Below are 126,460 nucleotides of genomic sequence, written 5' to 3' on the forward strand. Positions count from 1 at the left end.
GTTATGTCTTCTTAATGGATCAATCCTTTTATCATTATGTAGTGGCCCTCATTATCTCTTTTTATGGTTTGTAGTTTAAAGTCTATTTTATCAGATATGAGAATAGCTACTCCAGCTCATTTTTCATTTCTGTTTGCATGGTAAATCTTTTTCCATCCTTTTACTCTTAGTCTGTGTGAGTCTTTATGGGTGAGGTGGGTCTCTTGAAGGCAGCATATAGTTGGGTCCTCCTTTTTAATCTAATCAGCCAGTCTGTGTCTTTTGATTGGGGAATTTAAGCCTTTTACATTAAGAGTTGTTATTGAAAAGTGTTGATTTGATCCCAGCATTTTATTGATTTTTGTTTGGATGTCTTAAGTGTCTTTTGTTCCTTCTTTTCTGATTTACTGTTTGTTTTCAGTATTTGTTGGTTCCTTGGGTTGTAGATAGCCTTTTTGTTTGTTTGTTTTTTCTTCATGAATGCTATTTTTATTACAGTAGTGGGTTTTGGTTTTTCTTGGGTTTTTATGGCAGCAGTGGTTATTTTTCAGGTTCCAAACCCAGTACTCCCTAGAGAATTTCTTGTAAGGGTGGTTGTGTGGTAGTGAACTCCTGCAGTTTTTGTTTGTCTGAGAAATACACTTTTTGCCCTTCATTTTGGAATGATAGCCTAGCAGGGTAAAGTATTCTTAGCTGGCAATCTCTGTCTTTTAGTATTTTGAATATATCATCCCATTCTTTTCTGGCTTTTAGTGTTTGTGATGAAAAGTCTGTTTGGGGCTCCTTTATAGGTGATTTGACGCTTCTCTCTTGTAGCTTTTAAGATTCTCTCTTGTTTTTGAGTTTTGCCAATTTGACTATGACATGTCTTGGAGAAGACCTTTTTGTGTTGAATACGTTTGGGGATCTTTGAGCTTCCTGAATCTGAAGATCTGTGTATTTTCTAATACCTGGGAAGTTTTCTGCCACTATTTTGTTGAATATGTTTTCAATGGAATCTCCTTTTTCCTCCCCTTCTGGAATACCCATGACTCAGATATTTCAGTGTATCAGGTTGTCTGATATCTCTCTAAGATTTTCTTCTATGTTTTTAATTCTTTTTTCTTTTTTTTGTCTGCCTGTGTTATTTCAAATAGCCCATCTTCAAGGTCAGAAGTTCTCTCTTCTACTTCTGCAAGCCTGCTGGTTAAACTCTCTGTTGTGTTTTTTATTTCCTTGAATGAATTCTTCAGTTTGGTCAGCTCTGCTACATTCTTTTTCAGGGTATTGATTTCCTTGTACATTTCCTCTTCCAGGTCCTGTATACTTTTCCTCATTTCATCGTGTTATTTAGCTGAGTTTTCTTGTATCTCATTTAGTTTCCTTAGAATTATCACTTGAAATTCCTTGTCAGACATTTCAAGGGTTTCTTGTTCTATAGGATCTAGAGTTTGAGAGTTATTGCCCTTTGGTGGTGTACTTTCTTGATTTTTCATATTCCTGGTATCTTTCCTTTGATGTTTAGTCATTGTCGCAGGGGATTTCAAGGTCCACTGGTTTTACAGTACTGTCTGGCTAGGATGCTGCTGGGGCTGCCACGTTTGTATGGCTGCCTCAGTGTCTGCTCGGTTGCCCACTAGTGCCTCGGGTGCATGGTCGCCTCGGATCTTGGGCCTCTCCGGGGAGGTGCCTCTCTAGTCAGCATGCACTCGGCAGGGCTGGGGATGGAATTAGGTGGCAGGGGTGAGGCCTACCTGCTGGGTCATGCACTGGCACCACGGGGCATGTGGTCTCCGTGGATCTTCTGCTTCTGCAGCTGGGTGCCTCTCTGATCAGCACACTGTTGGCCAGGCTGGGGATGGAGTCCCTAACACAACTTCTTCTCACTTCACATTTATTTTCACTTCTGTCTTTCCTCTTTGCTATTGTAGTTTTCTAGAGTAGGAGATCTATGTCATTTTAGTGGCTTTTCAGCAAATTGTCTCCATGAACTTCAAACACTCCTCTTGTGTCAGTGTGTCTAATTGACCTTACCTAGTTCTTTGAGAAACAGAAGTACTTGTTCAAGGTGGCTCCATCTGGGAGGAAGTTTGAAGAAACCATTAGCAGGGATGTGTCTCCCCAGATTCTTCAAAGAAGCTCCAAGTCTAGAGTCATCCCTGGACCTGCAGTTTCTTTGAAACTATATCCAGGCAGAAAATGGAAGCACTGAGGGGTGAGCTGGAGACAGGAAAACGGGACAAAACAGAAGGGTGCTTCCAAGTTCCTGACCTGAAAGTGTCTTCAGGGAGGGGAAGAATCTGTCCCATCTTTGAGAGTAACTCTAATCTTAACCAAGCTGTGGAGTCTAGAGGAGAAGGAAGCTGGACATTTCTGGATGTGAAGACCGGGCAATGAGAAACCACCACTTTAGGAGCCAACATAGATCCAGTTTCTCATTGGATTCAGGATAATTGTCCCTGAATCCCAACCAAGATAGGACAAAGAGCCAGAGCTGAGGGACAGAACCTGCCTGCTAGAGTAAGCACACTGAAACAAGGCAGCAGCGTAATATATATGGAGATTGCAAAGCAGTGCAAGTCCAGAAATCCTGGTTTTAGTTTCAGCTCCTTGGCTAGTTGTGTGTGCTTGAGCAAGACCCTTAACCTTTTAGTATCTCATTTTCTTCTCTGCAGACTGTAAGTTTTAGACTAATAATATTCATAAGCATGCATCATTTAGAGTTTCAGGTTTAAAAACTTTATGTTTCCCAAACTCAGAAAATCCCAATTTAGGAGCTAAATTGAGCCAAGTATGATATTTATTTATTTATTTGCTTGTTTGTTTGTTTATTTAAATTGACAAATAGAAATTGCATATATTTATGGTGTACAACATGTTTTAAAATATGTATACACTGTGGAATGGCTAAATAAAGCTAATTAACATATGTATTACCTCACATACTTATTATTTTTTTGTGTAGTGAGAACACTTAAAATCTACTCCAGCAGTTTTCAAGAACACAATACAATGTTATTAACTGAGACTCGGAGATCCTCATACTATAGTACAGTGGATTTTAATGTCTCCATTGCTACCTCAGGATAATAGATTTTAATGAAATGCCCAGGAGGAAAGGGCTTGAAGTGGAACGATGCTCAGGGCTGCAACCAGAAAATCACTACCCAAAGAGGAGAAATAAATGCATTAATCCTTATGGTGGAGACAGTAGAATGGATCAAAGAAGCGAAGGTCAGGGAGGATCCTGTTTTGGGGTACAGCTTTATCACAGGGATCAAAATGCCTTCTGGGGAAAATTCTTAGTCAATCTATGTAGAGAATAACCATGGAGTCTCACCTAAACCCTCAACGCTGAAACATATATTTATGCAGCATTAAACTTTAGAAGAACCTGATGAAATATTAGGAATAATCTCCTATATCACTGGTAAGTTGTCAATTGGTCTAACCCTTTTGGGAAGCAGTTTTAAAATATTTATTAAGAGCCAAGAAATAGTTTGTAACCTCTGAGTTAGCAATTCTCATTTTAGGGACTCTATTCTAACAAAATGATTCAAATGATTTATTTGAATCTGCACTTATTGTGCAGATTGTCATCATAGTGCCATTGATCTTACCACAATATAGGAAAATGAAACACAGGGTATGCAAAACAACTGGTGCTGGCTGTAGTCCAAACCCTCCCAACTTTCCTAGCACTCATCAACTGCTCAGCATCTACACACAGTCTTCTTTCCATTCATTTACTTGCAAAAATGCTCCCTAACATAATGCCACTATCTTGCATCAATTTTCAAGTGCAGTATTTCTTGGTGATGGGCCTTCCTCTTGTTCATTTCTGGATGTGGCACCTCATAGGTAAAGGATAACATTAACAATCCCTGACAGTCCCTATATAAGATGAGAGTAATATAATAGAATACCTGTAATAAGATTTTCATTTAGAAAGGGGAGGGGGAGAAAACACCCTTGGTGGTCCCCAAGTCATCTCATAGTTCATGTTTTGTTGGAGAGAAGAAGGAGGGGCTCCTCACTCTGATGTGGTAGTGATTTTCTCAGGTGACCTTCCTGTCACCCGTGGTTTCTGTTCTCTGGGAAGATTGACTTTGTCCGTTTTCTTCATAGCCACATATGAGGAGAGCACCGGGAAGGAAGCCCCTTCTAGGAGTATAGCAGCCCACTTCCTGGTAGTAGTGTAGGTGCGGGGTGGGATAAGCCCTCATAGATATTTGCTGGTGAGACTGGAAGTTTCTCCAGAAAGACAACCTCTTTATCAACTTAGGAGGTTGGGGATTTCATTGCTTCTGGTCAATTCTATAGACTGATGACTAAAGCAGAGTTAACAAAAACCAAATTTCAGACTAGGTGCTTCTGTCTTTTAGCATCAGTCCTGTTGCTAAGTCCATTCCCCTGGCCCTGGGCTAATTGGTTTCCTTGGTTTCTTCTTTAGGGTAATTCAAAATAATAGCCTGGAATGGAGAGGCTCCACAGGGATAATTGTTCCTAGGTACTTGGGAGAGGCTGGGAGGATCACACTAAGTCTCCTTCTAGGTCCCAACTTTCACTGGCCCGATTTTCACCTCAGGGCAGATAATTGAGCTTTATCCACTTTGCACAGTTGTCTGACTATGCCATCTTGAGTAGGCTGCAGGGCCTCTATTAAGAAAAGCTGTGTTTCCTTCTTCTGCTTTCTGATGGGTCAGCTAACCAAAACTTGTCTCTGTGTTACGGAACATTTTGAATCACAAAGAGAGACCAAACCAACATCTATATCTCAATTCTCTACAAAGCTGTATAAGACCCTAGCCATAGTAGGCATACACTTTACAAAAACGCATCCACTTCACTAGCTGCTCTAAAGCCATATAACTGGGTTTACCCATGTCCCAACTCAAGATAGAAGGCTTGTCACTGCCATTCATCCAACCTTGCCTCAGCCAATTCCACATTGTGTACCCTTCCCTTGTCAGACCCCACTTTTAGGGATCAATGTCTGCATAGGACCCCTTCAGCTGTCTGTGGCAGAAAAATCTAATTACCATGTTTTTGTGATAAGCTCAAATAAGTGGGTGCTAAATAATGCTGGATCGTGGTGGGGCGGCGGGGGTAGAAATTTTTCATACTTCGTGTTTAGTCTTTCTGATGTCTGCCAGCGATTCTTATGCCCCAATAGTTGGGTAGTTTGAAAATATCAGTTCCCTTCAGCCAATGACCACCAGGAGCACACCTGGAGTGGAACAAGTTGAGTTTATTATTTGAAGTGTGATAAAGTTCTTCCAAGTAGGGAAAACTGAATGGTAAGGTGGGGAGGGGGAACAGAAAATGATTATATTAACAAGAAAGTAATTGAATAATTAGACCTTGGGGTTCAAGATGGATAAAAAGTCAAGTCACAAAAAGAGAATTTCAAGGGTGAAGGAGGATGGTGGTCAACGGTGTCTAAGACTATGGGAATGACCAGACAGAAAAAGACTAAATTTTGTCAAGACTGATATCAATTGAGTGATATGATTTGCTATGGTTTGAATGTGTCATCCAAGTTCATGTACTGGGAACTTAATCTGCAATGCAATGGCACTGGGATATAGGGTCTAATAAGAGGTGATTGGGTCATGAGGACAGAGCCCTCATAAACGGATTAATGCCATTATCACAGGAGTGGTTTAGTTATCATGAGAGTGCCTTGTTTAAAAAGGAGCACACACCTCATGCTCTCTCTGTCTCACATCCTCCCTTCAGCCTTCTGCCCTTCCACTATGGGATAACTCTCACCAGATGCCATTGCCATGCTCATAGAGTTCCCAGCCTCTAAAACCATGAACCAATTAAGCTTCTATTGTTTATAACTTACCCAATCTTTGGTATTCTGTTATAGCAACAGAAAATGGACTAAAGCAGAGATAGAAGCCAGATTCCAGTAGGTGAGAAGTGGATGGCATAGCAAAATGTGCAGGCAGCAAATATAAACAATTCTTTTCAGAAGCATGATTTTGAAAGAAGAAGAAAGGACAATCACTAGAGAGAAACACAGAGTCAAAGGTGCTGACCAAAAAGACAGGCAATAAAAGCAAAAATAAGCATGTGGGACTATATCAAATTTAAAAGTTTCTGCACAGCAAAGGAAACAATCAACAAAATGAAAAGGCAACCTATGCAATAAAAGTTGTAACCTAAATAGCAAATAGAAATAGGTTCTCTAAAGATAATGAGTTTATTCGCAAGTGCACAATGCATTTGCAAATCCAGGATACGTGGGCTATGAGGACCATAGTCATATCCAAAGAGGCTGAGGCCAGGGGTAGCTTTTAAGGGTGAAAGGGAAAAGTACTATTTGTTTTGAAACAAAGAGAACATTGGTTACAGGGGCTTATCAAAAGAGTTGATGCCAATGGAGACTTTGTCAGACAAGTGTTCTCGTGCATCTGGCTAACTATCCTTGAGACTAATGTAGTAAGCTGTAGTTTAAAAAGTTTTTGGCAAATGTTTTTGTTACAGGCATATGTGTGTAAAAGCCCTTCAGAGAGTCTTTGTAATAGTTCTTATCATAGGCATGTGTGGGTGAAGGTGTTCCCTTCTCAGCCTCCTGGCTTTATTTATTTATTTCATTAGATTTTGACACAAGTGACTCCATTTTGATTCTGACAACTTTCACAGAAAAAAATATTTACAAACTATATATCTGGTAAGGGATTAATATCCAAAATATACAAGGATCTCCTACAACTCAATAGAAAAACGAAAACAAATAACTAGATGAAAAATGGGCAAAGGATCTGAATAGACATTTTTCCAAAGAAGACATACAAATGGCCAACGAGTACATAAATAGGTGCTCAGCATCAGTAATTGTCTTGGCTTTAATGTCCCCCCCAAAACTTAATCTCCACTGTAACAGTTGAGGGTGCGAAATCCAATTATGGTAATTGAAAGGTGGGGCCTTGAAGAGGTGATTAGATTGCAGGACCATGCTGTAGAGAACACATTAAAAATAGTGGTCAGGGGCATGGTTTGGAGGACTTTAAAAAGAGAGTAAATGAGGAAGTTATGTTCTGCTTTCTCTGCTCTGCCATTTCGAAATGTGATACCCTGGCATTACTGAAGTCACCACCAAAGAAAGGCTTCACCAGATGTTTTCCCTGGACTTTGGACTTCCAGCCTCTGAAAATGTAAGCAATAAATTTCATTTTCTTATAAATTACCCAGTTCCCTGTTTTTGTTGTAAGCAACAGAAACGGACTAATACAGTAATGGTCAGGGAAATGCAAATCAAAACCACAATGAGATATCACCTCACACTTGTTAGGGTGGCTATTATCAAAAAGTCAAAAACATAGCAAGTGTTGCTGAGGATGTGGAGAAAAGGGAACCCTTGTACACTGTTGGTGGAAATGTAAATTGATACAGCCTTTAAGGAAAACAGCATGGAGCTTCCTCCAAAAAATTAAAAATAGAACTATCTTACTACAGGACAGTTCTTCAGGTGGCCTTGGACTCACCAAGTTCCCTCCTTTTCTTGTTTGTAGATCTCCAGAGTAACTGTAGAATGTGCTGGGAATACAACACCCTGAGATAGGGAGAAACTACCTAAAACATCCCAGGCATTGTTCCGGCCCCTCCCAGGGAATGTAATACCTTGTGTTAGGGAGGAACTGCCCAGGACAGTCCAGGTTTTGTTCCTCTCTCCCCTAAAAGCAGGCTGTTCTTCAAAACTTCCCCCAACGAGTCACATGGTTTCTGAAGTATATAACCTGGGGTGGGCTTCCATTTGGGGTCCCTCAACTGTGTTGCAAATGAGGCTCACACAGTAGAGATTCCATCTGCCCTGGGAAGCTTTCTTGAACTTTGCGGGAACAGCTCACAATAAATCTGAGACTTCTTCTGTCTTTTGTTGCCTCTTTGTAAGTAATAAACTCACTTTGCATAACTTGTGTGTGATGTGTTTTGTTTTGCTGGACTCAGACAAACAGGTTACCACTGCATGGTGGACTTATGCCCAGGATGCAGTGGGCATAAGTACATGGACTTCTGTTTCTGGTGGTTGTCATAGTGATGATCTTTGCCATTTTAGAGACTGGTAATTAGTGAAACTGCTTCACACCTTTTGATCCAGCAATCCCACTTCTGGGTATATATCCAAAGACAATGAATTCGCTATCTCAAAGAGATATCTGCACACCCATGTTCATTGTAGCACTACTCACAATAGTCAGAAATGAAAACAACCTAAGTGCCCATTGACTGATGAATGGATAAAGAAATGTGGTATACATATACAATGGAATATTATTCAGCCTTTAAAAAGGTGGAAATCTTGCCATTTGGAACAACATGCATGGGACTGGAGGACATTATGCTGAGTGAAAGAAGCCAGACACAGAAAGACAAATACTGCACGATCTCACTTACATGTGGAATCTAAAAAAGCCAAACATAAAAACAGAGTAGAATGGTATTTACCAATGCCTGGGAGAGTGGAGAAAATAGAGAGATGTTGGTCAAAGGGTACAAACTTTCAGTTATAAGATAAATAGCTTCTGGAGATCTAATATACCGCTGGCTATAGTTAGTAATACTGTATTGTATACTTGGAAATTTGCTAAGAGAGTACATCTTAAGTGTTCTCACTGCACACACAAAAAGGGGGTAATAATGTGAGGTGACAAGTATGTTAATTAGCTTGACTGTGGTAATCATTTTACAGGTATACATATATCAAATCATCCCATTGTACACTTTAAATATATACAAATTTTATGTGTCAAAAAAGAAAGAAAAGGGCTGAGCCCGTGGCGCACTCGGTAGCGTGCTGCGCTAGCAGCGCGGCGACGCTCCCGCCGCGGGTTCGGATCCTATATAGGAATGACCGGTGCACTCCCTGGCTGAGGGCCGGTCACGAAAAAAAAAAAAAAAAGAAAGAAAGAAAGAAAAAAGAAAGGTATTCAGGGGTGTTTGTTTTTTTTAATGTGAAAAACTTGAGTTTGTTTAAATGCTGATGAAAAACATTAAAAAGTGAAGAAGTGGTTGACAATAGAGGGAATTGGGTGGGAGGAGAATGAAGGAAAGGCGTAAGGAAGGGATTCATTCAGTCAGTCAAAAAATGTTTAAGGAAGGACCACCATATTCCTCACACTACATAGGTCCTGCAAATGCAGTGATAATCAAAACCAAGAGTTACAGATGGAGAAACTGGGCTCAGAAGGAGTGACTCCTCTTCCTCTCACAGGAAGGCAAGGATGGCTGCTGATGTGGGTGTGATGTCCATTTTCTCTAGCGAATGGGAAGCAAAGTTGTTTTACTATGACTAAGAATAGTGGAGAAGGTTTCAAATAGTTCTTGTGAAACATGAGACAGTGTGATGATTAATTTTATACACTTTAAAACTTGTCTCAGCTCTTCCTTGGGTCTCCAGCCTGGCCTGCCCTGCATAATTCAGACTTGCCAGTCCTCACAATCACATAAGCCAAATCTTTAAAATCGTTCTCCTACCCTTCCTTTCTCTCCACACACACACCCTATTTGTTCTGTTTCTCTGGACCATGGACAGCATAACGGACTGAGTTGTGGTTAGAGACCATGAACTTGTAGTGGCTGGCACCAATCCACATGGTGGCAGGATTTCCTTTCAGAACTCAGCAGCCCTGGAGTAAAAAGGCAGAAAGAAGGCAGATGCAGTTGGATTGATCCAGGGTTGGAGCTTTTTGAGGAAGTGGAATGGAAGCATAAGGGAGATAGGGAGTTATTGGATGATGTACCACAAGTCTAGTCTGGATCATGAAGGAATTGAAAATGGAAAAGTGTTAATTGGCTAGGACAACATAGAAGGGTCAGGGAACTGAAGTCTGATGAGTTTAAAAAACCAAACCAAAACAGCACCAACAAATGGGTATGCTATGGGTTGAATTGTACCTCCCCCTGCCCACAAAAAAGATATGTTAAATTCCTAATTCCCAGTACCTCAGAATGTGGGCTTGTTTGGGAAAAGGTCCTTTTCAGAGGTAATCCAGTTTAAACAACTTCATTAGTATGGGCTCTAATCCAATATGACTTTACATATCCTTATAAAAAGGAGAACTTTGGACACAAACAGAAGAAAGTTGATGTGAAGACACACAGGGAGAATGCCATGTGAAGACAGAGGACTGGAGTGATTCATCTACAAGCCAAGGAATGTCAAAAATGGCTAGCAAACCACCAGGAGCAAGGAAAGATTCACCCAGAGGTTTCAAAGGGAGCATGGTCCTGCTGACACTTTAATTTCAGATTTCTAGCCTCAAGAATTGTGCGACAATAAATTTCTGTTATTTTAAACCACTCTGTTTCTGGTACTTTGTTCGGTAGCCCTAGCAAATGAATCCAAGTTATATGGAGAGTAAGGGAATCAAAGAGCCTGAGGGAAAGAGTGAATTACAGAGTAGATTCTAATTGAGTCCAGACCCCTGAAGCAGTTAGGAAATCTTAAGGGGGTATATAGAATAAGCAGTTCCCCTGGAGTTTCTGAAAAACCCAGATTTGTAGAGGTGATGCTAATTAACCTGGGTACTAGCCCCCAGACCCTTTCCTATGCCACGTCAAGTCTTGCCAGTGGTTCTAGAACACCCCAGAGCAAACCAGGAGTTCAGAATGTAGGACCTCCCCAAAGTAATCATTTTGAGATGAAATGAGCACTGTACTGCTTTCATTAAACATCGCTGTAAGGCCACTTTGTGTGAAAACATAATGGCAAACAGACTTGTGGTTCACCATAGGGTGACTTCCTTTGGCTGTCACTAGGTAACAAATCAGGATGGATCCATCTGTAGCCAATTACATGCTTTACAGAAAAAGACACTTTCTTTAGGCAGCAAACCAAAACGTCCCATATAATACCATACCCATAGCAGAAATCCTTTACTTTGCTAAAAACACTTTCACCTTTTGGGATCTCTTCAAAACAAAGGCCAAAACTTCATGCCATGCATTGCGTTATAGGTGTAGTTAAGAGATTCATAATTGTATGAGAAGTGTCTGATTTTGTTTTATAAAGCTAGAGTGACAGGAGACCCATTTCACTGACCAAATTTCAATCTAAATAGAATATGTGAACTAAAAACCACCTTATGTCAGTCTTTCTAAATTGATGTATTAAAGAAAATTATTACTTCAAGTTTCCTCATAATCAATAACATCTGTCTATTGGACATCGACTTCAAAGATAAATAGGACACAGTTCTGGCCCCCAGTGGCATGTGCTACAATCTACTTTGGAAGGCAGTATACATGTTCATAAAAACATAATGATGCAAGGTAGCATAGGGATTATTTTATTCAATCCTCACAACAATCCTAGGAGGGAGGTACATTTTTATTGCTGCTTTACAGATGAGGATACCAAGACATAGAAAGGTTAAGTAAATTGCTTAAGACAACATCACTTTCAAGCAGTACAGCCAGTATTTGAGTTCATGTAGCCTGGTTCCAGAGGTGACAATCTTGAGACTACAACATAGTAAAAATTAACGACTCAGAGAACAGCTGCCTCCCAGGTGTTCTAAATCTTGAACTATGACCAGAAGAGCAATAGTTCTGAGAGAAAAGCCTTTTGAACAAAATTTCACATTCAGATCCATAGCAGCTATGTAATATGGATACCTTTTCCAAAGTGCACTAGGTTCTTATAGAAGGCCAGCCAGTACCAGTCAATTATTACGAAATCCCTAGACATAGGTCAGCATAATGAAGGCTCTAGTTCATCTACACCACAGTGGAGACTCTCCTCCTCTCTGGCTTCTTACCTCAACTATCCCCATCATCATCCTCTGGCTCCCCTGTGGTGGTCTTCCATCTGGCCATTCGAGAAAATATTACAACAAATAAGGGATGTACAACCTTGTATTTGCTGTTGAATAACAATAGCTGTTATGTATTTAGCACTCTTGTATATCAGCCTCTTTGTATCTATTATCTCAATCCTCATCAAAAGCCTATGGAATCAGTATTATTCTTACTTCCATTCAAGATCTGAGGAAACTGAGGAGTAGAGAGGTTAAAATACCCAAGATTACATAGCTAGCAAGTGGTAGCTGGCACTTGAACCAGGTCTGACTTACTGCAGAGCCTGTTCTCTTAAACACCACACTACAATGAGTTCCATATAATATCAAATGAGAAAATTAAATCTACATGTCAATTGACTGTATTGTTTTATATTTCTAACATGTTTACATGTTCACTCTAGATACATATATTTAAGTTTATTTTGACTAGGACTCACTGTCACTAATTTATGCAGAGAAACTAGAATTCCTCTCTTTCTATATTGTATGGCAAACTTTTCTAATTTGGGTTATTTCAATTCATCCACTCTTCCTATTTAGGGGTGTCTATGTGTATGTGCATGCATGCGTACACATCTGTGTGTGTGTGCAGGAGTGTGTACATGTGCATGTATGTGTGTGTATTAAGCAACCGTTTAGCTCAGGATATCTATCAAATAAAGGACCCTACCTGTAACAGCCTTCCTGTCAGAGAACTGTTAAATACACACACACACACACACACACACACACACACACGCACACGCACACACACACGCACACACACACACACAACTTATATCAAGTCAGAAGAACCACTCCTACATTAATGCCAATTGGGGAGGTGACTTTGGGAGCCCCACCATGTAGGAACTCATGGAAAGGGAGTGCAGAGGTTGGGATAGGGAAGAAGTCCCTGGTATCAAAAAATAAAAATTATGTATGGCTCATAAAGTGAAACTGCAAAGTGGTGAGACCAGCTACCCTGGCAGCCATGCTTAATCATCCTGATCTATGACTATTTTCCCCTTAAGGCTATCTTGACGTGCATTTTAACTTGATTTCATCTGGATTTGAAAAATGAATGGCAATAGTCAGAGAAGGTATTCTGAGATGATTTTCCCATCTCTTGTGGATGATTATTTAAAGTTTTTCTACCACCATCTACTCTTCTGCAGTTCCACCACCTCAAACATAGCCCAGGCCCCCATTTTCTCCTGCCTGAATGATCACTAGCTGGCCTGGATAATGCACATGGGAAGAATTCAGGAATTGATTCTTAGTTCATCATTCTGCCTCTTCACCAGCTAGGCCACTTTAACAGATTCATTTTGACCAAGGAATGCTGTATTAGTTATGCTGTGGTAACAAACAATGCCAAAAATCTGTGTCTGACTACAACAAAATTTAATTTCTTGCTCTCACAAAATCCATTGCAGGTACAGATGACACTGGGGCAACTTTCCTCCATATGGTGACTCAGCAATACCTGCTGCTTTGATTTTGTGGCACCTGAATGTGTATACATTATCCCACAGTCACTATGGGAGGGAGAAGAGAGAGAGGAGAGTCTCACTCTGGCAATTAAATACTCATTAAATTAAATAAAAATAAGATTAAATTAAATTAAAATTAAATACTTCATCTCACAATTCATTGGCCAGAACAGGGCACGTGGCTCATCCCAATAGCAAAGGAGAATGAAGAAGTAGAACCTTCCAATGTGCTCAGAAGGAGAAGTGAACCAGCTAAACTAACACCAGCAAGGTGAGTGCTAGATTTTACTTAAACACATTTATTTATGCTATGGACTGAAGGTTTGTGTCCCCAAAATTCACATGTTGAAACCTAGTTACTAAGGTGATGGTATTAGAAGGTCTTTGGGAGGTGATTAGGTCATGAGGGCTCTGCCTTTGTGAATGGCAGTAGTGCCCTTGTAAAGAGGCCCCAGACAGCTGCCTTGCCCCTTCCAACATGTGAAGACATACAGAACGCACCAGCTATGAAGAACGGGCCCTTACCAGACACAATCTGCTGGCTAATCTTGGAACCCCCCCCCCCAGCCTTCAGAACCGTGAACAATAAATTTCTATTATTTATAAATTACCCAGTCTAGAGTATTTTGTTATGGCAAACCAAACGAACTAAGACAATTTATGACCATTGAATGTGAAGTTTTTCTGTTGACTATTGCGTTTAGAGAGACAACTACTCAAATGTTTGGGTTTAGATGGTTTTGTTACAGTTGTTTCCCGCTTGGAAACTATGCCATCATCTGTTCTTAGGTTTGAGCCAACAATACTAAGTCATCTGGCAAAATGATTACATTCCTTGAGCCACTATGTTAGTGATGGTATTGTCACCATTTGGAAAATGTGGTTTGTATATGGTGTAAATGAAACAAGACAAACAGTCAAGAACAGATCCACTATGCTCCATAATGTTTGTTGTCTGATGAAGATTTTCTTTATCTGTGTCCTTTGATGGGATATTCAGCTATTTCCTTGAATCAGGTTAGTGTGCAACCTAAGTCACACATATTGTTCATTTCTATCTATATTTCCTATATGCAAACTCTATGAAGTTATATACCAGACATATGTCTTGGTAGGTGTTCCCAGAGTGGGTATTTAACATGCCAAGCCCTAAGAAATGGCCCTGAGAACTTTTTGAGGAAATTTGCAGGTTATTGGAAAAATGATAGAGTTATTAGTTTTCTAATTCACCCCAAATATGGATGCTTAATGTATATTGATTATTGGAACAATATGATATCCTTTTTTGCCCATCGTATTAAGAAAGTTTTAAAAGTTTGATAATATTAAAGAGGATATGGACAAGCCAGCACACTCTGTCTGAAAGTACGAATTATTGTAACACTTTTGAAGGGCAAACTGGTAGTATCTAAAAGATAACTTTTCATGCCCCATGATCCAACATTTACAGTGCTAGAGATTTTTCCTATAGAAACATCCCCACAAATGTACAAAGATTTACATATATTTATTGCAGCATTGTTAGTAATAAAAAAATTGAAAAGAACCCAAATGTTTATCCATAGAGGAAATAAGAAAAATATACAAAGGTGAATTATTTTTTAATAATTAGGTGGATCTACATGTACTGATATGGAAAGACAGTTCACGGTCACTGAAGAAAACAAATTAAAAAACAGCATAAACCGATTGTAAAAAAATTTTTCTGTCTTAATTTATGCTATTATACACAAAGAAAAAGATGTTTGGAAGAATAGATATCAACTTAACAGCACTCGGGCTGGAATTATAAGACACTTTCACTTTCTATACTATTTGTATAGCTCTGTAATGTTAGAAAATTTTGGAATTAGGGAATGACATTAAATTAGGTGGAAGAAAAAGTAAAATCTCCTTCCAAAAAAAAACCAACAAATAATAAAATTCTTTGAATAGAATCTCACTTCTGAGAATGTCCTGGTCTACTCTATAGCTCAAGGAATAGATTTGACAGCTCTTAACTTGACCAGCCAAGTGTAACAGAATGGAGCTTATTAGCAAAAGGCATGGAGCAATTAAAGATGTGGGATAATTACCAGCCGTCAGAGCTTCTGATAGAATCCAGTCCTTTGCACTGTCGTCTTTGATCTGCTCTTGGGCCCTAATCTAAGTGCTCAGCACTTCTGGGATGAGAGCACAATTCTGATCAGACAGCTCGCTTTAAAACCGTCCATGGCTACCAGTTGCCTACAGAATAAATCAAAATCATTCAGCATGGCACTCAAAGCCCTGTGCTATTTCCCAACCCAGAGGGCTTGTACAACATAATGTTTAAGAGTTCAAACTTTAGATATTCAGCCAGATCTAGGATTGAATTCTCAACCTAATCCATCCCCATTTCAAAAATACTAAACTATTTGTCCTTCAAAAGCAAATTCACCTGTCCTTTCTCCATATCCCTATTTTCCCAAATCCCTGTCAGAAATCATTAAACTGTTGTTTCCCTAAACTTCCACATGGCTGTGACTATATTGCTGTCATGGCACTTACACTTTCTAAGTAGTTCGATTTTTTTATGGCCTTTCTACTAAAATGTCAGCCTCATGAAGGTAGAACACGCCCCCCCCACACACACACACATACACACAGGTACACACAGAACCCAACATATTGCTTGCACATGCCAGACTGATAGTAAATAAATGTGGAATTGGTAAATGATAATTGATAAATGAAATAAATGAATTAATTAATTTCCCTTTTAACAACAGCACCGCCAGTTTACACAAACTGCCAGCAAGTGGCAGTAGTCTCCTTTGGCTCTTCTACCATTCTGCATGCTGCTGCTTATTATAGCATAAAATCATTCTACAAGTAGAGCAATTCCCAGTTTAATATAGTTGGGCAGAATTTCTACCTCCTCACAGTTTGACCTGCTCCAGGTCCAACCAGGAAAGTAAGTCTACTCTCTGGAGTCCTTGGGGATCCAAATCTGCTCTTTGATATTTCTGCTGACTCACTCATAGTGACTTGCTTGTGTGTTTGACAACTTATTGTGTACTAATATTTATTTGGCTTACCTTCATTTGTAGGACTACGCAGGGGCCAGGGGCAAGGGTGACAAAAAAAAGTTTGACAGAGTTAAAAGTGGTGAAATCAGAGTCAGGTAACCTGGGCTTTTAGGCCCAGATCTGTCCCTAACTAGATATGTGTCTTTCAAGCGAGTTCTTTACTTTCTGGATCTTTTTCTGTGTCTGCAAAATGAAGGAATAGGATGGGATGCTTTCCACAGTGTGACATTTTATGATTTTCTGCTCTGCAAACTCAAGAAAACTAGAGCTATGAGATCCTTGGTTCACTGCCACCATCATTTTTCATCTCTTCTAGAATGTGCTTATGATAACAATACGGACAGAGGTATTTCCTTAGAAATTCTCTCCAAATGCTCTTTCCTTGTTTGGATGTAATGGGAGACACCAGCCCGACTCTCTCTGAGTAGTGTTAACTCTCATGAGGAAACTGGGTATTGATCCTTAGAAGTGATGGAAAGAGGAGGATGAGGGGAGGAAAATCAGTCCAAGAACCATGGGATCATTTCTCAAGATGGCGGCGGCTACAGCGGCTGGCGCGGAGTAGCTGAGGTGTAAAAGGCGGCCACTGGGCCTCAGGCAGCCGGGAAACTTGTGGACCTTCCTCTCACCATCTCTTAAGGGAGGACCACAGCTGCTGGCCGGTCGTGGGGGCTCAACGCCACTTTGCCCCCGGCAGGAGAGGCTGCCTCATTTACAGGCAACAGCTTTGAAGTGTGGAGCAGGAAAAGAACTGATTCTTAGCTGCAAAAGCGAGTCTTGAAACAGGGAACATGGCACCAGGGCTGCTGTGGATGCAGCCAGGATCCCGGAGGCTGGGGCCGCACTGAAGGCGGCCAGCTGCCCTATTCAGGATTCGAGGTTTCAGGCCGGCATTAAAGAAGACTCCTGGGAGCGCCCGAGCCGCGCCACGACTGAACAGCCCAAGGCGGCAGCGCCGAGAACACGGAAGGCGACAAACCAGAGACAGAGAGCGAACACCCGACCTGGCACAGCACTGTGAGTGATCCCTGGCACAGCTCTGTTCGGGGGGGGGATTCCCACGCGGCTCCCGCCTGCACCACCAGGCCACTCACCGCCCCGGTGCTGCCTCCATTTTCCCTGGTGCGGGCAGCTCCGCCCTGCTCGGCCATCACTGAGCCCATTTGCTTGGCCTGGTGCGGGGCTTTCCGGAGCCTGCGGGCCGGCCTCCTCTCCCACTCCCTCCGCGGTTCTCTGGCGGGGCTGGGGGTGTGGGGCGTCCCGACCAGTGTTGGGAGGGCAAGGAAGTACGGGCGGGCCGACTGTCACTCCACCACACCCTGGACTCCGGCCCCGGTAAACTTCCTGTTACTGGGAGGCAGATACCATCTCTGTGACCACCAGTTTGGAAAAAAGCCTAACGAATTTCTGGTTGGGAATAGTGTGGTAGGAGAGTACCCAGGTCCGCTCGAACCTGCCGGAGACCAGGCAGCAGGCGGGCACTAGACTCGGTTTACACCGGGGGGATACAAAGGTGAACAAGACCCGAGAAAGATCTACACAGTGCTACAAAGGCACCCAGAGAGACCGGTCGTCTGTGCCTAGCAGAAACCTGGTAGACTTCCTGGGCGAGGCGGTGCTGAGCAGGGTCTTGAAGGCCCAGCTGATAGACGAGGGGTGCAGAAGACACACCCCAGCCCAGCACAGTGTGCACAGAGGGGGGAGACGTGCGGCCAGGGAGGCGGAGACTCGACAGAAACCACACACCCGGTGGGGTCGCCACTGCACGATCTAACAGCCTGGGCCAGAGCACACAGAATGGGGAGAAGTCCTGTACAGGAAGTGAAAGCTCAACAGAGATCACACACCCTGTGGTACGTGATCCACCAGCCCAGCAGAGTCCAAGCTGACCAGAAAGGTGGATCCCCGGAGAAGCCCAAGACCTGAGGCAACCACACACACAAGACACTAGAGGCCAACTGAGCAGTCACGGAGGGAGCCATACCAAATTGGCAACCACAGCAACATCCTAGTTAGTCATTAGTCTCAAACCGGTGGACTGTGAAACCCCCTGCCACAATGAATAAACACCAAAAAAAAGACACCAGAAATACAAAAAATCAAGAAAGTACACCACCAAAAGTTAATAAATCTCATACTCTAGATCCTATAGAACAAGAAGCCCTTGAAATAACTGACAAGGAATTTCGAGTGATAATTCTAAGGAAACTGAATGAGATACAAGAAAACTCAGCTAGACATCATGATGAAATGAGGAAAAGTATACAGGATCTGAAAGAGGAAATATACAAGGAAATCAATGTCCTGAAAAAAAAATGTAGCAGAACTTGCTGAACTGAAGAAATTATTTAGCGAAATAAAAAACACAACGGAGAGTTTAACCAGCAGGCTTGTCGAAGTTGAAGAGAGAACCTCTGAACTTGAAGATGGGCTGTTTGAAATAACACAAGCAGACAAAAAGAAAGAAAAAAGAATCAAGGACATGGAAGAAAATCTGAGAGAGATATCAGACAACCTCAAGCGCTCAAATATCCGAGTCATGGGTATTCCAGAAGGGGAGGAAAAAGGAGATTCCATTGAAAACATATTCAACAAAATAGTGGCAGAAAACTTCCCAGGTATAGGAAAAATCACAGATCTTCAGATCCAGGAAGCTCAACGATCTCCAAACGTATTCAACCCAAAAAGGCCTTCTCCAAGACATGTCATAGTCAAATTGGCAAAACTCAGAGACAAAGAGAGAATCTTAAAAGCTGCAAGAGAGAAGCGTCAAATCACCTATAAGGGAGCCCCAATCAGGTTAACATCAGACTTTTCATCACAAACCCTAAAAGCTAGAAAGGAATGGGATGATATTTTCAAAATACTAAAAGACAAAGATTGCCAGCCAAGAATACTCTACCCTGCAAGGCTATCCTTCCGAAATGAGGGGCAAATAGTATATTTCTCAGACAAACAAAAACTGCGGGAGTTCACTACCACACGACCACCCTTACAAGAAATCCTCAAGGGAGTACTGGGTTTGGTTCCTGAAAAATAACTACCACTGCCATAAAAACCCAAGAAAAATCTAAACCCGCTAGTACAATAAAAATGGCACTCATGAAGAGAAAACAAGCTAATAAAAACACTATCTACAACCTAAGGAACCAACAAACACAGAAAACAAACAGTAAATCAGAAAGCAAGGAACAAAAGACACCTAAGACAACCAAACAACCAATAAAATGCTAGGAATAAATCAACACCTTTCAATAACAACTCTTACTGTAAAAGGCTTAAATTCCCCAATTAAAAGACACAGACTGGCTGACTGGATCAAAAAGCAGGACCCAACTATATGCTGCCTACAAGAGACCCACCTCACCCATAAAGATTCACACAGACTAAGAGTGAAAGGATGGAAAAAGATTTACCATGCAAACAGAAAAGAAAAACGAGCTGGAGTAGCTATTCTTATATCTGACAAAATAGACTTTAAACTAAAAACCATAAAAAGAGACAATGAGGGACACTACTTAATGATAAAAGGACTGATCCATCAAGAAGACATAACAATCATAAATATGTACGCACCCAATGTTGGAGCAGCCAGATTTATAAAACAAACTCTATTAGACCTAAAGAAGGAAATAGACACTAATACCATAATAGCAGGGGACCTGAACACTCCACTTTCAATATTAGACAGATCATCTAAGCAAAGAATCAGTAGAGAAACACAAGATCTAAACAAGACTCTAGACCAATTGGAATTGGCAGATATCTACAGAAGATTCCACCCAACAACCTCAGAATATTCATTCTTCTCATCAGCACATGGATCATTCTCTAGGATAGATCACATATTAGGTCACAAATCAAGTCTCAATAAATTCAAAAAAATTGGAATTATCCCATGTATCTTCTCAGACCACAATGGATTAAAACTAGAAATTAATAACAAACAAAACTCTGGAAACCATACAAACACATGGAAATTAAACAGCATTCGACTTAATGACATATGGGTCCAAGAAGAAATCAAGCAGGAAATCAAAAAGTTTATTCAAACTAATGAAAACAATGATACATCATACCAAAACCTGTGGGATACTGCAAAAGCAGTATTGAGGGGAAAATTTATTGCATTAAATGCTCACTTCAGAAGAATAGAAAGATGGCAAGTGAACAACCTAACACTTCACCTTAAAGAACTAGAAAAACAAGAACAATCCAAACCTAAAGTTAGCAGACGGAAAGAAATCATTAAGATCAGAGCAGAACTGAATGAAATTGAAAACCAAAAAACAATTCAAAAGATCAACGAATCAAAAAGTTGGTTTTTTGAAAAGATAAATAAAATAGACAAACCATTAGCATGGCTAACAAAAAAAAAGAAGAGAGAAGACTCAAATAACAAAAATTAGAAATGAAAAAGGCGATATTACAACTGATTCATCTGAAATACAAGGAATCATTCGAGACTACTATAAACAACTATACGCCAACAAATTTGAAAATCTGTAGGAAATGGATAAATTTTCTGGACACACACAAGCTCCCAAAACTGAACCGTGAAGACGTAGAAAATTTGAACAGACCAATAACAATAAAGGAGATTGAAGCTGTTATCAGAAGGCTCCCAACAAAGAAAAGCCCAGGACCAGATGGATTCACAGCAGAATTTTACCAAACATTCAAAGAGGAATTGACACCAATTCTTTACAAACTATTCCAAAAGATTGAAACGGACGCAAATCTCCCAAACTCATTCTATGAAGCAAACATCATCCTGATACCAAAACCAGGTAAAGATATAACCAAAAAAGAAAACTACAGGCCGATATCCTTGATGAATATAGATGCAAAAATCCTCACTAAAATACTAGCAAACAGAATACAGCAACACATACGAAAAATTATTCATCACGATCAAGTGGGATTCATCCCAGGGATGCAAGGTTGGTTCAACATACGCAAATCAATAAATGTGATACACCATATTAATAAACTCAAACACAAGGACCATATGATCATCTCTATAGATGCTGAAAAAGCATTTGATAAAGTTCAGCACTCATTCATGACAAAGACCCTCTATAAGTTAGGTATAGAGGGAAAGTATCTCAACATAATTAAAGCCATATATGCCAAACCCACTGCCAATATCATCCTGAATGGGGAAAAGCTGAAAGCTTTTCCTTTAAGAACAGGAACTAGACAAGGATGCCCACTCTCACCACTCCTATTCAACATAGTGTTGGAAGTACTAGCCAGAGCAATCAGAGAAGAGAAGGAAATAAAGGGCATCCAGATTGGAAAAGATGAAGTCAAACTGTCCCTGTTTGCAGATGACATGATCCTATATATCGAACAGCCTAAAACCTCTACAAAAAAACTGTTGGAATTGATAAATGATTTCAGCACAGTAGCAGGATACAAAATCAACACACAAAAATCAGTAGCATTTCTTTTCTCCAATAGTGAACATGCAGAAGGAGAAATCAAGAAAGCCTGCTCATTTACAATAGCCACCAAAAAAATAAAATACTTAGGAATTGAGTTAACCAAGGATGTGAAAAATCTCTATAATGAGAACTACAAACCACTGCTGAGAGAAATTAGAGAGGATACAAGAAGATGGAAAGATATTCCATGCTCTTGGATTGGAAGAATCAACATAGTGAAAATGTCCATACTACCCAAAGTGATATACAAATTCAACGCAATCCCCATCAAAATTCCAAAGACATTTTTCTCAGAAATGGAAAAAACTATTCAGACATTTATATGGAACAATAAAAGACCACGAATAGCCAAAGCAATGCTCAGCAAAAAAAATAAAGCTGGAGGCATAATACTACCTGACTTTAAGCTATACTACAAAGCTATAATAACCAAAACAGTATGGTACTGGCATAAAAACAGACACACTGACCAATGGAATAGAACAGAGAATCCAGAAATCAACCCACACACTTACTGCCATCTGATCTTTGACAAAGGCACCAAGCCTATTCACTGGGGAAGGGACTGCCTCTTCAGCAAGTGGTGCTGGGATGACTGGATATCGATATGCAGGAGAATGAAACTAGATCCATACCTCTCACCGTATACTTAAATCAACTCAAAATGGATTAAGGATTTAAATATACACCCTGAGACAATAAAACTTCTTAAAGAAAACATAGGAGAAACACTTCAGGAAATAGGACTGGGCACAGACTTCATGAATACGACCCCAAAAGCACGGGCAACCAAAGGAAAAATAAACAAATGGGATTATATCAAACTAAAAAGCTTCTGCACAGCAAAAGAAACAATTAAAAGAGTTAAAAGACAACCAACAGAGTGGGAGAAAATATTTGCAAAATATACATCTGACAAAGGATTAATATCCAGAATATATAAGGAACTCAAACAACTTTACAAGAAGAAAACAAGCAACCCAATTAAAAAATGGGCAAAAGAGCTAAGTAGGCATTTCTCTAAGGAAGATATACAAATAGCCAACAGACATATGAAGAAATGCTCAACATCACTCAGCATCCGGGAAATGCAAATCAAAACCACATTGAGATACCATCTAACCCCAGTTAGGATGGCACTAATCCAAAAGACTATGAACGATAAATGCTGGTGAGGCTGCGGAGAAAAAGGAACTGTCATACATTGTTGGTGGGACTGCAAAATGGTGCAGCCTCTATGGAAAATGGTATGGAGGTTCCTTAAACAATTGCAAATAGATCTACCATACGACCCAGCCATCCCAGTGTTGGGAATATACCCAGAGGAATGGAAATCATCAAGTCGAAGGTATACCTGTTCCCCAATGTTCATCGCAGCACTCTTTACAATAGCCAAGAGTTGGAACCAGCCCAAATGCCCATCATCAGATGAGTGGATACGGAAAATGTGGTACATCTACACAATGGAATACTACTCAGCTATAAAAACGAATGAAATACTGCCATTTGCAACAACATGGATGGACCTTGAGAGAATTATATTAAGTGAAACAAGTCAGGCACAGAAAGAGAAATACCACATGTTCTCACTTATTGGAGGGAGCTAAAAATTAATATATAAATTCACACACACACACACACACACACACACACACACACAAACCGGGGGGGGGGGGGAAGAAGATGTAACAACCACAATTATTTGAAGTTGATACGACAAGCAAACAGAAAGGACATTGTTGGGGGGTAGGGGGGAGGGAGAAGGGAGGGAGGTTTTGGTGATGGGGAGCAATAATCAGCTACAATGTATATCGACAAAATAAAATTTAAAAAAAAAAAAAAAAAGAACCATGGGATCAGCAAAAGCATGAAGTCTGGGAATCAGCTAATAGTGGAAAGAAACTCTGTTGTATTTATTTTGAAACCTTTGCTTTTCTCCTGCATGAATGTGTTTAAAAAGTTATTTTGTGAGAGGTATGGGTCTAGTTTCATTTTTCTGCATATGGATTGCCAGTTTTCTCAGCACCATTTATTGAAGAGGAAGTCTTTTCCTCATTGGTGACTTTATTGAAGATCAGTTGGCTGTAAGTATGTGGGTTGATTTCCGGGTTCTCTATTCTGGTTCATTGGTCTGAGTGTCTGTTTTTATGCCAACACCATGCTGTTTTTGTTACTATAGCTTTGTAATATAATTTGAAGTCAAGGAGTGTTATGCCTCTGGCTGTGTTTTTGTTTTTGTTTTGTGTTGGTTTTTTGTTCAAGATTGCTTTGGGTATACAGGGTCTTTTTTAATGCCATACAAATGTTAGAATTGTTTTTTCTATTTCTGTGAAAAATGTCATTGGTATTTTAATGGGGATTGCATTGAATCTGTAGATTGTATTGGGTAGTATGGACATTTTCACAATGTTAATTCTTCTAATCCAAGAGCATGGAATGTCTTTTCATCTTTTTGTGTCCTCTTTAATTTCTTTCAGCAGTGATTTGTAGTTTCATTGTAGAGATCTTTCATCTCCTTGGTTAAATTGATTCCTAATTATTTCATATTTTTGGTGATTATTATAAATGGGCTTGCTTTCTTGCTTTCTTTTTCTGTTAGTTATTGGAATAGAAAAACTGTACTGATTTTTGGGTGTTGATTTTATATCCTGCAACTTTACTGAAATTATTTATCATCTCTAAGAGTTTTTTGGTTGAGTCTTTGGGTTTTTCTGTATATAGTATCATGTCATCTGCAAACAGGGACAGTTTGACTTGGTATTTTCCAATCTGGATGCCCTTTATTTCTTTCTCTTGCCTGATTACTCTGGCTAGTACTTCCAATACTATGTTACATAGGAGTGGTGAGAGTGGGCATCCTTGTCTTTTTCCTATTCTGAAAGCTTTTCCCCATTCAGGATGATATTGGCAGTGGGTTTGTCATATATGGCTTTTATTGTGCTGACATACTTTCCTTCTATACTTAATTTGCTAAGAGTCTTTATCATGAAGGGGTGTTGAATTTTGTCAAATGTTTTTTCTTCATCTATTAAGATAATCATATGGTTCTTGTCCTTGACTTTGCTGATGTGATGTATCACATTTATTGATTTGCATATCTTGAACCATCCTTGCATCTTTGGGATGAATCCCACTTGATCATGGTATGTAATTTTTTTTTGTAAAAAGAGTAGTTAGTTTCTTGTAGTTGCTATGGTGATTCAGCTGTATAAATTTTTTAAAACAACAGTTCTAACTTCTCCAATAAAACACTGTCCTTATAACACTGTTGGGGAGTAGACAGTTGAGGAGAGATGGCTCCCTGTCAAGGACAGGACAGCAGGAAATCAGAAACTGGAGGAAAATGGCACAGCCTAAGTTTATAAGCCAGGGTAAATTCAAGTAGGCAAACAGAGAAGAGAAATTCTTACTATCTAGGTCAGAATTTAAGGGCAAGAAGAGACAAAGGGCTGCCAAGTTACTTACAAAAAGATGTACATAGTTAGGGTTTTATGTATTTTTAACAGATGTAATGGATATCACATTTAAAATTTGGGTACTTAGAAAGATGTAATAAAGGGATATATTCTTTTGATAAAGAGTTGAACATGAGTAGAAATCTAATACCAGATGCAAGGAAACATTTTCACCTTGTCCCTATTATCTAGTGGTAGAGGATGTAAATTACAAGAACAATGACAAAACTTGGAATAAGGATCTCCTCTGCAAAGAAAACTAACGGGAAGAAAATATTCCCTAGTTATAAGAAACAACTGATTTAATTTTAGCTTAACCAATGATATTACTGCATCTAAAGAACAATATCTATAGAAGAAAGTGTGTGCTCACATGAGAGAAAGAGATTTTTGCCTGTGCATGTGCAGCACTGTCTAAAGGAGAGAAATGGAGTTATAATGCTAGTGAAATAATCCAGATTAAACCTCTATAGGCAACGTGATCCATGGTCTTTAATTGTAATTTATATACATAGAAAAAATAACTGGAAGAAAATGTTTATGGTGTTTATGATGGAATTATAAACAATAAGCAATTTTTATTTTCTTCTGTATAATTTTCTGTATTGTCTCAATTCTCTATGGAACTTATAGAACTTTTTTAACATGAAAAGTGAAATCGATGTCAATACCTATTATGTTAATAGTGTAAAAGGCAGGTATGATTAAATGTCTTGGCATCCTTGAAGCCCACCTTGCTGCCCACCCCTGAACATGTTCCCAAGGACAGGATATAATCACAAAGATGCTCCACAAAAGAACCTACTCATTACTGAATTGCTAACTAATTACATATCCTGGTAAACTGGCTTCCACTGTGTGTGAAGTGAAAGGATCCTTTTGCCCCTTGAGCTTAAACGAAATTAGGCTAGAGGTGGGCCTGCACAGGCATAAAGTAGGCCTGCTTTTTTCTCTTTGGTCTACCCTGGTTTCCTCTTTGGGTAAGGTCAAGGGAGCCTGCTCATAAGCAGGAGACCACCCTGGACTGTCTGGTCATACCAGCCATATGAGATGCATGGGTTAAAGGAGAACACAGAGAGAGCTTGCATCACACTGAGGAGATGGGCCCCAGTCCTGTTCTAACTATAATCATTTTTCTCTTCCCAGGTAAAGCTCCAACCCCTAGTAAGGGAGGGGAAGGGGAGAAACCTGGCCTTCCCCTAGAGCAGGGGCTGTCAAACTTTCATGCCAACTCTAGTACACACATACCATGCACTCACACACACCTAAAATAAAACTTTCACAACAAATAAATTATCATCAGGGCCAGCTTCCTAGGCACGTGTCCTGTACAGTAGTACAGAGCCCCATGATTAGAAGAGCCCTGCTCTTGGTTTAATGCTCTGCTGTTGCTGTCTAGAAATTCTTATTACTTTTCTTTGTGAATTCATGTTTTGTAAGTGAAGTCAGATGCAGCAGTAGAGCATGCATGTGAGCAGTGGAGATTCGGGCAATGTGTGTGTGCTGCTGTTTCTTGCTGTCCCATTTGCATGTGGTGTTTGTGATACCTCAGAAGCACATAACTCCAGTGGACTTACGATGCTTGGGAGTTGGGTGAGATTCAAAGTGAGTACAAGTTAAGTGTGTTACATCTATGACTGAGTAAGACAGGAGTAGAGTGGGGTAGTGGTGGTGGTGACAGACAAAAGAGGACACACTTTACTTTTGAACCAGGACTTGTTTCCAATGCAGAAAGAATACAATGGAGTTCTGAGAAACATGAAGACCAAGGAACCCTATCATATCCTATCGTGCTGCTTTCCTGTATTAGCCAACTAGTTAGTCTGAAAATAATGACATAGAAGGAAAGGAAAAGATAAACCAACACCTTTCCCTTTTATCCTTCTTTATCCATCAGTAAACCAAAAACAGAGAATGCTGGTAGCATGCATGTGTATCAAGAAGTGAAATAAAAACAGCTGAATTAGTTTTGTGCAGTGTTTCCACTGTTCTGGTAAGAGCTACAAAATACAAGCTACAAAATATGAATTGTGTAACTTTGGTGATTCTGCATGTAAGTTAAATGCTTTTACATTTGCATTTTAAACTGGCCTCGCAAAACATAAAGATGAATGGTAAAATTCATGTTAATAATTTAAAATTTTGTATTTTTAACTTAGGGTGATAATAAATTGCAAATAATTTTAAAAACCATGACAAGTTGAGAGAGAGACTGCAGTAAAAAAGAAAAGTTTTATGTTTTGAGTAACTTTAACAACATTTTTTCCCTGCTTTTGGATCAAGGAGTCCCGTATTTCCATTTTGCACTGAACCCCACAAATTATGTAGCTGGTTCTTCTTATAATGTGTGAGATCCCTGATACATTCTACTCTGGTCTTCTCTGTTTGTTTTTAAATGTTGCTCATGATCCATTAATTTGATTTCATGACCCCTAATGAGTTGTGACAGGCAGTTGGCAGAACACTGCCCTAGAGGTTAGAGTGCATGGTTAACATTCCCCCAAACATTGTTCTCCTCAACTAAACCAAAAGGCTTAACAGCCAGGCCTGGGGTCAATCAGAGGTGGTGTTGTTTCCCCTTGAGGGAGATAATCAGAGGTATCAGAAAAGTCCTGCCAGCACCTTCTCAAGGCTGCTTGACTAATTATTGCCATGGCTTCTAGAACCAATGAGATGGGTAATTTTGTCCCTCAAGGCCTTATACAAATGTCTCTTTGATCTTACCTCAGAAGTCTCTGTAATCCATCAAAGCAATACTTCAATTAAGTTTATCCCAGGGCTATCCTAGATACTAGGTCAAGAAGTCACCCCCTATTCTATTTCACATCTAAAATTATTCTCAACTCAGTTATCCCAAAGGGTCACCAGACAGATTATACAATGTGTGCCAAATGTTAACATCCACAGATAAAATAACGTTTCCTACAAAATTAATACTGTGGTAGATCGGGGCATAAGCTTAGGAGTAAATTAGATTAGATACTAATCCTAGCTCTGCCCCTCTCTTGACCATGTAACTTAACGTTTCTTAGTATTGTTGTCCTCATCTGTAAAACTGGGACTATTAATACCTACCTCAGAGTGCTGCACTGAGGATTAATGTTTGCAAGGTGCCTAACAACACTTAGTTAATGAGAGTTGCTATTGTGGTTGTTGTCATTTCCAACAGAGATATTTAAGTAAAATTATCTACAAAAAAAATCTTCCTTATACAACTCTGTTCCTGTGTTGTTCAGCCCATCCAAAAGGGTCTTTCTTGAGTGCCTGGATCAGTGATTTTTGACTGGAAACAACTTTGCCCACTAGGCAATATTTGACAATGTCTGGAGATATTTTTGGTTGTCACAACTGGGAGGAGGGGTGCTACTAGCATCTGGTGGGTCAAAGCCGGAGATGCTGCTAAACATTGTACAATTCACAGTACCCCCCCAACCCCCCAAAAAACACACATGACAAAGAATTATACAGTTTGAAATGTCAGTAGAGTCAAGGTTAGGAAACCCTGCCATGGTTGAAGCCTGGCCCAGCATCTATTGAAAAATACATAGCTCCTTCAGCACTGCCAAAATTGGATTACTCCAACTCCAAGACTCCTGTCTTCCAAAGTTCCCAGAGCTATCAAAATATATGGCATGGCCAGATTAAATTTTGATCCATTCATATCACAGAATACAATGCAGCCATGAAAGAATGTGATATAGCATTAGCATAATAGCTAACATTTATTCAACATACATGTACTTTATATTCAAGAACTCGTTTAATTCTTACAGCATTATGAGGTAGGTCCTATTATGATCACCTCCCCCCCACAATTTTACAGATAAGGAAACCTGAGGTCAAAGAGGTAAAGTGAAATGAAAGAGTTGAGGTTAGTTTCTTGAAACTTGAGAGTTTATTTTTGTTAAACAAAGATAAATAATTGTGATATGGTATAGTTCAATTGGGAGATACAGATTTGAGTGACTTAAAATAACTTTAAAGGCCTATATTTCTCCAGTTGTGATTTACTTGCTATAAGATTCTTATTTTGGGTAGAGAGAAATTCTTCTTATTGAATTTCTCATTATTTTGATATTTTTATATATTCACTGGGGAGCCATGAGTGCAGGCACCAGGGAAAATAATTAGGATATTAAATCATTTGAACTAAACATTTAAATACTTGTCCTCATACTATAATGCAGTGGTTCTCAAAGTATGTTCTGTGGATCCCTAAGACTTCCTGAGATGCTTTCCAGAGTTCCACAAGGTCAAAACTAATATAATAACTTCCAAATATTATTTGCCTTTTTCATGGTGTTGAAGTTTGCACTGATGGTGCAAAAGCAATGGCGAGTAAAACTGCTAGCCCCTTAGAACAAATCAAGGCAGTGGAACTAGTAGAACTACTATTCGTTGTATTCTTCAATGCCACACACTGAGTAATGCAATTTAATTTAAGAACGCCTTTAGTGAAAGAACAAAAATTATTAACTTTACTAAATCTCAATCTGTTATATTCTGTAGTTATGAAATAGGAAGTACACATAAATTCCTTCTGCTTCATATTAATGATGAAGTATGATGGTCATTTCAATGGAAAGTACTCATGCAATTGTTTGAGTTGAAAGCTGAATATACAAAGTTCATGGATACTGTTTTACATTACACATTGCAAGTAACCTTTAAGAAGCTACCAACCCAATATCTTTACTGTGAATTCCATCACTCATTTAAAAGTTAATAATGCTAATACTACACTACACTAACTCTTACAAAAAAATTGAAGACAATGGAATGCTTCCCAATTTATTCTTGGAGGCTTACGTTTCCCTGACCCAAAACTATAAAAATACATTACAGGTAAAGAACAAGTCTCTGATTACAGACCGATATCCTTCCTGAACTTATATGCAAACATTTCTTAACAAAATCTCAGAAAATCTAATTCAACAATATATATTTAAATAGCTAATACATTGATATCAAGTACTGTTTATTCCAGGGATCCCAAGTTGGTTAAACATTCAAAAATTAATTTAATTTACCATATTAATAGATTAAAATTTAAAAACATATAATCTTCTCAGTAGATGCAAAAAAGCACTTGAAAAATTCAACGTTCATTCCTGATAAAAAACTCTCAGCCAACTATGAATAAAAAAGAACTTCCTGAACCAAGAGAAATGAAAGCTTATGTCCACACAAAGACATGCCCACAAATGTCCACGGCAACTTTGTTTGTAATATCCTCAAACTGTTAACCACTGAAATGTTCACCAACTGGTGACTGGATAAACAAATTGTTATATATCCCTAAGATTAAATACTGCCTATCAATAAAAAGAAATTATTAATACATCCAAAAGCATAGATGAATCTCAAAATAATTATGCTGAGTAAAAGAAGACAAACAAAAAAGAGTTCACATATTATTAAATTTGTAAAAATTCAAGAAAATGCAAATAAATCTATAGTGATAGAAAGTATATCAGTGATTGTCTGGACAAGAGGGTAACTGGAAGGGGCAGGAGGGAGTGACTATAAAGGGGCATGAGGAAACTTTGGATGATGATGGAGATATTCATTATATTGATTGTGTCAATGATTTCATGGGTATAGTGGTTTTTAAAATGTCCACAAATTCTTTGACATGCCTCACTTCAAGAGATGTAGCTTAGCTTTCCTTCTATCGAGTACTGGCTGTTAATAGTGATTCACTTCTAATGAATGGGATGTGGTGGAAATGATGGTGTGTTGCTTCCAAGACTAAGTCCTGATCAGTGTTACAGTTCTTTAGTGTACTCTCTCTTGGATTACCCACTCTGGGGCAATCCAGCTGCCATAGCATGAGGACATTCAAACAGTCCTGTGGAAAGACCCATGTGACAAGGAACTGAGGCTTCCTCCCAATTGGCATCAAGGAACTAAGGCTTTCTGCCCATAGCTATGCAGGAGAGCCATCTTGAAAGCTAATCCTCCATCCCCAGTCATGCCTGCAGGTGTAGCCCTAGCTGAGATCTTGACTGCAACTTCATAGAGACCATGAGCCAGAACCACCCACCCAACTAAGCCATTCCTGGATTAATGGCCCACAGAAACTGTGACATAATAAATGTTTATTGTTTTAAGCCAGTAACTTTGGGGTAATTTGTTACAAAGCAACTATATACATTTATATTTACATATTGTATATACAAGAGTACTTTAAAAAGTTCATGAAAAGGATCGGATCCAATCAAGATGGCGGAATAGATGGTTCCCAGAGTCACGGTCTCCCACAAATCAACCAATTTTCAACATAAAAATGTAACATAAGCCAAGCCAGGGCCGCTGGAGCGCAGGGGAAGAGGAGGAGAGACCTATGGAGTTCATGAAGGCAGGAGAAACCACGATGAGAGAAAGAAAAAGCTGCTCTGAGCATTTCGGGTCATGGCTGCTTTAAGGCTCGAGCTGATGAGCACATGGAGCAGGAGCCGGCAGAAGCCACAGCTGTGCCCTTCAGATGGAGATACTTGGAGGTGGCAAGAGAGAACAGGGCCTCGGCAGCCCCCAGGACAGCAAGACCTCTAATAGGGCTCCCGTGGACCAACGCAGGAGTGAGGAGCCAGAACAGCTGAAAATGGGAGCCATTCAGAGGCCGGTGAGTCATTGCAAGGGACTGGTGCAGGGCCCGTTGCATGGGAAGTGTTTGGAGCATGGACGGTGGGGGAGACAGGCCCACCAGGGCAACACTGGGACACAGCAAGGACAGCCGACCTGCCCCTCAATCAGCACAGGGCCACTCAGAGGAGAATGGTCGGGAATGCAGAATTGCGTGGGGTGCAGTTTGATGAAAAAACTCAGGCCCAGATCAGAGTTTCTACACAACACAGATCTACCAGGTCTCTGGAGAGCTGGAAGTACCTATAAGGTCAACCATTAACCATGAGCTGCACAAAAAGCCTTCCCTAGGGAAACAGCAGCAAAGAAGCAATTTAGCTCAACCACACAGCTCAAGTACTGGTTCCCGCAGGAAGTTCCCAGTGTTAGAAGCAAAGGACAAAAAATTAGTTCCAGGCCAGGCACACCACCAGCACCTTGGGGCCTGCCTGAGAAGTGGAGGCTTGGATCTGGGGACCGGACCCCACTCCCACTTCCAGGCAAACTGCACCAGTGACTCGGGGCCAGCCTGGGGACCTGAAGCATGGAGAAGGGGACTGGACCCCCGTCCCACAACCAGGTACACGATGCCAGCACCTTGGTGCCTGCCAAGGGACCCGAGGCAAGGAGAAGGGGACGGGACCTCTCTCCCACAGCCAGGCACACTGAGCCAACGCCTTAGGGCCCACCCAGGGACCCAGGGTATGGAGTCGGAGACCGGACCACACTCCCACAACCAGGCACAACATGCCAGCACCTCGGAGCCCACCAAGGGACCCGGGGTATGGAGAAGGGGACCGGACCTCCCTCCCACAACCAGGCACAACATGCCAGCACCTCGGAGCCCACCCGGGGACCTGGAGCATGGATAAGGGGACTGGACCTCTCTCCCAAAACCAGGCACACTGCACCAGCACCTTGGGCCCCACCCAGGGACCAAGAGCATGGAGAAGGGGAACGGACCACGCTCCCACAACTAGGCACACTGAGCTAGTGCCTTGGGGCCCACCCAGGGACCTGGGGTATGGAGTCGGGGACCAGACCACCCTCCCACAACCAGGTACAACATGCCAGCACCTCGGAGCCCACCCAGGGACCTGGGGCATAGAGAAGGGGACCGGACCTCTCTCCAACAACCAGGCACACTGCACCAGTGCCTCAGGCCCTGCCCAGGGACCTAAGGAATGGAGAAGGGGACTGGACCTCTCTCGCATAACCAGGGACACCTTGCCAGCACCTCGGGGCCCACCTGGCCCCAAGGCATGCAGAAGGGAACTGGACCCTCCTCCCACACCAGGCACAAAACGCTGGCACCTCAGGGCCCACCTGGGTACCCGAGGCATGGATAAGGGGACTAGACCCTCCTCCCACAACCAGGCACACTGTGCCAGTAACTTGGGGCCTGCCCAGGGACCAGAGGCATGGGGAAGGGGACCAAACACACCCCACAACCAGGCATACCGCCAGTGCCAAGGAGCATGCCAAAAACAGCACCTCCACATGGGTGGCACACCACAGCCACCACAATAACCATGGCTGCTTCAAAAGTGGCTAGACACCACAACCACCACGCAGATGGTCTGCCAGCCACTGGAGTGTATTCACACAAGAAGAGTCACCAGCAGAGACAAAGAAAAGAAGAGGATGTCTCTTTCCACAAAACCCATTTCAGAGTGACAGAAGAAGTATCTGATCTATGATAATATTGGGGGACCTGATCACATCTCTCAGCATTGGACAGATCATCTAGGCAACAAGTTAACAGAGTAACCATTACTCTTTCAGAAGGAGAGAAGAAATCTAGGGCAATTAGAGGGGGGAGAGGGAGGGAGAGGGGGATGGGGAGAGGTTGGACAAGGGCCATAGAGAATAATTACGATTTGTAACAATATATATGCTAGTAATACTGATTTAATCAACATATCTCAATGTTCAACCCCCAAAATAGGTATAATTGATTTTGATTCAATAAATAAAATAAATTAAAAAGAAAATTTCATGAAAAGACTTGTGTTATCTGTTAATGCTATTTTTTCATGAGATTTTTGAAGTACCCTCGTATGTGTATAAATGTCAAAATCTATCACAAAGTGCTCTTTAAATATGTGAAGCTTATTGTATGTCATTTATACTTCAATAAGGTCGTAACAAGAAGAAAAAGAAACTTGAGTTTTGGTGTCATATCAAAGAAGAATATCCACTATTATCTGCAAAAGTTATCAAAATTCTCCTATTTTTTCCAGCTACATATCTATGTGTGTCCTGGTTCCCTTTCACGTACTGCAACCAAAATAACATATGGCAACTGATTGAACACAGAAATAGATATAAGAATCCAACATTATTTTATTATACCAGACATTAAAAAGATTTGAAAAATTTAAAACAATGCTACTTTTCTCATTTTTTTTTTCATTATGGAAAATGTGGGTTTTAAAAATTAATTTAGCCAGTTTTGAAAAATACCTAAATTCAATATGAAATTAAAATTGCCAATGGGACACAGCCTTCTTCACTTACCTGGATTATTATCACATCTGTGAATCATCATTCTGAAAGGAAATGCATTCTAAATAAGAATCGAGCTGACTTTTATCATCTGTTTTCTAGAGATAGACACAACTAGAGTGAGAATATGAGGACTTCTGCAAAATGTGTAACTAGAATCATTTTGTATAAAAACAGAAAGGAGTTACCATAGAAAAGGTTAAACATTTTTAAGGAAGGAAATTGATGATTAGAAGAGTAAATATGTAAGAATGGGTAAATATTTGAAGTAGAAAATGATGAGATGTGGCCAAAAAGTGAAAAATAAACCGAAGCTGTATCTTAGTCTATAAATGAAAAGAGTCAAACTGAAAGTTAACCAATGAGAAACTATTCAAAAGTCCACTGACAGGAAGATAGATGAACAAATTGTGGTGTACTCCTACAATGGAATACTATTCGGTAATAGAAAATAACAGATTTTTGATATAGGCAACATTGGATATATCTCAACAGCATTATGGTGAGTGAAAAAAGCTAGACACAAAATACTGTATACACAATAGGATTCCATTTATATAAAGTTCAAGAAAATTCAAAGATAGCTAATGGTGGTGCAATTCAGAACAGGGGGTGCCAATGAGGGGGTAGGTAGGAAGGAGGCACAAGGGAATTTTCTGGAATTATTTGGGTAATGGTAAAATGGGTATATACAATTTTTCAAAGACCATAAAAGTGCACACTTAAGATCTGTGTCTTAATTAAATTGTGCCTAGAAAAAAAGAAAAAAAAGAAGTTAACAAACCAATGGATCGATTATGCTTTGAAAGAATCTATTTGTCACTAGTTTAACCTAAGATCCTTGTTTCTCTCCAACTGAAATGGTTAAGTGAGGCTGTCACCACCTGTGGTGTAAAAGACTCATTTCTCCAGCAAAAACATCCTGGATCCATCCACTCTTCCCCACCTCCACTACTCCACCTGAAGGGCACTAGGAGTCTTCCACGTGGACTCCCTGCTCTGCTACAATCCTTCCTCTACAAGGCTGCTACGTTAATCAAATCATGCTTAAACTTTCCAATGGCTTCCCACCACATTTCAGAAGAAATCCAAGCTCTTTCCTCTGTCCTACAAAGCCTGGCATGAACTGGTCCTGCCCTCCTCACTAGCCACTCTGCAACTTACTACTGTGTTCCGGCCATTCTGGCTTTCTTGTAGTTCAAAAGCACCAAGCTCTTTCCTGACTCTGGACTCTTACAGAGTCTGCCCAGAAATCTCTTGCCTCCCTGTCTTCAACTGATTAACTCTGACATATTCCGCACATCTGCTGGAATGCTATTTCCTCAGAGAGGCCTTCCCTGATTCTCTAGCCTGTTAGCTTCTCCTGTTATTCATTCTTAAAGCACATCATGTTCTTTTACTTCATTGAATGTATTGTAATTTATGTTTATTATTTTTATATTTATTAGCGTGTTCACTTGTATATTGTATGTGTTCCCTGCTAGAATGCTGTTTTTCCAAGGTCTAGTACCTATTCACCAGTAAATCCTAGTGAATAATATAAATGAATGAGTGTGCTCGTCCTGCTAACTAGCTTGAAAGTGTTTTATAATGGAGTATTTTGGAGCGTGCTATGACGACTGGCCTAACAAGAAAGAAATGGGAACATTAGTGGAGCTACTCTGGACAGAGAAGAAAGAAGAACAATCGTGCAACAGTGAAAGGCATCTATTGTTTTAATGAGTGCTCCAGGAGATTCTGAGGCAGATGGTCCCAAAATGGGACTCATTTTTCGGTTTATACCATGAATATTCAGTTAGCACTGGGTGCTGGGGAGACAGCAGAGAACAGCATAGACAGTTCCTGCCCTCATGGAGTTCACATTCTAGTGGAGGGCGAGAGAAAATAAACAAAATAAGCAAAGTACTGTATAATATAATGTAAGAACTGCAGTAATAAACCAGGGCTCAATCTGTAGTAGTAGCTCTACCTACTGCATCTCCACCCCCATGCTTAAAAGGCTATCAAGTACCAGGATGTATCATCCTAGCCTGATTACTTTGTTTCTCTCTGCCTTCTATTTTAGACTGAATCCCGATCAGGTTAATTGCCCTTGCTGTTTTCACTATGGTTCCTAACCATGGCTGCACAATAGATTTTGGGGGGAGCTTTAAAAAATACTGATACCCCGTGCTGTCCTCCCCCAGAGATTCTGATGTAATTTTTCTGGCATGTAGTCTGAACATCCAGATATTTTTTAAGTTACCCGTGATGATTCTCATGCGTAGCCAAGGTTAAGATTTTACATTAGAATGAATAATGCAAGACACTAAGGCTTGGACATCTGTGATTTTTAACAAGTCCTTGTCCTTGGCTGAACACTTCAACCCTTAGCCAGAGGTTCTCAATGCGTGATCCTCTGAGTGCCTGAATCTAGTGGGGAGCTTGTTAAACACAGACTTCTGGATTCAACACCCAGAGGTTTTGATGTTGTAGGTCTGAGATGAGGCCCATGAATCTGCATTGAAAGAAGCATTCTCCATGGCCCTGAGGCACACTACAGTCTGAGAACCTTGGGTCCTAGAGACTGGCTACTCCTACCAATTGGGGATGCAAAGTTCTGTTCTAGGTGATGTGGTGGGTACATAAAGAAAAAGTAAATCAAGAACCTCACAGCCTAGTAGGGGAGAGGAAAGCTGCACGTGAATAACTGAAAGTCACGGTACAGTAAAGTGGGGTGCCATAGCAGAGGTATTTAGGTAAAAAAAAAATATGAAATTGCTGATATTCAAACCTTTTTAAGGATGGGCAAAACTTTAATAGGTAGAAATAGGGCTAGAGAGGGGGTAGGCCTACACCACCATCTTCTTTCTATTTTGGTGCACTGGATCTCAATAGTGCCAGCTTTTAGTGTGGAGATCAGTTTTCATTTCTCTGGGATAAATGCCCAAGAGTGGTCGTGTGATAAGTATGTGTTTAGTTTTAAAGAAATTTTGAAACTATTTTACAGTAGCTATACCATTTTACATTCCCACCAGCAATGTATGAATGGTACAGTTTTTTCATATCCTCATCAGCATTTGGTGTTGTTACTATTTTTTATTTTAGCCATTTGATAGGTGTACTGTGGTGATATTTTATCATTGTTAATGACTAGCATTAACATTAGCGTTAGCATTTCTCTAATGGCTAATGATGTTGAACATCTTTTTATTTGCTTATTTTCCGTCTGTGTATTCTCTTCAGTGAAATGTTTGTTCATGGTTTTTTCCCACTCAGTTGTTTGTTTTTCTATTTTTGAGTTTTGAAAATTCTTAAAATATTCTAGATGCTAGTGCTTTGTCAAATATGTAGCTTGCAAATATTTTCTTCCAGTCTGTAGCTAGTCTCTTCATCTTCATAGGGTCTTTCACGTAGCAAAAAAATTTCAATTTGATGAGGTCCAATTTACCAATTTTTTTTTTAATGGATCATGTTTTTCGGGTCATGAGTTAATTTATGTTTAAGGTGTGAGTTTAGATCAAGGTTAATGTTTTTGCCTATGGATATCTAATGGCACCACTACCATTTGTTGAAAAAACTATCCTCCTTCCATTGAATTGCTTTTGCACCTTTGTAAAAAAGTTATTCATTCTTTCTCCATTAATCATGATGTTAGTTTTCTGTAGATGCTCTTTATCAAGTTGAGGAAGTTACCCTCTATTACTATTTTTGAGAGTTTTTTTTAATCACGAATAGGTTTTGAATTTTGTTAAATGCTTTTTTTTTTTTTTTTTTTTTGCATCAATTGATATGACCATGTGATTTTTTCTTCCTTAGCCGATTAATATGGTGGATAACACTGATTGATTTTTTTTAAATACCGAACCAGCCTTACATCTCTGGAATAAACTCCATTTGGGTATGGTGTAGAATTGTTATATATTGCTGAACTCTATTTGGGAATATTTTTAAATATTTTTGCATCTAAGTTAATGAGGGATATTGCTCTATAGCTTTTTTGTTTGTTTTTGCACTATTTTGGTATCAGGGTAAAACTGGTCTCATAAAAAGAGTTGAAAAAGCGTTCTCTTCCCCTTATCTGGAAGATATGGTAGATAATTAGGGTCAATTGTTGAACACTTGATAAAATTCTTCGGTGAGAACATCTGAGCCAGGAGATATCTTTTTAGGGAGATTATAGTTATAGTGCTATTCAAATTATTTCATATTGGGTGAGTTTTGGTAGTTTGTGTTTTTCAAGGAATTGATCCATTTTATCTAAGGTCTCAAATTTACATGTGTAGAGTTGTTCATAGCATTCTTTTATATCATTTTAATGGCTCCAGAATCTGCAGTGATATTCCCTGTTTTGTTCCTGGTATTAGTAATTTGTGTCACATCTTTTTTTTTTTTTTTTTTTTTTCCTTATTCAGATTTGCTGGAGGTTTGTTAATTTTATGTACATTTTCAAACAACCAGTTTTTTGTTCCACTTATTTTCTGTAATTTTTTTCTATTTTCAATTTCATTTATTTTTGCTCTTTATTTCCATTCTCCTTGATTTGGTACTTTTTTTCTAATATAAGCATTTAGTGCTATAAATTTTCCCTTTAACATTTCTGTGTCTGAGTCCCTCAAATTCTAATATTTTTTATTTTCATTTTCATTCACTTCAATGTATTTTTGTTTAAATTTCCCTTGAAGCCTCCTCTTTGATCCATGGGTTATTCAGAAATGTGCTCTGTAGTTTCCAAAAGTTTGGAAATTTTCCTGTTTTCTTTTTCTTATTAATTTCTAGTTAGATCTCATTATGGTCAAAGAATAAACTCTGAATGCTTTCAATTCTTTTAAGTTTGTTGAGGCTTGCTGTATGGCCCAGAGTATGGTCTATCTTGGTATTAGGTTCCATGGATGCCTGAAAAAAATGTGCATTCTGCTGTTGTTGAGTGGAGTATTCTGTAAATGTTGATTAGATAGTTTTGGTTGATGGTGTTATTGAGTTCTATATCTTTGCTGATTTTCTGCCTGGTTGTTCTATCAGTTGTTTAGAGAGGGATTTTGAAGTCTCGACTGCAACTCTGGATCTATTTTTTCTTACAGTTCTATCAGTTTGCACTTCACAAATATTTTGTCTCTACAGTTTGGTGCATACACATTTAGGGTTCTAAGTGGATTGAATCTTTTATCATTCTATAATGGTCCTCTCTGTCTCTGATAATTTTGTCTGTTTTATTGTTTCTGTCTTCCTGTCGGTTATTTGTACATTTTTTAGAATTCTATTTTGATAGCTCTATAGGAGTTTTTAGTCTATCTGTTTGTACATATTTTTAGTGGTTGCTCTAAATATTACCTTATACATGTTTAACTTGTCATAGTCTAATGGCATTGTCATTTTACCAGTTTGGATGAAGTGTAGAAACTTTACCTTCCTGTATGTCCCTTTACCGTCCCCCATTTATAATATACTTGTCTTAAATAGTTCATCTGCACATATTGACAACCAGTTCAAGACAGTGTTATAGTTTTTGCTTCAACCATGAAACAATTTAGAAATCTCAAGAGGAGACAAAAAGTTATTCATTCTGCTATTCTTTCTTCCTAATAATCTGACATTCATTTTAGTATTTCCTGTCTGTTTATAGAAGTTCCTGTAACCATTCTTTTCTGCTGGCATCATATTCCCTTAGTTAATATTCATCTGAGAATGTCTTGATTTCACCTTCATTCCTGAAAGACATTTTTGCTGGATATAAAATTTTGGGTTGATAGTTCTTTTCTTTCAGCACTTGAAAATGTCACTTCCTTCTGTCCTCCGTAGTTTCTGATGAGAATACTGCTGTTACTTAAATTGTTTTCCCCTAGTCGTAACATGCCATTTCTCTATGATTTCAGATGTTTCTTTTTGTGTTTATTTTTCAGAATTTTTATGGTGGTTTGCCTTGGCCTAAATTTCTTTCAGTTTATCCTGTTTGGGATTTTCTCAGCTTCTTGAATTTGTAGGTTTATTTCTTTTGCCAAATTTTGAAAATTTCACCCAGTATTTTTTGAATACTTTTTCAATTCCTCCCTTTTTCTCTTCTGTTGGGACTGACTCTGTTGACATGAATGTTAGATATTTTGTTATATTCCCACATGTCCCTAAGGCTCTGTTTATTTTTTGCCCATCTATATGCTCTCTATTATACAAATTGGGAAATTTTTACTGCTCTACTCTATTTTCACCTCCAATGATTCATTTTTCTGTCTTGTCTGTTCTGTAGTTAGGACATCCATTAAATATTTTATTTTGGTTTATGTATTTTTCAACTCCAAAATATCAATTTATTTCTTTTTTATATATTTCTTTTCTGAAATTGAGATTTTCTATTTTTTTATTTGTTTCAAACATGTCTATAATCACTCCTTGAAGCATTTTAGAGGTCTTTTTTAACTAATTCTAACACCCCTGTCATCTCAATTTTGGCATTTACTGATTGCCTTTATTTGTTGTTAGAGATCTTCCTAGTTTTTTGTACAACAAGTTATATTTTATTGAAGACTGGACAGACAGTTTTATATTAGGTTTGAGATTTTGGCTCTTATTTAAACCTTTGATTTTAGCTAGCTTCCCCTGACTGTATTCTAGCAAGGGAAGGAGAGACACTGTCTCCTTATTGACAGGTGGAAGTAGAAGTCCAGGCTCTACACTTGGCCTCCATTGATACCTGGGGATGGGGCTCTTCAATTCTGCTTGTGAAGGGTTGGTAGTTCTGGGTCCTCATGTGGTTCTCTCTGATACCTGCCTGGCTAGAAGGGGTTGGAGTACCTTGTTACAGCTCCTCATAAGGCCTCTCACTGACACAGGGAGAGTATGGGGAATGTACAGTGGCCTATTTTCCACTAGGCAGTGGTAAAGTCCACTAGGCCTCCTCTGCCAACACTCTAGCAGCTACATTGGTGCACCTTGTCACAGCCTGTTGAGGGTGGAAGTCTAGGCTACCCACTAGGACTTTACTGGCATGGGTGGGTTGGAGCCACAGTATTTTCTGTGGGGTTTGGCTGGAGTAGAGCTGGTATATTCTAAAAGTCTTTGCTTTGGCTAAGTTGCCCCTTTCCTTGTCCTCTAGCTAGAGAAAATAGGCTTCTCTTGGGGCTTTTCTGTCTCCACCTTTTGGCATTTTGGGTTGCCACCTTCTCTAGCACCCAGTCTGGAATAATGAGGCAGAAAGAAAACTTGAAAGAACTCATTGCCATGTAGTACCTTTGGGTCCGAAGATCCATACCCCATCCAGCACCTTCTCCCCACCTTTCAGTGTCTTCCTATGTTTGTTTTATTTTTAAAAGTCCAAAGTTTTTAGCTGTACTTAGTGAGAGGAATAGAGGGGTCTGGGGATGGGGGAGGAGGGAGACACATCTACTAAATCTTTCTGGAAATGCAAGTCCCAAAATGTTTTTTTTTTTTAAAGATGACCAATAAGGGGATCTTAACTCTTGTCTTGACTTGGTGTTGTCAGCACCACGCTCACCCAGTGAGCTAACCGGCCATCCCTATATTAGGATCCAAACCTGTGGCCTTGGTGTTATCAGCACCACACTCTCCCAAGTGAGCCACGAGCCAGCCCTCCAAAATGTATTTTTAAATTTAGAGTTTGGGGGACTTTTAGATGGTAACTTGAGACACAGTGGTTCTCAAATTTGAGTGCGCATCAGAATTGCAAGGAGGGCTTCTTAAAACTCAGATTTCTAGGCTCATTACCTAGATATTCTGATTGGATAAATTGGGGTAGGGGTGGGTAATTTGCATTTCTAACAAATCCTAGTCAATGCTGTTGGTTCAGGAATCACGTTTTAAGGCCACTGTCTTAAGATATCTAGCCCAGTGATTCTCAACTCTGGCTGCTCATTAGAATACCCTGGTGAGCTTAATTTTTTTTTTTTTTATAAAAGAATGTTCAGGCATTCCTTACACCCCACCTCCCAGGTATTTGATTCCATTGGTCTGGGATGAGACCTGAAAATTTATTACTTTTAAAAGTTTTCCAGACATGAATTCCCAGCATTATTCATAATAGCCAAGAAGTGGAAATAGTTCATCAACTGATAAGAGGATAATCAAAATGTGTTATATCCATGCAATGGAATAATATTCATTCGTAAAAAGGAATGAAATGCTGATACACACTACACCAAGGATGACCCTTGAAAACATGATACCGAGAGAAGCCAATCATGAAAGGCTACATATTTTATGATTCCACTTATATGAAATGTCTAGAATAGGCAAATATGTAGAGCCAGAACTTAGACTAGTGGTTATCAGGACTATTAATGGTTATCAGATGGGGTTGGAGGGAAATAGGGAGTGACTGCTAATGGTTATGGGGCTTCCTTTTGGGGGGTAATGAAATCTGGAAGTAGAGAATTGTGCTGGTTGTATAACCTTGTAAATATACTAAACACCACTGAATTGTACTCTTTAAAATGATAAATTTTATAGTATGTAAATTCTATAGCAATAAAAAAAAAATTCAACCCAGGCGATATCCAATATATTCCAGTAACTAGAATGCAGCATTATAACCCACAAAAAGTTACAAATGCTGGAAAGAGTCACTGAGGTTTTTAAATGTTCAGGTAAAGGGTTTGAAATTAATTCTGTAGGCCAGTGCTTTCTGAACTTCTTATTAGAAGAATCACCTGAGAGCTTGTTAAAAATATAGAGTTCCAGAACCCTCTAGTGAGAATTTAGATTCAGGGCTGTAGTTAGATTTATGTTGGAGGTTTGGGGCTCTAATCTCTTCTTTTAACAATACCTGGAGTGATTTTGATGTTCTAGCAAGTTTAAAAATCAGCCTTAGATGATGAGGAGCCACTGAAGGGTTTTTCTCCTTTAACTGAAAATTATGTTATTTTCTGAAACGTCCTCATTGTTTTGGCAGCTAATTAGAATAGGGTAAATATAATCAGAATTTTTATTTACCACACAAGTTTGTCATAGAGAAATTAAGTGGTCTTATATTTGAGCTGCATTAAACAATGGGAACTGGTCTGTGTATTTATAAGTTCCATTTGATGTTAAGTCTACTTTTCTCTCGTTAGTCAATTCACAGTTAACAGATGTGAATTTGTGTCAACTGTAGCTTTCTAGCTGCTTTCTCATTGCTTCCCTTATCTTGCTTCTTTTTCCTACTATCCAAGTGTAGCACATTTCTAACATTTACGTCATTTATGCAATGTTCTTTAGAATAAAAAAATCTCTCCTCTTTCTGACAATATTTTTTCAAAAGTTCAAACAATAAAGAAAAAAATTAAAGTTTTCTGTAGATTCTCCTGCTTCCTAGAAATAATTTCTGTTAACACTGTAGTATACATACTTCCAGACATTTTATGCATATATACAAAAAAGGAATCATACTATACCTTCTGTTTTTTCTTTCATTTAATATGGTGAACATCTTTTTATGTTAATGCTTTAAAGATCTACCTTATCTATCTTAATGACCGTATGGTATTTCATTGTATGTGTATACTATAATTTATGTAATTAGTATCATTTTTAAAGAATTAAGTTGTAATCTATTTTGTTGCTACTGTGTTTTTTGCCTTTGGAATAAAGATTTAAACATTTAAAAAATAAAACCATGAATGTATTAGGAGAAAATATAGAACACATTTATAACGATGGATTAAGGAACGCTTCTTAAACCACAGCAAGAAACCCAGAAACCATTAAGAATATGCCAATCGAACTTAAAGCAGAAAAGTTAACACTTATAACTGATACCATTAACAAAGTTAAAACATGTAATAACAGATTGGATTAAATAGGTGCAACTCATGAAATAGGTGATAATCTTACTGTATAGAAAGCTCATCGAACGTTTTAAGAAAAATTTAAAATTCAATAGGAAAATGGATAAAATATATGAGTCAATTCATAGGAAGTGCAATACAAGTGGCCCATAAACTTGTGAAAAGCTGTTCAACTTCACCAATTAAATGAACAAATTAAAATAATGCAGTGACACTTTGTTTGTTACCTTTGCAAAAATTAAAAAATGATTAATAGTACCATGTTTTGGCCGGAATGTAGGAAGCTGGGCACTCACACACTTTTATGAGAATAGAAATTGGTACAACCACATTAAAAAGACAATTTTGCGTTCCCTCTCAATATTTAAAATGTTCATGCCCTATGATTTGTTGGTTGCATTTCTAGGACTCTAACCTATAGAAATGGCATGAGTGCATAAAGGCATATGCGCAACAATATTTATTGCAGCACTGCTTGATAGCAAAATGAGAAAACAATGAAAGGTTTGTCAATAGTGAAATGGTTAAGTAAAAGATGATGCAATCCTAAGCAACTTTTAAAACGAATGAAGTAGATCTACGTGTGTTATCATGAAAAAATATCCAGGAAGTACTGTTAGGTAAAAAAAAACTAAATTGCAGAACAACATGTGTGCAGCGATCCTATTTTTGTAAAAATGTTTCTTAAGTGTATCTATTGTACATGTGTATATAATACGAGGGTACTTCAAAAAGTTCATAGAATTCATATTATCTTTTAATTATGTTTTTCCTTGAACTTTTTGAAGTACCTTCTTATGTAGCTCTATGTGTGTGTGTATATACATACACACACATGCACATCTAAAAAAATGTCTGGAATGTAACATACCAAATGTTAACAGTAATTACCTCTGGTGAGTGAGACATTTCCTTCTTTTTGTACATATCTTCATTATAACAAATCTGAATTTGTTGTAATGAACAAAGCATTATTTCTGTAAATACATATTTTGTAAATATATGTATTTTAGGATATATATGTTCAGAATATATATAATAAGGTACATTGAAAATTTTGTGGAAAAATAGAACTGATTTTTTATTGGTTATACATATTTATGGTGTACAGAGCTATCAGTATTTGTGTACAATATGTGATGATCAAAACAACATTATTAGCATTTTCATTAGTACAAATTGTAATTATTCTTTGTGTCCTTTCCCCTCCATGATATTTTTGAAGACCCCTCGTATATTTAGAATATATATATGTGTGTGTATATATGAAATTCCATCTTGAACTTGTGTTTTCCTGAAAGCTGACAGTTTTAGAGCAGGGATATGAAAACGATTACAGTGGGCTTTAGTTTAATCTGGAGAGAGGCAAGTACCAAGGAAAAGGATAGATGGCAAAGACACTGTAGAAAGGAAAATCCATAGGACCTGACAACTAATAATATGTCAATGGAGAGATAAGAATGAGTTTAAAAAAAGAACTCAGTCACTGAAAGAACTTTAGAGACAGTGTTAACCTTGGTAGGGAGTTGAGGGTGCTGATTTTGAGGAGGAAATCATGACTTCAGAGCCTAGACAGATGTATTATTTATCTATTGCTACAAAATAAATTGCATCTGGCCTTCTGTATCTGAGGGTTCCATATCCACAGATTCAACCAATCACTGATTGAAAATATTTGAAAAAAAATGCAGCATAAGGAATAATATAAAACTTAAAAGTACAATGTAACAGCAATTTACATAGCATTTACATTATATTAGGTATTATAAGTAATCTAGAGGTGATTTAAAGTATACAAGAGGATGTGTATAGGTTATATTCTAATACTATGCCATTTTATATAAAGGACTTGAACATTCATGGATTTGGAGGATCCTGAAACCAGTACTCTGCAGATACTGAGGTATGAGTGTGCCCCAAAACTTAGAGGCTTAAAATAAAATTAATCATTTATTATTTCTATAGTTTCTGTGGGTCAGGAATTTAGACTTAGGCATGGCAGGGAAAACTTGTTTCTGACTCACAATGTCTGAGCCCTCAGCTGAAAGATCCAAAGCTGGGAGCTGGAATCACCTGATGGCTCTGTCACTCACAAGTCTGATGACTGATGTCAGGCTGGTCACTGATGTCAGCTGGGGGCCTAGTTGGGACTGTCGCCCAGAACGCCAACATGTGGCCTTTTCATGTGGTCTGGCTTCCTCACAACATGGTGGCTGGGTTCCAAGAGACAGCATCCTGACAACGAGAGATCCCAGTAGAAGCCATATTGCCTTCTAGGACCTTGCTTGGACATGGTGCAGCATTGCCTCCACTGTAGGCCATTGGCCAGTGCAGTCACAAGCCCCCTTCCCCAGTTTCAAGAGCAGGAAACACAGACCTCATCTTCTAGAGGGAAGAGTGTCAGCTGCATTGTAAGAGCATGTGGAGTGGGATAAATTCATATGTGTGGCCATATTTGGAAAAGAAATCTGTCGCACTGCAGCATACCTGAAAGGTGAATTAGACTCTTAATGGCTCAATGGATTATCACTTTCAGTGAGATTTGCTTTAGCTAAGGACCCCTGTAACCTCCAATGCCTTAACCTTAATGAATAAGTCAATAAAGGTGGAAAGGCTACATCATTAAAGATGGGGAGCATGATTTAACAAAGGGTGCTTTAAGTCTTTGAAAGACTCAACATAAAAATTAAAAAGACTCAAAAGTCTTTAATATCCTGTACACAGTTCTCTATGATCTGGCTCCTGTCTAATTCTTGGGTTTAATATTCCAGCAATCCAGCAAATTTTTTTTTTTTGGACCGGTAAGGTGATTGCAATCCTCGGCACAGTGTGGTCTGCAGCACGCTCAGCCAGTGAGCGCACCGGCCATCCCTATATACAATCCGAACCCGGCGCTACCAGTGCTGCACTCTCCCGAGTGAGCCACGGGGCCGGCCCTTCCAGCTATTTCTTAACTCACACCTTAAGTACAAGGTATGCCAAATGTCTAGAAGGTCATTGAACATACTATTTTAAGTCAGGTTCTCTAGAAGCAGAGCCTGAGCAGGTATTTAGGTCCTTGTAATTTACTACGGGAGAGCTCTCAGGAGGAAGAAAGTGAGGGAAGCAGGATAGGGCAGGGGACAGAGCTGAGGAAGAGTGGGCTCATTTGGAGTCTATCTGATCTCTAAAGCTGTGAAGCACGAATGACACCACAAAGGCGATCCCATTCTGAGGCAGGTGGGCTGTGTCAGGTAGTCATTGGTTGCAGGTTGGGGGAGGGGAGGCAGCAAACTACTGATGTGACATGGTGCATAACCTCCAGTCAAGGTGGCTCCCTCTCCTGAGGGCAATTTTCCGGAGAAGAGGGAGCGTCCCTCATTCACAGGAGCTGTGGAATGGGTGTGCTGCTCACTGAAGTGGACCTGGGAAGGCCACCAGTGGGGACCATTACACACATTAATCTGTTTCAAAGCTTCAGACCCTGGTTCTTACTAGTCCTTTATTCTGGGAGACAACCACCTCTCTTTTTCGTCATGAACTCCTCTTCATCTCAGATCAAGTTCACCTCCTCCAGGAGGCTTTCCCTGATAACTGGCCAGCTAAGTCCTACACTTCTGTGAATTGTGTGTGTCTCTCTCTCTCTCTCTCTCTCTCTCTCTCTCTCTCTTTATCTCTCTCTCTCTCTCTCTCTCTCGGAACTTATCACATTGAATTGAAAATAACTGTTTCTATACCAGCCTTCCCCAGTGGAGTAGAAGCTCACCAAGGCAGGAACCATGTCCTGTTCATCTTTTTACCCCAGACACTTAGCAAAGTGCCAAGCAGAGACAGCTGCAGTAAATATCTGATGAACCAAAAACCGAGTAAATGACCTTCTGTGACGATGCAAGGCCAGCCAGCTCTGCTGTTTAGGGCTCTTTCATCTTCACGTGGTGGGAGGGAAAATGGAAAAACTGGAAATATATTTGGGACAAATTAAGTGATTTATGAGGAAAAAAAACTAGCTATAGCTGTTACATCTAAGTAAAAATGCGATTCTACTATTGTTACACTTTAAAGAACACATTCTAACATGGTTTAAACACTGTCGATTTTTTAAAAAAGACTTAGAGAGAATAGGGAAGAATGATAAAATCTATGCTTTAAAAGGGATCAAAATGTTTCTTTTTTATTAGTGGAAATGGCTTGGTGTAAAAGCTGTTTAAGAATTTTTCACAACACTAATAGTCCCCAGAAGTTAAAAGGGAAACTAAAGGTACGTCAGTACTATGGGCTAAATAAGATGCAAAGGGCCTAAACAAGGGAAAAGCAGTGAAGAGATGAATTCGAGTGATATCCAAATGGTAAAAATGCAAAGATACTTGATGGCCTGGTGGATATAGGCACAGAGAGAGATAGAAGGTTCTGGAGGCAGAAGAGGCTGAGGCTGGCTGTGGCAGACATTCCCCACCACTATGCTTAGAATCACTCTCTGTGTGTCATGTGCACCCCTGGGGCTCCACACACAGAATAATAATGCTGTTGCCTTGCAAGTTCCTGATCCTTCCATACCACAGGTAGTGTTCTGGTTTGAATGTATCTCCCAAAATTCATGAGTTGGAAACTTAATCCCCAATGCAACAGTATTGGGAGGTGTGGCTGTATGTTCTGAATATTTATCCCCTCCAAATCTCATGTGGAAGCTTGATCCCCAGTGCAGCAATGTTGAAAGGCGGGGCCTTTGGTAGGTGATTGGATCATGAGGGCTATGCCCTCATGAATGGATTAATCCATTAATGAATTAATGATTTAATGGATAAGTGGGTTATCACAGGAGGGGCACAAATGGCTTTTTAAGGAGAACAGAGCACATTAATGTGTGCTCTTGCTCAGACCTCACCATGTGATAACCTGCATTGCCAAGGGACTCTGTAGAGGGTCCCCACCAAGAAGAAAGCCCTCACTAGATGCACTCCCCGGACATTGGACTTCCCAGCCACCAGAATTATAAGAAATAAATTTCATTTCTTTATATATTGCCCAGTTTCAGGTATTTTGTTCTAACCAACAGAAAACAGAATAATACAGAGGCCTAATAAGAGCAGAACTCCCACGAATGGATTAAGGTTGTTATCGTGGGAGTGGGTTTGTTATAAAAGTGAGTTCAGCTCTCTCTCACACCCTCTTACCTTCCACCATGGGACTGTGCAGGAATGAAGCCCTCACCAGATGAGGCTCCTCAGTCTTGCACTTCCCAGCCTCCAGAATGGTGAGCCAAATAAATTTATTTTCTTTATAAGTTACTCAATCCTGGGTATTCTGTTACAGCAACAGAAAATGGACTAAAACAAAGGGCACAAGGTGGTGGCCTGAGGGCGGTGATGTGGAAGGAGGAGAACACCACGGAAGATGTGAAGGTAAAAGACCGAGATTCCAGGGCCTCCGCCCAGAGGCTCCTATACTCTGTCTTGTGACAGGAAGTTACCCAAGTGGCAAAACCCACTGGGGAGTTGTGTAGGAACTTCCCTAGACCAAGTCTCATCACCAGTTATTTTGATTTTTAGCTTATGCCACTTCTCAGAGTAGTCAGATCTATAAATGTCCATACAACTTGCCCCGCCTGGGTCCCCGGCAGAAGGGAATAACTAAAAAGGATTGTCCTGGGCACTTGGCTGCCCTTGGTTGGCAGATGCCTGCATCTCACCTCAATTCTCTGGGCATCTCACCATCACCAACACCCCTCACCAGCCCTCCTCTCTTCAGGTTTCAGAAAGAAGGTTCCCTAAGCACAGGTTGAACAAAAGGAGTCAGTTGGCAGATCACAGCAGACCCAGGTCTCACACAGTCCCACATAATGGGTTACCCAAAGCAAGTTTTTTGAGGAATGAGGGAGGGCAGTCTCCAGGCCTGTGGTGCCATCTAGAGCTGGTTGACTCACTCATGACCCCTCTCTCTGGACCCTCTGGAACCTGCTGTCATAAAGGGCAGTGCCCTGGCTCCTGAGCCTCTCTGCTGGTGAGCTGGTTCTGTGCTGGGTTCCTTCTAATGTGTGTCTGGGCTCTCAGGTGCCCAGCCACACCATCTTATTCTGGTATTGTTCCTATAGAGTGGGGAAGAAGAGCTTGGGCTCGGAGATCAGGCAGCTGACCAGCTAAGGGACCTCAGTTTCCTTCACCTTTACCTGGGAAGAATAATAGGCCCCACCTCACAGGGCTGCTGCCCTGAGACAAGGTGTGCAAAGTGCTAAGCCCCTTGCCTTGCACATAGTACTTAAGAAATGAAGCACTCACAACTCTAGTATATTCCAAAAAATCTGCCTGAGCAGTTTCTCTTCCCTCTGAGGCTCATTTTTATACTTTACTTAGCCAGCTTGCTTCCTAGTTATTTCTACTTGGGTGGCCCACAGGCAACTCAAACTCACCTTGTCCCCGTGCCTGCAGATTGACCCTTTACCCTACATTATTTTTTCCACAGCATTTGTACTATCATACAAGATATTCTTGTTCACTTATATGTACCTGGATCCTGGAACAATGTTTGGTGCATAGTAGATGCCTAATAAATATTTGTGGGATGAAACCACCCAAATATGCATTTCTTCCTTTGTCCCTGTCTCAGCATGTAGCCCCGCAATTTCCCTGTTGCCCAAGCCTGGTCATCCTTGACCTCCTCCCTTTTTCCTCACACCTCAAGTTCTGTCAGTGGCTAGGATCTGACTATCCTACTGCCTAAATGTATCTGGCACACATACACTTCTCTCCACCTCCTGTCACTACTGCAATTCGGCCCACCTAGATTACAGAAGTAGACTACTCGCTTGTCTTCCAGATTCCTTTTTGTTCTCCATGCTGAAGATAGAATGATGTTATCAAAACACAATCTGTTGAGAGTCCTTCAAGGGTTCCTTGTTGTCCCCAAAATTCAACTCTTTATAGGGCCTAGTCAGCTCCTACTCACCTCTCCCGGCTTGTCTCTAGCTACCTCTCTCCACATCCCAGCTCACCTATACCCCAGCTACACAGAATTCTTTTCTCTAAGGGGTCACTTTTAATCTCTTTCACCATCTCACCCACCTCACCATTTCCTGCCTGGGACACTCTCCCTCCTCCCCTGCACCATTCCTCATCCCCCACCAGCCCTCCTTCACAGGGTTAATTTCTGTGTTTCACAAGAAAGATCAAAGTCAGATGCTTAAGGAAACCTTCTCTGTATGCTCCCTTGACCACTCCACCCCCCTCTGGAATATATGCTCCTTCTCAGTGCATCCATAACACCCTGTGTTTCCTCTTTCATAGCACTTAATATAATATTGCATCTGCTCTTGTGATTATTTTCCCCACTTAAATGTACACTCTATGTATTAGTTCATTTTCCGTTGCTGATAAAAGAATATCTGAAACTGGGTAATTTATAAAGAAAAGGAAATTTATTTCTTACGGTTTTTGGAGGCTGGGAAGTCCAAGGTCCAGAGGTTCCATCTGGTGAAGGCTGTCTTCTTGGTGGGGACTCTCTACAGAGTCCCCAGGAGAAGCAGGGTATCTCATAACTAGGGCTGGGCAAAAGCACTTTTTAATGTGCTCACTTGTTCTCCTTATATATAAAGCCACCAGAACCACGCCCTGATAACCCATTAAACCATTAACTCATTAATCCATGAATGGATTAGTCCATTCATGAAGGTATAGTCCTCATGATCTAATCACCTCCTGAAGGTCCCACCTTTCAACAGTGCCACAATGGGAATCAAGCTCCCATATGAGCTTTGAAGGGGACATTCAGGCCATAGCACTCTACAAGGGCATGGACTATATCTATATATATATATATTCTCACTTTTATTTAACATTTATGTAGAGCTTACTCTATGCTAAGCACTTCTATAAGCTCTTTATAGATATTAATTCATTTAATCCTCATAACAATTCTATGAGGTGCTACTATTATTACTGTTATATAGATGATGAAACTAAAGCAGAGCAAGGTTAAGTAACTTGTCCAAGGTCACATACCTAATGGCAGAGCTGGAGTTTGAACCCCAAAATCTGAGCTCTTAACCATTACAATATGCTATTTCCTTTGTTCCCCAATGTATCATCACCGCCTGTCATATAGAAGGCCAACGCAAGAAACATTTGAATAAAAGAATGAAAGAACGACTAAATGAATAAAGATTGTGGAAATACTACAGTCTTTTGTGCAGGAAACAGGAGGAAAAGAGGTATCCACAGAGTGAGACAAAGATTAACTTTAGGGATCAGTGAAGGTGAAAACAAATAGTCCAAGGGATAGGAAGACGCCAGGAGAAATGGCAGGTGATGAAAGGCAAGGTAAGTGGGAGTGCGGGGAGCTCAGGAAGGAAAGTGACAAATAGCTCTCTAGTCAACAAAGGGAAATGTGGAACAGACCATTGGACTTAGCCAGAAGCAGGCCACTGGGGACTTTGGAGCAATTTCCATGGAGCGCTGGGGAAAGAAAGCAGATTGCATGGGCTTGAGGAGGGGGTGGGTGGTAGAAAAACTAGACAGGGTGATTTTACTCCCCTCCAGCCATGAAAGGTAGGATTTGGGTGGGGATAGAAATAAGGTTAAGTAAACTCTATTTGTCAAGATGTGGTGATTAGGACCTGCTTACACGCAAGGGGTTAGGGTTAGGGTGAAAAGTCAAACTGGACTTTGCCAAAACAAAGCTTCTGCTCTATGGTGGTGGACCACAGCACGGCCAGCTCTACATAAAATGTAAACATGGGGCAAAGTCTAACATTTATGTGAAGGGAATGAAGGCCAGGAAAGCAATACGTGTAGGAATTCCTTTCTAAGAGATCTCTGGTAACCCCAGATGTGAGATAGAAAGGTCTGGAATAGGGGAGTACGGTGAGGTATCAAAGTGAATTGATGTAGTGACTACGAGTGAAAGAAAAGCAGATAAAGAACAAAGACATGAAGAGGAAAGAGGAAACTATTTTCAAATACTCATGAGTTCAAAAAACATGTGAAAACTGGAAAGAAGACAGGATGGTTAGTGCAGGTCACAGGGCTGCAATGTTTTAAAAATTCATTAACTGGCCAGAGGCCTGGCTGTGACAACAGGCCTTAAATTTGGGAGCAGTTGGGAAGAGGATTTGACTGAGGGACATAAACAGTGAGCAGTGTCTCCAAAAAGAGCCACTTCATCAGGAAGCATAAGTAGAACAAAAGGGAAGTTGACAGGACTGGTGTGAGGGGATTTTGTCAGTCCAAGGGCTTGGCCTGAAGGGGCCTACTGGTGCCGTAATCCAAAAGGCCCTGGAAACACAGGGACAGAAAGCTGGGCCTATCATTCTACTCAGGTGGGGGATGGCAGGCAGGGGCGACATGGCAGGGCTGGATAACCCTAGGAAAAGAGTTTCAGGTAATACCCAAGAACCTTAGAAGACAACGAAAGAATGACAACAACAGCATATTCAACAATTTATTTTAACAGCCACTTATTGAGCAGGTACTGTGCCCCAGGCATTGGTTATAGGCTCTGTCTATTTACAAAGAGTTTACATTCTAGAAGGAGAGACAAATCCAAGGCACAAATAACCTATAACACAAGGGGGCTAATGTTCTGTAGCAGAAAAAGATGTAGAAAGGGCTCTGGGGGATTAGTGCTCATATGTGCTAAAGAAACGCAGTAAAGAGGTTTACAGTCTAGCATAATACAGAGTTTACTTTCCCCCAGAAGTGAAGAAGAGAGGCTTCATGCTGACAGCTTAAGATTTGGTTTCATCTGAATAAGCCCATTAAGTGCACTAAATGGTTATTTTTTGTGTATTGTCATTTCTGCATTTTATACTGAGACATGGATATTTTTCAGATTCTATGTTTACATCATTTCAATTTCATTTGAGTTTAATGCCAAAAAGAATCAATAACGTCCTGTTAGGAAAAAAAAAAAACAAAAACATTAGAAGTCATTCACCTGTATGGGGAGAATATCTTTTCCCCAGAGGGACACACTTGAGGGCCTGCATGTCTTCAACCAATGGAGCATTGCATGACTAAAACTATTTTGTGCTTCCCTAATCCTGATAAGTCATTTTTGAAAACTGTTTCAGTAGTATTCACCTTGGAAGGACTTTTTTTGAGTATGTTGCAGGTAATTTTTAACATTGCCTCTTTCTGATTATAAAAGTAAAGCACACTCATTGTAGAAAAGTTGAGAGGAAAGTACAAAGGAGATTTTTTTTTTTTTTTTTTGTCTTTTTGTGACCGGTAAGGGGATCGCAACCCTGGCTTGGTGTCGCCCGCACCGCGCTCAGCCAGTGAGCGCACGGGCCATGCCAATATAGGATCTGAACCTGCGGTGGGAGCACCGCTGTGCTCCCAAGCGCTGCACTCTCCTGAGTGCGCCACGGGGCCGGCCCACAAAGGAGATTTTTAAAATGTTATCCTAAAATACTGTTGTGAACTGGGGCATATCATGGTTCAGCAGTCCTTATTCATATGTGCACACACACACACACACACACACACACACACACACACACACACACACACGAGTACATCAAAAAGTTCATGGAAAAATGAAATTAAAATATAATATGAATATTTTCAGCCTCCAGCCAGCTAAACCCAGACCCTTGACTCATGGAAACTGTGAGATAATATATGCATGTGTTGTTTTAAGCTGTTGAATCTGTCCTCATTTGTTACACAGAAATAGAAAACCAACACACTGGCCCACACACGTCAGTCCTGTACTTTTTGCATGCTAGCCCATGTAGGCATTGCCTTTCTCCAATAATATTTGTACCAGAATGGAAATGAGGGTTTCTAGTGTCTTTTTCATCTTTATTTGAACATTAATACCCTACATTCTACTAGACTGTCCTGAAATGTGCCATACATAGCACAATCTCTAGGCTGAATATTTGTTCACACCATTCCTTCTAACCCAGATTCCCTCCCTTCCCCCTTTGTGCCTCGTCCATGAAATCTTCTGAACTTCTAGAACACTGGATCGTTGATTCCATAGCACTTTTTATTTGTATAGCTTTTTGTCCCTGATTCAAATACTGTCATGTGACCTCTTATGAAATCTTATTTCTCTGAAAATGTTATTGAATGTATATATCTAATATATATAGAACACATGTAATACATAGGACCTACATATATAGAATGTGTACACAGAATATATAAATGAATATATTATACATATACATATATATGTCATCTATTCTTTTCTATGATTGTAAATTCATTAAAGCCCATGATTCCACATTGTGCATAGCATACTGCTAGGAATACATACTTCTATCTTTTAAAATTACTTAAGCCTTTGCATAGAGTCAGATGTGAAACATACTGATAATTGAATATAATGCCATCTACCATAATTACAAGGAATCTTCAAAAAGTTTATGGAAAATGCATATTATGAAAAATCTGTGCATGGATTTTAAAATAAATACATACTAACTTGTTATAACATGTCTAAACAGGATCTAGTTTGAGGTAATAAGAAGGACAAGACATCAGTTTGAAAAGAGCCCCTATCAGAGCAACATGAACTCTGCTAAAATTGAAGCAAGAACAAACATCAAATTTATGGTAAAGCTTGGGTGGAAGAATGGTGATATCATTGATGGTTTATGAAAAGTTTATGGAAACAATGTTCCAGAGGAATCAGTAGTTTACAAATGGATAACTTGTTCTTTGTTTTGTTTTGTTTTGTAAACTTGTTTTAAGAAGAGATGACATTGAAGGTGAAACTCGCAGCAGCAAATCATCCACATTAATTTGTAAGGAAAAAATCTTGTTTTTGCCTTGATTTAAGAGGACCAATGATTAACAGCATAAACAACAGCCAACACCATAGACATCTCAATTGACTCATTTTACACAATTTTGACTGAAAAATTACAGTTGAGCAAACTTTCCACTTGATGGGTGCCAAAACTGTTGTGCCCAGATCAGCTGCAGACGAGAGCAGAGTTTTCAATAAAAATGTTAAACAAGTGGGATCAAGATCCTGAACCATTTTTTTCAAAGAATTGTAACAAGAGATAAAACATGGCTTTGCCAGTAAGATCCTAAAGATAAAGCACAATCAAAGCAATGGCTACCAAGAGGTGGAAGTGGTCTAGTCAAAGCAAAAGCAAACCAGTCAAAAGCAAAGGTCATGGCAACAGTTTTTTGGGAAGCTCAAGGCATTTTGCTTGTTGACTTTCTGGAGGGCCAAAAAATGATAACATCTGCTTAGTACGAGAGTGTTTGGAGAAAGTCAGCAAAAGCTTTAGCAGAAAAACATGCCTGGGAAAGCTTCGTTAGAGAGTCCTTCTCCACCACAGCAATATTCTTGGTCATTTGTCTCATCAAACAAGGGCAATTTTGTGAGAATTTCGATGGTAAACCATTAGGCATCCACCGTACAGTACTGATTTGCCTCCTTCTGACATCTTTTTGTTTCCTCTTAAAAAATCTTTAAAGGGCACCCATTTTTCTTCAGTTAATAATGTAAAGATGGACTACATTAACATGGTTAAATTCCCAGGACACTCAGTTCTTTAGGGATGGACTAAATGGCTGGGGTCAAATATGCCTCCCCAAAAGTTCATGTATTGGAAACTTAATCTCCATTGTAACAGTGTTAAAAGGGTGAAAAATCCCATTATGGTATCTGAAGGGTGGAATCTTTAAGAGGTGATTAGATTGTGAGGACTCTGCCCTGGTGACTGGATCAATCCATTCATGAAGTAACGGGTTGATGGCCTAATGGCTTTATAAGGAGAGTGAGTGCTCACTTGCTCAGTCCATTCTCACCATGTGACACTGTGCCTCACTGTAGAAGGCTCTCACCAGATGTGTTCCCCAGACCATGGACATCCCAGCCTCCAAAACTGTAAGAAACAAATTTGTTTCTTTATAAATTACCCAGTTTCAGGTATTCTGCTATAAGCAACAGAAATGGACTAAAACAGCTGGTGTCATTGCTTACAAAAGGGTGTCTTGAGCTTATGTTGAGCAATAAAGTTTATGCTTTTTATTTTTCTTTTAATTCTAATTTTCCATAAACTTTTTGAAATCCTCTCCTATTTCAAAGATTGAAAGAGGCTACTGCAGGTGCCTGGCACTTCATAGGTGCTCGATAAACATGAATTGAATCAGAATCTAGGTTTGCAAACCTCCCATGTGTTAAGGCTGTTCAGACATAACAGTGGTGGAATTATCACAGGCAGGCGAATGCTTCAAAGACTCAGTGAAACTGAATCCTGTGCATACAAAAGGCCAGTTTAGGCAATTGTTTAAGCTTTAGTTTCTTTTCTAAGTAGATAGATATAAGTGGAATACAAGGCCAGCCACTGACTCACAGAAACCGATGAAGAGAGGGGAGGGATCTAAAGGAATGCGAGTAGGTCCTGCCAGGAAAGAAGTTTGCCGCTTCTGAAGTGTTTGGGTCTTAGCCACTGGCAGGATTGATGGGTTGCTGTCAGCAAAGCGTTTTCTGTGCAGACTGTCTAGGCATCTGCTTCTGTACTTCTGTACGACTGTGCTCAAATTCACTCTCCTTTTCAAGTCACCATCTTTGAAGACAAGAGAAAGATCCATCCAAACCACCCCAAGTAATCATCCTGTTTCTAAGTCCATTAAAGGAGAATCTTAGCGAGGGTCTTTAACATTTCCCCTTATCCCCTGCCTGGGTTCAAACTTCAACTCCCAGGGTTCGCCCAAGTCCTTCCCCTTGCCCTGTCATGTAATGAATATGCAAATGAAACATAATTGGCAGCCAATGGCGTGGGTTCTGGTCACATGGTGCCGATGGTAGGTGAGCAGACAGAAGTTGTGTGTCGGTGAGCAGAGAAGGCCCTCAGTCTGGGGCGAGCGCTCTAGTGAGCGCGGACGGATGCTTAGGCAGTGGTCCTGGCAGCGGCGGCGGCAGTAGTGGTGGCAGGAGAAGGGAGGAAGGGGGAGGGCCCCGAGGGCTACACACGCTCACACTTCCAAGTTCCCTTGGAGAGAGAGGAGGTGGCGTTGCAGAAAGGAGGCCAAGAGCAGTCCCATCCGTCCCGTCCCATCTCCCCCTCTTCCTCTTGCTCCCTGCCCCCTGGCTCTGCGAAGAATTGAGGGTTCGGGTGGCCGTACGTGGCAGTGAGGGCAAAACGGCCAGGAGACTGGGGAGCGGAGCCGGAGGTACAGGGGAAGATGCCCATCCTGCTGTTCCTCATAGACACGTCCGCCTCTATGAACCAGCGCACAGACCTGGGCACCTCCTATTTGGACATTGCCAAAGGCGCTGTGGAGTTATTTTTGAAGGTAAAGGGAAGGGAGGGGAGTGCTACCGAGGGATTGGGGGGGGTGGATTTAGGTGCTTCTGTAACGTTTGCATCGCCCCCCTTCTTTCCTACGCGACCCCCTCCGTCATCCCTCGCCCCGCAGTTGCGCGCCCGGGACCCGGCCAGCCGCGGAGACAGGTACATGCTGGTCACCTACGACGAATCCCCGTACTGCATCAAGGTAAAGGGGCCATCAACGGGGAGTGGTGGGGAGAAGCGGGAGCAAGTTGGCGGGGCTGCTTGCCCCCCTGCCCCCGCCCGAGGCGGTCCGGCGTCGCCCTGTGAGGCGTGCGGGCGGTGGGGGGCAGGGGTGTCGCAGAGGGCGGGCGAAGCGGTGCGGTCAGCGGCTTCGGAGTGGCGGCTGCACCGGGGCGAGGGGCGAGGGGCCGGGGAGAGGTAGCCCCGGGGCGAAGCCGCAGGAGCCCCGCGCTCGTGGCGCGACGACCGCGGCCGCCTCAGAAGATGGCGGACATTTTGCTTTTGTATGAGCCAGCAAGAGGGAGACTGAGGGCGCTGCTGAGATGGAAAGGAGGGAGGGAAGGGAGGAGAGGGAAAGGAGGGCCCGAGACCCGGGGGGGAGGCTGCGAGGCGGGCCCGCCCCTTCGGGGCGCACCCCGCGGCGGCGGTGGCGGCGGCCCGGGGGCGGGCGGAGCGTGCGACTCCACCCGAGGCGCTGAGGACTGGCGCGCGGGCTTCCCCCGAGCCCGGCTCCTCCTTCCCCCTCCTTCGCCTCCGCCGCTTCTCCCCCTCTTCCTCCCGCTCCCCTCCCCTTCCTGCTGAGAGCGTGGCAGCGCCAGCCGCCGGCCTCCAAAGACCCCACGACTGCTCTCGCACTCGGTGGCCTGCAACCCACCCCCGCCCAATCGGAAATCTGTCCGCGGGGCGAGCCTCCCAACCCCCAGCCCCGGAGAAGCTCCTTTCGTTTCTGCTCCGGAATTGGGCAGGCTCAGCCCGCGCTCGGTTCCCTTAGCGACTGTTACTGTTTCACCGCAGAGCCCGGGGAAGCCACGGCGGGGTGGGGGCGGGGGGTAGTGGGGTGGGGGGAGGGGCTACAAGTCCGAACCCACTAGGGGCAGAGCTTTTTAGGGACCCGGCCTACCTATTTACATCGCAAATTAGGTTCGTGTTAGCCACATAGGGGATTGTCCAGGGACAAGAAAGAAAGGAAGGAAAGGACTGGACTGTGAGCAGTTGTAATAGTCAAATTCGATGATTTGATTCACAGGGTTCTAACCTCCAGGAGAAAAGTAGGGAGGACTTCGTCTCTGTTTGGGGGGGGGGTGTTAATGTATGTTCCTGTGGTGAGGAGATAAAGAACTGCTTTGCCTGCAGTGGCCAGATAAAATAGAACTCAAACTGTTAAATCAACCTGCATAAGAGTCCTGCTTGCAAGTTGAAATTTAAAAAAAAAAAAAAAATTGCCATAATCCTTGATATCTTTTGCTAGACTTTTAATTATCTTAATAGTGCTGAGAGGCTTAGACTGGATGTGTTGTAATCCGTTTCAGTAGAGTGAGGTGCTTTAATGAATGGAACCTAGCAAACTGAATAGTTCGCTAAACAGAGTGTTCCTTCAGACATAAGGAAACCAAAGGGAGACTTTAATTTTTTAACACTTTGATTAGTAGGTTCCCCTTAAAACTGTTCTGGTTTCGATGATTTGTTTTCAGTTTTTGATTTATCTATTTAGAAAAGATGAGCAAGTAGACATCTTCCAAAATGCCAGAAGCTTTTTTAGAAGCGTCAGTTTCCCAAAAGGGTGTGATCATTTTTTTCTACATAGAAAATGTAGACATTCCTAAGTCTGAATGTCTACGCCCTTTGACTACTAATACAGATAACCCACCACTTGCATTGTGGCGATTTGAAGACTTGCTTCTTAATTTGAAGTAGTAAAAAGGATAAAAGTAAAAAGGACAAAGCAGTGTGCGTTTTTTTCTTTAAAAAAACTTACTTAGCCTTTTTTCTGAATGCCAAGACTGATAGTTTAAAAATAGTTTCTAATCTGTAAAACTTAACATGGGTTAAAGGAGTTCTTTATATTTTCTCGATATATAAACTTTGTTAGAAATAGGTCTTGTAGGGCTGGCCCGTGGCTCACTTGGGAGAGTGCGGTGCTGATAACACCAAGGCCACAGGTTCGGATCCCTATATACGAATCAATTTTGGTTAATTTTTGTTAATAGTGTTGTCATGTCTGAGAATTTTTTTTTTCTGTATGATTCTTCAGTTGTTCCAGCACCATTTGTTGAAAAGACTATTCCTCTCCCCTTGACTTAACATCTTTTTTGTTTGGTTGGTTTTTGAAACATAATTGATTATGCATATTTGTGGGGCAGTATTGAATATCAATACCTGTGTGTAATGTAGTGATCAAATCAGGATAATTAGCGTGCTCATCATTAAAAAACGTAATCATTCCTTCTGTCCAATAACCAATTTCAGGCTAAGCTCCCTCCTCCTCCCCCTTTCCCATCTCTAGTAACCACACTTCCCTTCTCTCCTTCTGAAAGTTCAACACATTATTGGTGTTCTCTCTCTCTCTCTCTCTCTCTCTCTCTCTCTCACACACACACACACACACACACACACACACACACACACACACACACACACACAAATGAGAGATTTCTCTTTCTGTGCCTCGCTCTCTCATAGGTGAGTATATTTCTCTTTCTGTGTCTCTTTTACCTTAATACTATGTCAAAAGTGGGTAAAAGATATAAGCAGAAATTTCACAAAGAGGTATACAAATGGCCAATAATCACATAATGTTCAACATCATTAGTCTTCAAGGAAATACAAACTAAAGACATGGTGAGAAACCATTACAAATCTACTGACATGATTGAAATTAAAAAGACGCGCAACACCAGGTTGGTGAAGATTTTGAGACTACGACTCTCATTTAATGCTGGTGGGAATATAAAATGTTACAATCATTGTAGAAAACTACATAGAGTTTCTTACGAAGTTAAACATAAACTCTATTCCTGGGCATGTACCTAAGAGAAAGAAAAAATATGCACATACGATCACTCGAAGAAAAAAAAAATTACATGGCAAGATTTACAGAATCTTTGGAAAGGAAAAAAGTTTCACCTCGCTCTTAACCATCATTGCATCGTTTTACTTAGCGTTATAATCACTGTGCACTTATTACTTTGTATTCTGCTTTTTCCATCTGTTTTATCCCATGAATTATTCTGGGTTGCCACATAGTCTTCATACTTAAAGTTTTTACAAGCTGTGTCACTTATCCATGATATTTTAGAGGTTCCAGATACATCTATGGAACAGAGGGAAAAAGTTGAATTTAATTTTTAGTGGAAATTTCATCTCTTAGCTTCTTTTATTCTGCCATCTTATATACTACATTTTTCACTAAAGCAAAAAACATTCTTCCAAGTTGAGTTCGATCTTTTTTCTTATGTAGGTGAGGTATAGGAAGGTACTTTGTGTAATATGTTTAATTATTAATTACTGGTTATCTTCTTCTTAGTCTTTATGCTTTTCCAAGGTTATTGAGATTTTTCATTTTACTCTTAGGTAATAACTATGTATTCCAGGAAAAGGTTAACGATTTTAATGATGGTCTTGTCATTTTGCTCTTTATTCCTGAATTACTAATGATATGCCATATTTTGGTAGCATTTTCTTTTTCTGAGTCTCTTTTCAGTCACTGTCTTCTGCCTGCCCCCAACCCTCCACTCAGCATGTGCTAACTGTTTGTTCTCTTGCTTTTCGCATCCAGCCAGATCAGAAGGTCTGAAATTTTAGAACATCTGGTGATTTTTTCTTAAAATTTAGTCTAGTCTTTCACTTGCTAATAACTGGGAGCTGTAAATGTCTGTTTTCTGTCACACTGATTATCAAACAGGGCTTTCTTTGATTGTCAGCAGGCATCTTAGTTCCTACTTAAAACTTCACTCTTCATTAGGAGCCTGAGGTCCTTTCAGCAAAGTGATGTTAGATAGGGTTTTATTGGTAGCTTATTCTTCTGCAGAATAATGTGAGTGTATTTTTCACTTTCTCTAAGATTGGAGGGCCACTGTTTATCTCTTCTCACAATAACTGCTTACTTCTCAGGTCTTAGTTATATCTAACTCTAAACACTGCAAAATGAATTTTATTTTCTTCTAGAAGATTCATTTCTATTGGTGTTGTAAGGGCATGAGTTGTGCATTTAGTTGGGAGATTTCTTCTTAATAGGCATGCAACTATTCCCAGTATATCCACTTACAAGCTCTGACAGTAAATCTTGTGAAAAGTTACTGTGACTGGAATTTTTCACTAATGTGTACTGTTGAGTATGTGAATATAGTATTTCACCAAAGACTTAGTAACTTTTTACTGCATACCCCTTTGTACGTAGCTGTGTGCTCTTTTAAAATTAGTCATATCTGTTACTTGCAGTCTGCTTTGCATGAATGGAATTAAGTTTTATTTGGGAACCATACAAAAAGCATATGAAATGCAAACGTTGTGTGCTACATCTGTTTTAAGTTGCTTTGTGGACAGGTTTTATACTTAGTGTTACAAATGTTAACACTACATTTATACAGTGATATATTTAGTACACACAGCTAGGATGAAACACTGTGTTGCAAAATTTTAAAATTTTAAAATTTCCAATGTCTCCTTATAAGACTAATACACGGTTTTTAAAAGTGGTGTGTATGTATGTTTTATAATAGTTCTTAATAGTCTTGGCTGAGGTTCTGCTGTCTTGCATGTTTTGTTTTGCTATGAATCATAATTTCCTTTTATTCAGTGAATAGGAGAGGTAGTCCTGTCACTACTATTAACTTGAAAGAAAGTAAGCTGTTAGACTGGGTTTTGTACTAATGTAAGTATTAAAAATAGCTTTATGTTGGAAGCTACTTTATCAAAATTATTTCTTTTTTATTGAAAGAAATTATTTTAACATAAAATGGAATCACTTTTCTAGAAATAATTGAAACACATGCAAAATTTTCCCTTAAGTGTTTCTTTTTCGCATCCCGTGGCTAGCTTTGCTTACTGGTGTCTGCATGCCTTCATCAACATGTGTCACAAAAAGGCAGAATTTTGGCTTACAGATTTAGGAAGTAAACAAGCATTTTTAGTGCTATGTGTTACAGAGATTTATTAGAATTTTAACTTAGGCATAGATGTGTCTCCAAAGACCCTGTGCCTCTTGCTTCTGTGTTGCTTATGTTGGTCCCTCTGCCTGGGACACACTGGTTGGCCCAACATACCTCAACTCTTCATTCTTCATTCAGAAAAGTTTTCTTGCCCCTCTTCCCTGCCCCACTCCTACTCCAGTGTAACAACTCCCTCTATGATCCCTTAACACTCTGTCCGTACCTTAATTACATAGCATTTAGCATGTTATATGGTGAGTATTAGTGTTCATGTTGGCCTCACTAACGTGAGCTCTTTTAGGGCACGTATTTGAACTCTATATTTGTACCCCTAATACCAAAGGGAGTGTCTAGATTTTTAATAGGTACTTAATAAATGGAAAAAAAAAGATTTCAAGCAATATATAAATGTGAAAGCTACTCAGTCCCTCTTCCCCTCCTATTTCCACAACTCTTCCCCAAAGGGTGATCACTATTAATTTGATATGTTTAATTTTTATTACAGCTAGCATTTTCATATAGGTTCAGGTTTATAATATAATGGAATCACATTGTATTTTTTATAAGATAAATGTAGACATCTCCCCTTTCTTCCTTTTGTTTATCGAGGTATAATTTATATACAGTAAAATATATGAATCCTGCTGACTTGATACATTTTTATATTTGCACATTCATGTAGCCACCACCCCAGGCCAAGATATAGAACATTTCCATCAACTCAAAAAATGCCTCTTGCATCTTCTTGCAAGCCCTCCCTCCCCTGCAGGTAACCACTGGGCTGACTTTATCAACATTGTTGTGATATTATCAAAATGGTGTTTCTGAAAGATAAGGCTGACATCGAATCAAGGCAGGGAGGTGAGGGAGGAAGGATGCGCAGGACTCTAAGAATTCAGTTTTGGTCAAGATTGCAGCTACTTGAGTCTGGACTGCAAAAGGGCTTTGAAACCTACGAGCTAGAGTTTGCACATTTCTTTTTTTTTTTTTTTTTTTTAAAGATGACCAGTAAGGGGATCTCAATCCTTGGCTTGGTGTTTTCAGCACCACGCTCAGCCAGTGAGCCAACCAGCCATCCCTATATAGTATCCGAACCTGTGTCCTTGGTGTTATCAGCACCACACTCTCCGGAGTAAACCACAGGCCGGCCCTAGGGTTTGTACATTTCTTCTGGGACTAAAAGCATTAGGTAGATTTGAAGAGAAATGGGCTTGTCTGCGTGCCTGTTTGGTTGTTGTTGTGTAGAAGCAGCCAGTTGAAGTGTGCTGGGGGAGGGGAGAGCAAAAGGTGGGAAAGACCCAGAAGATGTTGTAGTTAAAGTTACCTACTTTTGCATTAGTGCTGGTTACTTGAGAACTTCTGGCCTTGGGTTGGGATTGGGGTGGGAGTGGGGGTGGCAGAGGGCAGGGCACAGGTAAGGAAAGGACAAGTATTTTCAGTTTGCCTTTGCTTCAGGAAGATAATTAGAATTGCTCAGAACACAGGGTTCTCAGTTTCACAGAGTGACGAAACATGGCAGCTGTACCACATCTCAGAGATATGTGCTTTCTAGAGAAGGGCAAGATTGAAGGACCCTCTTTATAGGGGTTGTAGGGGTGGGGGATGAAGAAAGAAACCAACTTTTTAAATTTAAGCCTTAAATGAAAAACTCTTCGTAAACACGGCCTCTGGTTTCCTTTTACTTAGAGTGTAAATGAGAGATCCAGGCGGTCCCTTTGTCTGCCTATTGGGAGCTTGGAATACATTACCTCCTGGATAAAGTGTTGGAAATGGTGATTACGTTCTCAGATCTCCCTCCCCAAGAAAGCCTTCTTAAGCCTTAATATCACTTAGACATAGAACTATGGTGTTTATTATTGTTTCTACTGGGAAATGGGTTTGGATTTCCAACTTGAATTGTTAAAAGCACATTCTTCCCCTCTTCTTTCTCACAACTCTGCGTGGACTGGTGGTTTCAGTGAAGGGCAGAGACACGATAATGGCTCCAGCAAAGAGGGTGAGGGGCTGAGGTGGCAGTGGAAGTTAGCGTAGCTCTTCAAATATGCAAGTCATTCGTATTTGGAGATTGGCTATATTTACACTGTAGCACAGCATCCACCTGCCATGTGTGGTTACTGAGTACTTGAAAGGTGGCTAGTGAGTGGATGCTATACTGAACAGTGTAAAATATGGTATTATAGATATATTGAGTTAAATAAATTATATTATTGATTTCATCTGTTTCTTTTTACTTTTTTTAATGTGGCTACTTGAAAATATAAAACTATGTATATGGCTTGCTCTGTATTTCCATTAGATAGCAGTGTCAGTCTGTACTCTTTCTTAAGATATTTTACGATGTTCATGTCCTAGAAATTTTTTCTGAACGAGGATCCCCTCTCTCAAAGTTCTGTTTAAAATGAGCACAGCTGTAAAGGATTCATTATACATAGAAGGTTATTGTACAGTTCAAAATCGATGGCTTGATAACCCTTGGCCCTGGGGCAAAATATGAAAGCATCCCATTCTTGTTTGTATTAAAAGCCAGTTTGGTTGCTTAGACTTTTGGATGCATTGGTGATCCAACTGGTTGGGTTAGAAGATTTTTCCTGGGCTAAGTACAATAGAATGTGTATGTGAACTAATGTAACTGCAGTAATTCAGAGTTCTGTTTATAAAATGTGCTCACAGTGGCATTAAATGTTTCATGCTTTCAGTGTTATTGGAAATATGTAAAATGTCCCTTATTTAGATTTACACAGTTACTCTGCCTAAGAATTCTCAGGAATAACATTCTTCAGGAAAAGTAAGATAAAGAATAAATTCTCTAGCTTGGCATAGTGTAAATCCTAAGAAACAAAGGAGAGTTTGTGCCACTGCTCTTATTGAAGGCTTTCTTGATGTTCCCTAGCAGAGCCCTTGTCTCATATCATGGGAAGTCATCAGTAGCATTAAAAGGAAGGGGGAGGTCTACGTGACAGGAAAGCTCCTAGGATTCTTACTTTTGGCAGTAGTTAACTTTCTCTAAGCTCAATCCTCTTAGTGGGGTTTATAAGAAGTGATTAATTATGTTAATTCTGCTACTATAAAGGCTCTGGGTTAAGGAATAAATACCAATGTCTAAATCTGAGGCTGGAACAGACACATGAAAAAATGCTCAACATCACTGAGCATTTAGGAAATGCAAACCAAAACCACACTGAGATACCATCTCACTCCAGTTAGGATGGCTAATATCCAAAAGACTGAGAATGATAAATGCTGGCGAGGTTGTGGAGCAAAAGAAACACTGTTGGTGGGACTGCAGAATGGTGCAGCCTTTATGGAAAATGGTACAGAGGTTCCTCAAACAATTACAGATATATCTACCATATGACCCAGCTATTCCACTGCTGGGAATGTACCCAGAGGAATGGAAATCATCATGTTGTAGGGATACCTGTACTCCCTTATTTATTGCAGCACTATTTGCAATAGCCGAGAGTTGGAACCAGTCTAAATGTCCATCGATGGACGGCTAGATGAGGAAAATGTGGTATATCACACAATGGAATACTACTCTGCTATAAAACAGAGTGAAATACTACCATTTGCAGCAATATGGATGGGCTTAGAGAAAATTATGTTAAGTGAAATACGTCGGGCACAGAAAGAGAAATACCATATGTTCTCACTTATTTGCGGGAGCTAAATAAACATACAAACAAATAAATGGTGGGGGTGGGGAAAGACACAATAATCACAACAGTTCCTTGAACTTGTTAAGACAGGTAAACAGATATGATGTTGATGGGGGGAGGAGGGAGGGAGGAAGGAGGAAGAGGAATTGGTAAAGGGACACGAAAATCGACTACATTGTATATTGATACATTAAAATAAAAAAAAATCTGAGTGTGGGTGGAAGTACAGATATACTGATAAATAGCATATATAAGAGGTGCAACCATTTTATGGCCCTAGTTTTGGATCCTCCTAAATCCCATCTTATAGTAAAAGGTGTTATCTGGCTTTTGCATCATATCCCTATGTTTCAGATGTGATTTGACTTATATCTACTTCCTTGTAAAAGTGAACAATCATATAATAGCTTTCTAATAATAGCAGCTGATTTTTACTGAGCAATGCTAATGCACGGGGCAATGTGCCAATGAATATAAAGTATTTAGTTTATCTTCCCAGTCAGCCTGTCATAGGTACTATTATTATCCCCATTTAATAGATAAGGAAACCGGGGCCCAGAGAAGTTAAGTAACACAGCTGATAGTAACCCAGGTTTGTCCCTATTCCAGAGTCTTCAGTAATTTACTACTTCATTTTCCTATCAATTGTGATAGAACATTCCTTTTGATAACTACTCCTTGGTATTTTCTCATTAGATGTATGTCCCGAAGCCATCATGTTTTAGACAGAATTATTATGCTATTATTTAAAGCTGCTTCTAATATGGTAGTACTTGGTATTATAGCAAACACTCAATGAATGAAAATTATTACTGCTAGTGTTATTTTTATTATGTCTTTGACTATTTCGGTGTGAATATCATGGTGCATTTGTTTGTAAAACACTTCTCCCTTTGATGTCCCACAGTTCTGCCCCTACTCAGATGTGCAGTTGTTGAGATTCATGGTTGATGGAGCCTGACATGCTATGTAAATGTTTGGGAGTAGAGAGTGGGGACTGCTGACCTAGGCTGAGTAGGCACTATAGGAAGAGTGGTAGGCTTGTAAAAGCAACAGTGTAATTCTTGGCCACATCTAGTGGCCACCAGAAACTGAAATACCATCTTCACTTTACCAATCTCCTGATAAAATGTTGTTTTCTGTGGAGAAAAGAAAGACATTCATTGTACTCCACAGTAGCCATTTAGTTTCTTCTAAACTAAATGGAGGAGGCAGAAGTGGTATTTCAAAAGGCCTGTATGCACCGTCCTGCCTCTGCAGAGTTCTGCTTGTCAGCCTTCACCTGACCTGTTCCACACCCCGGTCATAGCCAGATAGCTTTTTATTTTCCTCCTGTTTAGATAGGTGTCCTCATGTAGAGGGGTGGATTTCAAAGAAGAAATGGAGATACTGCCAATTTAGCCACTGGGGTAGAGAAATGTTACATAAAGACTTTTGTGGTGATGTGCCAGATGTTCTTAGAAAAAGTAGAGTTCTGTATCTTAAACTATTCGTTAATGCCAGTCGCTCTTTCATTATTTATATCCTGCTCTCTCATTTGAATAGTTAGTGAACTTCATACCAGAAGCCAAACTCTGAATTCAAATGCTGTTGAACAAAAGACTTGAAACATTTTTGTGTGCAACTGAGAACAGTACTATTGAGAAAAGTAAATATGATTTATTAAGGCCTTAGGATTTACTATAGGGCTCCTTAGACAAATTTACTGATGTTTATTCTTTTTGTCCTTGACTACACTTGAAACTAACTACCCCTTCTTTCCAGAAACTTATCACCTCCTCTATTCTGTATCCACCCCTCTCTCTGATAATTCTTTCCCTATCTTCCAAATTCTTTCCTTTGGTAAGTACATTAGACCTTATTCATGGTTGCAAATATTCCATGTACACAGTGGCTTCTCCATCTGCAGCTTCTCATCCGGGCATCTCAACTGACTACAGGACATCTCCACTGGCTACATTCCATCCTGTCATCAGCTCTCAGTTAGACCTCCTAAGTCTCTAAAACCTATCCCTTCTTCCATATTTCCAGTCTTTTAGTCACCCAGGATTGAAAGCTAGTCATTATTCTGCTTTGATTCTTTTCTTCCATCTTCTTCTAAGGCCCATCTGTCATATTTTTGAAATGTCTCTTATATATGTTCTTTCAACTCAGTCTCTACTGCCATTATTTTAATCCAGGTCCTCATGGTTTTATCCTTTGACCACTGTACCAGCCCTCTGACTGATCTCCCCAGTGCCTCCCAAATTCCTACTTTCCATTCACACCAACTGCTAACTTTCTTAAAAGGCTGGTTTTATCATGTCAGCCTTCTCACAAACCTTCAAAGACTCCCCATGTCTATGGGGTCAAGTCTAAATTGCTCAGCCCATCAGTCAGAACTCTGTGGGATCTGCTCCACGTGTCTATATAAACTTATTTCCCATCATTTCCCACAGGAGTCCTACACTTCAGCCAGATCTGTGTCTTCCACCCTCTGAGTGTGTCTCCCCATTTCTGATGCCAGCCTTTAGAACATTAGTTAACCAAAGGAAGAGGAGATACAGCCAGCTGAGCTGGGGGTCTGGGGGAGGAGAGGAAGTGAACTGAAATCATTCCATTAAGGGTGTGACTTGAGGGGGAGGATGTAACAGAAGATGCTTTAAAATGCTATTATAACGATCAGAAATTGCAGAAGGAAGAGGGGAGGGAGCTGGAGTATGACCTTTAGTTGGTGATTAGCCTGAACTAGACCACTATGGTTTGATTTAAATTGGCCTGAAGTTGCCTGGAGGCACTGCTGTTTAATAAGAAGCCCCAGTCTCTCTTTGCATTTCTGTCTCTGGGGAAGGCAGCCCACTTAGACAGTAGACAACAGGGTCCTGGGGAAAGTCTCTAGCCTTCAGTACAACCATGGCATTGGAAAGTTAGGACTTCCTCTGTTTTATTTCCTGAATGAGAATGCTGACAAGGTGCAGAGCGAAGCTTTCCATTTTTCTTAAAAGCCTGCATATGTGTATAGACATGAACTGCATTTCTTAGTGATACTTTTGAGCTGTAAGTTAGAAGTAAATTTAGGCTCGTTAGGTACTTTTAGATTTTAAAAAGTAGTCATAGTTCGTTCTGTCTGATAGATCACATCATTCACTGTCACATCATATGGCAAGTTTTGTCACTCCAACAGATCTGTAAAGAGTGCTAGACTGGAGGGCAGGAGACCCAGGTTCTTATCCTGAGTCTGCAACTAATTACACACGTGACCCCAGGCAAGTCATTTAACCTTTTATGGTGTCAGTTTCCTCATCTGTTAAATGAAGGGATTAGACTAGATTATTTCCAGGGTTCCTTCCAAACATGTACAGGAGATAATTGTATAACATAAAGGCAGGAAGTAGAATAATTGAGACTTGGAATGCAGGGTGCTTTCAAAATTACTTTACCGTTTTAAAAACAGTTCCAGGATGTGCTTAGTGAACTATATATATTGCATACTTGGTGATTAAATAGGTAAATGTCACTACATTTTATAGATGTTTCTGTTTGCTGCTAACACTTTAATGTTCAGGACAGAGTCCTATCAATAGTTACTTCAAAAGAGTGGAAGTGAAGGTTTGGTGAATAGACAGACTACTTTTGTATTTTTGTTAGTATTTTCGACAATGAAGGTGTGTTACTTCAAAAAAACAATGCAAAAAAACAGCTCATAAAAATTTTTGAGAGAATTTTAAAAAAGGATTAGTCTGGGGAAAGAGATGCTATATAATCTTTAGAAAATAATAAATGACCATCTTCTATCTCATAGTTAATTCTTGCAGTGTTTGGATGGGGCTTAATCTTACTATTGTCCGTGAGTGCTTTTTCCAAGGCCAACTTTGTTAATTTTTATTTTCTGTGTATGTCCAAAAAATGTCTCTTGTTAGAAGCCGAAATCTAAACAATTGAACATGTGATCTACACAATGGCATTTTTTTTCCCAATAGTAGGTATTGGTTGATAACTACAGTTGAGACTAGGAAAGGCATCGTTAACATTTATGTATGATCAAGTTTGGTAAATTCTAGGATGTGTCTGCCATTGACTCTTGGGCAGAGGGAAAATTTTCTAAAATTATTTGTTTCTATGTGTTACCATTCAGTGGTGAAGATCAAATATCTTTTTATCTTATCATACTTTCCAGTGACTTCTGAGATGTGTGCTGCTTCATAATATTATCCTAATTCCCTGGGGTAGGAATTGAAAACTTCAAAAATGTATTTTGCACATTTTCTACATTAGTCCTTATGATTATTTATTCACTCAAGAAATTCCAACTAGGTATTTTAAAGAAAACTTGGCAATGCAAAATGGTGAACTGTATGTCAGTGGAATCAAACTGAATTATTTATTTTGCCCAGTTTACTTAAAATATGTGGTCATGCAAGTCTTTAACTGTCTACTGAAAAACAATTCAGCAGGACACAGACTGTCAAATAACTTTCTGCAATATATTAGGGGAGCAACTTCTTAAGAACTTTTTTAAAAAGTAGAAGACTCAAGTAAGCTAGACTTCTTTTATGTGGTCTTGACTGGTAGTATTTCCTGAAGCATGTGGATGAAAATTAGTAAGACTGAACCACGGGATGGTAGCATTGAGAGTTCTCAGGAAGGGAACTGATTTAATCAAATAAAATGGACTTTGCACATTTTAGCAAGCTCGGGACACTAAGAAAGGCCTGTGTGGAAGTAACTATGATAAAAGGGAATCCAAGAGAACTGGATATTCTTAAAATAAGTAATTTTATAAGAAAAAGCTATACCAGTGCATGTAAAACACAGAATAATAAAATGCCTCCTTTGGGCCTAAAAGTATACCAGTACCTTGAGTTAAGTGAGAAAAACATAGAAAAATAAAGTCAGGCCAAATAGCAAGAGTATTAAGGGGAAAAAAAAATTGTGTCAGACAGGGTCAGAAAATACAGTGCAGGAAGGGAGTTTTAAAACAAGGTACAAAGAAGCAAGACAATTCCATTCTTGCAATGATTTAGTGTCTTCCTAATGTGTACTTCATAATTTCAACAACATAATTTCCTTTATAGGTGTGCTAGCTGTACACATAATTTAAAAACTATGTTAACATTTTCGGGTGATTTAGGGGTCACAGTGTTCTGTTACCTCAGAGGGCAAGTTAACTTTGTCTTGTATCTATCAAACTTGGAGTCCATTTTAGTTGTGAGAAGAAAATTCTTCACGTTGAAGTTTTAACTCGCACAAATATTCGGTATAAGGCTAAGGGCAAAGACCAAGGGAAAAGCCACTTATCTCTTCGGGAGACAGAGTTGATTGGAAAAGCAGGGCTTCTTGTTTTTCACATCATTTCGTCTCGTTGGTCAGTTTACCAATGCAGGAACAGTTTGTGATGACGAAGATGATAGAATGTTAAATTGAAGAGGAAAGTAAGTTGGTTGAAAAACACTGTTGAAATTGATTTATCCAGATTGTCTGGGTTGTTGCAGAGCAAGCTTTCCTCAGATTTATGGAGAGCAGATGGAAAAAGGAAAATAGTTTATCTTTCAACAAGGGATGGCCCTGCTAAATTTAGACTCTTCAGCTTTAACTTGCAACATCTGGGAAAATAATCAGCTCCGTTAATCATCTAGTTTGTAACCACCTAGAAGCACCTAAGGTCCAGAATATCCCTCTATCGGGGACTTATGAAGAGCGAATGTTACCAGGATAATTTCATTTCCTTTAAGAAAAGATAAAAAGTCTTGTCAAGGAGAGGAAAGCAACATGTATAGTCTCGCTGGATGTCAGCACAGCGTTTTATTCATTCATTGCGAAGGGCTTGCTAACAAGCTAGGAGGACTTGATCCCGACTGCAGTGCTCTTCAGGAAAATATCCAAATAGGCTGTAGGCTGTGTGTGCCCAAAATGGCTCAGTGCAGTGGCTCAGCAGCAAGTCAGAGGGACATAGCAAGTGGTGCCTTCCACTGAGTTCTCTCGCTGCTGCGTTAGAGAGTCTGGCTTGTGACAATCTGTAATATACAGTGATTCTTTTTGCTTTGAAAAGATTTACTGCCAGTGCCTTTCAACAGCTACCACCCTAAAGAATCTTGATTATTCAATTATTTTTTGATTTACAAATATTCAATTTACATATGGTTTTAAGGGGCATCTCTCTTGTGGAAAGTTAGGTGCAACTGTCCTAAATATCTTTATCAGTTACCTTGGACAGGGAAATTAATAGCATATTTATTAAACTTGCACATTATATTAAGTTTAGCAAGGTCACCAATATTTTGAGAATGGATTACAAGTGACTTTTAGAGATAAAGCAGGGGTTTTCAGAAAGGGTGCTAACACCGCTCCTACATCCCCTTCAAGGACAGTTGTTCTGCTTTTTATCTTTTACTCGTTTGTACTTCCTGGCAAGATTTCAGTGGAGGAAAAGATTCCTCTCTTCTAAAAAGGAAAAAGAAAAAATATCAATGAATCAGAGAAATGGTCTGGCCAAAATGGGATAAAGTTCAGGAAGGACAAATACTAGGATGCTGAGGTTTGGGGGAGCCACTAAATAACACCCTTTCCTTTTCTTTCTCCATTTTAAACCAATGGAGAAATAAGACAGAGGAGCCAGCCAGAGTTCTAAATGACAACTTTATTCCTTATAAGAGTGAGACCGGAGGATATAGCTTAGATGTGTGTTTTGAAAAGCTTCCATGTAGTTCACATATCTACAGACCTCCGCTATGAGTCTGTTGTAGGGGCAGAGCCTATCCCTTAAGCACAACATGTCAGAGAACATACCAGAAAATTAGAAAGAGCTTCAGCAACAGGCCTAGGGGGAGCTTGCCAGTTTCCTGTTCCCAAACACACCAGTCAGATTAGAAGATGGAAGTGAGAGTGCAGAAGGTATTAGAGAATATTTCTTTTAGACTTTGCTCTTCTGAGGAGAGGAGTGCAAATTCTCTTCTTTCTGTGGTGATCTGAGTGGGGAATAAATGGTTAGTGGCTAGTTGGATAGAGCTGGGACCAAAACCCAAATCGCTAACCGACTCAAAGGCCCATGTTTTCCTATTAGTATGAAAAGACGTTTTTAGTTAATTATGCAAATTTAAACTAGGTCTGAATTGACATATTTACTAAGACAGAAAGTGTTTTCTTTCTGTAAGTCAGATTTCTATAAAGGATTGTTATGAGGTATAGAATTATAGGATACATAAGTCCGATTTATATTAAATGATTGTTATGAGGTATAAAATTATAGTATACGAAAACTGAAAGGTACCCTAGAGTTGGTTTTTCAATCCTTTCATTTCTTGGATGAAGAAACAGAGCTCCCAAAGGGTTAAGTGACTTACTCTGGACCACTTGCCATGCTAGTTGATGACAGCTAGGAATAGAGTAGGGTCTTCTGATTCCTAATTCACTGCTCCTCATACCCAATTGTTCTGTATTTAGACATCAGCAAAGTAGGTTTAAATTAAATGAAATTTGTAAATTCCGTTGGACTTATGAACTTTTTTTTTTTTTTTTTTTTTTTTAAAGATGACCGGTAAGGGGATCTTAACCCTTGACTTGGTGTTGTCAGCACCACGCTCACCCAGTGAGCGAACCGGCCATCCCTATATGGGATCCGAACCCGGGGCCCTGGTGTTATCAGCACCGCACTCTCCCGAGTGAGCCACAGGCCGGCCCGGACTTATGAACTTTTAAGCTGATAAACAAGACATGTCTATGAGGCGAATATACGGAATATGTGGAAGAGTGTAGGATAATGATTTAAATTGTTGGGCTCTGAAGTTAGGCTACCTGGGTTCAAATCTTAACTGTAACATTTACTAGCTGTTTGACCTGGACACATTGCCTACCCTCCCTGAGCCTCAGTGTCCTCATCTATAAAATGGAGTTAATAACGGCACCTACCTAGAGGGTGGTTATGAGACTCAGATGAGAAGGTTGTAAGTAAGATGCTGTGCTTAGGTGAGTTCCTAACATATAGGCACTGATAAATATTAGCGATCATTATTCATTATCATCATCATTTCACCTCTGAGAAACTTTTTAAACTTGACCTGGGAAGACAATAAACCTTTAGCTTAGGATTTTACCCATCCCAGGTTACTCCTCTGTCCAAAACCTCCATTCTTTACGTCTCCCAGGATAAAAGCTTTGTAGCCATCTTTCTCTCTCCTTTAGGCCGTGTTCTGTCTGTCACCAAGTCCTATCTTGTTTTTTTCAAATGTTTCTCAATTAACTCCTTCTCTATTCACATCCTTATTCAGGCTTTGATTCCCATAGGCCTGGATTGCTAATCAAGCCTCATAGCTTCTTTTTCTGACTACATCTTCTCCATCCTCCAGTCTGTCCTATATGTTACTGCCATATTGCTCTTGCCAAGACACTGTTTTTATCCTGTTTCTCTCTGCCTTTGAATCTGTAATGACTCTATTGTCTGCTGCATCAAGGTCAAGTTCCCCTTCCTGACCTTCAGGTCCCTCTAGAACATCAGGGTCTGATACAAATATAATGTCAGCCATGCATGCAATTTAAATTTTTTCTAGTAGCCACATTAAAAAGTCAAAAGAAACAGGTGAAACTTCCAATTAGAAATTGCCAGTTTCTAATTTTACCAACATATTTTATTTAACTGAAAATGTCCACAACATTATCATTTTAACATGTAATCAAATATAAACACAATTAATGAGATTTTTGCATTCTTTTTCTGTTTGTTTGCTCTATGTGTTCAAGATCCCATGTACATCCTACACTCTCATTACATGTCCATTCAGACTGGCCACACTTCAAGTGCTCAGTAGCCACATGTGGCTAAGGGCTACTGTATTGGATAATGCAGCTCTAGGATGTGACTTGCTGCCACTATCACCTCCACAAACAAGACATGTCTAAATCTCACTTCTTTCTTGTTTGTGCCTATTTTATAGGGTCGCCCTAAGTTATTGTGAAGTGGGCAAGTGCAAGCTGTAAAGTTCTGTAAGAATGCAGGGAAGTTGTTATTGGGACTAAAGGTTTTACTGACGTGACAGCAGGATATCTTTGGAGCAGAGTAATTTGAAAGGAAAGACCATATTAAGCAGGCAAATTAGCTGTGTTAATTCACATATGACAAAATTAACTTCAAGCAGTGAATGGGAAGTATAAACGTATATCCTCTCCCAGTATCTCTTTATAATTATCTTTCCAGAAGAATAAGTTTCTCTAAATATTTCAATGAATCTGTGGGCCTTTTTTTTCCTTCAGCATTTTGAGAAATGGATATAGGGGCATTTAGTTCTTCTCTTGAGATAGGAGCTGGATCGCTACCAAGAAGTTCATTGCTTTTGCTATTAAATGTAGCCCACACACTTTTTAGTACTGAGGTAGTAGTGGCATTAACAATTTCTTGTATTGTCCAATTCATTGTGAAGAATTGGAATTGACCAAAAAACAGAATGTCAGCCATTCAGATGAAGAAACTATTTGTAAAATGCTTTCAGTTTGTATTATAAAGGAAAATTTAAAGAGTAAGTGTTCTGGACAGATTATGAATAAGACTACCAACAATCAGGGCAATATTTAAATATTGATGAATTATAAAGTGGTACCCAAACCTTATCCCAGCCCTTTACCAAATCAAATAGTCCATTAATTTTTCTTTAGTCATAACTTGAGTTATCACATGGCCCTTCAGGACTTCAGCACTTAATATAGATATAACTATAATTTTACAGTGTGAAAGTAAGATTGCTAAATGAAGAACTCCAAAAAAAAAAAAAAAGTCAACTTTATAAAGTGGCTTCTGGGTAAAGGAGTCCACCATTCACAAATTTGCCCAAGCCAGAAACCTCAACTTGATGCATGACCCTTTCTACCTCACCCATCCCTGTAATTAGCTACTAAATCCTTATGACTCCACCTCTGAAATACTTTAATATGCAACCTCCTCTCCATCCCTACTGCCCTAGCTCGGACTTTCATAACTTTTCTCATAAGCTCTTGCAACAAGTCTCCAAACCAGTTCCTCTGCCTCAAGCTTTAGTCTCCCCTCCACCCCATAATTTATTCTCCAGCTACCAGCAGAATGATATTGCTAAAACATAGATCTGATCATGCTGCTCCCCTAATTAAAAACCTTGAGTTCTTCCCAGGACTAACAGATAGAATCCAAACTACTGAGCATGATGTACAAAGCACTTTACAGTCAGAGCCCAGATTATCTTATCAGCCTTGCCTATTGCCATATACCCCAGAGAAATGATTATCAGATTACTCATGGCTCTCCAGTAAGTCCTATCCTTTTATGAACTCTCTTTTCTCTTCCTTTGGACTGTCCCCTCCACCCCTCACATTAGTGAGTCTCATGATCTTCTCCTCATCCAGTCAGGCAGCCTCAAATGCCACATCTTCTGTGAGAAGCCTTCTCTCACTCTCTGGTCACTTGGTTTTTAGTCTGCATAAGTGCATTCCTTATTCCTTTGTGGCAGGAACTCCTCAAGGCCTAATTCCTCTCTGTATCCCCAGCATGTAGCATTCTGCCCAATATAGCATAGTTGGTCAGTAAAAATTTATTGAATAGATAAAGAATTGATGCTATCCTCCCCACAACTGTACAACTTTCTCTTCTACCCAAAGAAGAAATCTAATTTCCAAAATCAGTGTGATTTATACTCACGTATGTGACAAGACATTTTAATTCATACTCCATCCTTTTCACTAAAGTTTAGTTGTCTAGCCCAGTAAGATTTTCCTTGGGCCATAAGGAATTATTCTCATCCCCTATTTTCCCCAAATACTAAACATCATTTGTACAATTTGGCCAAAGGAGCACATGGAAAGTTTTGACCTTCAGATCCTTTTACCTATAGGATATGTTAGGAATATTAAAACAAAAAACAGCAGACTAAGCACATCTGTAATGTCTCAGAATCCCAGACTATTGAACCGGGAATGAATCTTAACCAGGATCATCTTCACCTTGTATAGTTAAGCAGGTTATATACTGTTTAACCCTACGGGGTGCCATTCTCATAGATTACAGTGTGAATGACATTCCCCCAGAGTGGTATCATTTGCAACTTTACACAGTGTCTCTGCTTATAAAGTCATCTTTCTTTTCAAATAAGAAAATTGAGGTCTTGAGAAGCCAACAGGTTTGCTCTAGGTAACACAGATATTTCACAAAAGGATTTGTAGGCAATGACCTGCCCCTTTTTTACCTCTCAGTCATTCTACTAACCCAGATTGTTTCAGGAGATCATGAAACCAGAAAAGAGTATTTGCTGTAGTTATGCAGATAATGGACAGTGTGCCTTCAGCTAAACATAAAATTTATATCATTTAGTTTATCTCTGTATGAGTGTTATTTGGTCTTGCTTTCCACCTCCAGCTGTGCTGGCGTGGTTGGCATTCAGCAATCACTTCAGCAATCACACTGCTGCCCTCATGTTTGCCAAGGCTCGGGTGGCTATTTATTCCACTGTGTCGCCAAGGTGCAAGCTGTGCGGTTTGCTCCTCCCTCACTGGCCCACTCCTCTGTGACTTACTGTTAGCTCTCATCTTCTTTTGGCTTGTCTTGTTTGCATTTTGTGCTGCTTTGTTTTTATAGCCATCACTAACCAGTCAGCAAGATCCTTTCCTTCCTTCTGTTCTACATACCAATCAATCACAGCATGTTGGCAGTTGACCTTGGGTCTTTGGTTCTTTGCTGCTGTTCATAGCTCCTGGGATGCCTAGGGGATGCTGCTTCTTTGCCAAAACTTTTTGTTCATTTTTTTCTTCCCTTATTATAGATTTGGGGCCTTCTGAATATTTGAAGATCCCAGAAGGATTGTCTCCATATAAGTGTGGCTCTATTTCTATAATTCCCCCTTTACTCTCCTTTAAAAGTGAAAATATTGCTTGGGAGGGGGAATCTTGGTTAGAAAAATGAATGTAGATCAGATACTCAATAGCACATTGTCTGTCTCCATCATGGACAATGAATTTTAAAAAGAACTCCTCCTTCCTCTCTCCCTTACTCCACACTCACCATCAGTATCAAGCTAAGGTAACTGAGGTGTTTTGATAGGTTTGGTTGAGCGTGAATAGAAAACTGGACCTCTTGAGCCAAAGTGCTCCAGCCATAATGTACAAATGTACGGTTTGCTCTAGTTCTTTGCTCTTGATCATGAAAGCTAGCAGATCTTTCTGAAACCAATTGCTTGCACTAGTTCCACTTGATCGGTCAAGATATAGAGTTAGGTTAAGGAGAGATTACTTTGTTAGAGGTTTGATACTTGCTTTTTAGTGGTGTTTGCACTTTATATATTGTTCATTATATAATTGGGAATTTCTTTGTAAATGTTTGGTTTTCAGGCTGGTTGGAAGGAAAATCACGCAACGTTCATGAGCGAACTAAAAAATCTTCAGGCTTCTGGACTTACTACTCTTGGTCAGGCTCTAAGATCCTCATTTGATTTGTTAAATCTCAATAGATTAATATCTGGAATAGACAATTATGGACAGGTAAAAAATTTTTTGAGTGAGTACAGCTAATTTATTTTGGTGACTTGGGGTAAGAATTTAAAATTGGGCATGGTTACCAAGTTTTCTGCTACTTTTTATAACCTCCTTAAGAAGTTCACCCAAAAGAGATTCATATGCCTTTTTAAATACATACTTTAAAGGAAATCTCTCTCTCTTTTTTGGTTCTTGTATGTAGCTTGATTATAAAATAGTTAAAATTGCCTACCATTATATCATCAGATATCTGAGAATGGGATGAATAAATTGCTGAGAAATATTGGGACAAGACAATTGGAGAGAAACTTTCAGTGTCCTTAACTCCCCCAGCCCTCCCAAACTGATGAAAAAGCTCTAGAATAAGAAGGCAGAATCACATTTGTTGCTGCTACTGTTGTCCTTTCCTACTCTAAAAACTCTGCTCACAGTAACCAAAGTCACTCTCCAGGTTGCAGAACATGTCACTAGTATCCCCCTATTTGTGCCAGGATTTTGAGTCAGGTGAATGGATTCATGACTGTGAATAACTGCCATTATAATCTCTTTAATGTCATTATTTTACAATAACTTGGAAAGCAAAAGGAGAGAAATATTTGATTGTTAGAGTCTGGGGAGTTCCTGAATTATAGGAATTCCTCAGTTTATACTGAATGTTACCTCTTTAGGCATTATTTTGATTCCCACCCATTTTGGTCCCTGATCTTTTTCTTCTTGCTTATCCAGGCAAAGTTATATCAAGTTATCATATCATTGGCAAGGCAAATGTAAAAGTTTAAATACAATTTTATTACTTTACATGGCTCTAATGCTTTTTAACATATTTTAGGGGAGAAATCCATTTTTTTTAGAACCGTCTATTTTAATTACCATCACAGATGGAAACAAGTTAACAAGTACTGCTGGTGTTCAAGAAGAGGTGAGATTTAAATTTTTTCATTTAATTTAAATGGCAGAGAACATGCAGCTATCTCTGTGGGAGGCATATATTTCCAGTTAAGAATAAGTTTGGTCAAACCTTCCATCTTGGTAATCCTTGAAAGATTGCTTAATTTCAATGAGTTACATGAAAGAAAAGTGAACCCTTTAACTCTGTCTTCATTTTTGTATTGGTTGTTATGATGAACCTTTTCAAATTTTGCCTCATCAGCTTCATCTTCCTTTGCATTCTCCTCTGCCTGGAAGTGAACTAACCAAAGAACCTTTTCGTTGGGATCAAAGGTTATTTGCCCTGGTGTTGCGTTTAACTGGGGTGGCTTCTACTGAACCAGAGCATCTAGGGAGTGTACCAACTGATGAATCTGCCATCACACAGATGTGTGAAGTCACAGGAGGTATGGCAATATTTAATATTTCTGAAAGAAGAATTCAGGGTGGAAGAGTATAGTTTTTGTTAAATGTCAAATGCATCTTTTATCTGTTTTCCTTCAAAATCTTTTAACTCTGCTGCTTAAGCTCATCATTTATATGGTATTTGCTGCCAACATAGTTATTATTATTTCAAGTTATATTTTAGGATTTCAAATGCTTGTGTTGTGAAATAGTATTTTACTTGATTAAACGTGTGCTACTTGTTTTTCCTTCTGGTATAGGTCGCTCTTACTGTGTTAGAACACAAAGAATGTTGAATCAATGTTTAGAATCTTTAGTTCAAAAAGTTCAGAGTGGTGTAGTTATTAATTTTGAAAAAACCGGACCAGATCCACTTTCTATTGGAGAAGGTACAGTAGATAATTTTGTTTTTAACCCTAAAGTGTTATACAGGAGAATGATCTGAGATTGAGACATTAAACAAATTACAGAAGACTGTGTCTTCACTATCCACATACACTCGAGTGATTCCAAATGTCCGTCTGAACAATTACCATACGTACATTGCCTATGTATGTGTCAGGTGGTCAAATTCTAACAATTTTAATTTTATGTCAAATGTTCCTACAAAAAGTCTTCCTTTTCCTGGCCCATTTTACATTCCCTAGTTCCAGTCCTGGGATGGCACTGACTCATTTACCTCCCTATTCACAAAATATCAGGAGATTCACTATGGTGTACCGCTTGATTAGTAATCTGGTTTTGGTCTTGTGAGCGCCAAATATGTTGAGCTGTTTTATGAAATCCGTGTTAGTTACCACACCTCAGCAAGAGATGGTGAATGTTTATCCAGGAACTGCTAATATTCTACAAGATCCTACACATTAGTATTTTCCCAGTCACTTTTTAGCTGTAGAACCTTTTCTCTTCAAATGAGATTTTACAGAAAGTTCGTCATCTAAAAATAGATAAAAGCAGAGCTACTTTTGCACAAGAGAAGTTAAACTGTAGGGAATCTCCAGATATTTTATGAATAGATGTTTGTAGCCACTCGAATGCATGTGGATTTCAAAGGGATCAGGGAACTAAACAGCACTATGGTAAATGCATTTCAAGACTCCCTTACAGCTCTGTTCTGGTTATTGCTTCTCATTTCTATTAGTTCACACACAGATATACATGGGTACACATAGACTCACTCCATTATTACCATGGTGTTTGTCTGATCTGATCCATACATTGTAATTGTGTTGGCCAAGGACAAAGGGGCCAAGTGCAGTGGATCCTGTGGTTTCTGGCCTTTTCTATTTTTTTCTCTTTAGTTCCAGGATCTCTTTGAGAAGCTATTGGAAAAATATAGACCCCCCCAAGAAAAATGGACATAAGCCACACAACATAATTTTATGTACAATTTCAGGGGTTTTTTGGACTCCCAAATTAAGAATACCTGCCATAGAAGACTGAGGCCTTATAGCCTATTTTAAATTAATTGTATAAGAAGGGCACATTGTATTGCTAGCACCTGATTGATTGCTCAGTCCATGATTTTGTGTTCACTACCTTAATGTAAGCTGGAGACTTTCATATTGAAGCCCTAGTGGGATTTGGTGTCACATAAATAGCTCGGATTTTCTTGCTAGCTCCAGTTCTCCTTTCTCTGGAGTTATTAACCTTTCAGATTCTGATGAAAGCTAAGAACCCTTTCCTAAGAAAAATGCACATCCCCAGAATTGTGAGCTCAACCTCAGGAGGGACCTTCAAAGCCATTACACGTTTTCCCTGGAGCTCAGTGGACACCAGCAAATTTCCTCGCCTAAAGTAATTACTTATTTAATGCTTAAATAAGTAAATCAAATGACCTGTAATTTAAGAAAAGTGAGCTCAAATCATTAAAGCATATTTTTTACAAATATAATTGAGACAAATCATCACACAAAAGGTAATATAACTCTGCCTTGCCCTGTTTTTTCTTGGGGAGGGCAAATGAAATATGATAGTTTAAATAATTAAAGTGCATTTAAGATACATTATTCAGAATTATACAATGCCCAGTTTCCATGGAATTTTAATGTGGATGGGAAAACCATAGTGAATTGGCCCACAATAAACTCGATGCATTTTTGTTTCCCACTCCTCCTCAACTATGTACGTAGACTGTATTGTCAGCATTCCTTCTACCTTTAAGTGAATTTGGATAGTTTTTATTTTGCCTTTCTGGTCATTGGGTAACTGTTCAGTAAAGAATACTTTTTTCATCTAATTGGGAACAAAAAGAATATGTAAATGAAATTTATGATCTATTTTGTCAGATACCAAAAATGTAAAAACTATACCAGGGAATGCATGATTTCATTTGCCTAATTTGGTAATTGAATTCTTGAAAAGTAACTATAGTATTTTGGTGTATTTAATTTATGTGTCCAAATTTCAGAAAATTTAAAACTAGTTTTACAACAGTTTCTACCTAACTACATATTCTCATAGTAGGGTAAGGAGGGTGGGTGGTGTTGGATTAAAGGGAATGGACTAAATGAAAAGAGTTGCTAGAAGAGAACATTTACAAATCCTAGTAGAGTCACCTTTTTTTCTTCTTTTAATTTTCACGAATCATTATTTTTGTTTTGTTTTGTACTTTGCTTTTTAGCTGGAAATTTTATATAAGAAGATCAGCAGCTGTAAAAAGAAATTCATGTCATAGTCTGTCTTTTGTTTAACTTTTAGATGGACTTATGGATTCATGTAGACCAAGCAATTCGTTTGCTGCTCAGCCATGGCACAGTTGTCATAAACTCATTTATGTACGACCTAACTCTAAAACTGGTATTCCTGTTGGACATTGGCCAATTCCAGAATCTTTCTGTCCAGATCAGAATTTACCTTCACTAGTAAGTGTCATAAAACAAAAAGGTAAACTTCATTATGTATTTTCAATTTGCCGATTACAGTAAATCTTTTAAAATAGGTTTGAGACTTCTAAGCCATGCCACGAGCATATAAATAGCTCTTCCTCCCTTTGCCTTTTATCTCTTACTGGAAGCCGGAAGTCTAGCTCGTGCCTAAAAGCAAGGGATGGCTTCCTTTATTTTATGGCTCTTTTCATTCTTTCTTTCAAGTTGCCTTTGCTACTTGAACTGCCCTTTTTGGATGGTAAACTACTGTTATTTTTGATGCTGTTGTAATCTGTGACTTAATTTTCATTCCGTATTGGCTGACTTGATTTACATGGAAAACACAATGTCAAAAAATTACTGGCATTGATTTTCATGCACAGCCTAAGGAAACTTGAACCTAGTTTACACCTTGTATAGGTTCGAAAACATATACAAAATTCTGTTTCTTCCTAGGAGTCATTAGACACCTAATGGAACTTGATGGGCCTACTTTTCATCTTTTTGTAATCAATGGCAATGCACTTTTGAGCAATGTTTTAAAAATGCTCTCTTTTTGGTGACTGCATTTGGTAGAAGAGAGTTTGATATTATAGTTGCTCCTAGTGCCAGATGAATTGGCTTTCTGGGGGGAAGAAGGCAGTGTCTAAGTTTCATGTAAGTAAGATTATATGAAACCCATCCTTTCTTTTCTCTTACCCCCTAATATAAGAAGGCCTGAGTAAATCCCTCTTATGTGGGGTGGGATGGGGGGAGGGTGTGGCAAACAAATCACTACTCCTCTAGTTTAACACCTTCCTGGTTCAGCTAATCTATATTCTATGTTTTAGAAATTTCCACCGGTGAACAGCATTTTCTCTTGATTACTGTTTTTAGACTTCTCCATTCTTTTCAGGAATGGCCACGCGAGGCCTGAATGTAAAACTAAATAGCCCTTTCAGCCCCTGCTGTGGATGAGGGTAAATGTCCCCCTCTTCCCTTCAGGGCTCCCATGTGGCACACCTGCCAAATCTCAGCCCCTTCAAACCCCAGAGTACGGAATTTACTTCATTATTGCTAGTGATAGGGCATCACTCATATATTTATTGCATTGCTTTTTTACATGTTCAAATCTAAGAAGTCAGAAATATTTCACAAACTTAGTTAAAAGTGAAATCAGGAAAAACTAGAAGAAAAGAAATTCCAAGTAATCCATACATAGCTCATGTTACCATTCCTCTATCTTTATTTATTTATTTATTTTTTTTCTTTTTTTTTTCGTGACCGGCACTCAGCCAGTGAGTGCACCGGCCATTCCTATATAGGATCCGAACCCGCGGCCGCTGGGAGCGTCGCCACGCTCCCAGCGCCGCACCCTCCCGAGTGTGCCACAGGCTCGGCCCCCATTCCTCTATCTTTAAAAGCTCAGTTGAGGGCTATTTTTCTCAATCCCTAAATGTCTTATAGGTTTGTAAATTATAAATGCAAGTGAGTGTCATTTTTCCAGGTATAAAGGAAGCAGAGATATTTTATCATATTCATATTAGCCTTACAGATCTCTCAGCAGCAACAGTCTGACCCACTTCTTACCCTTATCCCTGGGACTTGTCCTATCTCCCTCTCTCTCTGTATTGCCCTTGCTGTCCCCCTTTCTCTCTCTGGTTCTCTCCACTCACACAGTCTAAACCTGTTAATAAAATGGCTTCCCCATTAATCTTCTTTGGTACCCAGGCACACAGACCTTTGCAGCCCAGCCAAAAGTATCCCCAGCTCCAACTATTCAAGGCAAGCCTGCGGGTGTGGGCACTGCTGTAAAAATCCATCTGGGCCCTGGAATTGTGATTGGCTCATTATAGGTCTCAATCTTGCCTTTTCCATGCCTTTGCTAATTTTCATCGTGCTTGTTGTGGCTTGAGCTCTATCATTATCTCATTAGAAAGTTTCATGGATTTTTTTTTCTACAGCAGTATCAGGACTATCCATAACCTAATGATACAAAGGAATGAAGGGCAGGCAATGCTTGAGGTCACAAAGTGGATCTGAAATTCAGGGCTCATCCTGTGGACACTAATAACATTTTTAACCTAATACAAACAGTTTTTTTTTTTTTTTTTTAACTTCACTGAAATTCTGGTTACCTTTCCTCTTCCACAATGCTAAGTAGATGGTACCCCTCCCCCCATGGAAGCCATTGGCAATCCTTAGAGATCTAATAACCCTCTTTCTCAAAACACTAGTCTGTATATCAGTGATGATTTATCAAAATATAAAAGGACTTGCAGAATTGTCAGAAATGTAAGCTTGCTTGATACCTGATCATATTTCCCTCTTTTTTTTTTTTTAATTAGCCTCCACGAACATCTCATCCTGTTGTGAGGTTCTCCTGTGTAGATTGTGAGCCAATGGTAATAGACAAACTTCCCTTTGACAAATACGAACTTGAACCTTCACCCTTAACTCAGTACATCTTGGAACGAAAGTCTCCTCATACCTGCTGGCAGGTACTTATCTTTACCTATTAGCCAAATGTCTGTAATAACTTTAGGACCTGGGAATTGTTATAAGAAGTTTCAAAGGTAATCTGGAAATAATTAGACTGAGTCTGTTAATAATGTTTCTCACAAAGGCATCAAATAAGCAACAGGTCCAAGGAAATAAATTCAGAGTGATATGAATCATTAGCCTACTCTACATTGCCACTTAAGGCAGTAGTCTGACAAAATCTACATATTTTAGGATTTGGGGAAAAATTCCCCCCAGTGCCTATCCATGATCCCCAGATTAAGAATCTCTAACCTAAAGGATGTAATTCTATTCAGATATGGCTTCTGTAGCTAAAGCAAGGTTCTCAGCCCTTAGTTCCAACTTGACAGATTGGAAGTACAGGATATTTTGGGCAGAGAACCATAAACCCTGAAACTAATTTCTGTATTAGTGTCATGTAATAAAACTCTTCTTCCTGTAGCACAAACCACACTGGTGTGTACAATGCGGATTTTACTTGGATGAGACAAGTGCGCAGTTACAAAAGGAACAGGCTTAAAGCAAGGATGTAAAAGTTCAAAAAACAAACAATCTCACAAACTCGTAATATTGACAAAAGAAACCAGACAGAAAAGATCACATATTGTATGATTCCACTTTGTATACGTTCAAAGAGATGTTGAAACTAACTTACTCTGTTAGAAGTCAGGATAGTGGTTTCTTTAGGGGTGTGTGCAGGGTAGTAGATCAGAAGAGGGCACAAGGGGCTTTGTGGTCATCTTCCGTTTTTTGACGTGAGTGCTGTTCATACATATACATTCACTTTGTGAACATTCATTGAACATTCTTATAAGTTACCCAAAAAGTTCTAGAAATGTAGAGGTATGGATAGTGGAATGCTAACTTAAAATAAAGATATGAAGTTTAAATTTATGCACTTTTGCAATAAAAGCAAATAAAATTACAAATTAAGCTTTTTCACTAAATAAGCCCTCTTTTCTATATAATACATTTCCTGTAAACCTTCTACAAAGAAACTTAAGAAATATCATCCTCGCTCCTGCACAACCCCTCAACTATGCTGTATGCCATTCTCCTATACCTTATGTTACTTTGCCCTACAGTATTTTTGATGTGACAAATTAGCAGGAGTGAAAAAGAACACAATGAACCAGGAACTAGAAACTTGGCAAAACCATAATGGCGACTGAATTCTAACCCTAGCTCTGCCACCAACTATGTGGCTTCACACCAGGCATTACTTTCTCTGAACTGAATTGTCTCGAAAGATCCCTTGGGACCCCCAAATTCTAGGAATCTGTGGATGATGAAGAATTTGGAAAAACTCAAAGGACTTATGCTAAAGAAAGGGTGGAAAGAAAAAAGGAAGGAAGGAAGGAGGGAGAGAAAGAGAAACAAAAAACAGTGCTTTTTCTTTCATGGGAACCATAAATCTGACCCCTGACTGCTGTGTGCACGAAATTTCTTTCATCCTTTATGATGAATTTTTCCCCTCTTCTAATAAACACACTTAGGAAATAAAATATAGCATGTTTTATTACAGTCATCTATTTCTATTAAGATTCAGATTATACCATGAAATCTAGTGGAATCTTGTTTTAACACAAATCATGTTTCATGGAATCATACATTACATATGAAAGATTAATTTCTTTATCTTTTTTTTTCGTGGCTGGCTGGTCAGGGATCTGAATCGTTGACCTTGGTGTTGTAACACCACGCTCTAACTAACTGAGCTAACTGGCCAGCCCAGAAATATTAATTCTAAGTAATAACTAAATATAACAAGAATTTTGTGAACTGAGAGGTGATATTGCTGGCACCAAGAACTAGCAAGGTAAATGGATTCTGTTAAACATCAGAGTTCAGCTTTTTCCTTAAGTGATCCTGTCAAAGGACTTTGGAAAAACAGAGGTGTAAGTCTCTAAAATTATATATACTGTCGTCCTGATTTGGACCAAAGAGTCTAAACATGGAACAGAGAAAACATGGTAGCTAGAGGGCTCCAGCACATCATATGAAGTGTATAGAGGCTGACAATATAATACGTATACATCAAATCAGGAATAACGATAAGGAATAAGAAGGTCATATGGAAATTAATGTTTTAATCTTTATTGAATGTTGCTCTACCAGAGTAACTTACAAGAGAAAATGCCTTCCGAATTTAAGCAATCTCCTTACTGCCTCAAAATAATTAGCACCATGCCTGGCTTGTGATAAGTTACTCAGTAAAAATTTATTGAATGGAAAATGAATAAAGGGGTAGGGGCATAAGGCAACAAAGGTAAATAGAGCAAGACTTAGTAGTACACATGAGAACTGTTTACATAATCTTTTAAATGGGCTTTGCTTTTGTAATTTCGTGCTTTAGGCATGTTCCATTTTCCTAAAAGTCTGCATTCTGGATACCACTTATTCTTTTGAGAAGTTAATTTGTTCTAATGGCTGTTATCACTTAACGGTATTTCAGCCTTATTTTTCATAATGCTAAAACCAAGTGTGCTGTTGATGTGGCCTGTGGTGTCTGAATGGTTATTGCATAGTATAGTTGAATTTCTTAAAGTAATTTTTTATTGAAACATAATTGATTGTACATATCTGTGAGTTACAGTGTTGAATATCAATACCTATGTGCAATATGTGATGCTCAAGTCAGGATAATTAGCATATTTATCATTGTACAATGTAATCATTTTTTGTGGCCCTTTACCACCCTCTCACTATTTCTTAATATAATTTATAGAATAATTGCAATCTGAGCATTTGTATTTAGTATGATATATTTTGACATAGGCTAAAACACTATTCCTGTATAATTAAATTATGCCCTAGATGTTGCTATGACTTTGGTTTTACGTAAAATCCTTATTGTCACAAGTGTACATCACTTCATGTTTTCAGGTATTTGTTACTAGCAGTGGAAAATATAATGAACTTGGATATCCATTTGGTTATTTAAAAGCCAGTACAACTTTAACTTGTGTAAACCTCTTTGTGATGCCTTACAACTACCCAGTTTTACTTCCTCTTTTAGGTAAGTAAAATATGTGCTATTTAATCATCTTTAAAATACAACAAAAAAGAAAAATAGGTAATGGACTAAGCATTTTAAATGTAGTCAAAGAAAAATTGATACTGGGATAGATAAAAGTCTAAAAACTGATTGGAAACGATAGAATTTGCACAGTGTTTTCTGTTTTGCTTGCTTTATTTTTGTTGTTTTTACATCAAACAGAAGAGTCACTGACCTTTGGTGTGTGATTCTTACGCTGTTTCCTATATTGCAAGCTCCAGTGCCACCACCATCCCCAGTCTGAAGTGCCCTTGTCTTTTTTGTAGACTAGTTTGGGCCAAAAATTACCATCATTCCAGGGCTTCCATGGTAGTATTGGCTTGCACTCATTACTACCCAGAATATTTAATGCTCTTGAGGCATCTGCTTCAGGCAGAGTAATGAGTTAAGGAAATAGGTAAATTCTGCAATAATGGTGGTTGTAGAAGCTATGGTTTCCATGGCAAAATTCTAAAAGAAACAGTTTAAGAAGCTATTACTCAGATACTAATGAAAACGAGTTTAGAGATTTTTTTCTCATTTGAAGAGCCACATCCCTTTAGAGTAATATAACACTATGTAGTACCCTTCTAGTGTTGTGAATGTTTTTATTTGGTGCAGTTTCTTAATTTTTGCAAAAACGAACAAACCTTCAAGTTTTCATATGATCATTAAAAGCATAAGACTTTTAGTGCTATATAAACACTTCATATAGTTAATGTACTGAAGAGGCAATACTTTAAAATATTGAGATTTAAGAAGTTTAAGAATGGGGGCTAGCCAGTCAGCTGAGTTGTTGGAGCATGGTGGTCAAGGGTTTGGATCCCCGTACTGGCCAGCCACCAAAAAAAAAGGGCCATAATAAATATATTAGCATGATTGTATTGTATAGCCTATCTACTTTATTTCTTATGCCAAACTAAAAATACCATCTTTCTAAGGGTTGATTGTCACTAATATAAAATGTAGGTTATGTCTGAGATTAATAGGACTGCCAGTAAAAGAGTGTCTATTTTGTGGATGTATTTATCCCTTTTCTTAAACGTGCCTTTATGACCTCAGTTCCCACAACTATAAAGTGAAGGTATTTGACTAGATAATCTTCACTTAGACTGTTAATAATATTTTTCTACTTTAATTTTTCTACTTTAATCACACCCACTTAATTGAGGTGTGATTAACATACAAAAAGCTGTACATATTTAATGTATACAACGTGATGAGTTTGGATATAAGTATATAACGGATACTTATCGCAATCTATGCCATAAACCTATCCATCACCTCCAAAAGTTCCCTCCTGCCCTCTGTTTATTGTCATTTTTTGTGATAAAAGCGTTTAACATAAAACCTACCCTCTACAATACAGTATTGTTAACTATAGGCACCATGCTGGAGGATATTATGCTGAGTGAAATAAGCCAGGCACAGAAAGACAAATACTACGTGATACCACTTATGCACATTTTGTTTTGAGATAATTGTAGATTCGCATGAAGTTATACGAAATATAGAGATGACACCAAAAGCAAAGGCAAAAATAAACATATGGGACTACATCAAACTTAAAAAACTTTTGTGCATCAAAGGACACAATCAACAGAGTAAAAAGTCAGCCTATAGAATGGGAGAAAATATTTGCAAATCATGTATCTGCAAAGGGGTTAATATGTAGCATTTATAAAGAACTCCTACAACTCAACAACAACAACAAAGTAAATAACCCAATTAAAAATGGGCAAAGGACTTGATTAGACATTTCCCCAGAGAAGATACGCAAATAGCCAATAAGGATATGAAGAGATGCTCAACATCACTAATCATTAGGGAAATGCAAATCAAAACTAGGAGATATCACCTCAGACCCATCAGGATGGCCACCATCAAAAAAACAAAATAAGTGTTGGTGAAGATGTGGAGAAATTAGAATTTTTGTGCACTGTTAGTGGAAATGTAAAATAGTGCAGTCATTGCAGAAAACAGTATGGAGTTTTCTCAAATAATCAAAAATAGAATTACCATATGATCCCACTTGTGGATATATATCCAAAAGAATTGAATCCAGGATCTTGAAGATGTATTTGCACACCCATGTTCATTGCAGAATTATTCACAATAGCCAATAGGTGGAAGCAACCCAAATGTCCATTGGTGGATGAATTAAAAAAGTTAAAGTAATACATGCAGGCAAAATGGTATATTGTTTAGCCTTTAAAAAAAAGAAGGAAATTTTGTCCCATGCTTCAACCTGGATGAACCTGGAGGACATTATGTTAAGTGAAATAAGCTAGTCAGAAAAAGACATACTGTATGATTCCACTTGTATGAGGTACCTAAAGTGTTCGAACTCACAGAAACAGGGACCGGGGAAGGGGAAATGAGAAGTTTTTGTTCAATGGGTAAAATTTCAGTTTTGTATGATGAAAAAGTTCTGGAGATCTGTTATCAATGTGAGTATAGTTAATACTACTGAACTGTACACTTAAAAATGGTTAAGATGGTAAATATTTTTTAACAATTTTTAAAATAATTTTTAATAAAAAGAAATAACACAGAGAGACCCCATGTACTTTACCCAGTTTTCTCTAATGGATGTCTTCCAAAACTGTAGTACAATAGTAAAACCATGATATTGATATTGATATAATCAAGATACAGCAGAACATTTTCTTCATCACAGTGATCCCTCACATAGCCCTTTTGGAGTCATACCCACCTCTCTCACATCCCCACCCACTCTTTAATCACTGCCAACCACTAATCTGTTCTAAATTTCTATAATTTTAACATATCAAGGACATTATATAAATGGAATTTTTCAGTATGTGACCTTTTGGGGTTAGCTTTTTTCACTCAGCATAATTCTCTAGAGATTCATCTAGATTGTTGTGCATATCAATAGTTTGTTCCTTTTTATTTCTAAGTAGTAAACCATGGCATAGATATACCACAGCTTATTTAGCCATTCACCTGTTGAAGGACACCTGTGTTGTTTATACTTTTTGGCTGTTGTTAGTCTGCTATAAGCATTTGTGTACAGCTTTTTGTGTGAACGTAAGTCTTCATTTCCCTGGGATAAATGCCCAGGAGTGAGAGTGTTGGATCCTATGGCAGTTGCATGTTTAGTTATTTAAGAAAATGTTCAAGTGTTGTCAAGTGTTTTATAAGTTTCCCAGTCACAAGTATTCTTGATAGCAACAGAAAACGGACTAAGACAGTTAGTATTGAGTTTTGAGAAATTCTTTATATACTGTAGATACTAATCCTCTGTCAGATATGTGACTTGCAAATATTTATTTGGATCTTCTTTGATTTGTTTCATCAGTGCTGTGCAGTTTTCCACATCAAGTACAGTGCATGTTTTGTTAGATTTACACCTATTTCACTGTTTTTGAGTGATTGCAAATGGTATTGTACTTTTAATGATGGTATCCACGTGTTCACTGCCACTGCTAGTATATAGAAATACAATTTATTTTTATGTTTATATTATATCTTGCAACCTCGCTGAACTCACTTATTACTTGTAGGAGTATTTTGTAGAGTCCTTGGGATTTTCTACATGGACAATTATGTCATCTGCAAATAGAGACAATTTTCCCGCTTCTTTTCTGATGTGTATGCCTGTTATTTCTTTTTGTTTCCTTATTGTACTGTAGAGAACGTTGAGTACCATGTAAAATGGCAGTGATGAAAGCAGAGAGTCATGCCTTGTTTCTGATCTTGGAGAAAAGCATTCACTTATTACTCAATGAATGGATCAATCTACCTTTCAATTACCATAAAAGAATTTCCTACCCTCTTAACACTGTCACAGTGGGAATTGTCTCAGTGAGTTTTGGGGGAACATCCAGTCCACAGCAGTGCTCAACAAATGCTGTTATTATTATTGTCATTATTAATATCAACAATATCTTAGTAGCTCTTGAAGGCACTGCTATTCCATGCTTAGGATATACTATAAGGATAGAGTATAGTTTTGCAGTTTTAGTGGCAGGGGCATTTTGTATAAAAGCAAGTTGTATCACACGCACTTCATAATGCCCAGAAATATCACTATATTACAGCATAGTACAATAATTGTCTATAATGGTGACCCGTTTTCTCTTTATCAATGCAAGATTTCAATCAAAAGTACTTAACGAAAGTTTAATTATTATTATTATTTTTTGTAAAGATGACCAGTAAGGGGATCTTAACCCTTGACTTGGTGTTGTCAGCACCACACTCTCCCAAGTGAGCGAACCGGCCATCCCTACATATAGGGATCAGAACCCGTGGTCTTGGTGTTATCAGCACCACATTCTCCCAAGTGAGCCATGGGCTGGGTCCTAAGTTTTAATTATTTAAGCACTAATACTTACCTGAAAAATATAAAATATCTCATTTTCTAAGATAGATAAGTGAGTCTTAACTGGATCAATGAGCTAACAGAAGAATCATGTCAGGAGTGAGGTCACCAGATGGCTATAGTTGGCAAAAGATTTTCTCTCAATTAGGAAACTTTTTTTTTTTTAATCGAGGACCAGTAACTGCAGAAATTAGGGCGTTTGTAACGTTTTTTTTCTTTTCTTAGATATACCACATTCAATTCACCTGTTTTTTTTTTTTTTTTTTTAATGAAGAACTAGGAACTTGTGTAAAACACAAAATTCAGCTCCATATTAAGACCACTTATGACCAGGACAAAGAAAGGGAGAGGTGTGAGAATATAGAACAGGAGGAGGATAATTGGATGGCAGTCACTATGTATCCAGTGCTTCACAGCCTATACTGGTTTTTTGTTTGTTTTTCATTGTATACAGTGTTTTCACACCTATATAATCTAGTTCCTCAGAACAGTCCTGTGGTAATGCAGTTATCATGTAACCCATTTCATAGACTAAATGGAGACTCAAAAAGGTGACATGATTTCTCCAAACTCAGTTAAGGGTAGGGCTGAGCTTCAACTTAAATCCCGGTCTTCTCTGTTTTTTTAATAATTAATTAATTTTTTAACAAAAAAATAACTGATTGTACATATCTGTGAGGAACAGCATTGAATATCAATACCTGTGTGCAACACGTGATACTCAAATTAAGATAATTAGTATTTTTAAACATTACATAATGTAATCATTTTTTGTTGCCCTTTACCAATTTCTTGCTAACCCCCCTCCCACTCCCCCTTTCCCACCTCTGGTGGCCTCAGTTCTGTTCTCTCCTTTATGAAAGTTCAACAAATTATCGTGATTGTTGTATCTTTCTTTCTTTTTTTTTATTTATTCGTTTATTTTTTTAGCTCTCACTTATGAGTGAAGACGTGGTATTTCTCTTTCTGGATCTGACTTATTTTACTTAACATAATTTTCTCTAAGTTCATCCATGTTGCTGTGAATGACAGAATTTCATTATTTTTTATGGCTGAGTGGTATTCCATTGTGCATTTTCCTTATCCTGTCGTCCATCGATGGACATTTAGGTTGGTTCCAATTCTTGGCTATTGTAAATAGAGCTGCAATAAACATGGGAGTGCAGGTATCCCTCTGATGTGATGATTTCCATTCCTTTGGGTGTATACCCAGCAGTGGGATTGCTGGGTTATATGACAGTTCTATCTGGAATTGTTTGAGGAAACTCCATACTGTTTTCCTTAATGGCTGCATTAATTTACAGAACCACCAACAGTGTAGAAGGCTTCCCCTTTCTCCACATCCTCACCAGCATTTGTTATTCTTTGTCTTTTTGATTATGGCCAATCTAACTGGAGTGAGATGTTATCTCAGTGTGGTTTTGATTTGCATTTCTCTGATGATTAGTGATGTTGAGCATTTTTTCATGTGTCTTTTGTCCATTTTTATATCTTCCTTTGAGAAATGCCTACTCAGCCCATTTGCCCCTTTTTTAATCAGGTTACTTTTTTTTTATTATGTTGTTTCAGTTCCTTGTATATGCTGGATATTAATCCCTTGTCAGATGCAGAGTTTGCAAATATTTTCACCCATTCTATAGATCGTCTTTTTCACCCTATTAGTTGTTTCTTTTGCTGTGCAGAAGCTTTCTAGTTTGATGGAATCCCATTTGTTTATTTTTTATTTTGTTGTTTGTGCTTTTGGGGTCTTATTCAAAAAGTCTTTGCCCAGTCCTACTTCCTGAAGTATTTCCCCTGTATTTTCTTTTAGGAGTTTTATAGTTTCAAGAAATATATTTTAGTCTTTAATCTGTTTTGAGTTGATTTTGGTATATGGTGAGAGGATGGGTATAGTTTCCTTCTATAACATATCAATGTCCACTTTTCCCAGCACCATTTATTGAAGAGGCAGTCTTTTCTCCAATGTATGTTCTTGGTGCCTTTGTCAGAGATCAGTTGGCTGTAAGTCTGTGGGTTGATTCCTGGGTTCTTCATTCTGTTCCATTGCTCTGAGTATCTGTTTTTATGCCAGTACCATGCTGTTTTTAGCTATTATAGCTTTGTAGTATAATTTGAAGTCAGGTAGCATTATGCCTCCATCTTTATTTTTTAATTTTTATTATTTTTATTTTTTCTGGGTTGCTTTGGCTATTTGGAGTCTTTTGTTGTTCCGTATGAATGTTAGGATTATTTTTTTCTATAGCTGTAAAGAATGTCATTGGTATTTTGATGGAGATTGCATTGAATCTTTAGATCACTTTGGGTAGTATGGACATTTTCACAATATTTGTTCTTCCAATCCAAGAGCATGGACAGTCTTTCCATCTTTTTGTGTTCTCTTTAACTACTTTCAGCAGTGATTTGTACCTCTAATTGTAAAGCTCTTTCATTTCCTTGGGTAAATTGATTCCTAGGGTTTTTGGTTTGTTTGTTTTTTGACTATTGTAAATGAGCTTGCTTTCTTGATTTCTTTTTCTGCTAGTTTGTTACTAGAGTATAAAAATGCTACTGATTTTTGCATGTTGATTTTGTATCCTGCAACTTTACTGAAATTGTTTATCATCTCTAAGAGTTTTATTGTTTAGTCTTTAGGTTTTTCTATATATAGGATCATGTCATCTGCAAACAGGGACAGTTTGATTTGGTATTTTCCAATCTGGATGCCATTTATTTCTTTCTCTTGCCTGTTTGCTCTGGCTAGTACTTCCCAAACTATGTCGAATAGGAGTGGTGAGAGTGGGCATCTTGTCTTGTTCCTGTTCTTTTTCAGCTTTTCCCCACTCAGAATGATATTAGTGGTGGGTTACTCATATTGGCTTTAATGTGGTGAAATACTTTCCTTCTATACCTAATTTGCTGAGTGTCTTTATCAGGGAGGGATGTTGAATTTTGTGAAATGCTTTTTCTGCATCTGTTGAGGTGATCATATGGTTTTTGTCTTTGATTTTGTTAATGCAGTGTATCACATTTACTGACTTCCATATGTTGAACCATCCTTGCACCCCTGGGATGAATCCCACTTGATCTGATCATGTTGTATAATTTTTTGATGTGTAGCTGTATTCTGGTTGCCAGCATTTTGTTGAGGATTTTTGCATCTGTGTTCATCAGAGATATTGGCCTGTAGTTTTCTTTTATTGTTGTATCCTTGTCTGGTTTTGCTATTGGGATGAATTTGGCCTCATAGGATAAGTTTGGGAGAATAGCCTGTTTCAATATTTTTAGAATAGTTTGAAGATAGTTGGTATTAATTCCTCATTAAAAGTTTGGTAGAATTCAGCAGTAAAGCCATGGGGTCCTTGGATTTTCATTGTTGGGAGACTGCTGATTACTGCTTCAATCTTGTTGTTTGTTATTGGTCTATTCAGGTTTTCTATTTCTACTTGTTTCAGTCTTTGTAGTTTGTATGTGTACGGAAATTTATCCATTTCCTCTAGGTTTTCAAATTTATTGGCATAGCGTTGTTTATAATCATCTCTAATGATTGTATTTCTTTGGTATCAGTTGTAGAGGAAAATGGGAGAAAAGGAATTAGAAGAGGAAATATCATGAGTTTTCGAGGTGTTGGCAGTGTCATTTTATTCTCATTCTACATTCTCATCTACTCTTCTTTCCAATGTTGATTAGCTAATTGTTTATGACATCTTTGCTGTACCATCCTACACACTCCACATGAATGGACATCTAATGCCATAGAAATAATTTTCTGAGCTACAGAGGTAGTGGCTAAAACAGTGTCACCTTAAGAGCTCTCTATCCTTTTATCTAGACTGTGGAAGATTTCCCTTCTTCTCTTGACTGCCATTTTTTAAAAAATCTGGAAGAAATAATTAGACTAAATCAGCTCCTAGGCTGAATCATTGCAGTTGGCATTGTTAGAAATACTAAGAGTATTATTGAGCCTGATTATCTACTCTGTTTTTGTCTAAAAGTCTCTTCAGTATTTACATTTGTCAGTTATTTTCTGAAGTCTGCCTAATTCCCAACAGACTCCACAATAAGGCAGAGAATAGCAGGATATTTCCATGGTCTTTCATTCCTTTCTGTCAAGATACGAATGTTCTTTAAAGCCCCCCCATGCTGCAATGAGTTACAAATCTCTTCAGATCTTTTTTCTTTATTCTTTCTACCTCTTACCAAAGGAACAAAAGATCTTCATTTTATGACTTTGTATATATATTTACATTTGTTTCAGCAGGAGTGAATAATTTATTATAGCAATAATGAACATATGTAATCTCTTTTCTTAACTAAAGTAATTCAGAATTTCATTTTTTAATTTTAATTTTATTTTTTTTATTGAAACATAAGTTGATTGTACATATCTGTGGGGTACAAAGTTGAATATAAATACCTGTGTGCAATATGTGATGCTCAAATCAGAATAATTAGTATATTCAACTTTATACAATGTAATCAATTTTCGTGGCCTTTTACCTCCTTTACCCTTTTACCCCTCACTTTCCCAGAAAAGCCCCGTTTGTAGAGAAATTATGCATTTGGCACAGCGATGGTTTTATCTCTGGAAGTAAAGCTTTTATTTTTTTTTTAAATAAGAACTAATAAAACCTGAAGAAACAAAATGAAGATGAAATTATAGTATCTTTAGTATTTGTAGTATTTGTGGCAGATTCATGTTGATGTCTGGGATACCAATTTAGAATTATTATATTAGAAAAAAATACTTTTTATTACACTTGGAAGGAAATAATGAGATATGAAGGATATTAAAGAGATGTTTTGGAAATTTTCATGCAGTACATATAAAGTATTTATATAGATGTAATTATTAAAATAATTCAGTTTAAGTATGAAAGGATAGGGTATGTCTGCTTATTTAAGATAAATGTTTAGTTGTACAGATACAGAATTTTAAACTTCAACCTAACGTCTCTACTTGTTTTTACTAGTGCTTTTACTATTCCCCAATTGTTCACTAATATTTGATTAATCCAAAGTTTGGCTCAAAATCTTTGACGACAGAAATCAAAGAAATTAAGAGAGAGGGAAGTATGGCTGTACAAGGCCTGGACTGATAAAAGAGCATCCAAAATATAATTTACAGCTTGCCTGTCATTGCCTAGAAATTAGAGGCTTTGCTTTTATTTTCATATACTTTGTAAAGACTCTTACTTTGACCTCTCAGCAAAAAAGTATGACACCTCCTCTGTTTAAATGAAAGAAATTTTATTCCATCAACCAGTGATCATGGATTTTCCCTCAGGTGAAAATTACTACAGTAGAGTTGCCAATATATAACAGGTCAGGAAAACATTTCAGGTGGATCAGAGTCAGTGTTTTAATATTATATTTTATGTAGCTTCACAGATGGAAGAGGAATATGTAACTTGAGAATTTATTTCGTCTTATAGAAAAATACTATATACAATTTTGGTAAACAGTACAACCACCAAAAAAGATAATAAAATAAACTCCAATGAAAGATTCAGCTAATGTAATTAAAGTCTGAGATTTCTAGATGTGAGTTGCCTGATTTAGATATTGTAATTCAGGACTGGAATAATGTAATGTTTTATTTGGTTTTCTATTACAGATGACTTGTTTAAAGTTCACAAGCTTAAGCCAAATCTGAAGTGGCGACAGGCTTTTGACAGCTACTTAAAAACTCTGCCTCCGTACTACTTATTAGTATGTATTTATGTGTATATATGCATTAACTGTAACAATGATGATTCTTGTCATAAGATATGTCAATAAATAGAAGGCTTTACCCCTGCAATAAGATAATTATCTTTTAATTTTACAAATATTTGTGTTGTCAGTCTTCTCAAACCATGTGTAAGAGTTTGAAGATGTGCTGATGGCACAAAAGAAAACTGTTTTCTCTATTTTATTTCCTTTAACTGCCATGGTTATTTTTATAAAACACATCTATGTTTCTCTTATTAAAGCTAATCTTATGAAATTGTAATTTTTGAATTCAAGAATAAATAGGTCTGGAGTCATGTATTATATCAACTTCCCTTTTTAACTCTAGAAATTCTTACTGTGAGATTTCCCTCTGAAAAAAACATCTGAAGACATTATTGTTGCTTATTGCCTGTTAAATGTGTCCTAGACACAGCATGAAGTGGGGTCACTGTTGGGGGGATCCAAAGAGTTAAAAATTACTTTGATTTATTTTATTTTTTATAATTTGAGGAATGTGTTCATGATGATTCCCAACTGGTAATATAATCTAAGTCAAGATTATCAAAAGCATTTCAGAGGTTCATGTCGTAAACTTTAAGCCAAGTTTCTAGAGGTGAAAAGGTGGAATCTTAAATGGTGCCATTGGTGTCACTGGGGGGGAGAAATAGGGGTGTGTTAGTACTCACCATGGCAGGAACAGGGTGCACAATGAGATGCAATGCGAAATGATTGTATGACTTGGGAATTATGACTGAAAGCGATTTACCTGTTTGAATTTGCTGTTACTTGCTCTTCTTATCCCACTCTCTTCTGATTTTTTTTACTTTCTGCTCCTTACTTCTCTGCTATTTTCATTGCCACTTTTTAATGTTCCATGTTTGGTTTTATGTGCAGCACCTTGACTTCTAAGAAATGAATCATGTCCCTTTGCCCCTTATAACTGAACTTTGAGTATTTTAAGATTTATTCTATTCTTACTGTTGTGTATTTTGTTTCCTTATAGCCATTAAAGAAAGCACTAAGGATGATGGGAGCTCCAAATCTGATATCAGATAATTTAGATTGTGGACTTAGTTACAGTGTTATCTCTTACCTTAAAAAACTCAGCCAACAGGTAGTATTGGTAAAAACAAACGAACAAAAATCCTTTGCCCTCAGAAGTGCATTTCCTTATTCTTTAGTGTAATTGTAATTTTTCAAATTAAATGTGTATGTATCTCTACACCTTATGGATTTAGTGATAACGTGATTCTCTATGGCTTCTAGCTTCACCATTAAACTGCAGTTAAGGGTCTGTCAGTATCATCTGATGCTGTGCCATTTCTCCTTTTGCCTGCCAGTTTGTCCTACCCACAAGCTGGTTGATATTTTCTGGCCTAACAGGGGCAGAGGCTTAATAGAATTCTCTCATGGGTCACATTTTGTCTATCCGCAACCCAGTTTCTCCTCGAATCACTTTGGGCTAGAGCATCCCCCTTTTTAGATCAGTACACTGAGTCATGGTGTGATTAAATGACTTGCCTGAAATTAGTTTTCAGGCACATGAAGGACTTACATTCACATGCTAGCCCTTGGATCAATAGCCATATGCTTTTACCTGGAGAGGGGGAGATGTGATTTCCTCAAACTGGAGGGCGATATGCCCCAAGGGGCCCTGAAGAGTGGAGATCAACCTCCTCTCTTCTTGCCCTCCATCTGTTCCTTTATACCCCCACTTCATTTACCATTATTCACCTTGTCCCTTGCCTGCCCCTCTCTATTAGTACCTCATCCTCCACTCACCCCTCCTTATCATACTTCTCACCTCTACCTAGCCCATTCTCGTAGGATGGAAATGTTTGAGAACTACTGCATTAGAGCTTTACTGCCATACAAGTGTGTTATGTTATATGACAAATTAATGCATCAGTTTTACTACCTTATGCACAAAGGTATTCCCAGGTAGGGAACAGTAGTAGCATTTGCAGTGACTATAATGCTTCATGTTGGATATGTTTGGAAGACTGGCCTTCAGAAAACGGAGAGTAGTAAGCAAAGTGTCATATTTTATTAAAGAAACAAAAGGACTGCACAATTGGGATGCTGACACACCTTGCTAGGAACTGGCAAAAACTTAAGTACAGTCTGGAGCTTACCAGCTCCTACCAGTCCAGTGTGCTCATACATGCAAAATAAAGTAAAGGCAAACCCAGATTTCTGCTCCACCAAATATCCCCTAACCCCTTTTCCTCTCTGCAAATAGATTTTTTGTTGTTGTTGTAAATGTTTTGGTTTGGTTATTTATTTACTTATCTATCTATTGATCTATTTATTTATTATTTTAATTGACATTAACCTTAGGCCTTTAAGGCTGTGTCAGCAGGGTATGGCCACAAGGAAGAATAGTGAACAGAGTTGAAACTAATGCAGGTTCTGGGAACTGTTGGGGCAATTGCATATTATAGTTTTATAAATGAGCTTTCAAGACCATTTAAGAAAACAGACCCTTCATTTGCTCTTATCTCATATTTCATGACTTAAGAATTTTTTTTAGAGATAATAAACATATACTTAATTCCAATAATCAGGGAAAATTAATAAAAATATCTGACCAAACCACAAAAAATTCAAAATTATTTTAGGCTTACTGGACATTGGTGGAATTCCATCTTTTAGAGAGAAAAAAAAGATCATTACTAATTTATAATAGCTGTAATTATTAATTTAATTACTAATTTAATAATTCTATGTCACCAGTGTTCCTTGAACCATCTCAGATGTATTAAACGCAGATATGCCAAATATATTATTACAGTACTCTCTTAAGCAATATTAATCAATAAGGCATAGTAGTGTCTATTAAGAGAATTTTTCAGTGTAAGTTAGTAAGAAACTTACTGAATACACACTACAAATTATTTACTTAGTAATACTTGTTAAATTAAGTATTACCTTCTGAGACTATTTTGGGATAGCCCAATATTAGAAATAAGCAGTTTCATTTTTTTCAGCTACAATGCCAATCTATATAATCTGAATTTTAGCACTAGTTTACATGTATAAATACAGAGTCTTAAACCTTTATGTCTGGGTCCAAAAATCAATATATTGATTTAGACTAGATTTTACAGTAACATAATGTATTTTGTCTATGAATGAAATTCTTACCAATGGCTTTTATTCTCTCCACAATTCAATCATAATTTTAACACTAGACAAGAGAAAAATGTATTAAGATATTTGTCTTTCCAGCCCCCCCTCTCTCTGTTGCTGTGGTAGTACAGAGAAGCACAGGAAAATGTTTAATTATTCATTTTTCTGTGATTTGTGATTGAAAATTGTTCTGTGGGGTTCTTAAAGTATTGTCTTTCTTAACTAGTAAAAGTGATAGTGATAATGGCGATGTTTTATAACATACTATGTACTGTCATTTTAGACCAAACTAGAGTCAGAGCGAATACTAGCATCAGTGGGGAAGAAACCTCCCCAGGAAATTGGAATCAAAGTGAAAAATCATTCTGGAGGTGGCATGTCTTTGACTCACAATAAAAATTTTAGAAAACTATTGAAAGAAATCACAGGGGAAACTGCACTGAGACTGACAGAGCTGAATACCAAAGAATTTGCTGGCTTTCAAGTAGGGCTCTTAAACAAGGTAAATTGTGACATCAATAGTATGTATTTGTTAGAATTTGATACATTTATGTCTTTCATATTGCTTTAGTTTTGAAATAATGATAATCCTATTTTGGAGTTAGTAGTTATCAATGGTCTAGTTTAGGAATTGTCTTGCCAGCAGACACCAATGTGGATTTAAATATACAAGATAACATTTTGGAGGTAATGCCTATGAAGGATAAAGGGGAGTGGGAAAAGACAGGGAGAGCTTTCAGGCCACAGTGCTGATCCAGCACCTGTGAGAGAGGGGGGAAGGAAAGAGGATTGGGTATGAAGAGGCTCAGGCAGTGATGCAGTTTGCAGAAAGTCTTGCCAGCCCAACGGGGACCTCTGGCAGCAAAATTTCCCATAAAGGAGGTCCATGTTGGGCAGAGCTGGCTGGGTCCTAACATCCCCCCCATTCTCAGTCCCTGGCCAAGGGCAGCTGGATCAGCCATTGCTTTCCTGAAGGGAGATTCTAGCAGTTCACCTCCATGGCTATCAGAGGAATAAATCTGGATTGCAAGCAGTGGTCCTGCAAGGCTGCCACAGGTATGTCCTGCAAGGCTGCCACAGTTATAAATTTCAGGATTTTATGTTATAAATGAAACACAAGGAAAGGGTTATTCCTAGTGGCTTTAATATTTTGTGCGTGTGTTAGAAATCAGAACATGAATGGAAATTTTCCACTGGAAATATTCTACTATAGTTAGTTGTATTGAAGATAGCTCTCTTCAACAAGATTTTAAAGGCTTTTAATTTCTATATGAAAAGCCTCAGGAGTAACTGAAATTATCTTTCATTTCAAATAGGATTTGAAACCTCAGACATACAGAAATGCTTATGATATTCCACGTAGAGATCTCTTAGACCAGTTGACCAGAATGAGATCCAATCTGCTGAAAACGCACAAGTTTATTGTTGGACAAGATGAAGGTAAATGAACAATGAAGTCCTTTTTATTGGTTAGGAAAACGCCACTTAACATGAAGGTGTTTATTGCATAATAAGTAGGTTATTTTGTAATACTTTAATGTTTGGAATGCCTGTTTTCACTGAATCGCTATGTCTATCCAGGCAGTTTATTTTTCTCAAGTTTAAGGGCACGTGTGCATTAATCAGCACATACACTATACTTGCCATGCTTTATTCTTGTGAGCCTCAAACAGACCTAGGTGACAGATATTGTTTTTATGCCCATTTTATGGACATAGAACCCAAGAGTGAACTTTTTAATAGTTTTCTCTGGTTTAGTCAGTTGGAAAGTAGCAAAACCTAGGTCTGTCAGATTTCCCAACCTCCACACCCAAACACTATACCACTGAGCCTACTATGATGAATTGAATAGATAATACCTTGTTTACATGAAAGTAATGAACTTGATAGTGTCCAGGATAATTGTGACTATTTACAATTTACTTTGACTCCATTTTGTTAATTTCAAACAGGATTAGCTGTCCAGTAAAATAAGCAAATCTTAGCTTGGCCAACCCCTTGAAATTATACACAAAATTTTGTGTGTAAGGAGGCTTATCTAGGAAGAAAGCCTACAGATTTAATCAAATTCTCAGAAGTTAGGGCCCATTAACCAAGTTACTCTGGATGATAAGAGAACGCCGTAGCCTAGGCTCTTTGAAATGCAGAAGATATATATGGTGTTTTGAGTTGGGATGGTAACATATGGGAGGGCAGCCCATTCTCAAACTTGGTTTGGAGGTACAGTAGTTGTTCTGGTCCTAGTGATGTGAGCCTGTGGGCAGTAATAGTAGGGTGAAGAGAGATGATTCTTTTGTTGTTGTTGTTGTTGTTGTGACTGGTAAGGGGATCGTAACGCTTGGCTTGGTGTCACCCACACCGTGCTCAGCCAGTGAGTGCACCGCCCATCCCTATATAGGATCCGAACCTGCGGCCTCGGCGCTCTCAGCACCACACTCACACGAGTGAGCCACGGGGTCAGCCCAGAGAGATGATTCTAAATCTTGGAGTGCTTGATTTTGCAGATTCTCTTCATAGTGTTCCGGTCGCACAAATGGGTAACTATCAGGAATATCTGAAGACGCTGCCTTCTCCTCTACGAGAGATTGATACAGATCAACCAAAAAGACTTCATACTTTTGGCAATCCATTTAAACAAGATAAGAAGGTAGGATACTTATTTTTATGTCTTCCTAAATCGTGATATTTTTGCTATAATTCTTTTCTTTTTAGCAAGATGAATACAAATCAGAGATCCTTTTGTTTGTTTGAAAGATAACATATAACACTAGGGCTCTTTGTGGATAAAAAGTGGGAGCCTGTGATGGAAGAATGTGTTGGTTGCATAAAATAATATCTGCCATTTATTGAATACCTAGTAGGAGCTGGTGTTTTAAACAATTACATTTAATGCTTGTAACTGTTCTGCAAGGCAAATGCTACTGTCTGCACTTTAGTATGGAGAAATCAAAGCTCACAGTGGTCAAATAGCTCACCCTGCAATATAGCTGGTAAGAACCAGGATTTGAACCCACGTCTTTCTGGCTCCAGAGTCTATTCATTTCCATTGCCACATACGAATTCCTTTAATATTGAGATCACCATTTATTTCCTCGATTTTCATGACTCTGATCTGCAGTGCTCTGTGTAGACAATGATGATTGTGCCCCTTAAAATATGAAGTACTAGGTAATGTTGCTTTATTTGCACTGTCTGGAGATCTAAATGTGAGGTGTGTGTCTTTGTGTGCCTGCATGCGTGAATGTGTGAGATATGAAGACTTGACAATTTAAGCATGAAAACAAGTGGGGTTATATTTGCACTCATGGAGGAGACCATTGATATTAAGGCTCAGACCATGCAATAATCTCTTCTGTAACAAAAAAAGACTCAAAGGTATTTCCCCTCACCCCAATTTTCAATCAGTTAATTGGAGTTTTTCTTATTCTTTCTGTGCCTTGGTTTCCCCATTTCTAGCACTGGGGGAATAATTATGCCTAACCGACAGAGCTCTGCAGAATATTAAGTGTGTTAGTACATGTGCGGTGTTTAGAACATTACTGGACATGTAAATGCACAATGAAAATGTTTTCCCCTTTCTGTACTGTTTATGGGGGGGGCAATCCTATGGAAAAGTCATTTAGTATGACCTAATTAAAATAATGGGGACACATATTCTTGGGTTAACCTTGGGTGAGAACAACTTTTAGCGAACCTTCTACTGCTGGCTGTCATCTTTTATCTACCCCCGCAAGAATGAGAAGCTTCCTCACTCCGTGCCCAGCACCAAGATGGACATATGTGAATCCCTGTGAGGTTGCAGTTGGGAATTAGTTTTTCCATCTACTTGCCTTTCACCATCTACATGTAGCATTCTGTAATAATAATCAAAAATCACAGTAATAATCAATATTTCTTAATGATGAATTTAAAGCACAAAAGCACCACAAAAGGAAATTATTTCCCCTACTAAGAGTTGATGCAAAATGGTTTGCACTTCTTCAAAAAGGTAACTGTGGGTTTATCCCACTTGGATTGATTAGAGCTGCTCATTCCTTAAACTTTTGATTAATCATTATTGTAGTATGTTTTGCCTTAAGCAACAACTTGTATGTTAGTTTCCTCCTGTTCCAGCTAGAATGGATTAAAACTGATTTGCATTTTCCAAGAACAGAGTTGGTGTGGGGCATGGTAAATCTTTGGCCCCTGATTAAGACTTATATTAGTGATGTAATGCATGATTGATTGTATACACATATGAAGAGTGCTTGCAGGTTTGTGATAGTTGAATTGTTGTCTTTAATGGAATATGTTCGTTGATGTTTTTTAGGGAATGATGATTGATGAAGCAGATGAGTTTGTAGCAGGGCCACAAAACAGAGTGAAACGTCCTGGAGAACCCAGCAGTCCTATCTCATCTAAGAGAAGGCGGAGTATGTCTCTGCTGTTGAGGAAACCACAAACACCGCCTACTGTAACTAACCATGTGGGCGGAAAGGGACCACCCTCAGCCTGGTGGTTCCCATCTTATCCAAACCTCATAAAACCCACCCTTGTACATACAGGTATAGAGTAGTGGTTGTGATTTCCTTATGGCTCCTAGAAGACTAAGATGCTAAACCATTTTATTTTTCGTTGTATTCCTTTCTTTCAAATGTGTTCAATTAAGTAAACCATTATTAAATCATCTATGTGGTAGGTACAATAGGCCCCGTAGGGAGCAGAGACCCTGTTTTAAGGATCTCAATCTGTGTGAGGGGGGAAAAGTTCCATAATTTCATAGTAATCAACACATAGTAATTAACAGTAATTAATACATTACTTAGAAGTAAATAGCACAGCAATTAATGGAAAAATGGAGCGATATGAGCATGTTTGCTCCAACCATTCGGAGTGGCTGCAAAAGTGAGGAGGATAAAGCAGGTTTCCAAGGCAGTAGGACCAAATGGCTCAGCAACAGGGTGGATCTGTGCCTGCCCTCTGTGCTCTCACTTCCTATTCATGCTCTGACCCAGTGCAGTCTGGAGCTGCCTCCTCAACCCCCCTGAAACAGTTTTCATCAAGGTCGCCAGTGTCTGCAGCACGTTGCCATTCCTTCTCAATAGCATTTGACACAGTTTTTCACCCCATCCTCCATGGAAACCTTCCTGGGTTCCCAGACACCGTAAACTCTCTGTTTTATTTTCTCTTTAATAGTGACTTCTTTTTATTCTCTTCTTCTGGTTTCTTTCTTTCTGTCCCACCTCTAAATATAGTAGGGCCATAGAGCTTAATCCTACGTCCTCTTCTCTTCACACCACTCTCTCCCTAGGTGATCCCGTGAAGTCTTGAGGCTTTAAATTTGATTTATATTTCAACAACTCTGATATTAATACCTCTAGACTACAACTCACTCCTCAACTCCAGAATCAGATTTAACCATGGACGTGGCATCTCCACTTAAGTATAGAAAACTTAGGAGATTTCATGTGTTTCAGCTGAACTCCTGACCTTGCCCCTCTCCAAAACAGCCCCATTCACAGCCTTCTGCATGGCAGTTAATGACACCATCCACCAGTGTGGTAGTAAAGCTATAATACCAGTGGGGCTTGGGAGGGTAGAGAAGCCACAGGTTGTAGTGTTTGCAGATTGCCCTATTGTAAACAATGCTGGTATGATTGATATCAAGATATCAACCTGGGATAGCTGAACCAGAGTCAGGAAGAAATGGGCACAATGTGCTCTTCGAGCAGTTGTGTGCTGGCTCCTGCACATACCTGGCACTATTTACTCCCTGGTTTAGGTGGCAAACCTTAGACGCACTGTAATTTTTATTTTTCTTTCATTTCGATCCAATTAAGTCCAGGAAATTTGATATTCAATATAATCCCTATATCCCACCATTTCTCTCCGTCCCTCGAGTCCACACTGCCATGATCTCTTACCAAGCTACTACAATAGCTTCTTAGGTGATCTCCATGTTTCCCATGCTTGCCCCCTTCCAGGCCATACTCTAATGCTACAGCCAGAGTGATCATGTCCACACATAAATCAGATGGTGCCACATCCATCCTGAAACCCCGTCGTCAACTTTCCTAAGCATCAGAACAGAACCTAAACTACTGATCGTCGTCTACAAGGCTCTGCGTGGCCTGGCCCCACCATCCTCTCCTAACATGTGTCCTGTGGGTCTCCTCCTTGCTCTCTCTGCCTCTGTCCTTCCCTCTATGGTACGCGGCTCGTCCCCCTCTGGCCCCTGCCCTAGCCCTCACCGCAGCCTGGAACTCTTCCTCTGCATCTGCACAGGCCGGCTCTGTCTCCTCCTCCAGGCTCTGCTCATAGGACGCCTCCTCAGAAGGCCCTGCCCAGCCCTGGGCCGGCCCCTGGAGGCTCCCTCTGCTGTTCTCTCTCATGTCCCTGCTTGCTTCTTCCCTAACATGAATCCAGCGGTGTTGTTTCATTTGCTCATTGTGCACTGGCTGTCTGACCATGGGAATGTCAGACCCATGAGGGCAGGGAAAGTTTCTCTCTACCTGGGTCAGTGCTGATCCCCAGCTCCCAGCACAATGCCTGGCACAGAAGAGTTTGAATAAATGAGGTACAGTTATCAGAGTTGGAGTAAAAAGAAACCCACTTCTTTGACCCAGAAAGGAAGGATGGGGAGAATCATATACAGACAGGGATTTTTAGAGATGGAATGAAGGTAGAATGTTCAGCCCTAATGCCCGCCTCTACTTTCTCAGTATATTTGATGTAGAGAGGAGGCAGGTTGAGGTGTATCCGAGTTGTCTGGCTTCAACTCAGTAAAGCATGGTAGTTTGTATATGAATTTGAGAAATCAGGACATCAAGTGAGACTTGCTGCTTTTCAGCTCTTAAAGCATAACAAGCTGTCACTGAACCATGAATACGAGGAATCTGCAAATGTTTGTTTATTAGGTATACCATCTTCCTTGGTTTCCATATGTATTCATAGTGTCATGAAGGGAAGAATATGGTTTTATTGTATTTACTTTCCTGAACTCAATTCGTGAGATCTCAGATATCCATCTGGTACATCCTCTTGCTTTATGAAATAAATAAAAGGAGCACAGGGATGTGCCTGTGGGGTTGACGTAATGCACCTATCTCACAGCTCAACTTCTTACTTTGGTTTCCAGATGCTACTTCCATTCATGATATCCATGAAGAGAAGATGGAAAATGGTCAAACCCCACCTGATGGCTTTTTGTCAAAATCTGCTCCACCAGAGCTTATGAATATAACAAGAGATGGTATTCCACCCAACCAATTGGATTCTCTGTCTGATGACTTCAGTGGCCTCAGAAAAGATGGACTGATTCACAAACCTCGTAATAATGCAGTTGTAGGAGGAGCCAAAAATTGTAATCTCTCTGTAGATGACCGAAAAGTCACAGTAGCATCTACTTTGGGAACTGAGCAAAATACATTGCAAATAACTCCTGCTATGGCACAAGGAATCAATGCTGATATAAAACATCAATTAATGAAGGAAGTTCGAAAGTTTGGACGAAGTAAGTAGTGAAAGAATGTCAGTAATGCAGCAGGAGGTCCCTCTCATTCTATGATTCAGAATATATCAAGCTACTTCTTAAAGTGCATTTTTTGGCAGTATTGCATTTTCACATAATTTAGAGAAATTTCTTTTGCTTTTACTAAAAAGATACATCTTTCTCTTTTTTCCTCACTCATTATAATAGTTCTCTTTGTTGTTGGGGCTGTTGTAACAAGTTATCATGAAATTTTGTATCTTAAAACAACAAAAATGTATTATTTTATAGCTCTGGGAGTCAGAATTCTTAAATTATTTTCACTAGGCTAAAATGAAGGTATTGGCAGGCCAGCGTTCTTTCTGTAGGCTTTAGAGAAAAGCTGTTTTCCTGCCTTTTCCAGCTTCAAAAGGCCACCTGTATTTTTTGGCCCATAGCCCCTTTGTTAACCTTCAAGTCAGCAGTGTTAGCACTTTTTCTCCTCTATGACCTCTGCTCCTGTCCTTGCATCTTTCCTCTGTTTAACTCTACTGTTGTATCATATACGGATACTTGTGATTACATCAGGCCCACGTGCATAAACCTGGGTAATCTTCCCGTCAAGATCCTTAACTTAATTACATCTGCAAAGCAAAGTCCCTTTTGTCGTATAAGGTAGCGTATTCACAGGTTCCAGGGATTAGGACATGGACAACTTGGGCGGCCATTATTTAGCCTACCACATTTTGTTAGTGGTTATAGGAGTTTCCTTAGCAGCTACATGAAGAAGCTTTGATTTGAGTGTTTAAAATACAAACTACATCTAACTTTTCACCTATAAAGAATGATTACTAAGGGTGTACAACAATTGAATTTTATTTCCCATTCATAGTTTTTTAAAGTACTGAAGTTTTTTTTTTAATATCTTCAGAGTATGAAAGAATTTTTATTTTGCTTGAAGAAGTGAAAGGACCTCTGGAGATGAAGAAACAGTTTGTTAAATTTACCATCAAGGAAGCTGCAAGGTAGGTATAAACAGGAACTCTTCAGTTTTCGTTTTTGAGCAGCAGGGCCCAATGCAGGACAGAGAGGAACAGGCTCTGCCTTACTTTTCTCAAACCTTGGTTCTCACTCATAGTTAATTCTGTTTCCAAGGGTATTTAGATTGATATTATCTGAGTTCAACTCATTCATCCTTCTAGGCTTACTGCAGTCTGAGGTGGGTTTGGGCCCTCAGTGGGCACTCTTGCTATTTGCTAAATCACATCTTTCCATGAGGAGGAAATTTATACTCCCATGTAGACTGTAAGCTCCACTTTGTATCCCACACAGTGCCTTTCACATCATACATGCTTTAAGTATCTTTTGGTTAATATATATATATATATATATATTTTATTTTTTTATTTTTTTTATTTTCAGGTTTAAAAGACGAGTCTTAATTCAGTACCTTGAGAAGGTACTAGAAAAAATAGATTCCCACCATCTTCCCAACAATATTAATCACATCAACAGCAGATCACCATGTTAATGCAAAAACCAGTGAGAAAAAAGGACAAGTTTTCTGTGCTGTAAGATGAAATGGCATATTGTTGAAGCCTCTTAGAATGTTTGAGTCAAGGGAATTGCCTTCCAGAAGCTAAAAACAAGCAGTAGAGCTTTTTAATTTTATGATTATCTGGCAGTAAAATCTGGGCCTTTGCCTTAAGAATTTTCTTTGAAAGTATTAATTTTTTGTTTTATTGTTTCTTTTCCCAGTTGGGGAAGGTGATGTTATTAATTCAGCAGGCTAAATTCAGTAAATACTGCTGCCCCTACCACAGGTAATATGGGCTCACTCATTTGAACTTTACCATTCCAGAAATTTTCAGAGTGACTAAGGGCCACCTGCAAGTGGAGCACTACTTGGTGCTCTTACTATGTCCTTTAGAAAGAACAGGTGTACAGAATTGAAGTGGTCATCTTATGTGTGCTGAACAAAGTGTTCAACAATTCCTAGTTGTGCCTTTTAAACCATGCAATATTCAGGATAGTTTGAATCAAAGAGTAAGAAGCTGCTATTCGGGTAACTTATTTCTCTGTGGGAAGGGGCAGGGAGAGTCACCAAACAATCTACCTCCAAATCTCTTCTATTTTTGTCTAGAGACATTACAAAGTACACCTGAGGCTGCCCTAACCTCTGACATTTGTTCTTGCATGTGATGACAGAAAGTCTTCAGGTGGACTTACACATTCTGTGCTTTGGAAGCACTGAAAGAAAAAATAATGTATGTATTTCCTTTAATGTTTATACAAAAGTTTATATGGAGCAGTATTGTTTTGTTTGTATGAATCTGCAAAAATTTAAGTGTACAAAGAGATTTTGACTTTGTGTGTACAAAATAAATCATTTTATTGATTTTCACAAGTCCATTAATGCTAGAGAAATTTCTAGTTGTTTGTTTTTGTGATTTGTTATTCTTTTCATTAAAAGGTGTACACTGGTAAACAAATTATGATGTTAACATAAGGACTTAAACTTCATCGCTTATAGAACTGAGTGATGTTAGTTAAAATAGCCAGGCCCTCCAAAGAAACACTGAAAACACCAGGGAAAAAATGTCAGAATCATATTTATTGGTACTCTGGAATATAGACAAAGGTTTATAGCAACCAAACAAATGCAGAATCAGGAGAAAAGCCATTGAAACATGGTAGGAGAGGTTTGTGGCATTTCAACTTACCTTTGCCCCATCCCATTCCATGGCATAATGGTGGTTTTGAAGATTACAGCCTGCATTCCAAGTATAGGTTCCTAATTCTAGAGGGAGGAGAGTGGACCTTATTCCTAAGGAATTGTGTTTGTCTGTTTGAACTTGTCTGGGAGCTTCCTCTACTGACACAAGGGAATTAATTGCTTTTGTTTCACCTAACTAAACCCTCTCAGGGTAGACAAGCAGCTATGTGGAGGATATTCCTCAAAAACATTTAAAGGTAAATGAACAAGTTTCTGCTGCCTGGGGCAAATGGTAGACATGCCAAAAGCCTGGGAGAAAGTTGGAAAGTCAAATATTGTGGACGATAGGATCTTTAAAATTCTCCTATGTATGAGGGTACTTCAAAAGGTTCATAGAAAGACTTGTATTATCTATCAATTGTATTTTTCTGCAAACTTTTCCAAGTACCCTCCTATACCAGGATATCTAGAAAACCATTGCATGCCCAGGGCAGGACTCATATCCAGAAAAGACCTGAGAAGACCATAAGATTTTACCTCTGGCTGATTTTCAGACTCAGCACAAGCAGGAAGTAAAGGCTGAGGCAGAGTGGTAAACAGCCTGGCTAAGTGTTAAAGGAGTGTCACAATATAGGGTCAATCCACTAAGACCTGGAGAGTATTTTTCCTTTTTGCTCCAGGCATTTGAGGAAATCTCTGTTGAACTGCTAGCTGACCACTAAGATAAGAACAGAGACTTCAGAGACCATATATGATAAAGAATACAGTCTTTACAAAAGCAGTTTAGAAAAGTTACTAAACAAACAACAATAACACACAGCAAGTGACAGTAATAAATCCCGGCGAAGGGTCAGAATTTTCTATCACTATATCATAAATATTCAAAATGTGTCATTTTCAACAACAAAAAAAATAGGAGGCATGTAAAGAAAGAAGAAATTATGGGCCAATAATGGGGACAGGGGTTAACAGTAACTATCTCTCAGAAGACATAGGAATTGGACTTAAAAGACAAAGACTTTTAAATCAACTGTCTTAAATACGATCAAAAGACTAAATGTAACCAGGAGAATGATGTATGAATAAAGATATAGGAGTAATAAAAGGAAACCAAATAGAAATTATCGAGCTGAAAATTACAATAACTGAAATGAAAAATTCTCTAAAGGGGTTCAATAGCAGATTTGAGCAGGCAGAAGAAAGAATAAGTGAACTCGAAGACAGGTTGATTGAAATTATTCAGTCTGAGGAGCAGAAAGAAGAGAAAATTCAGAAAATGAAGTCTAAGAGACATGGGACATCATCAAGCATAACAACATATGCACAATGGGATATCCAGACGAGAGAAAGTGGCATAAAGAATATTTAAAGAAACATCAGCCCCAAACTCCCAAATTTAATAATAGACATGAATCTGCACATCCAACAAGCTCAAAGAATTGCAAGGTAGATAAACTCAGAGATACATGCTGAGAGACAGTGTAATCAAACTGTTCAAAGATGTAGAGAATCCTGAAAGCAGTGAAGGAGAAGTGATTTGTCATATACAGGAGATCCTGACTAACAGTCAGCTTCTCATCAGAAGCAATGTAGGATAGAAGGCAATGTAATGACATATTTAAAGTGCTAAAAGGAAGAAAACTGTCAACCAAAAATTCTGTATCTGGCTAAACTAGCCTTCACAAATGAAGGGAAAGTTAAGTCCTTTTCAGATAAACAAAACTTGAAGGAGTTTGTCACTAGTAGAGTTCCCCTACAAGAAATGCTAAAGAGTTCTTCAGATTGAAATGAAAAGACACAAGATGGTAACTCAAAACCTTAGGAAAAAGTAAAGAGCACCAGAAAAGGTAAATACATAGGTTATCTTTAGGTTTTAGGTAGGGCTGGGAGGAGAGGATAATGTAAAGTTATTGGTTACAGAGTTTCTATTTGGGTGATGAAAAAGTTTGGAAATACAGTGGCAATGGTTGCATAACATTGTGAATGTAATTAAAGCCACTGAATTGTGCATTTAAAATTGGTTAAAACAGCACATTTTATGTCACATATTTTACTATAATTTTTTTTAAAAATTAATATACTAAATCCATTGTATTGCACATTTTAAACAAGCAAATTGCATGATGCGTAAATTCTTTTTTCATAAGGTTGTATGTTAAAGATTGGCAGAATGGTTTAAAAAATCATTATTCAACTATTTGCTGCATACAAGAGACTCACTTTACATCCAGAGCCACATATAGGTTGAAAGTGAAAGGATGAAAATAGACATTCCATGGAAATTGTAACCAAAAGTGAAATGGGTGGCTATACTAGTATCAGACAAACTAGACTTGGAGGTAAAAAAATGATACAGGAGACAAAGGAGGAACTTATATATGGATAAGTATATCAATCTATCAAGATGTAAAAATTACAAACATATGCACCAAATAAGATAGCCCCAAAATAAATGAAGCAAACTTTGCAGATTGCTGGGAGAAACATATAGTTCTGCAATAGTAGTTGGAGACTTCAATAATGGATAGAATAACTAGTCAGAAGATGATTAAGGAAGTAGAAGACTTGAACAACACTATAAACCAATTAGATCTAACAGATGCCTGTGGAACACTCCACCCAACAACAACAGCGTAGAGTACACATCTTCTAAAGTGCTCATGGAGTATTCTCCAGGATCAACTATATATTAGGCCACAAAACAAGTGACCATAAATTTTAAAAGACTGAAATTATACAAAGTATCTTCTTTGATCATAGTGGAGTCAAACTAGAAATCAATAACAAAAGTTGGATCCTTACCTCACACTGTACACAAAAATTAACTCAAAATGGATCAATACCTATATATGAGAACTAAAACCATATTGGAGTAAACCTTCATGACCTTAAATTTGACAATGGCTTCTTAGACATGACACCAAAGCATAAACATAAGAAAAGTATAGATGCTTTGATCGAATTAAAGTTTAAAACCTTTTGTGCATCAAAGGACTATGTCAAGAGAGTGAAAAGACAGCCCACAATATGGGAGAATATATTTGGAAAGCATACATGTGATAAGGGTCTAGTGTCCATTATATAAAAAGAATTTCCTGGTTGGTTGGCTCAGTTAGTTAGAGAGTCGTGCTGTTAACACCAAGGTCCAGGGTTCTATCCCTGTACTGGCCAGCACACACATACACAAAAACGAACTCTTTCAACTCGATAAAAAGACAGAACAACCCAATCGATAATGGGCAAAGGAGTTGAATAGACATTTCTCCAATGAAGATAAACAACTGACAAACAAGCACGTGAAAAGATGCTCCACATCATTGGTCATCAGGAATAAGCAAATCAAAATCACAATGAGATAGTAATTCACACCTACTAGGAGGGCCATAATCAAAAAAGGAAAATCACAAGTGTGAATGAGGACTTGAAGAAATTCAAACCCCCATACACTGCTGTTGAGAAAGTAACATGGTGTAGTCACTGTGGAAAACATTTTGGAATTTCTTCAAAAAGTTAAACAATCGTATTACCATACAACCCAGCAATTCCATTCCTATGTATGTACTCAAAAGAATGGAAAGACAGGTATTCAAACAAAAACGTGTACACAATTATTTATAGCAGCACTATTCGCAATAGCCAAAAGGTGGAAACAGCCCAAATGTCCATTAATGGTGAGTAGATAAATGGAATATGATGTATACATAGAATGGAGTAGTACTCTGCCATAAAAGGGAATGAAGTACTGATACATGCTGCTACATAAACGTTGAAAACATTATGCTAAGTGAAAGAAGACACAACAGGACTAATATTACAATTTCATTTATATGAAATATGAAGAACTGGCAAATCCATGGGCACAGAAAGATTATTGATTGTGAAAGGCTAGGAAGAAAGGGAAATAGGGAGTGACGGCTAATGGATACAGAGTTTTCTTTGGGGATAGTGAAAAAGTTCTGGAACTAGATAGTTGTGTGCTGGTTGCACAACATTGTAAATGTACTTAATGTCATTAAATTGTACACATTAAAAAGGTAGATTTTATGTTGTGTGTATAATAACAACAAAACTCCAGAGCAGCCTAACTGCCATCTGAATACCATTGTGATGCCAGTTGATGCCATGTGGCGCAGAATGATTGCCCATCCCAAACCTGCTCAAATCCCTGACATAGAAAAGCATGAAATGTTATAATGTTTTTTTAAGAAACCACTTACCATCAATAATGGTGTTTGTTTATGTTTGGTTCAGAAATGTTGAACTGAGCAACAAGAAAACTGTAAAAGACTTCCAAAAAGTGCCAATCTACAATATGTCGGCACAAGGAAAAACTACCGAACTTTAGAAGTAGTTGGTATAATGAAGCTTAATACGGGTTTAGTCATCTTCTTTCTGCCTCTGTCGATCAGAGTTCAACAAAAGGAGCAGAAAACCTAAAGGATATTCAAGAGTACTTCAAAAAGTTTATGGAAAGATTCTTATTACCTTTTCTATTTTTTTCATGATCTTTTTGAAGTATCTTCATATATGTTTGTTGTTGCTGCTGCTATAGAAAATTGGCCTTCTGTAATTACGAAATATGGTTAAGAAGTCTCTCTAAGGCTGCCGTCAATTTGCATGCAGTAGGGAATAAAACAGGCCAAAACCCACAAACATGATCTGAAACCCTATAGTGACAGACAAAATACATTTCCATTCTTGTTGCTTCTGACCTTGTTGACAAGGGTATCCTGTAGAATCCAGGGCCCTGATTCATGGAGAAAAAAACAAACTCCTTGTCCAAAAGATAAATTGAAGGAGAATCCAGTGGAAGGTAAAGAAATTGCAGGCCCACCTGCTGCTTTACGCCAAAAGGTGAATTTGCAGATCATCAACAATGTGTGTGAGCTACAAAATGTTGCTTTTCTTCACCACATTCTCCACTCTCCCTGTGGTACGCTCTAACTGGAAACATGCAGGAAAGGGAATTTTCTTTGGTAAGTTTACCTAGCTAAGTTGGCACATTACAAGGGGCTCTTATCTTGTTACCCATATACATCTCTTTAAAACATACTTAATCTCTTTTCACTCTGTTGATTATTTCTTTTGCTGTGCAGAAGCTTTTTAGTTTGATATAATCTCATTTGTTTCATTTTTCTTTTGTCGCTCCTGCTTTTGGGGTCTTTTTCATGAAGTCTTTGCACAGACCTACATCCTGAAGTGTTTCCCCTATGTTTTCTTTCAGGAATTTTATAATTAAAGGTCTTATATTTAAGTGTTTAATCCATTTTGAATTGATATTGGTATATGGTGAGACATGCAGATCTAGTTTCATTCTACATATGGATGTCCAGTTTTCCAAGCACGATTTATTGAAGGGCCAGTCTTTCCCCCAATGTATGTTCTTGGAGCCTTTGTCAAAGATCAGTTAGCTGTAAGACTGTGGGTTGATCTCTGGGTTCTCTATTCTATTCCATGAGTCTGAGTGTCTGTTTTTAAGCCAGTATAATGCTGTTTTGGTTATTATAGCTTTGTAATATAATTTGAAGTCTGGTAGTGTTATGCCTCCAGGTTTATTTATTTTTTTGCTCAGTATTGCTTTGGCTATTCTGGGTCTTTGTTGCTCCACATGAATGTTAGGATTGTTTTTTCTGTTTCTGTGAAGAATATCATTGGTATTTTGATGGGGATTGCACTGAACCTGTAGATTGCTTTGGGTAGGGAGAAAATATTTGCCAACTATGAATCCATCAAAGGATTAATATCCAGAATACACAAAGAATTCAAACAACTCAACAGTAGAAAACAAGTAACCCAATTTAAAAATTGGCAAAGGAGCTGAATAGACATTTCTCTAAGATAGATACACAAATGGCCCATAGACACATGAAAAAATGCTCAACATCACTAATCATCAGGGAAACACAAATCAAAATCACACTGAGATGTCATCTCACCCCAGTGAGACTGTACTATCAAAAACACAGAATAACACATGCTGGTGAGGATGTGGAGAAAGGGGAACCCTCCTACACTGTTGGCGGGACTGTAAATTAGTGCAGCCATTATGGAAAATGGTATGGAGGTTCCTCAAACAAATACAGGTAGAACTACCATATGATCCAGCAATCCCTCTACTAGGTATATACCCCCCAAAATAGAAATCATCATGTTGAAAAGATATCTGTACTCCCATGTTCATCACAGCTCTATTTACAATGGCCAAGAATTGTAACCAACATAAATGTCCATCAACAGATGCTGGATAAGGAAAATATGGTGTATATGCACAGTGGAATACCACTCTGCCATAAAAAGAATGAAATTTTGCAGCAGCATAGATGAACTTAGAGAAAATTATGCTAAGTGAAATAAGCGAGACCCAGAAAGAGAAATACCACATGTCCTCACTCATGAGTGGGAGAAGGAAGGAAGGAGGGAGGGAGGGAGAGAGGGAAGGTAGGAAGGAAGGAAGGAACAATCACAATAATACAGTGAACTTTCCAAAAAACAGAGAACAGAACTGTGGTTACTAGAGGTGGGAAAAAGGGAGTGGGAGGGGTGTTAGCAAGAAATTAGTCAAGGGCTACAAAGATTGATTATGTTTTGTAAACATCAGTATACTAATCCTGCTTTGATCACCACATTTTCTAAACGTATTGATATTTAAATCTACCCTATAAATATATATAATCAATTTTTAAAAGCATACTTCATCACTAGATAAAGACAGTAACAAAGTCGTATTTCTGTCTAACATGAGACAAGTTTTCTTGCTTACAAATGACAACATGTTAACTTTTTTCCTAAAGAGGATATAAAGTCCAATTTTTGTCTTTAGGTCATGTTCATTCTTTCTACTTGATTCTCACTCTGCCTTTAATGTCCTGTGCCTTCAATACGGATAAATAAAGTTTAACTCTTGGTAACACATTTTATATTAGCAGCTAACGGAATGAGAGAGGGTCAAAACCAAAAATATTTGGTTCATATGTGCTATGGTTTGAATGTGTCCCCCAAAGTTAATGTGTTAGAAACTTAATGCCTAAGGCAACAGTGCTGGGAGGTGCGGCCTAATAAAAAAGGTGATTAGGGGGACTGATCAGTTAGCTCAGAGCATGGTGCTAATAAAACCACGGTCACGGGTGGCCTGCACCAGCCGGCCACCAAAAGAAAAAGGTGATTACATCATGAGGGCTCTGTACTCATTAATGGATTAATGTCATTATCATGGGAGTGGGTTTTTTTATTGCTTTGTTATAAAAGCAAGTTTGGCCCCCTCTTGCTCACTTGCTTTCTCTCTCTCTTGCCCTTCTGCCATCCATCCTGGGATGATGCAGTAGATGCCAGCTGCTGTGGATTGAATTGTGTCCCCCAAAGTCTATGTATTGAAACTTGACTCCCATTGTGACAGTGTGAAGAGGGTGGGAAACCCAATTATGATAACTGAAAGGTGGGGCATTGGCAAGGTGATTAGATTGTGAAGACCTTGCCCTGGAAATGGATTAAACCATTGATAGTTTAATAGTGGTCATAAGTGTGGTCCTGTTGGCTTTGAAAGGAGAGTGAGTCTCTGCTTCTGCCATCCTCACCATGTGACACCCTGAGTCACTGAATAGAGTCATCACCAAGATCAAGGCTGCCACCAGATGTATTCCCTGGACTTTGGACTTCCCAGCCTCTGAAAGTAAGCAATAAATTATGTTTCTTTACAAATTTACCCAGGTCCAGGTATTTTGTCACAAGCAACAGAAACAGACTATACACCAGCACCATACTCTTAGATTCCTGACCTCCAGAACTGTGAACCAAATAAACTTCTATGGTTTATAAATTACCCAATCTGTGGTATTCTGTTATAGCAACTCAAAGTGAACTATGATCATATGTATGAGGGTACTTAAGAAAGTTTGTGAAAAAATAGAATTAAAATATAATATGAATCTTTCTGTGAACTTTTTGAAGCCCCTCATATGTAAACATATTCATATCAAAATAAGGAAGTAATACTCATCATTATTACATCATTGTTTCTGCATATAGTTATATGGTCACTTCTTTTACTACACATTCCACATTCTCTTTGTCCTCAGCAAGCACCTTCATGGTCAAGGTCCTTTTCCTGGCAGGGTGACCCAAATCTTCATTACTGAGGTTCATGGCCATTAACAGTCCTGGAAGAATTAGTTTGTTGTAGTTTCCATTGGCTTTAATCACTGGACATAAGAGTACTAAGAGATGCTCTACAGGATCTTCTGCATTGCAGACATACTCTTCTTATTTCCATTATCAGTAAGGGTCCCTGAATCAATCAAATCCCAGATTTGACTTGGTAAAAGATCCAAACTTGTACATTAAGCGGAGACTGAGGAAGGACACTTCTACACTGAAAAATGTGATACTCTTATTTGTTCTCTCATTCTTACCCAAACGGGCCTGCAGCCCTTTACTAGGGTGATGATGCATTGGGAAAGAGAAATGATCAGATTTTTCCATGATTACAGAATCCCAGCTCTGAACTAGGACTAATGTCCTGGAGATATAAACGTTATTCTGGTCCATTGGAGAAACATTTGGCTTACTGTTGAACCTTAGTAAAGACTGAAAGCTTGACCATGGACACCACGTTACTATGCCACCTTAGCTGCCCATCCTAACCTGGTTGTTTTCTGACCCACAAGGTCATAATGATAAAGCACCCCATTATCAAGTGGAAGGGATATATAAAGATCAGACTCGAACAGGTCCTGGAGCCACAAGTACTTTGTGTGGGGAAGTAGCACGAAACATAAGGCTCTAACTCATGCTATCTTAACTTCTCTCTCTTTGGAAGAATTCTAAGATGGTCCCCATGACATTTACGCTCCAATATTACTTTCATAATTATTACAGGAGAAAATGATTTGATTTTGCAGGTGTAGTTAAGAGTACTAATTAACTACTATTACTACTATTAACCTAAACACGGGGATTCTCTGGACAGGTCTAACCTACACACATGAGCCCTTTAAAAGCAAAGCGTTTTCTCCAGCTGGTAGCACAAGAAGAACGAGGTAGTTATGTAGCACAAGAAGAATTTGATGTGCCATCGGTAGCTTGAAGATGGAGAGGGGGCCACATGAAAAGACCTGATAACAGCCTCCAGAGTTGAGAGTGAGTCCCGGGGAACTCCAGCAGGAAATCAAAGACTTCAGCCTGCCACAGCAAGGAATTGGATTTTGCCAACGAGCTGAATAATTCGGAAGTGCATTTCATCCCAGACTTTCTAGATGAGAACACAGCTTGCCCAACATTTGGATTTCAGCTTTTTAAGACGTGAGGCAGAGAACCAAGTCAAAACCATCCAGACTTCGGAGCTACATGACTATGAGATAATAAATAATAGACGGGTGTTTTTTGTTTGTTTGTTTTTTGTTTTTTGTCTTTTTCGTGACCGGCACTCAGCCAGTGAGCGCACCGGCCATTCCTATATAGGATCCGAACCCGAGGCCAAAATCAAAATTTGGGGCAAGAAAACCAAGTCAAGACCACCCAGACTCCTGAGATACAGAACTGTGAGATAAATGAATGTTATTTTAACCCACTGCGTTTGGGGTGATTTGTAAGCCACTGAGTTCAGGGTAATTTGTTACACAAAATAAAGAACTAATATACTGTCTGAATCGGCACCCATATCATCATGGGGATTTCACTATAACCAGCAAAGTAAAGAAGCAACACCTTGACCTTGCTTACAGGTAGATCTGCACTATATGTGAGTACTGCCTTTACTGTTTTTTTTTTTTTTCCCAGAACAGAGAAACAGTATAAATAATGTATAGTTGCACACTTTTGATTTTTACTTAGTTTAAAAGATAGCATATATGAAGAAGCACTTCTCGATTGGTGAAGTAAGGACCTCTGAAAATCTACTCCCTCGTAAAAACAACAAGGATACTGACAAATATGCTCAAAACAAATGCTTTCAGAGCTCTGGAAATTAATTAAAGGCTTGCAACAACTTGAAGAGTGTTTATGCAATAAAACTGCCTTAATGACAATAAGACCAGCAAGCTTTGGGGTGTCTTAACTTTCCCTATTCTCACCCCTTGCCCTCAGCCCCCTGGTACCCTTGAAACCAACAACGTCACAACTACGGTAGCTCTGAACGCCAGCGTCCTATCAGCCACAGAAGGGGACTACTGGTAGGAACGTCCCCAAAATCTCTATTCCCAGACAATTATCACTGTTCCACATGCTTGGTGACTCTCTGTAAAGCACCATGGATTGTCCTTAATTAACCTGTCTGCAAGCTTGCTCTGTGTGAACAGCCCTATGCACTACCGTCAGGTGCAAGCCAGAAATCCCTGTAGTCCAGCGTTGCACAGAAGTGGTGAGAGTGGCAATCTTGTCTTGTTTTGATTTTATAAGGAATGCTTCTAACGTTTCTCCCCTAGGAATAATGTGTGCTATGGTTTTCCAGTAGAGACCTTTCTTAAATGCTTTTAATTTTTCCTCCTGGCTAGTTGTAGCGTTTTTTCCCACGTGTTTTCTGCACTGACTGGGATGACCCTGTGACTTCCCCTCCTTTAACCTGCTAATGTAGTGTGCCGGTTATATCGCTGGTCAGCTCCACATTCACCCTTTCGTCCTGCCCTGTGAACAGTTCTGGGTTCCTTGAAACATTTTTGTCGTGGGAGTTGTCACTGAAGATGGTCTGTAGAGGGCGCCAGAGACAGTGGAAGGGAAAGTTCTGCTTCTCGGTTCAGGTGGACTGGCACAGCCCGTCGTGCTGGGCACGAGGCTTCTCCACAGCAGGCTCTGGCACCGCACACAGCTGCTCCAGTGCCCGCCAAAGAGCGTCCCCGGTGGTCAGGCGCCACAACAACTGTACGGCCCTTCGGTGAGGCGCTGCAGGGCTCCCTCAACAAGGTCAGGATGTCAGCACTGTGGTTGGGGATGCTTTTCCGTGGGCACCTATCTCATGTGTTTGTGTGTGTGTGAGGTACTTGAGTTCTATTGAAGCTCTGCAGTAGGGAGCTCTTGCCAGTTCAATCTATCTCAGCAGTGTTTGTGGAGAAACTTTTCCTTGGGTAGTCTGTCAGCCTTGGGGAAAGGGATTCTTCCTTGGGTGTGGTTTCTCCTGATTTGACGCAGTCTGAAACAGAATTGGTACTGTGGATGGTCCCCGGGGTAAGCCCTTTTGGGCTTGAGCACAGTGCTCAGCTTCTTGCCAATGAGAAATGATATGAAAGTAATCCATGACATGCATCGACATCACCATCTGTCAAGCTCTCAGGATGGATGATTATGATCACGTGCCAACTGCAGCGCTAGGGAGCCAGAGTGTCTGTCTGGTCCCAGCAATGCCTAAGAGTTACAGTTGCGCCATAGCCTCACAAACACGTGGTAAAGTCTGTCTTTTTTTTTTTTTTTTTTTTTTCTTGCCTTTTTTTTTCGTGACCGGCACTCAGCCAGTGAGTGCACCGGCCATTCCCATATAGGATCCGAACCCGCGGCGGGAGCGTCGCCGCTCTCCCAGCGCCGCACTCTCCCGAGTGCGCCACGGGCTCCGCCCGGTAAAGTCTGTCTTTAATTTTAGCTGGGGCTTTCTACCTTGCTTCCCAAATGTATTATTCGGGACACAGCTCCCTGCCTTGCCTGACAAATGTATTCTTTGGGCGACAAGCCTCTTCCTTGTCCCTAAGAGACTTCCTACAGGAGCTGGAAAGAGAAAGGCACCACTTGGCAGACTGAGTTGTTTCTCCTGTGAAGGGGGCAAGAAGAGGGGCCACGAAGGACAAGCAGTGGGTGGCTTGGGATTCAGGGTTGCAATGCTGGGGGCTGTCACAAGGGAGACCTCCAAACTGCATGGAACTGTGTAGCGTGTGGACCACCCAGCTCTGCACCTGACCCCTCCAGTGACCAAATGGGAGAGGAGAAAGCAGTCTCTCCCCTCAATGAATTTTTTAATGTCGGGTAAGGTTGGGGTCGAGAATAGAAGTGTGTGTCTCTCCTGGGTCAGGGGTAGGCTGCCCTTTCTATTGCTCATGACTTCTTGTTATTATTATTATTTGCATATTCATTATTACAAATCATGATTTTTCTTTATGCCCTTTATCCGACCTATCCCTCCCCAAACCCTCTCCCTTCCTCCTTCCCCCCATCTCTAGTGTCCTAAGGTTTGTTCTCTCCTTCTGAAACTTCAACGAATTGTTGGGTCTTTTCTTCCTTCCTTCCTTCCTCCCTCCTCTCCTCTCCTCTCCTCTCCTTTCTTTCTTTCCTTTCCTTTCTTCCTTCTGAGCACCCAGTTATCAGTGAGGACATGCAGTATTTCTCTTTCCTTGTCTGGCTTATTTCAGTTACTTAATATAATTTTCTCCAGACTCATCAATGCTGCTGCAAATGGCAGAATTTCACTCTTTCTTTATGGCTGAGTAGTATTCCATTGTGTATATATACCGCAGTTTCGTTATGCAGTCATCCACTGATGGACATTTTGGTTGTTTCCAACTCTTTGCTATTGTGAATAGAGCTGTGATGAACATGGGAGTGGACGTATCTCCTTGACACAATGATTTCCATTCCTTTGGGTATATATCCAGCCATAGGATTGCTGGGTCATGTGGCAGTTCTATCTGTAGTTGTCTGAGGAACCTCCATACTGTTTTCCATAGTGACTGTACTAATATGCAGTCCCACCAACAGTGTAGAAGAGTTCCCCTTTCTCCACATCCTCACCAGCATTTGTTATTTATGGTCTTTCTAATAATGGCCAGGGGAAGGTGATATCTTAATTTGATGTTGATTTGCATTTCTCTCATGACTAGTGATGCTCATGACTTCTTATTCCTAATCCCCTACATGGGTTTGTGTCTGTCTTTTTTTGTTTTTTAATAGTTTGTGTTATCTTTCGAGTTTCTCATCTAACTTCTCCCATCGACCTCATTGCTCAGAGTGGAGTATTAGAGCAAAACTCTGTTACTGCCTCCCCTCCATGAATGCATTTTTGCTTTCTGCCCCAGGGAAATGGGGAGTGGCCCCAGTCTCTTTTCCCATCCATCCCTGGAGAGATGACTATTTTTTCACCAAAGTGGCAGGCAGGACAGTGTTGGGGGACAAAGCTGGCCTCAGGGGTGGAAGGGCCCCTCCAACTGCTTCTCCCTGTTTTTGACAGTGTCAGTGTCTGTCTGAAAGACAATATTCTCTCTAAAGCAATTAGGGGGTGAGGGCCCGGGAGAAATGTCTTGCCACAGCTAGTCCCCAGTTCCCAGTCCCTCTCGCCAGTATTCGGTGACATTGGAGGTGTGGGGGAGCCTCCTGTTGGGACTGAATGTAAACGCCCCCACCCTTGCTACCGCCAATTCTCTTCCTGTCTCTTCCTGCCCCTTCCCCTCAGCTAAAGAGACTTTCAACTTAGGGGTGCCAGGAGCCTGGAGAGGCCTTGACCCTGTGAGGAAGTACAGGAGGAGCCCTCGCCCACCCCCATCCCCTCTGAGAATGGTCAGTGTTTACAAGCCCCTAAGCCTTCAGCCCAGGGACTCAGACCTCTGTTGCTGTCCCTGCCCAGCCCCAGTCTTCCTGGGTCCTGGCTGTTCCCCCGCCCTCCTTGGGGTTTGGACTGGTGCAGGGATCACTCTGTTCCCTTGTCTGTCCGCCTTGCATCCACAATCTCCTCCAGCCCCAACTCCATCCCTGGGACTTCCCTTTCTCTTACCTGCCCTGTAAATACTCTCCTCCCGATAAGATTTGCTGTGTGTTCTCCCCTTCAAAATAAATAAAAATGCCTCCCATCCCTATCAGTTTAGGCTCTGCTAAATTAGTGGTCTTACTTC

General features: G+C 39.2%; 1 protein-coding gene across 6 annotated transcripts; it reads left to right on the forward strand.

The window, feature by feature from the left end:
• The first annotated feature begins 58,217 nt into the window (after positions 1-58,217).
• Positions 58,218-112,127, forward strand: INTS6L (integrator complex subunit 6 like). Of its 6 annotated transcripts, none has more exons than XM_063083745.1 (18): positions 58,218-58,328; positions 58,452-58,529; positions 79,449-79,598; positions 80,422-80,511; positions 80,743-80,926; positions 81,185-81,313; positions 83,625-83,788; positions 86,119-86,271; positions 89,180-89,312; positions 99,275-99,369; positions 102,788-103,006; positions 103,821-103,944; positions 105,009-105,151; positions 106,814-107,048; positions 109,622-109,996; positions 110,883-110,976; positions 111,374-111,410; positions 112,095-112,127. In XM_063083745.1, exons 1-18 carry the CDS (start codon positions 58,218-58,220, stop codon positions 112,125-112,127), a joined length of 2,547 nt encoding a protein of 848 aa, XP_062939815.1. The 6 variants fall into 6 exon arrangements, with proteins under 6 accessions (XP_062939815.1, XP_062939818.1, XP_062939813.1 ...); XM_063083748.1 differs by having other exon boundaries at positions 106,814-106,916; XM_063083743.1 differs by lacking the exon at positions 112,095-112,127 and adding an exon at positions 100,376-100,486 and having other exon boundaries at positions 111,374-111,482.
• The last annotated feature ends 14,333 nt before the right edge of the window (positions 112,128-126,460 follow it).

The sequence above is a fragment of the Cynocephalus volans genome, chromosome X (genome assembly GCF_027409185.1).
Source record: "Cynocephalus volans isolate mCynVol1 chromosome X, mCynVol1.pri, whole genome shotgun sequence".
In the NCBI taxonomy this organism is placed as follows: Eukaryota; Metazoa; Chordata; class Mammalia; order Dermoptera; family Cynocephalidae; genus Cynocephalus; species Cynocephalus volans.

Coding starts and splice junctions, on each gene's coding strand:
- INTS6L (XM_063083743.1), top strand. CDS start 58,218: ATGCCCATCCTGCTGTTCCTCATAGACACGTCCGCCTCTATGAACCAG. Junction 58,329..58,451: donor CTGTGGAGTTATTTTTGAAG/GTAAAGGGAAGG, acceptor CTCGCCCCGCAG/TTGCGCGCCCGGGACCCGGC. Junction 86,272..89,179: donor CTCCTCATACCTGCTGGCAG/GTACTTATCTTT, acceptor TCATGTTTTCAG/GTATTTGTTACTAGCAGTGG.